Genomic DNA, 127,958 nt, shown 5'->3' on the forward strand with positions numbered 1-127,958 from the left:
TACCCTCTTGCTCTTCACATACTTGTAGAATGCCTTGGGGTTTTCCTTAATCCTGGCAGCCGAGGCCTTCTTATGGGCCCTTTTGGCTCTCCTAATTTCCTTTTTAAGCTCCTTCCTGTTAGCCTTATAATCTTGTATATCTCTAACATTACCTAGCTCTCTGAACCTTTTGTAAGCTTTTCTTTTCTTCTTGTCTAGATTTATTACAGCCTTTATATACCATGGTTCCTGTACCCTACCATAACTTCCCTGTCTCATTGGTATGTACCTATGCAGAACTCCACACAAATATCCCCTGAACATTTGCCACATTTCTTCCGTACTTTTCCCTGAGGACATCCATTCCCAATTTAAGCTTTCAATTTCCTGCCTGATAGCCTCATAATTCCCCTCACTCCAATTAAATGCTTTTCTAACTTGTCTGTACCTATGTCTCTCCAATGCTATTGTAAAGGAAATAGTATTATGATCACTATCTCCAAAATGCTCTCCCACTGAGAGACCTGACACCTGACCAGGTTCATTTCCCAATACCAAATCAAGTACAGTCTCTCCTCTTGTAGGCTTATTTACATGATTGTGTCATGAAACCTTCCTGAACACACCTAACAAAATCCACCCCATCTAAACCCCTTGCTCTAAGGAGATGCCAATCGATATTTGGGAAATTAAAATCTCCCACTGCTGCAACTCTGTTATTATTACACCTTTCCAGGATTTATTTCCCTATCTGCTCCTCGATATCCCTGTTACTATTGGGCAGCCTATAAAAAACACCCAGTAAAATTATTGACCCCTTCTTGTTCCTAACCTCTACCCACAGAGACTCCATAGACAATCCCTCCATGACATCCACCTTTTCTGCAGCTGTATCACTATCTGTGATCAACAGTGCCACACCCCCACCTCTTTTGCCTCCCTCCCTGTAGTTTCTGAAACATCTAAAACCCGGCACTTGAAGTAACCATTCCTGTCCCTGAGCCATCCAAGTCTCTGTAATGGCCACCACATCATAGCTCCAAGTACTGATCCATGCTCTGAGCTCATCCACTTTGTTCACAATACTCCTTGCATTAAAATTGACACATCCCAAACCGTCTGTCTGAGCGCATCCCTTCTCTATCACCTGCCTATCCTCCCTCACACACTGTCGACAAACTTTCTCTATTTGTGAGCCAACGACCTCTTCCCCAGTCTCTTCAGTTTGGCTCCTACCCCCTAACAATCCTAGTTTAAACTCTCCCCAGTAGCCTTAGCAAACCTCCCCACCAGGATATTGGTCCTCCTGGGATTCAAGTGCAACCCGTCCTTTTTGTACAGGTCGCACCTGCCCCAAATGAGGTCCCAATGATCTAGAAATCTGAATCCCTGCCCCCTGCTCCAATTCCTCAGCCACGCATTTATCCTCCACCTCATTCTATTCCTATATTCACTGTCACGTGGCACAGGCAGTAATCCAGAGATTACTACCTTTGTGCTCCTGCTTTTCAACTTCCTTCCTAACTCCCTGTAGTCTTTTTTCAGGACCTCTTCCCTTTTCCTGAATGTGTGACAAAGGAACTGGAGGCCTTTAAGAATAATTGGATCTCAGGTCCTTCTCCTTAACCTGAGATTTAAAGGTTGATGAAATATCATGGGAACTAAGGAGAAGGGCTGGGAATCAGAAATGTAAATTAGTGTTAGTCAAGAACAGCACAGTAAAGAAAGAGACAGATTGGATTAGAAGATGCAATAGAAGTTTTGCTTCAATAAATTAAAGCTAATTTATCACATAGAGGAATGAGGTTGAATAAATTATTCTCTTACAGGCAGCAATGAGATTAATGGGCACTGTACTAAAATTAGCACTTTGCTAAAAGGTTCAAGGCTGCTGTGTTCCAGCTCTTTCTTTATATGACAATGTAAAGTTCATTCACATACAAACATAAAAGCCCACGTAGATCTGTTTGTGGAATGACATTAATTACCCAGCACATTCTGCAGATTCATAATTCACAGACAATCAATAATTGATTATAGTGCATTTAACCAGGTATCTTGGTCATGGTCCAAATGCCTAGGTGAGAATTGGAATAATTTGTCCTACAGCACTATTAGATACTTTATACTTCTAACAAATATCGTTACTGGGGACAGAGAATTCTGTTGCCTAAACAACAGCACCATTTGGTAGAAAAAGAAATATTTAAATTTTCTTTTGTGACACACAGGTCATCTTCTACGAAGATGGGGAATTACAAGGTTGGCACCACGTGTGCAGGACCGATTGCATTGACCTGAACTCCTTTTTCAGACGCTGTAACTCCATCCGTGTTGAGAGTGACTGGTGGGTGTTGTACGAGAGACCCAACTACATGGGATACCAGTACGTCCTGAGCAGGGGCGAGTATCCTGACTACCAGCGCTGGATGGGGTTCGATGACACAATCAGGTCCTGTCGCAGTTACCCATGTGTATGTCACAACTTCTTTTCATTGTATTTTGCAAATAATGCTGCCTTTTCAGAGACCTTTCAGTAATTATATTTAGACAGACCATCATCATCATTATCATCATCATCATCATCAGGCTCCGTGCCCAGTTTGAGCTTTGACTGCCATGGCCCACACACTCCTGTTTCGGGTCAAGTGGATCAATTCATTGGTATTCATTTCCAGTTCTCTGCCTGCTGTCTCCATCATCATTTGTCTTTGTGTAAGGGGGTTTCGACTTCTATGTTACTGCGGAGGCTAATTAAAATGGCGTCTTTGTTATGTTAATCTGGGGAATGCGGCTTTGTTGTGTTAAACGCTGAGAAAGTTTGCGCTAGCAGCTTGTTTTTGCTTTAGAGTCTGATAAGAGAGTGCTATTAACCAATTGGGATAGTTGTTATGGTTTTGGTGTATTTGAAGATACTGTATGCTCGGGGTTTTGGGGCAGAAGGTGGGAGAGCAAGACAGGGGATGGACCATGTGCTGTGATGTCCGCTAACGGGGTCGGACCCCGAGGAGGGCTTTCGGTGAGGAGATGGAGACGGACTCGTGTGGAGCGTCTGGTCGACCACCGTTGTTGGTCCCAGGCGGCCGGTCGAGGTGGTCCGAGGGGTCGCAGGGTGAAGAAGAAGGTCCTTGAGCTCCAACGGTTTTTGTCCACGAAGAGATTGAACTTTGATAAGTGTGGCGCCTTTTATTTTCCTTTTATATTTTATTCTCTTTTAATTATATAGTTCCAGTAATATCTATAAACTGTATATCATTTAATTGCATCTGGTGTATTGTCTGTTATTTGGGCGGGGTGGGGTACATCACACAGCATCCACACAAACGAATTACCCAGTTTGCCGGGGCCGAGGCTGTTTCCCTAGACGACAGCAAGCCGAGCGACCCTGGGGGTGGCCGGGGGGGCTACATTTGTCTTCCTCTTGCTTTCTTCCCTTCAATCTTTCCCATAATTACCGTGCATTCTAACCCTCTTTCCTAATTGCATGTCCAATGAAGTTACGTTGCCTTTTCATGATCTCATATATTATTTCTCTTTTTGTGTTTTGCGCTGTTCATGACATCCTCGTTAGATATTCATTTTGTCCATGATATTCTTTGCATCCTCCTCAAAAGCCACATCTCTGCTGCTTCAATTTGTTTCCTCGTGTTACCAGATATTGTCCCAACATTCTGAGCCATATAACATAACTGGATAAATGTAACATTTCAGTACTCTGAGGCGAGCTGTCATGCCTAGTTTAGTATTGGTCAGTATACTCTTCATTCTCATAAAGGTGTCTTTTGCCATCCCTGTTCTTCTTTCGATGTCCATGTCGCACCTGCTATCTGATGTCACCCAGCTTCCCAAGTAGCAAAAGTTCTGTACTTGTTTTATGTCTTCCCCGTTTATTCTCAGCTTGCAGATAGGATTCTCCTTTTTGGATACCACCACACATTCTGTCTTTTTGCAATTGATAGATAGACCCATTTTTGCACTTTCTTCCACAATTATATCAATTAAGTTTTGTAGTTCTTCCTTCGTACTTGCCATTAACATAGTGTCATCTGCATATCTGAAATTATTGATGTTTTCACCACCAACTTTGATTCCCAAGATGTCTCTTATTTTTTGTAATATTGTTTCACTGTACACGTTAAATAAATCAGGGGAGGAAACACACCCTTGTCTGACACCTCTCTTGATTTTTGTAAACTGACTCACTTCTCCATCTATTCTTACAGTGGCGGTTTGTTCCCAGTACAGATTTCTGATTAGGCGGAGGTCTTTTGAATCCAGATCTAGAGTTTCCTGTGATATTTCAAATAGCTTATTGTGCTTCACTTTATCAAATGCTTTTATGTAGTCAATAAAACAAACAAATCTTTTTGCACTTGAATAGCTTGTTCTGACAGTATCCATAACATCAATATTGCGTTTCTTGTACCTTACTCTTTCACAAAACCACATTGTTCTTTACCTATTTCAGCTTGTATCTTATTTTTAGCTCTTGTCATCAAAATTCTTAGAAGTATCTTGGTGATATGACTCATTAAACTTATGGTCCTATGTAATTCACATTCTATTGCTCCAGGTTTCTTAGGAAGAGTGATAAATACTGATTTTTTTCCTTCTTTTCTGGCATTATTCCAGTCTTATAAATGTCATTGATTAAATCAGTAAGTTTTTCAATTCCATAATCTTCAAGGGCGATAATTTGTTCTATTACTGATTCATCAGGACCTGCTGCCTTTCCTTTCTTCATTTTATTTATTGCATTACGAACTTCAGATTTTAAAATACTCGGACCTTCAATGTTTTTCGTAATTTCTGGTTTTTCACCTCGATCATCTTCAAACAATTCCTGAATATACTCAGTCCATCTGTTCATAATCTCATCTTTTTCCATGATAATGGTACCATCCTTTGCTTTCAAGCATCCACTGGAAGAACAGAGGAGCTTTTTACCGGTGATATTCTTGATTTGTTGATGTAACCTTTTTGGATCAGTAATAGGGATTCTTTGTATTTGCTCACATTCCTGGTTTAACCATTCTTCTTTGGCTTTTTGACATAAGTTTTTAACTTTTTTATCTAAGGACTTATATTCTATAGGATTTGCTTTCTTCCATCTCCTTTCTTCCATTAGATTTTTGATTTCATCTGTCATCCATTTATTCTTTGTGCTTTTTTCTTTTTTTAGGAATCACTGACTTTGCTGATTCTACCAAGGCATCCTATTGAGAGTTAAATTTGATTTCTACATGATTGCTATCATCTTCAACAGATTCTATTTCTAGACTTTGAAATCTATTCCTTACTTCAATTGTAAATTTTTGTTGTAAGTTTTCTTCTTTGATTAATTGTAAGTAGTCAAGGGATTGTTCAGGTTTTTGCTTCTTTAGTTTTTTTAAGTTTTACTTTTACATGACATACTACTGGGTTATGGTCACTGTTGCAGTCTGCACCTGGATATGTTCTGCACTGAGTCACTGAGTTTCTAAATCTTTGGTTTATAGTAATAAAGTCAATCGGATTTCTAGTGTTATCACCTGGACTTTTCCAGATCCGTAAGCGTCTTGGATGGTTATTAAAGTAGGTATTCATAATGACCTGATTATTCATCTTGCACCATTCTACCCATTTCTCACCTCTTTCATTTCTTTCCCCTAGTCCATATTTTCCTATGGTATTTCCATCAGCACCTTGTCCTACTTTAGCATTTAGATCTCCCATGACAATAACAATGTCTTGAGATTTGCATCCATTCTTTGCTTGTTCAAGCTCTTCGTAGAATTTATCTATATCCTCATTTGTTCCATCTGTTGTTGGTGCATATACCTGTGTAATTGCTAAATCAAATGGTTGTCCTCAGAATCTAACAAGGAGCACTCTTTCTGACAGTGTCCAAATCCTAAAACACTTTTTGCCATGTTTTCATCCATAAGAATTCCTACTCCATTAGTAGGGGATGTTCCACAAGAATAAATTAGTGTTTTTTTTCTATTTTGACATGTTCCAGCACCTATCCAATGAACTTTGCTAATTCCCATGATGTTAATCTTTAGTCTTTCCATTTCATTTATCACATTGTCCAATCTTCCTGCTTGATATAGGGTTCTTACATTCCAAGTGGCAATAATTTTCTTTTGTGTTACTTGAATTTTATGAGCAGTAGCTTGATGACGGTCGGGGATCCCCTGCTGACCAGAATCAACCCTACCGAGCGAAGCATCTTCTGAATTGTCTTGAAGATCCTCTTGACGCTGTTCTTGTGTGATACATTTTGTGAGTTTGACCATGGTTTTCTTAACAAATAGATTCTAGGAAACCTAGTATCTAGCAACGGTGGTTTGCTATTGCCTACCATTGGGCGAACTAAAGAAATCGCCATTTCTCTTCCCAAATGTTCATCCACCTGTAGCATTGATATTTGAGGTCCTAGCTCATCTGCCTTCTCCCTCATAAGTTCAGTTTCTGAACCTGCCGGATCTACCATTGGCCTTCGCTCGTATCCTGAGCAGGAACCCTTGCATGTGCTACCGTTCTGGGTCAGAGCGGCCCTGGGAGCAATGAATGACTAAGGGGTAACTCCACTTTCCCCAAAGCTCTTAAAGTCCCCAATCAGAGCCTCATCACCGGATGCAGTTTAGAGTCATACCCAGGAGTATTTAGACAGATACAGAGTTAAATATTGCAGTACCTACTAAGAGTAAAATGGGAAGATATTATCACATACCATGCAGCAAAAGACAAAAATAATTAGAGCAAAAAGCTGTAGCTGTGGCATTATGGAATCGCATATCCTACGTACTGTATTTGAAACAAATTATCTTGCATGAAATGAATTGATACTAAATATTTACAAAAGTTGAATCTGAAGCATAAATGCCTGATTAAAACTGCGTGACTTTATTAATATGGAACAAACTGAAAAGGATCTGGTGCTTTCACTGCGTATGTGACAAATAAACTCTTCTCGGGCTTCCAGCTGGGTACAGGTATCAATTATACAAACCCCATTTCCAGCAAAGTTGGGATATTTTCCAAAATACAATAAAAACAAAAATCTGTGATATGTTAATTCACGTGAACCTTTATTTAACGGGCAAAAGTACAAAGAAAAGATTTTCAATAGTTTTACTGACCAACTTAGTTGTATTTTGTAAACTTACACAAATTTAGAATTTGATGGCTGCAACACACTCAATAAAAGTTGGGACAGAGACATGTTTACCATTGTGTTATATCACCTTTCCTTTTAATAACACTTTTTAATCGTTTTGGATCTGAGGATACTAATCGTAGTAGGTTTGTAATTGGAAATTTTGTCCATTCTTGCTTGATATAAGACTTCAGCTGCTCAACAGTCCATGGTCTCCGTTGTCTGATTCTCCTCTTCATGATGCGCCATACATTTTCAATAGGAGATAGATCTGGACTGGCAGCAGGCCAGTCAAGCACACGCACTCTGTGTCTACAAAGCCACACTGTTGTAGCCTGTGCAGAATGTGGTCTGGCATTGTCCTGCTGAAATAAGCATGGACGTCCCGGGAAGAGACGTCGCCTTGATGGCAACATATGTCACTCTAAAATCCTAATATATGCCTCAGAGTCAATGGTACCTTCACATACATGCAACTCACCCATGCCATGGGCACTGATGCACCCCCATACCAACACAGATGCTGGCTTTTGCACCTTTTGCTGATAACAATCTGGATGGCTGTTTTCATCTTTGGCACGGAGAACTCGACGCCCGTTTTTTCCAAAAACTAGCTGAAATGTGGACTCATCTGACCACAGCACACAGTTTCACAGTCTTTCGGTCCATCTGAGATGAGCTCGGGCCCAGAGAACAAAACAAAACAAAAGAGATGGTCGTCGACTTCAGGAGGAGACGGAGCGGCTACTCTCTGCTGAACATCGACGACTCCTCTGTAGAGATCGTTAAAGAGCACCAAATTTCTTGGTGTTCACCTGGCGGAGAACCTCACCTGGTCCTTCAACACCAGCACCACAGCAAAGAAAGCCCAGCAGCACCTCTACTTTCTGCAAAGGCCGAGAAAAGTCCATCTCCCACCCCCCATCCTCACCACATTCTACAGAGGTTGTATTGAGAGCATCCTGAGCAGCAATTATTCGTAATAACAGTGGCAATAGGGCTTATATATATCATTCTAATCCACTTATTAAAATTAGTACCAATGTTGAATCTCTCTAAAATGTTAAGTAAGTATTTCCATTCAACTCTATCAAATGCCTTTTCAGCATCAAGAGAAACAACACATTGGGGAGTCTTAGAAAGGGATGAGTACATAACATTTAACAGTCTCCGAGTATTAGAAAAGGAATAACAGCCTTTTATAAAACCTGTTTGGTCCTGAGATATAATTTTAGCTAGAATATTCTCCAGTCGATTAGCCATTATTTTTGAAAGAATTTTAGCATCCACATTTAATAGTTATAGGTCTATATGAAGCGCAATCAGTAGGGTCTTTATCTTTCTTAAGAATTAAAGAAATAGAAGCTTCATAAAATGTGGAAGGTAACTTTCCTAACAAAGAAGAATCTTTGAGCATTTCCAACTTCAATTTTTTTTTATAAAATCCTACAGAAAAACCATCCAATCCAGGAGCTTTACCAGATTGCATTGAAAGAATAGCTTTCTGAATTTCCTTTTCAGTAATTGGAGTATCAAGGGTTTGTTGATCTTCAACAGATATTCTAGGAAAATCAATCTTTTGTAAAAAGGTATTCATTTTAGAAGGATCAGCTGGAAACTGAGATTTATAGAGTTCACTGTAAAAGTCTTGAAAAATGTTATTAATGCCTTCATATTTAGAAGCTAAACTACCATCTCCCTTACGAATTTTTAATATTTGTCTTTTAGCTCCAGCTGCCTTTAATTGGGATGCTAATAGCTTATTATTTTTATCTCCAAACATATAAAATTGACTTTTTAATTTAAGCAAATTTCTTTCAATAGGATAAGTTAATAGTAAATTATATTATGATTGAAGTTCAACCCTTTGTTTAAATAAGTCAATGTTAGGAGAGACTGCATAAATATTATCTAAGTTTTTAATTTGTTTTGAAATCTTATCTAATTCTATTTTTGTCTGTTTCTTAAGCTTAGCCAAATAGGAAATTATCTGACCTCGCAAATATGCTTTACGTGTATCCCATATAATCACTTTCAACACATCTCCCATATTATTAAAAAGAAAAAAAAATCTTTTATCTGAGTCTCAATAAAATTGACAAAGTCTGAACTTTATAATAAATTTTCTGGAAAACGCCAATGCAAATTTACAATACCGACACCACTCAATTCAAAAGTTAAGCTTAAAGGCGCATGATCCGAAACAGCGATAGCGTCATGTTCACATTTCAGGACTTTGGATAGAAATCGGAAATCAGTTATAAAATAATCAATTCTCGAATATTTTTTATGAACATGTGAATAAAAAGAATAATCTCTATCATTAGGATGTAAATTTCTCCAGATTTCGATCAAATCATAATCAATTTTAAAAAAAGTTAATAAGTGATGCTGAACAACTCGGAAGTCGCTGATTGGTTGAACTCTTGTCAATCAAAGGATTTAAACAACAGTTAAAATCACCACCCATTAACAACATATATTCATTTAAATCTGGCAATAAACCAAATACATTTTTAAAAAAGGATCATCTACATTGAGTCCATATAGATTAACCAGGACAATTTTTCTATTACAAATTGTTCCTTTGACAATTAAAAATCTACCATTAATATCTGACATGATATCTTCTTGGATAAATAAAATATTAGATTTAATAAAAAATAGACACCCTCTGTGTTTTACTTTGACAAGTGGCATGATATTGAAGGCCCTTCCACGTCTTAAAAAATCTATTTTGATCGCCCGTTCTGATATGTGTTTCTTGAGCGAAAATTATATTGGGCGGGAGTCGCAAACAGCATTATGAAGGACCCCACGCACCCCTCGTACAAACTTTTCTCCCTCCTGCCATCTGGCAAAAGGCACCAAAGCATTCGGGCTCTCACGACCAGACTATGTAACAGTTTCTTCCCCCAAGCCATCAGACTCCTCAATACCCAGAGCCTGGACTGACACCAAACTACTGCCCTCTACTGTGCCTATTGTCCTGTTTATTATGTATTGTAATGCCTGCACTGTTTTGTGCACTTTATGCAGTCCTGGGTAGGTGTGTAGTCTAGTGTAGTTTTTGTGTTGTTTTATGTAGTTCAGTGTAGTTTTTGTATTGTTTCATGTAGCACCATGGTCCTGAAAACCATTGTCTCATTTTTACTGTGTACTGTACCAGCAGTTATGGTCGAAATGACAATAAAAAGTGACGACTTGACTTGAGTTTTGTGTCATAAAAGTTAATCCTATGGCAATTATGAATGCAGTGCTCTGGTGCCGCTGATTTTTCTGGGTAACCCAAACGGATGCACCTCCTGTGCTCCTTGATGCGGGTTTCCACCGTGTGTCCTGTCTGGCTGATATATGCTGTTCTGAATGCACGGGGAATCCTGTAAACACCAGCCGACCTAAGTCCCAGGTTATCTTTGACCCACATAAGCTGTAACTTGAGCTTCCTTATGGGTTTGTGGGTGGTATTAATCTGGTATTTCTTCAGGTTCCTGGCGATCTTTCCAGAAACCATGGAAACCATGGAAATATAGGGAAGACAGGCAGTAGCGACAGGTTCTTCTCAGTGTTAGGTTTCCTAGTTTTTCTGTCAGCTATTTTAAGGCCCCAATTGATTTCCTTCACCTTGTAGCCAATCTGTAGGAATGTCATGCATAATCGTCTTATTTCTCGGGGAGACTCCTTGGGTCCAAAATAGTTTTTGCATGGTTAATTGAAGTAGAAAGGACCACTCTACGTTGGGAGGTGTGATGTTGGCTGTTATTGTTACATAGGAACATAGAAACAAAGAAATTTACAGCACATTACAGGCCCTTCGACCCACAATGTTGTGCTGACCATGTAATTTACTCTAGAAACTGCCTAGAATTACCCTACTGCATAGTTGTCTATTTTTCTAAGTTCCATGTACCTATCTAAGAGTCTCTTAAAATACCCTATTGTATCTGTCTCTAGCACCAATGCTGGCAGTGCATTCCACACACCCACCACTCTCTCAGTGGAAAAACTTGGCTCTGATATCCCCCTTGTACCTACTTCCAAGCACCTTAAAACTATGTCCCCTCATGTTAGCCATTTCAGCCCTGGGAAAATGCCTCTGGCTATCCACACAAAAGGCCAAGTTCACTCAACCGATTCTCATAAGGCATGCTCTCCAATCCAGGCAACATCCTTGTAAATCTCCTCTGCACTCTCTCTCTCTATAGCATCCACATCCTTCCTATAGTGAAGTGACCAGAACTGAACACAGTTCTCCAAATGGGGTTGCACTAAGGTCTCTTCTAGCTTTAACATTACCTCATGGCTCTTGATCTCAATCCCATGGTTGATGAAGGCCAACACTCCATGTGAGTGGGTTTCCAATAGATGTCATGTCTGAGGCTACCAGCCGGTTTGTGTCAAATTAGAATGTCCAGGAACAGGAGGCAACCATTCTTCTCCGTCTCCATCATAAATTGAATGCTTAGATGTATGCTGTTCAGATGTCTTGGAACTGTTGGAGTGCCTGCAATCCATGAGGCCACACTACATAGGTGTCATCGACGTATCTGAAGAAGCATTTGGGGTGTAAGGGTGATGAGCCCCCTCCTCAAAGTCCTTCTTATAGAAATTAGCAAAAGCTGGCAACAAGGGTGATCCAATGGCCACTCTGTCTGTTTGTTCATAGCAGTACCCCTTATAGAGGAAGTACGTCAAAGTAAGGGTGTGTTCAAAAAGGCTAATGGTACCCTTATCAAACCTTGATTGCAGGAAGACCAAGCTGTCCTTAATGGGAACTCTTGTGAAAAGTGACCCCACATTGAAACATTATGTCCTCCGGGTTCAGCTGGATGTTTTGCTATCGATTCAATAAGTTGGTCAAATTTGTGATGTGATGCTCACACCCCCAACAAAGGGAGACAGCATGTTTGTTAAATGCTTAGGAAGGTAGTGGGTTGGAAAATCTATGCCACTGACGATAGGCCTCAGGGGAACCCTCCTGTGTATCTTAGGGAGCCCGTAAAGTCTTGGTGGTACCGGCGCCTGAGGTAGAAATGTCTTACATTTGACTGCTGGCAGTCTGGATTTCTTCAGTAAAGCGGAAGTCATCCTGACAATCGAATCTGTGGGATCCCGCTGTAGAACTCCGTAGGTGGGATCATCCAGAATCTGTTGGACTTTCCTCTGATATTCCTTGGAGGACATCAAGACCATTGGAGTTCCTTTGCCCGCTGGATTTCACCATAGTGCCTGGAGGGCCAGTCGCTCTCACTTTGTAATGTCTGATTACCACCAAGACCACCAAGCATGGGGGATTTCAAAATGCAGTTTAATTGGGAAATTCAGGTTGGTGCTGATTTAGAGAATTTGTAGGATGCCTGCAAGATGGCATTCTAGAGTCAGTCATTATCAGTCTGCAGGAGTGCTGCAGATTATGTCACATAAGGTACTGCAAGTATGTCCAGTTGGTTAACAGTATATAAATCATATACTGCTGTGCTTTCTGATCCACTCTACTTTGAAAAAGGCATCTCAGTAACAGCAGCTACACTGATGAATTTCTAACATGATTTTCAGAACTATTAAAACATACTATTTCCAGAACTAAATAAAATATATTATTGAATAATAGATTATACTTTAACGTGCAAGGATACACCGTGTATCGAAAGGACAGGCAGGTAGGCGGAGGGGGTTTGGAGCGGCTCTGTTAGTAAAAATGAATTTGAATTCTTAGAAGGAAATTACATAGGATCAGAAGATGTAGAATCCTTGTGGGTAGAGTTAAGAAACTGCAAGAGTAAGAAGACCCTGATGGGAGTTAGATATAGCCCTCAAACTGTAGCCAGAATGTGGGATATAAATTTCAATGGGAAATAGAAAAGGCATGTAATACGATATCAAGCAGTAGTAAATCAAGGCAACTGGACTTGCTGTGTTGTCTAGAAGACATTTTGCTGCTCATCTGAGAGGCTTCTTCAGTTCTGATCCATGGAGCGTAGTTTCCTGGTTTATAAGCTCTGTGAGTATAGTAATCACATGAAGGTTGTTAAGAGTTGTAGAGGTAATGTCATTCTGTTTGTATCTTAAACAGTAGTTTTACATGAAGTTAATGATTTTGTTCATTTTATTGTCCAGTTCTACGAGAGGCCTTTCTTTGGAGGGAAGATGAAGGAATTCATGTCATGTACTGGATTTCCAATTCGCAGATGCTGATATCTGATCCTGAGAATTATTCAGTAATGAAGAAATAAAGTTAATAATATTATAAATGGTTTATGATTTTCTGTTTTCTGGTAGTAAAAATGGCTCTCATATTAGTAACACAGTGATTCATGTACCACTACAGCTGCGGGGTGGGAACTGAACTTGTGTGAGCACGTATCTGAAAGCAAGAACCATCCATGTCTAAGAAACTTCAAGGCCTCTAATCTTGCATCAATAGTCTAACCTGTAAGGAATATAATCATCTATCTCTTAAAAAGCCAAAGGCACTGGACAAATAATGTTGTCATAAGTTCAAGGAGAAACTCAGAACATGAAATCATGGACTAAATTTCCTCACTAACATTTTTTGCTACTTTTGTTTGCACTGTTTTAAGGTAGAGCAATAAGGGTGCTCAATGCATGTAGCTGGTCATTATTAACTAAAGGGATTAATAGCCAGGGTCACAAGAGGATTCAGCTTGTTTCACAGAGCCTCCAGAGCCTATTTACCAATATTCAAGATTAAAATGATGTGTACAAGATTCTTCAGGATTTGGTTTTGTGCACAACAGAAATTAATATCTTTGAATAGCAGAATTACTGGGTAGCATAACAATCATTTACTTCATCTTATTATTGATAAGAGCACATTTTCTGCTAAAGCTCCTATATCAGATTCATTCCTGTCCTTCTGAGTTAATGCAACTATGTTGGTGATAACTCTGCCCTTGGAAACAAGATACGTTGAATAATTTGCTTCTGTTGGTCCATCAGAGAACTTCAAGTTCCTTGAATTCCTGGAAGATTTCTCATATAGAAGATTACTCTGGGTTTTCTGATATTTATGAGTCAAAACATCATTTGGTTTCCAGGGAAAATAGCTTTCGTATCATTTCTTCATTTATTGGCCATCAAGTGTTCAAAAATGAAAAGCCAGATCTGTTCATTAATTGCAAAACATAGTGCTTTTCCTATCTTTGAACTTTGTGGCAAGGATTAGTCCACCCTATTGTCAAACTGAAAATCTTTATTTACTTTGCACGTTTTGGTATGTTGAATGTCAATCTTCTGGAATATATTTTAGTTGTTAAATTATTTGTGGTAGTATTTCTTTATGTGCTGTGTGTGAGTTATAGAGTATGTACTGTGTAGTGCAATTTGGTCTGGAGGAAGGTTGTTTCCTTTGGCAGTATACATGTAGATGGTTGAATGACAATAAACTTGAACTTGAGCCTGAAGGTCTTACAACTTAAAATAATGCCTCAGTCTTAGATGATTATATACCTTATAGAAAGGAAATGTTTAGATGGATATGGACTAAATGCAGGCAAATAGGACCAGCTCAACTAAGTAACCTGGTTGGCATGGATGATTTGGTCAAAGGGCTTGTTTCTGTTCTGTATAATTCTATGATTCTTTGACTCAATTAACTGTTTCAGATATTCTTGCCCTACGCTAAGCCTTCATTTTACATGTTTAAGTTTTAGAGTGGCTAGCCTTATGCATTGATGGAGACCAGTATGTAAACAGTGAAAGATACATTTGATCTCATGTTACAATTTCGGCTCTTGGCACATTTCGCAGAATTTTTCTACAAATGCATTTATTTTCCTGCAAATCATAGGTACTTAGACAGGCATCTTCATCATATAAAAGTAATGGGATGTTTGAAACTACAGTACTTTTAGATTTTGGACAAAAATCTCTGTGCAAAATTGGAATTCAGGTAAAATATTGATGCTTTCAAGCTTAAAGAAAGTAAAGTAATGATTCATGTGAGTCATTCAGTTGATAGATATGTTTATTATTTTGTAAATTTAGTGATTAACTCTACTGTTGAGATACATTATTATCCAGACCTTGTAGATCTTTGTGGATCAGATAGAATTAAATCAGACTGAGCCCTTTGAGTAGATCAGTGAGTCTACTTTCTTTTAGCTTCTTTTATACCTATATATTCAAAGTCTCAGGGCTCTGCTTTCAACTATTTCTCATCCTTCCTGAAGTCTCCATTATCCAGTGCATTCACTTCAAGCTTCTCACATTTAGACTGTCTCCAAAGTTACTCAGAATTGGACCCTGTTCAGTTTTGTTAGGTGACTTTGCTGTATGTTGTCTCCTCAAATTCATCAGTTGTAGTCTCTTTCAACTATTCCACCTTGCTTTCATGTTAACTGCACTCACCCTGTCCATAGGCCTTTCCAAAATCTTACTCTTCACTCACATATATTTGGGGTTTCTTTTCACCAAACTTTTTGTCACTGCTTGATGTACATTTCTGCTTTGTGAAGTATCTTTGGACAAACTACATTGTAAAATGTTTGACATGAAACACACTACTCTTTTATTCAACATGAGTGCTAATATTTGCATCAACAGTTCAGACAGAGACCTATACTTACTATAATTTTCCCTTTGATGTTTACTAAGTTCTTGTGCTCTCTAAGTTGAAAGAAACATTCCTAGATTTTAGTTAGATGGCTGCTCAACTTAAACCATTAAGGGTATAGAACAGCTGTAAAATATTCCAATAAAGATCAATTCTCCTTATCTTTCATACAAGCACACACATTTAGAAATTTTAAAGACAGTAACAATGAAATCTAATGAAGATTTTTGGTTTTAAAGTAGATGAATGGACAAATAAGTTGTATAGGACTCAATTTTTTAAGTTCAGCAGGTAGTTATAAAAAGGAAACACAAAATGCTGGGACACAGATGCCATATAAATAAAACACATGGCCATGTAGCAAATGTAAGAACTTTGTTCACAGCTGGGTACAGTATCTTTAAATTAAAGTTCTCCAAGATTCAACCATTTCAATGAAGTTGCTAAGGATATTTTCCTGACTGATAAATGTACAACCATTTTAATTTAATGTTACATTAATAATAATGTAAGTCTGGCCGTCCTGCTGTTACCCGACGGATGGCCCTGTCCCACCTTGGTGTGGAGAAGAAGTTAAGTCCTGGCTTGTGTAAGTATAAGTTTCGGCTCTATGTCTATGTACTGTCCTGTCTCATGTAAGTGTCGTGTTAAAGATGAGTCCCAGCCTTTCGTATGATAAGTGTCAGCTCTATGTTAATATACAGCTCCCAGTCTGTCTCCGAGTTCCAGCCTTTGAGTTATCAGCCTCCGCATCTCAAGATCCAAGACCCCAGCCTGCAGCCAAGCTCAAGCTCCAAGACCCCAGCCTGCAGCCAAGCTCAAGATCCAAGACCCCAGCCTGCAGCCAAGCTCAAGACCCCAGCCTGCAGCCAAGCTCAAGATCCAAGACCCCAGCCTGCAGCCAAGCTCAAGATCCAAGACCCCAGCCTGCAGCCAAGCTCAAGCTCCAAGACCCCAGCCTGTAGCCAAGCTCAAGATCCAAGACCCCAGCCTGCAGCCAAGCTCAAGCTCCAAGACCCCAGCCTGCAGCCAAGTTCAAACTCCAAGACCCCAGCCTGCAGCCAAGCTCAAGATCCAAGACCTCAGCCTGCAGCCAAGCTCAAGATCCAAGACCCCAGCCTGCAGCCAAGCTCAAGATCCAAGACCCCAGCCTGCAGCCAAGCTCAAGATCCAAGACCCCAGCCTGCAGCCAAGCTCAAGATCCAAGACCTCAGCCTCAAGAGCAAAGACCCCAGCCTGTCTCCGAGCTCAGACCTCTAGACCCCAGCCACGTTCTGTCCGGTAGCTATGTTATGCCCTTGCCTGGTTCTGGGGTCCGAGCCTGAGGCAAGACCCAGGTCCTGGGCCCTTGTCCAGTCTCTGGCTCGGAGTCCAATCCCAGGCTCCTGGTTCATAGTTCCTTGTCTAGGTTCCCTATCTAGTCCATGTCCTAGCCCTTGTCTGCGTTCTTGTCCCTGCTCCGTGTCTGTATCCTGTCACGTCCCTATTCTAGTCAAGTCCTGTTCCTTGTACTTCAGCGTCTGTGTCTTGCATTTGGGTCCACTACCAGTGCCCCACTGTGACAGAAACTTCCTGCAGGATTAAGTTAACTTGTGAAAACTTTCTTGAATTGTGCAACTTGTTGACTGATTACAGAATAAGTCTTTGTGAAAATATATGCACACACTGACTATGCTAATAACTTTGTCATTGGGAGAAAAGGTCATATGGTTGACATGTAATAGCAGTATAACAAGGGTGAGCTGGTTGGCAGGTTAACACTGTTGGCATCAATGACAATTCATAACCAGTCAATGAAAGTGTAGTGGATGTGTCTGGCAAAGACTGTGCAACTGGATCAGAGGGAGCTTGGCATAGTAATAGGAGGCCACTAATTCAATAATGGTTTCAGCCAAAGGCAAATAACTCAAGGTCATGTTTTATCAAGAGAGCAATCATAAACATTGTGGACACAGTTTTTGTTGTTGGCAGGGAAAAGGAGCTGGCAGAGTAAATGTGATTACATGGTATAAATAGTGATATAGTTCTAAATGTTTCCAAAACGATATTTAGTTTCCAGGACCATGGCTGATATTGGAAGCATTAATATAGAAACACTGTAGTGGTGTGCTACACACAGCACTAGAATAACGACACGTAGTCGGTGAGTTGTAGTTGCGAAAAAAGAGATTTATTCAAACTTTGCAGCCTCCTTTAAAGCTTTCCCGTTCCTGCCCTCCCCGGGCGGGACTGCTGTGGGGAATGCATATTCGCAGACCCTTCCCGCGCGTGGGTTTTTCCCCCTGCTGGTGAAAATGGCCTGGCGCCCTTTTTGTGAGCCGGTTCGAGTGCGCTGGAAAGTGGGTCACCACAGCACTCTCCCCCCAGAACTGGTGATACCTCCCCCAATGTCCCAGTCTGGATCGGCCTCTGTTTGGGAGGTCTGCCCCTGCGCCGCGGTGCCTGAGCCCGGACCGGCTGTGCCAAGTCCACATGGGCCGGTTTGAGTCGGTCCACCGTGAAAACCTCCTCTCTCCCCCCAATGTCCAGCACGAACGTGGACCCGTTGTTCCTGATCACCTTAAACGGCCCCTCATAGGGCCGCTGTAGCGGTGCCCGGTGTCCACCCCGTCGTACAAAAAGAAACTTACAGTTCTGCAGGTCTTTGAGTAAGCAGGTCGGGATCTGTCCGTGCTGTGAAGTGGGCACAGGGGCCAGGTTACCAAGCCTCTCACGTAGTCTGTTCAAGACTGCTGTGGGTTCCTCCTCTTGCCCCCTTGGGGCCGGTATGAACTCTCCTGGGACTACCAGGGGTGTGCCGTACTCCAATTCGGCCGACGAGGTGTGTAGATCCTCCTTGGGCGCCGTGCAGATTCCGGGCAGGACCCAGGGAAGTTCATCCTCCCAGTTAGGCCCTTCCAGGCGGGCCATGAGAGCCGACCAGGTGACGGTGGAAACGCTCCACTAGTCCGTTCGGCAGTTGTGTGATGTAGCTGTGTTCCTAAAACGCTGGCCATAGCTGACCACAGGCTGGAAGTGAACTGGGCGCCCCGTCGGAGGTAATGTGGGCTGGTACCCCAAAGTGTGCTACCCAGGTTGCAATCAGTGCTCGGGCGCAGGATTCGGAGGTGGCGTTGGTGAGCGGTACTGCCTCTGGCCATCTGGTGAACCGGTCTACGATAGTTAGGAGGTACCGCGCTCCTCGTGACACTGGCAGGGGCCCCACGATATCCACATGAATGTGGTGAAACCTCCTGCAGGTGGGTTCGAACTGTTGCATCGGAGCCTTGGTATGCCGCTGCACCTTGGCTGTTTGGCACTGCATGCACGTTTTGGCCCATTCACTGACCTGTTTACGAAGTCCATGCCAAACGAACCTGTTGGAGATCAGCCGGACGGTTGTCCTGATGGATGGATGCGCTAAGTTGTGAATGGAGTAGAAAACTCGCCACCACCAGGCTGCCGGGATGACGGGGCGGGGTTGGCCGGTAGCTACGTCACACAGTAGGGTCCTTTCACCTGGGCCTATGGGGAGGTCTTGGAGCTGCAAACCGGAGACCGCAGTCCTGTAACTCGGGATCTCAGCGTCTCCCTGCTGTGCCTCTACCAGCGCTGCATAGTCCACCCCCTGGGACAGGGCCTGTATGGTAGGTCTGGATAGTGCGCCTGCCATGACGTTGTCCTTTCCCGAGACATGCCGGATGTCAGTCGTGTATTAGGAGATGTAGGACAGATGTCGCTGCTGGCGGGACGACCGGGGGTTGGACACCTTAGTGAATGCAAAGGTAAGTGGTTTGTGGTCCATGAACGTGGTGAAGGGCCTACCTTCTAAGAAATACCTGAAATGCCGGATTGCCAGGTATAGTGCCAATAGCTCCTGATCGAAAGCACTGTATTTGAGTTCGGGTGGTTATAGGTGTTTGCCGAAGAATGCCAGGGGTTGCCAGCAACCTTTGATGAGTTGTCCCAGCACTCCACTGACTGCTGTGTTGGATGCGTCCACCGTGAGGGCAGTAGGAACGTCCGTTCTGGGGTGCACTAGCATCGCGGCGTTTGCCAAGGTTTCTTTGGTTTTAACGGAAGTGGCTGCGGCCTCTTCGTCCCAGGTAATGTCCTTGCCCTTACCGACATTAGGGTGAACAAGGGGCGCATGATTCGGGCTGCTGAGGGGAGGAAACGGTGGTAGAAATTCACCATACCCATGAATTCCTGCAGGCCTTTGATTGTGTTGGGTCGAGAGTAGTGGCAGACCGCGTCTACCTTGGCGGGCAGAGGGGTTGCCCAGTTTTTAGTAATCCTGTGGCCCAGGAAGTCGATGGTGTCGAGTCCAAACTGGCATTTGGCCGGGTTGATTGTAAGGCCAAATTTGCTCAGTCGGGAGTAGAGCTGGCGGAGATGGGACAGATGCTCTTGACGACTACTGCTGGCTATGAGAACGTCATCCAAATAGATGAATGCAAAGTCCAGGTCGCGTCCCACCACATCCATTAGCCGCTGGAATATCTGTGCGGCATCCTTTAGGCCGAACGGCATACGGAGGAATTCAAAGAGGCCGAACGGGGTGATGAGTGCTGTTTTGGGGATGTGGTCCAGATGTACTGGGATTTGATGGTATCCCCGGATGAGGTCAACCTTGGAAAAGATCTTTGCGCCGTGTAGGTTTGCTGCAAAGTCTTGAATGTGCGGGGCTTTGAATGCTGTGTATTTGCCGTCCTCCGGGGGTGACTGTATAAACTCCTCAACTTGTGCAGCTGTCTCCTGGTCGAGGGAGCTCACCATGTAGTAGTAACGAGTGAAACCGAGGTTATCTGCCAAATGTGGAATTGGGCTTCTGCTTGTTCGAACCATAGGCGAGGTCGCAGCTTCCAGAAGCTTGGCAGTTTTAATGAAACTGCATGAACAGATGCGGCGTTGGTCATCTCTGGTCCAAATATCGTTTGGGCCGTCGGGGTCACCAAATGTAGTGGTGTGCTACACACAGCGCTAGAATAATGACACGTAGTTGGTGAGTTGTAGTTGCGAAAAAGGAGATTTATTCAAACTTCGCGGCCTCCTTTAAAGCCTTCCTGTTCCCGCCCTCCCCGGGCGGGACTGCTGTGGGGAATGCATATTCGCAGACCCTTCCCGTGCGTGGGTTTTTCCCCCTGCTGGTGAAGCTGGCCTGGCGCCCTTTTTGTGAGCTGGTTCGAGTGCTCTGGAAAGTGGGTCACCACAGCACCTCCAAATGTGGAACTGTAATGATAATCCATTAATAGAGGGCTAAAATAAGGAGGAAAAATGTCCCATATATGGAATTAGACCATAAGATATAGGAGCAGATTTAGACTATTCAGCCCATCGAGTCTGCTCTGCAATCTCATCATGGTTCATCCCAGACCCCATTCAACTGTCCCCTCACCATATTCCTTTAGGTCTCGACCAATCACGAACACCTCAACTTCTGTTTTGAATATGCCCACGGACTTGGCCTCCACCCCAGTCTGTGGCAGAGCATTCCACAGATTCACCACTCTCTGGCTAAAAAAATTCCCCCTTACCTCTGTTCTGAAAGGTTGCCTCTCAATTTTCAGGCTGTGCTCTAGAACTATCCTCTAGTTCTGGATACCCCCACCAGAGGAAACATCCTCTCCACATCCACCCTGTCTAGTCCTTTCAACATTCGGTAGGTTTCAATGAGATCACCATGCATCCTTCTAGATTCCAGCGAGTACAGGCCCAAAGCTGTCAAAAGCAAATCATTTGTTAACCCCTTCATTCCTGGAATCATCCTGGTGAGCCTCTGCTGGACTTTGTCCAATGATAATACATCCTTTCTGAGATAAGGGGCCCAAAATTGTTGACAATACTCCAAGTGTGGCCTAACAGATTGGCAGGCAAGATTTCCCTTTACAGAAACCATGCTGACTTTGACTTATTTTATCATTAGTCTCCAAGTACCTTGGAACCTAGCCCTTAATAATGGACTCTGACACTTTCCCAACCACTGAGGTTAGGCTAACTGGCCTATAATTACCTCTCTTTTGTCTTCCTCCTTTCTTAGAGTGGAGTGACATTTGCATTTTTCCAGTCCTCTGGGAACATGCCAGGATCAAGTGCTTCTTGAAAGATCATGACCAATGCATCCGTTATCTCTTCAACAATCTCCTTTAGGATGTAGTCCATTTGGTCCAGGTGACTTATCCACCTTAAGACCTTTCAGTTTGCCTCGCACTTTTACCTTTGTAATAGCAATGGCACGTGGGCGCGTGGCCAAGTGGTGAAGGCATTGGACTAGCGACCTGAAGGTCGTGAGTTTGAGCCCCAGCCGAGGGAATGTGTTGTGTCCTTGAGCAAGGCACTTAGTCACACGGTGCTCTGCAACGACACTGGTGCCAAGCTGTATGGGTCCTAATGCCCTTCCCTTGGACAACATCGGTGTCGTGGAGAGGGGAGACTTGCAGCATGGGCAACTGCTGGTCTTCCATACAACCTTGCCCAGGCCTGCGCCCTGGAGAGTGAAGAATTTCCAGGCACAGATCCATGGTCTTGCAAGACTAACGGATGCCTTTACTTTAGCAATGGCACTCACTCCTGTTCCCTGACATTCATGGACCTGTGGCGTACAGCTAGTGTCTTTTACAGAAAAAGCTGAAGCAAAGTACTTATTAACTTCATTTGCCATTTCTTTGTCCCCATTACTACCTCACCAGCATCATTTTCCAGTGGTCCAATATCTACACTCACCTCCCTTTTATTCTTTATATAACTGAAAAAACTTATAGTATATATACTTTATATAATTAGCTAGTTTGCCCTCATATTTCATCTTTTCCCTTCTGGCTTTTTTAGTTGTCTTTTATTGGATTTTAAAAGTTTTCCGATCATCCAAATTCCCACTCACTTTTGCTACCTGATATGCCCTTTCCTTGGTCTTTACGCAGTCCTTAACTTCCCTTGTCAGCCGTCATTGCCAGTTGGATTGGAAGGGGTTACTGGTGGGGATATCTACAGAACAGAGGTTGCTGAAGTTTCTGGGAATAGTTTGCCAGGTGCAGGAAAGATATGTCCCACAACAACTTCTTCAGTGGTACATATCCACCCTGCGCCTTGTCAGCTATTCCCAGAAATTTCAGCCACCTCTGTTTTGCCGTCATTCCCACTGGTATCCCCCTCCAATCCACCTGGGCAAACTCCTCTCTCATGCCTCTGTAATTCCCTTTATTCCATTGCGATACTGATACATGTGACTTCTGCTTCTCCCTCTCAAATTGCAAATTGCAGTATGAATTCAATGCATGAAATTCATGGAGGACTGTCCCTCTGCCTACAATCACTTCCATTACTGTGATTTTCACTCCTGCCAGGTGGTGAATGGTTACTGGATCTTCCATGAACAGTGAAACTATCGAGGCTGACAGCGAATACAAAAGATACAGTCGTTGTGGTGGCCATTGTGGGGTCTTTTAGGTGCATGAGGGACTTGCCGATCATCTTTCAGCAACCTGAGCTTGACTTGCTAAAGTCATTCTTAACATAAGTAAAATAATGTTATTATATTAATTTCATTTTTTTTTCACACAGTAAACCAGGAATAAAAGCTTTTCACTTCTTTTAGCTTTTGAAGCATTTTAGTGAGAATAAAATAGTGATTTAATCATACACATAGATGAATGAAATCAAACAACTTAAAACAGTAAAGTTAATAATATTATCTCTAAAATATAAATTTAATGACATTTTGAAATATTTCTGAAGGTGTTAAATTCTGCAAGTAAAACTAGCTTTTCAGAGCCTAAGATATTTTGAGGTAATAATGATGTTTTAGTGTGGCATTAAATGCAGTCACTGCTTTCATTAGTTATTCGGATGCCACTTTGATGACATTTCTTGTGTTTAAACACATAACTGGATAAGTGCAGGTCTCAAACAAGAGAAAATCTGCAGATGCTGGAAATCCAAGCAACACACACAAAACGCTAGAGGAAGTCAGGAGACCAGGCAGCATCTATGGAAAAGAGTACAATCGACGTTTCAGCAGGACTGGAGAAAAAAGGTGAGGAGTAGATTTAAAAGGTGGGGGGAGAGACACAAGGTAATAGGTGAAACCGGGAGGGGGAGGGGTGAAGTAAAAAGCTGGGAAGTTGATTGGTGAAAGAGATACAGGGCTGGAGAAGGATGACTATAATAGTATAATAGAGAGAGGACAGAAGGCCATGAAAGAAAGAAAAAGGGGGAGGAGCACCAGAGGGAGGCAATGGGCAGGCAAGGAGATAAGGTGAGAGAGGGGAAAGGGGTTGGGAAATGGTGAAGGAGAGGTGGGGGGGGGGGGACATTACCAGAAGTTGGAGAAATCGATGTTCATGCCTTCAGGTTGGAGGTTGCCCAGATGGAATATAAGGTGTTGCTCCTCCAGCCTAAGTGTGGCCTCATCACGACAGTAGAGGACGCCATGGATAGACATATTGAATGGGAATGGGAAGTGGAATTAAAACGGGCGGCCACTGGGAGATCCCATTTTTTCCGGTGGATGGAGCATAGGTGCTTGGCGAAGCGGTCTCCCAAGCTGTGTCGCTGTCACTGATATGCAGGAGGCCACACCGGGAGCACTGAACGCAATATATGACCCCAACGGACTCACAGGTAAAGTGTCACCTCACCTGGAAGGACTGTTTAGGGCCACACTCAGGTTGGAGGAAAAACACCTTACTGTGTATTCTGTTTGGGTAGCCTCCAACCTGATGGCATGAACATCTATTTCTCAAACTTCCGGTAATGCCCACCCTCCCTCCACCCTTTTCACTATTCCCCATCCCCATTTCCTTCTCTCACCTTATCTCTTTGCTAGATGAACCTTTTTGCTGGGCTAAGTCCAGAATCAAGAATCCAGCAAATAACTCACAGAATCTGAATCAGAATCAGGTTTAATTTCACCGGCATACAGTATATTGTGAAATGTGTTAACTTTACGGCAGCAGTACAATAAAATACATGATAAATAGATAAGGAGAAAAAAACTGAATTACATTAAATATATATACGTCTACTGTTACGTAACCGGCAACAATGAATATCAATTGAGACAGGTTATATAAAAACAACCAAATATTTATTAAACAGAGATAAGCGATAAGGAAAAAAAACAAACAAAAACTTTAACCGGAAGTTAACTGATATGCAGCCATTCAACAAATCAACACTCGGCACCGGTTCTTAAAGTGTTAAATGCGAAAACAGTTCTTAAAGTGATAAAGTCAGATATAGTTCTTAAAGCGATAAATTTGAAAGTCCAACAAATCTATACATTCAACTGGGGAGAGACTTCTCTGGAGGAGGATTTCTTCACAGACACAACTTTCCTGCTGGTTTTGTCCACCGAATCCACATGGAGGTAAATAAACAGTTTAAAACAACTGACCTCAAATTCTTTTAGAGAGAGAGAGAGCAAACCGTTGCATGAACTCCTTTCTCTTTTTGGCAAGAGTTATCCTCGATGCAGGTTGCTACTCCGCCAATGAAGACTCAATAAGGTCGATCCTAAGTTAAACTGCCAAACGATGCCGACTCCTCTCGATCCCTTGATCCTGCACTTCGATAAACTCTTCACTCTCCCTTCTACTCTTCGAATTGAGTAAATCAACATATCTAGCCAAAAATTTCCAGTCCAATAATATGGCCTCTTGCAATAGAATGCAAAACCGTTTTAAAAAGTGAAACTGCGTCACAAAAACAAACACGCAACAGAAACGGAGATACAGCACGTTCTACCTGGAAATCTACAAACTAAAAACCCATTGCGTCATCTGGGTCGACCCTTATATAGTCATGGTGCACATGTCATCACGTGACCTCACATTGGCGGGAAAATCAGGTGACCTCCAAAAGACCATTACATCATTCTCACAAAAAAAGCAGATCTCCTTAAGCATGTAACACTACTAAATAGTTAATTTGAAATAAGTAGAACAAAAATAGCAAAAATAAAAACAGTAGTGGGATGGAGTTCATAGGTTCAATGTCCATTTAGAAATTAGATGGTAGAGGGGAAGAAGCTGTTCCTGAATTGCTGAGTTTGTGTCTTCAGGCTTCTGTACCTCCTTCCTGATGGTAACAGTGTGAAGAGGGCATGTCCTGGGTGCTGGGGATCCTTAATGATGGATGCCGCCTTCCTCAGGCACCGCTCCTTGAAGATGTCTTGGATACTACAGAGGTTAGTACCCATGATGGAGCTGATTAATTTTACAAGTTTCTGCAACTTACTTCAATCTTGTACAGTAGTCCCCCATCCCCCCAATACCAGACAGTGATGTAGCCTGTCAGAATGCTCTCCAAGGAACATTTGTGGAAGTGTTCAAGTGATTTAGTTGAGAAAGCAAATCTCCTCAAACTCCAAATGAAATATAGCCACTCTTACCTTCTTTATAACTGCATCAATATGTTGCGTCCAGGTTAGGTCCTCAGAGATATTGACACCCAGGAACTTGAAGCTGCTCACTCTCTCCACTTCTGATACCTCTGTGGGGATTGGTTTGTGTTCTCTTGTTTTACCCTTCCTGAAGTCCACAATCAGCTCTTCAGTCTTGCTGATGTTGAGTGCAAGGTTGTTGCTGTGACACCACTCAGCTAAATGGTATATCTCACTCCTGTTTGCCCTTGCGTCACTATCTGAAATACTGCCAACAATGCTTGTATCAACAGCAAATTAATATCTGGTATTTGAGCTATGCCTATCCACACAGTCATGGATGTACAGAGAATAGAGCACTGGGCTAAGCACACATCCCTGTGGTGCACCAGTCTTAATTGTCGGTGAGGTGGAGCTGTTATTTCCAATCTGCACAGATTGTGGTCTTCTGGTTGGGAAGCTGAGGGTCCAGTTGCAGAGGGAGGTACAGAGGCCCAAGTTCTGTAGCTTTTCGATCAGGACTGTTGGAATGATGGTTTTAGATACTGAGCAGTAGTCAATAAACAGCACACTGGCATACGTAGGTATTAATATTGTCCAGGTGATCCAAGGCTGCGTGGAGAGCCATTGAGATTGAGTCTGCTGTAGACCTTTTGTGGTGATAGGCAGATTGTAGTGGGTTCAGGTCCTTGCTGAGACAGATGTTGATTCTAGCCATGACCAACCTCTCAAAGCATTTCATCACCATAGATGTGAGTGCTACTGGACAATAGTCATTACGTTACTCTTCCAGAGCACTGGTACAAATGTTGTCCCTTTGAAGCAGGTGGGAACTTCCGACTATAGCATTGAGAGATTGAAAATGTCTTTGAATACCCCCATCAGTTAGTTGCCACAGGTTTTCAGAGCCTTACCAGATACTCCTTCGGGCCCTGCCACCTTGTGAGAGTTTGCTGTCTTGAAAGGCAGCCTGATGTCAACCTCCGAGACAGAGATCACATGATCATCCAAAGCTGCAGGAATCCTTATATCTGTGGGTGGGTCAGCCCAGATTCTAGGATTAGGCCCAAAGATAGAAAGATAGGAAAACTACAGCACAATACAGGCCCTTTGGCCCACAAAGTTGCGCTGAACATGTCCCTACCTAAGAAATTACTAGGCTTACCCATATCCCTCTATTTTTCTAAGCTCCATGTACCTATCTAAAAGTATCTTAAAAGACCCTATCGTATCTGCCTTCACCACCATTGCCAGCAGCCCATTCCACGCACTCGCCACTCTCTGCATAAAAAACTTACCCCTGACATCTCCTCAGTACCTACTCCCCAGCACCTTAAACCTGTGTCCTCTTGTGGCAACCATTTCAGCCCTGGGAAAAAGCCTCTGACTATCCACACGATCAATGCCCCTCATTATCTCATACACCTCTCTCTGGTCACCTCTCATCCTCCGTCTCTCCAAGGAGAAAAGGCCAAATTCACTCAACCTGTTTTCATAAGGCATGCTCCCCAATCCAGGCAACATCCTTGTAAATCTCCTCTGCACCCTTTCTATGGCTTCCACATCCTTCCTGTGGTGAGGCAACCAGAACTGAGCACAGTACTCCAAGTGGGGTCTGACCAGGTTCCTATATAGCTGCAACATTACCTCCTGGTTCCTAAATTCAATTCCATGATTAATGAAGGCCAATACACTGTATGCCTTCTTAACCACAGAGTCAACCTATGCAGCTGTGTTGAGCGTCCTATGGACTTGGACCTCAAGATCCCTCTGATCCTCCACACTACCAAGGGTTTTACCATTAATACTTATTCTGCCATCATATTTGACTTACCAAAATGAACTACTTCACACTTATCTGGGTTGAACTCCATCTGCCACTTCTCAGCCTAGTTTTGCATCCTATCAATGTCTTGCTGTAACCTCTGACAGCCCTCCACACTGTCCACAACACCTCCAACCTTTGTGTCATCAGCAAACTTACTAAACCATCCCTCCACTTCCTCATCCAGGTCATTTATAAAAATCACGAAGAGTAAGGGTCCCAGATCAGAACACTGAGGCAATCCATTGGTCACCGACCTCCATGCAGAATATGACCCGTCTACAACCAATATATCACCATTGTTTGAGCTTTTGTTTTCAGCAGCCTTGGTGGGACTTTGAAAGTGATGCCAGGGAAGTACAAAACCTTTTTCCTGTTGCTTCAGATACGAATCATCATTTCAGCATTCCTGTCTGAGATTTGGGTGGATGAAGTCTTACTTCACACACAAGAGCAGAAGAAGGCAGGAGCAGAAGTAGGTCACCAGGCTCCTCAAACCTGTCCATCATCCAGTATGATTATAGCTGATCTGTCCTGACCCCAAATCCTCTTTCAAGCCAGTCCGCATAATCCTCCATTCCTGAAACTCAGTCAAATTACTGGGTAAGAAGAAAAGTAGCTGCAAGTCCCTGTTTTATGCTGATAATAATGACAAGGACAGAGTAATCTTAATAATAAACATCCTTTAATAAGTATTTTAATTCAAATATTATTCATGAGCCAGAATACACAATTGGCAATCCATTGAGTTAGAAATTTAAGTTATTACCACCACAGATAAAAACCTAACACAGGAAAAAAGGCCAGAAGTTTAAAAAAAAACAAACTACTGGAGTCAAGCAGCATCTGTGGAGAGGGAGAAATTGTCAACATTTCAGATCAAGACACTACATTAAGCTATTTCATTTACCATATCTTAACTAATCCCTGGTTTAATAGGGAATGTATGTGTGGGTTATATAGTGAGGAAAAGGAGCTTACATGTAGATATCATTAGCTTGTCTGGATGTAGAGGCTTCAGAAAAGCTGCAGGTTATATTTACTAGAAACGTTTCCTGGCTTATCGGTTTCCCCAAAGCTGCAGAGAGACTTGATACAGGTATAGAAGCTGATATGTAGTTTAGAGGAGGTAAGTAGGGAGAAGTTGTTTACTTTAACAGATGGTTCTAGAAACAAAAGAGCACAGGTTTTAAGTGAAGAGGAAGGATACGTAGGGGATGTAAGGGAAAAGGTTAAACTGGTCAATGGATGAGTGGGATCAGACTTGTATTTATGCTCCGGTTTGATGGAAGTGTGGGTATAGACAGGTGGGATTGGTGTTTAGAGGATGTGATTGGTGGGTGGAAGATGTGATTGAGGATAAGGGGCGGAAGAGATGGCAGCAGGGAGTCAAGGAAACACTAAACAATTATTAAAGCAGGATACTGATGATGAAAATAAATAGCCAATGAGTGGACCAGATAAGACTAGTTTATTTAAGTAATTAGGAACGAAGTCTAAACTCACTTGTCTGGCCTGCTTCCACGAAAATTCTGTGCACTGCTTGTTGGCCTTGGATGAACAAATTAACTTTGCACAAGTGACATTAAATGCACATGCCTTGTCATCTGATGTCGCTGGATGTGCTGAGTGATTTCTGCATATTCACAGTGTGACAAAACCCAGAGCAACATTTTAGAAACTAGCATCTTGCAAACATAATGCCTGGTCACATATAAGAAATATTTGAAATATTTTTGAACCAGATAGTTCTTTACTTGAATGATAGAATATAAGAAATGGTTTACTTTGATAAAATTGGTACTTCAGTCTGAACAGACAAATTATTGGCAACATACACAAATGCGGGAGGAACTCAGTAGGTTAGGCAGCATCTGTGGAAAAGAATAAACCGTAGATGTTTCAGGCTGAGACCCTTCCTTAGCAACGGAAATGAAAGGCGAAGATGCCAGACTAAGAAGGTGGGGAGGGGAGTACAATCTAGGAGGTGATAGGTGGAAAAGGTGAGGGGCTGGAGAAGAGGGAATCTGAAAGGAGAGGAAAGTGGACCAAGGAGAAAAGGAAGAGGAGGGGCACCAGGGGAGGTAACAACAGGGATATAATTATCTGCAGACAAATTCCGAAATAGAAAACTTATGATTACATCTCCCGAAAAATGACATGACAACGATAATTTAAACATAAGCAAAACTCATCACCAATTCCTTCATGACCTGTCTGGAATAAAGACAGATAAGATTGCAAATGCACACTATATTTTACAAGTTATACTCTTTATGTAACTCTGTGGAAATAAATCAGAAACTATAGAACAAATCAAAGATTAACTTTTATTTGTCACATATACACTGAAACAAACAATGAGAAGTATCATTTGTGTCAAATCAAATCAAAGAGGATTGTTCTGGGCAGCTCACATGTGTCACCATGCTTCCAGTGCTGACGTCCATGCCTGCAGCTCACTGACCCTAGCCTTTGGAATGTGGAAAGAGACAGGAGCACGTGAGTGGCACTTGTTTACCAATGTCTAATTTGTTCTTTTCTATTTGATCACTTTCTAGGAGGGCAGGAACTTCCAGGGTCGGCACTATGAGTGCAGCTCCGACTCTGCCGACCTCTCTCCTTACTTCAGCCGCTGTAACTCCATCCGTGTCGAGAGCGACTGGTGGGTGTTGTACGAGAGACCCAACTACATGGGATACTAATATGTCCTGAGCAGGGGAGAGTATCCCGACTATCAGCGCTGGATGGGATTCAATGACTATGTCAGGTCCTGTTGCAGCTACCCATATGTAACTTCATCCTAGTGGTCATTTTGTCTGTTTGTTTTGCAATTATACATTTCATATTTTATGTTTGTGCTATTGATATAATTTTGTTAGCAGGTGGCATTTTTATACAGGTGTAGTTCCCTCATTTTTAAAAAAATAAGTAATCTTTTATCCATTTGGTTAAGCTTTTGTTTCTGAAGATGAATTTGCAACTTAAGATGTAACTTTAAATGATTATTTCACTTTGGGAGTAGAAACTATAACTCTCTGAGTCTGTCCTTTTTGGCCTGATTGCATAGAAATTATATAAAATTGCTTTATGTCTGCTCCAGAAGGGCCCACAATAGTCGCCTAAATGATCTATAAATACAAAATTGCAGATATCTCTGAGTGGATCACCTCTATAACAGGAAAAGTGAAAGGACATCTTAAATACTGCCTATCCTCAATGTACTGAGAGAGCTCACCATAAGAAACCAATTCCAATTCCAATTCTAAATCCAATTTCAAATGCACTCAACCGAGATACTTATAATACTTATATAAAAACTTCTGCTGCAGCTAAAAATCAATTCTGGAGGTCACTATAAATGACACAGTGGGCAGATTGGGAGTGAGAGTGGTGTTATTCAATGGAAACACAAGATCAAAATATTTGAATGGAGATTTGTGATTTATTTTATTAATAGCTTGATCTGTTGTTTGATTTTCTTTTATTCTTGCATTGTTTTGTCTGATTGTTATGCAAATTATCCTCTATATGCATTAACATGCATGCCATTGTTACTTCCATTACTGTATAGGGGAGATACCAATAGGATATGGACTTACAAGAAACCTGACTTTGAAGGGAGACGATGGAATTCATGGACGACTGTCCCTCTGTCTACGGTCGTTTCTGTTACCGTGACATCCACTCCTGTCAGATGGTAGATGGTTACTGGAGTTCTATGAACATCCCAACTAGAGAGGTCAACAGTACTTCCTGAAACCCGAGGAATACAGGAGATACAGCGACTGAGGACGTTACAACTCAACCACTGGGTCATTCAGGCATGCGAGAGACTTGCAGACTGTTGCTGGGAAGTCATACTATTGCATTGAAATACTTCTGAGCAGGATAACATGCACATACCTGAATTTTATTCCATTTATATTGCAATCTCATTTACTAATTACGTTTTATGAAATACTGCCTCACAAAAGCAGAGTAATCAGATAATGTCCAGATAATATCCATAACTGTTAAAAAAAAGTTTTCTCTTGTTTTTGTAAATTGGTCTTACTATGACAGATTATTCATTCTCTGGTTCCTCGGACATAACGTGGGGAACTAATCTGGCAAGGTACACAAACCTCTGATCAGATGATGATAAATTGCAATAATCTCAATGACATTATGTTGATGAACCAGGTTTTTACTGAAATATGGAAGATTGAAATATGGAAGATTGAACTAACAAGAGACAAGTAATATGGCTTACTGAAGATTCAGTAATTCAGTAAATGAAAAACTGAACATAGATTTTTTAACACAGCTATATTTTTAGAGTTATTTACCTTTACACTGAAGTTGATCATTGGTAAGTGCTGTGCACATTACACTGCAGGAACAGGTGTTGTACAATTGGAATGGAATGATTGTTCAAGGCAGAATATAATGCCTGTCAGTCTTGTGCAGCCCATTTAGCATAACTGACCACGATGAGCTTCCTGTCTCATACAGTATGTCTCTTATCATATGCTCTGGTTAGTTCAAGTTATAGAGTGCAGCCACATGATTTTTGACAATATGAGAGCCATCTTATACCTCATAATTATGTACATACTAAAGCTAAAGATAGGAACAATGAATAAGGAGGCTCACCCTTCCGAAATCTATAGGTTGCAGCAAAAAATAATTTCAATTGGGCCAATATCAGTCTCCCAATGAAAACATTGAGGTTTCTCTACACACCTGCTCTCCAAATCCCTGCTGACTGCTTGTCAGTCTATAATACAGCCCCATTAGAGTGGGTCTCCCCTTCTTATTTCTAACCTTTTGCTCATATGACCTCACTGGATGATCCTCTTCCTATTGATTTGCTGACCTCTGAGCATTTCCCGTGCTTTCTGTTTTTATTCTAAATTGCTTTAATGTGCTCACACACCTCCTGAAGTGTGACATCCAGAAAGGTGCACAATTCTCCATGGGAAGCAGAATCAGGTTTACTATTGGTGACGTAAGCCATGAAATTTGTTGCTTTCTGAGTTACAAAGTTATAAAATAAATAAATAGTGCAAATGAAAAATAATGAGGTAGCTTCCATGGGTTCATGGACCGTTCAGAAATCTGATGGCATTCAGTGGCTGATCTGACAATTGATGTAGGTTTGGTAGAGTTTGCTGATTTTGTATTCCTTGTCCTTATTGATAAACCCTCATGCTTTATCACCTGCTTGTTGTCCTAGCTTGTAGTAGGGAACAGCCCAATGGCTTTACAGCAGACAAAATAATGAAACTCCACAGTAGATCTACGCCTGATGACCAATATACCAAGTATCCCACAAACTCCAGGGGAAAAGCTCACCATTGTACAAATAAGTGAAGGCAAAATTGCCCACGACTCATGAAGCTTGATACAAAGTGCTGAAGCTTGACAGCTCATGGAGCATATAGGTACTGAAGCTCGATGGTGCAAAAGGCTTACCTCACTCTATGTACACTCAACACATGCAGAGATAAAGGGGAAGCAAGTAGATAAGAAGAATGCTAGTTATTTATTTAGAGATACAGCATGGTAACGGCCCTTCCAGCCCAATGAGCCTGCACCATCCAGTTACACCCATGTGATCAATTAATCTATAAACCTATACATCTTATAAGTATATCAGATTTCTGGGGAATGTCAGTGTGCCAACTGACTTGAGTTAATGGTGAGTAGAGTTCACATGCGCTGCAATCACCATGGGATACTTCGGGGATGCGAGTGGTTCTTTACAAATGCAAGTCTTTATTTCATTTTACCTGTGATAAACTGCTTCCTGTTGAAGAGAAGGAAAAGAAGTGTCCTTTAGCTTGGCTTGTTGTTTTAACTTATTCCTGCTTCTCAATGCTGCAGGTTGCTCGAGGGGGACCGAAGATCATCTGGTTTACACTGTTGAGTGTCATTAACACTTTGGTACCCCTTTTGCCAATGACATGCCACCCATTGCAAATTGCTGGATAATTCCAGCTGCTTGGAATCCCTTACTCTCCACAAACATCATTCTCATCTGCTTCAAGGGCTTTTCATCAATCTTTACCCTGCACAAATCCTTCCATTTTCACCAAAGCACAGTGCTCTGACAAACTGTACAGAAAACCTGATCAGAATGTCCTAAGAGCTTACTTGCTGAATATTTAATTAATCAGTTCACTACTACTGGATGAGAGCCACTTGCATCTCTAGGTCGCTGGTATAAGAATAATTGAAAATTAAATTGGGAAGCATTTGTTCCACAATGAGTGATTCTTCTGTTCTTTTCAGCTCGTAATAAAGAAAGTTCATTCTGAAGGTAAAGCCTGGTCTCTTTGTGAATTCTTTCCCTCTACAGCCACATCCAGGCCTCTACTTTCTTGCACCTTCTTTAAATATTACAATTGAACTTACAGTTCTTTCCATATTCTTCTTCCCAAAATGTATCACCACACACTTTACTGTATTGAATTGGCCACGTCTGTCCATTGAATAGACCTGCTCATGGCCTTTCGAAGTCTATTACTATTGCAGTTTTTCACTATTCTTCCAAGTTTTGCATCATATGCATATTTTGAAACTGTGCTCACTATTCTCAAAACTGCGTCAACAATGTATATCAAAAACAATGGTTGTCCCATTAGTGAACCCTGTCGATTGCTCTTGTATTATTCAATCTACAAATAGCCATTCACTCCAACTTTCTACAGGACTCTTTATCTATTTTATCTGCCTAGTTTCCAAACAATCACCAGATTCTATGCAAATAGCCAACAGATAGAATGCATTCAATTTTCAGCCATGCATTTTATATTTAGCTTAGGCCTTCATTTTGCTTCCTAATCAGCTTTAGATTTTCTCTGTCACCACATTAATCGATTGCTTTTTATTTTAGCTGCTATTCTTTTCCTGTTCCATTTCTTTATCTCTCACACTGATATAAACTGATGAGCTAACTTCATTTTTAGAATCTGTACTTGTCTGGTTATTTCATTTTATTGGATTGCGAGCCAATGGTTAAATATCTACTTGCTAATACACACATTGTTTCTGGAACTTACATGGTCCTCACCTTCCTCTGGGAATAGGCTCTTAGAATGACTGGAAAATCTCTATATCTTTTCATTCAGAATCCCCATCTCCAATGTAAACTACTTTCTCTGCTGTTGGTTGCATTTTCAAACTCATTTAAGTCTCATTTTCCATGACCTCAATAAAACTTGGGTAACATATTGACCTGAATAAGACTGCTGTGATCACAATGAGAAAAAAGCAAAGGAAAAACAACTCAGACATGGCAAACATGAATTAAGAACAGTACTGGATGCAAAGAGGAGACATGTAAAATTGCCAGAAAAATGCATATCTGAGAACTGGGGATGTTATATAATTCAGTAAAAATATGACCAAGAGACTAATTGATAGAGTGAAGATGAGACTGAACATGGAAGGAACATAATAGAAGATTGTAAAAACTTACTGTATATAAATAAGAAAAAATGTAAAAAAAACCACTGAATAATATTGGTATAATATTGGTTCTTTATTGTCAAAAGCAATTGAATTTTTAATAGGAAACAAGGAAACAGCAGAACAAATGAATACATACTTTGAGTCTACCCTCAAAGAAGAAGGCAATTGGTAAATAGGTTTATTATTGTTATATGTACTGAGATTGTTTTGCAAATAATAGACACAGATCACTTCATCACATCAGTGCATTGAGGGAGTACATGGGAAAACATAGCAGAATAGAGAATAAATGTTACAGTTAGAGGGAAAGTGCAGTGCAGGCAGACAGTGAGGTGTAAGACTGAATGAGGTAGATTGTGAAGCCAAGAGTTCATCTTGTCTTATGAGGAGACCATTCACTATTCTTAGTGCTGTCTTAGTGTGATAGAAGCTGCCCTCAGGTCTTGTGGTACATGGCTTCAGGCTTCTTCCTGATTGGAGTGAGGAGAAGACCGACTTTCCAGGGTGAGCGGGGTATTTGATAATGTTGGCATGAAGTCCTTCCAGAAATTCTATGGAAACAAGAGACCAATGAATAGCAGAAATGAGCTTAATTTAAAGTAAACTATTTGAGCAATTAATGGATCTGAAAGTCAGTAAATCTCCAGGCCTGATAATCTGCATCTCACAGCATCAACAACATATGGTATGTAAATATCCAATGCATTAATTGTCATCTTCCAGAATTCTAGAGATCATGGAACAGTTCCCATAGATTTGAAACTGGGAAATGTAACCTCACTACTTACAAGAGGAGGAAATAAAATAGAAAACTGAAGACCAATTTTTTTTCATACTGCAGTAGTAGGGAACATACTAGAGTCTATTATAAAGGGTATGAAAAAGAACAACTAGGAAACACCTAGGAACAACAGATGGACATCATTTAGAGCAGAGACGAGAAGGAACTTCTTTATCCAGAGGGTACCAGAGGGTAGTGCATCTGTGGAATTTGTTGCTACAGATGGCTGTGGAGGCCAAACCACTGAGTATATTTAAAGTGGAGATTGCTAGGTTCTTGGATAAGCAGGGTGTCAAAGGTCAGAGGAAGGAGGTAGGTGAATGGGGTTGAGAGGGATAATAAATTCGCCATGACGGAATGGTGGAGCAGACTCGACGGGCCGATTGACCAAATTCTGCTCCAATGTCTTATGGTCTAAACATTAATGTGATTAGACGAAGTCAACATGGATTTATACAAGAGACATATGATTAATGAACTTACTAGTGTTTCTTGAAGCTATGTCTGGCAGAATGGCATTGGATTCTAATGTTCTAATCCGAAGTTCTTTCAGAAGTCAGGAAAGAGGCACAAAACCTGTTGCTTTATGATAATTTTATTAAGAATTACTAGAATAAAGAATATTTGAAATGAACAGTGATAGAGGTCTATTAATTGAAGGGAGGGACAAAAGGACTAAGAGACTAAGATGGCGCAGTTTTGTGGTCAGCTATTTTGTACCGGTAGATAAGAACAATTCCATTCAAATTCATAAATAAGAGTCAACCAATGAGAAAGTCTTTATTCAAATGATACAGCACTAAGAGAAGCTTCCAGAATCATACCAGTGAAACCACTAGGGGAGCACACTGAACAACTGCATAAGAAGCATCATAAATTATCACAGGTATATAACATACAAATAGGTAATTAATTGTTAAACTGCAAAGAAGATAACAATTTACTTATTTATTTGTTTGTTTATTGAAATACAGTGCGGAATAGGCCCTTCTGGCCTTTCAAGCTGCACCACCCAGCAAACCCCAATTTAATCCTAGCTTAATTACAGGATCAACTGGTACACCTCTGGACTGTGGTAGGAAGCCTGAGTAGCCAGAACTGAATTAAGATGAAGGGAAATTGGAGTTTCAATGATCAAAGAAATTTCCTGGTCTCCATTAGCCAGTGTGTGTGACATGCTAGACTTCAGTTCATCCTCTGTCAGTCAGACATTTGGTGCCTTAAATGATCTTAAAAGCAGTGAAGCACAGGATGTGAGACACACCAAGCTTATTCAGGATATAGTTCTGTTTCCCTTGATGTAGTGCGTTCAGATACAAGCATTTGAAGCCTTGTCTTCTATTCCCGCAAAGGGAACATTTTATTTCTGTAGCCTTGTTTGATCTACTAGTTTAACTACTTCTCTTTCTGAGCAGGTATTTTATTGGTTTCAGTTTGAAGAAACATTTAAGGAACATACAGTTGGAGTCAGAAGTTTACATACACCTTAGCCAAATACATTTAAACTCAGTTTTTCACAATTCCTGACATTTAATCCTAGAAAACATTCCCTGACTTAGGTCAGTTAGGATCACTACTTTATTTAAAGAATGTGAAATGTCAGAATAATAGTAGAGAGAATAATTTATATCAGCTTTTATTTCTTTCATCACTGTCCCAGTGGGTCAGAAGTTTACATACACTTTGTTAGTATTTGGTAGCATTGCCTTTAAATTATTTAACTTGGGGCAAATATTTTGAGCAGCCCTCCACAAGCTTCTCACAGTAAGTTGCTGGAATTTTGTTCCATTCCTCCAGACAGAACTGGTGTAATTGAGTCAGGTTTGTAGGCCTCCTTGCTCGCACACGCATTTTCAGTTCTGCCCACAAATTTTCTATCGGATTGAGGTCAGAAAATGATGTTAAGTCTGGTTCATCCCTGGGAGCAATTTCCAAATGCCTGAAGGTATTACGTTCATCTGTACAAACAATAGTACACAAGTATAAACACCATGGGACCACGCAGCCGTCATACCACTCAGGAAGGAGACGCATTCTGTCTCCTGGAGATGAACGTACTTTGGCACGAGAAGTGCAAATCAATCCCAGAACAACAGCAAAGGACCTTGTGAAGATGCTGGAGGAAACAGGTAGACAAGTATCTATATCCACAGTAAAACGAGTCCTATATCGACATGACCTGAAAGGCTGCTCAGCAAGGAAGAAGCCACTGCTCCAAAACTGCCATAAAAAAGCCAGACTACGGTTTTCAAGTGCACATGGGGACAAAGATCTTACTTTCTGGAGAAATGTCCTCTGGTTTGATAAAACAAAAATTGAACTGTTTGGCCATAATGACCATCGTTATGTTTGGAGGAAAAAGGGTGAGGCTTGCAAGCCGAAGAACACCATCCCAACGTGAAGCATGGGGGTGGCAGCATCATGTTGTGGGGGTACTTTGCTTCAGGAGGGACTGGTACACTTCACAAAATAGATGGCATCATGAGGAAGGAAAATTATGTGGATATATTGAAGCAACATCTCAAGATATCAGCCAGGAAGTTAAAACTCAGTCGCAAATGGGTCTTCCAAATGGACAATAACCCCAAGCATACCTCCAAAGTTGTGGCAAAATTGCCTAAGGACAACAAAGTCGAGGTATTGGAGTGGCCATCACAAAGCCCTGAACTCAATCCGATAGAAAATTTGTGCGCAGAACTGAAAATGCATGTCCGAGCAAGGAGGCCTACAAACCTGACTCAGTTGCACCAGTTCTGTCTGGAAGAATGGAACAAAATTCCAGCAACTTACTGTGAGAAGCTTGTGGAAGGCTACCCAAAATGTTTGACTCAAGTTAGACAGTTGAAAGGTAATGCTACCAAATACTAACAAGGTGTATGTAAACTTCTGACCCACTGGGAAAGTGATGAAAGAAATAAAAGCTGAAATAAATTATTCTTTCTACTATTATTCTGACATTTCACATTCTTAAAATAAAGTAATGATCCTAACTGACCTAAGACAGGGAATGTTTTCTATGATTAAATGTCAGGAATTGTGAAAAACTGAGTTTAAACGTATTTGGCTAGGGTGTATGTAAACTTCTGAGTTCAACTGTATATGACTGAGAATTTGGCAACTAAATCAAATGATGGCTAGACATGCATTAAATTGAATGACTCTTTGAGAGGCATTTTAAATCAGATGCAGCTCTGTTGATTGTTAGCATTTTCCTCCTGGGAGTGTATTTGCCTTGCTAAAAATTTAGAGAAATTCACAAAAAAATGTTAGGCATTTCCAAATGTAAAGTCAAAGATTTCATTTTCTCTTAAGACGCAGAAACAGGGAATTTGATTTTCTCCCTTTATATAAAAAATCAGCTCCATTCACTCATAAAAATTCTAGAAAGGACAGAAATTCAATTGACTAAACACTTACATAATGAACAATAAATTTAATGCAGATAACTTACAAAATGTTTAACTTATCCAAAATAAAGTCAAAGGATGGGATGAGATGGGATAAGAATAAAGAATTTGACAAGACATGCCATAAGACATGCCAGAAGGAGGAAGCTAGACTACCACTAGTGACTGTGAGTGGATAAAATGGGAGGTGGGTTGGAGATTGTTTGTGTAGGGTTTGTGGAGATTGTTTGTGAAGTTCAAGAACTGGTGTTAGCCTTCAACTTGACACTTTTGGAATTGTAATCATGCATGTCGGCACACATTCTAATACCTGTGTAAACATGCAAGCTCACATAACTTCCAATATCTATACCTCAACTTCTTTCCATGATGGTTTATCCATTTTACTTTTACAGTCTTGGATTATTAAAGTACATGTGAGGAAAAAGCTTCAGATTGAAGTTTGTGCCTGCGCTTTTGTCAAACTAAACATTTCACTTCTGCCTTCATCAGTCAGTCAGCCAGTCCTGATGACGTGCCTCAGCTCAACTGTTTATCCACTTCATAATTGTTGCCTGCTGTGCTAAGTTCCTCCAGCATCTTTGTGTGTGTTGCTCAAGATTTCCAGCAAGTGCAGAACCTCTTGAGTTTGTCCTACTTCTTTATCGCACGTTTCCCTCTTCTAACCTGAACTGTGGACAGAATTGGAGAATCCCAGTGTACCCCTGGTTTGCTGGTTAGCTGTTCAGCTTGGATAATTTCACAGGGTGAACGTAAGTTAATTGTTGCCACTGGAATGTCGGTGGGATTCCTAAATCTGTCCACGGCCTCATAGAACAGACGGATGCAATATTCGCGAGAGAGGTCACCGAGGTTGGAAGCAAAATAGTTTCAATGTTCCTTAAAGAAAACATGTTTGAACAGTTCTTCAGATAAGCGTGAAGGTGTTCCACCTTCTCAGCAACTCCAGTGGAAGTAACCAGGTAACTGTGCTATAGTAGCGTAGTGGATAGTGTGACGCTATAAACATCTTGCCACGTCGGAGTTCCATGTTTCTTCCAGGTGCACTGGTTTCCTTCCACAGTTCAAGGATGTACTAGTTAGTAGGTTATCCTGTGATTAGGCTAGGGTTAGATACGTGGATTGCTGGGCAGTGCGGCTCATTGTACTGGAAGGGCCTATTCTGCACTGTATTTATAAATAAAAAAAAGTAAAAGTAGCAATAGTATTACTTCAGCACAAAGGATTGTTTTATCTGAGTGGCTCAGTGGCTTAGATGGTAGAGTCATTGCCTCACAGTTCCAGAGACCTGGGTTCAGTTTTGACACACTGAGCGCCGTCTGTGTGGGGCTAGACTGGCTAAACTCTGAAAGATGGCGTGGTTGGCCTCTCTTAACAGTTTCATTAAATTAAACTTTTTGTTATGAAGTTTGCTCGCACTTACATCATGTAGATTCCAGTCCCATAGAAGGGTCTTGGCCCAAAACGTTTTCTGTTTGTTCATTTCCATGGATGCTGCCCGGCCTGCTGAGTCCCTCTAGCATTTAGTGTGTTTTGCTGATGTAAATTCCAATCCTGCTTTAAAACATGCAAAACATTTAGGAAGAAGATAGTCAATATTTAAATAAAAAGATAATAAATTCAAGTTAAATGTAATGCTATTTCCATCATGGTCACCACGCAGTAAGTGTAAAGTTTGGCGTGTCTTTCAAACTCCCAATTCTGAGAAACATCACCAACTCTTTTTCCTCAAATCTGCTTTGAAATGGGATAAATAAAATGGAAAGTAAAACAAAGGTTAAGTGAAAATATTTGATGACTGTTCTTTAAAATATGTGCATTGGTGTTAGTTTTAACACATAAGCGATAGCTTTGTTTTTGTTCTCCTTTCTGCCAATCCTCAGTCCTGAATTATAAGCAGAACAAACCATTCTTTACATTGACCTTTCAGTCCAGCATATAAATACCAGGCTGCACCAAGCAGGGACACAATCAGTCAGTGGTTGCTTGACTAAACTCAAAATGGGAAAGGTAAGGCCTGTAATTTCCATTCATGCACCATATTTTAATTGTTTTACATCATAAAGATACCCTGATGTGATAAATTACTGAACTATGCTTCTCTTCTTACCACAGATCATCTTCTACGAGAACAAGAACTTCCAGGGTTGGCACTATGAGTGCAGCTCCGACTGTGCTGACCTCTCCCCTTACTTCAGCCGCTGTAACTCCATCCGTGTCGAGAGTGACTGGTGGGTGTTGTACGAGAGACCCAACTACATGGGATACCAGTATGTCCTGAGCAGGGGAGAGTATCCTGACTACCAGAGCTGGATGGGATTCAATGACATAATCAGGTCCTGCCGCAGCTACCCAGAGGTGAGTTTCAAATTTGTGAATGCTCAGAATGATGCACTTTTTGCACATGAGATCTAATTTTTACTGTATTTCCCTCACCCCTCTTTGCAAAATGACTGAACTCCTTGCTTTATTAGACTCGGCATCTCACTGATTGCATTGCAGGGGAGTGTTAATGTCAATGATTATGCGAGATACAGGACAAATAGAGCAGATTGAATTTCAGATGTCTCAAGCAGCCGACATCATTAGCTTATTCTTTTCCTGCATTATGTGAGATGGAAACAAAATAGCTCAACAGTAGCTCAGTTCATTGGACAAGCTCTTGTTCAAGGTGCCTCCGTTCTGAGAGGGCCAGAGAAAATGGAACAACGTAAACTATGGTAGCAACTCCACTGGACCCTTGTGGCTGTTGAGTTAAAAGAGCCAGGTTTAGGGTGAAAATATGGAAGTAACCTCCACAATGTCTGAACTGATCTGTAGAATTATTGATTCATTATCTGGAATACATTAGTTTCAAACCAATCAATAAATTCCACTTCATACATTCAATACACTTTATCAGTGAGCTGCATATTAGGGATTCCTGGAAGCAAATCTCCCTGACCCTGAAGTATTCTGCTATAGCCTAGGAATTCCATCTAAGTTATCTGTTTTCTACCATTGTCAAAGTTATGCTCTCATCAGTAAAGTTATAAATTTCTATTCCAGTACCGAGGTGGAAGCTACAGGATGAGGATTTACGAGAGGCCTGACTTTGCAGGACAGATGATGGAATTCATGGACGACTGTTCCTCTGTCTACGATCGATTCCGTTACCGTGACATCCACTCCTGTCAGGTGATGGAAGGTTACTGGATCTTCTATGAACATCCCAACTACAGAGGTCGACAGTACTTCCTGAGACCCGGGGAATACAGAAGATACAGTGACTGGGGTGGCTACAACTCAATGATCGGGTCCTTCAGGCGCATGAGGGACTTCTAAAAGTTATTGTAAAACATAATGTTGTGAAGAGTAAGCTTTGGTAGATACAAATAAAGTCCTTTATTGAGTTATCAATTCAGTGTACTGAGTTTTCTTGAAATTATATGCAGTCTTTTCTAATGTATAAGTTTCATATAGAATGCAACCTACATTCACAGGTAACATGGAAAAGGCACTCTTAGAAACTGCTGTTAAAAAGAAAACTGAGAGAAAATTTAATCTGCTACATTTCTAAACCTGTTTACAATTATGCACCAGAAGATAAGAAGCACTGGAGTAGAAATCCATCCCTGGTCATATCCTTGGCAATGGCAGTGTTGACACATTATACTCCATTTCCAAAGCAAAGTTCAAATAAATTCCATAGAACTGAACTTTGAAAGTGAAGATCAGCACAGATTTACTGCTGTCTCCTGCACAGGTGTGGATGGACAATCTCCAGCTCACTCTATCATTGTTTTATAGTCAAAGACTAATATTCAAGGATTCAATGTCAGCACAGAAATCCTTCAATTGGTCCCACCAGTTTTACAGCTCCTAATCTTACTGTGGACTTTCAACAGAGGTTGCAAGTTGCACTCTAAAGACCTGATTTACGGGGATAAAACATGCCATGAGCAGCATGTGGCTGATGTCTGGAAACGATCTGTCATGCTGAGGAGAAATGTGTACAGAATCGTCAGGGTTATTGTCCCAATGAGTCCAATTTCACCTGGAAATGATCACTACAGTCATCCAGCCCAGGTACAGTTGCAAATTTCTGGGCAAATTGTGCATGAGAAATGCAGTGGTATATTGAATTTTTGAGCTGAAGTACTAAACTGTCCAACTGCTTAAACTTGTTCTGAATCTGTAACAGAACTAATACCGCATTTCTCCTGAACCCTTTCAGCTTGTTTGAAAAGAAAACTTCCAACACTCTGGTGTCCAACTCACTGCAGAAATATGGAGATACAGTAAATAGTCAAACTGAATAAACTAAATGACCGACCCTCTGCTTGAGTTCTCATTCTAGGTCAACAGCTGATGGGAAAGAGCTGTAAGATGAGACATGACTGAATACCTTGGATCCACAAATGCAATGGTTCACTCTGTGGTTGCACATCCCCTGTGAAGAGCTGGAAACAGAGCAGCACCTTGCTGACAGTAAAAATCATAACGGGAGTTAAAGAGGATTTTTTCCGCACAGCAAGTTATGATAATCGAGAATGCACTGTTTGAAACTGAGGCTTGAAATGGATTACTGGTTAGTTTCAAAAGAGAATCATATATCTACATGAAAAAGAAATGACACTGCATTCTCGGGGCAAGACATGACTGAAGGTTTCAGCGATGTGGAGATGAAATAGGAGTAGAGGTTGGCAAAGTCGACTGGCAGCTGTGTAATAATAAGACTCCCATCACAGCATAGGAAACCTTACAACAAAGAGTAAATTAGGTTCAACTTTGTAGCTTTGGAAATATTACACTCTAAACACCACATCCCTATCAGCACTGGCCCACCTCCTTTTCACAGATTTCAATAGGTTTCAATAGGTACAATAGATTTTGAAGTTTTATGAAAACACATTCATATTTTCATTCACCAATATCTAGAAATAAACAAACCTGTTAAGTGGTACTTGAGAGTCTACAATACTTTGTTCTCTTTCATTGTTTGGCTGGAATTCATTGCTTCTCTTCTGACAACATTGTTGAACTTTTCCAAAGCTTTCCCCTGCTTTACAAATCGGTGCATTGAAGTATGTGCTGGGAGTGACCGAAAAAAAAGTTATGTTTCAATTATTTCTATTATTCGGGTGTATGTTGTGTCTGCGGAGGGTGGCACCTCAGGTGAAGGGGCTTGTTGTGTCACCTTTGGTCTCCATTTGGCACTCATCTCTCACCTGTGGCTCCAAATAACTATTTGTATGTGGCCCAGGCCACACATCTGTACACCGCTTCGACAAGCAGACTAAACCAGGTGAGGGTGGCCAATGGGCCTCATGCCCAGTGAGATTAGAGTCACGCCTGTCCTAGCAGGCACAGTCAGCTCTGACAGACTGACAGATGAAACTAACAGTGTGATCCAATGGCCTGGAAGGTGGATCTGCAACACTTTGTGGAGAGTAAATAGCATGATGAGGCACAGGAGAAGTCATGGTCATCCACTGCAACCAAGGAAGACCCCAGTTATGATGACTACTCCTACCACCGCACCTGGATTTCTGAGGTCGAGAGAGTGGTACAGCCCCAGTGCAAAAGCTTTTCCGCTTTAAAAACTCTCCCATACAGGTGACTTCATGTGGTAGTAGAACCGCACAAATCCATCTGTCACCGACAGATACAACAGACAGACAAAGAATCAACCATTAGCAATACATATTATTGTTTGAAATAGGTCTGTGGAGCAGGTGAAGTCAAGTTCATTCAGCCTGCTGATCACATATAATGGGCTTGGTATCTTCATGACTTAAATTTTGATGGATTAGTAAACTAAGTGCAATTGTTCCTTTTGCAAGAGCATTTTCCAAAGCCCAGTCATTTTCAGCTGTTGCCTCAGTGAACTTTCTTGCATTTTAAAGACAGAAGTGGTGACGTTTTCAGATGTTTGCGCTATTTTCAATTCTATGTGCTTTTCCTCAGCAAACTCCAAGCCCGCATGCAACAAGATCAAGATAATATTCAGGTCAGACAAGAGAGAATCTAACTTCTGCCCCCAACATTCAGTGGCATTATTGTTGTTGGGGTCCACACCATTAACATTCTGAGGAGTCGGGGCGGGCACACATATCATCATTGTCTGCAAGTCAAACTGGATTGACGACAGATGTACATGCATTAGAGAGAGGGTTAGGTCAGAGTTTGGATATCTTCTGCTGAGTGACTCACTTTCTGACAGTCCACATCTTTTCTACCATTTGGCACATTCGCAAGGTCCATCAAGATATTCTCCACTTGACTTGATAAGTGCAGCTCCAACATCTTTCACGAAGTTTGACACTATCAAAGTAGCCTTCTTGGTTGGCACCTTATCAATTATCCAAAATATCCATTGATGCATAGTGATTGCAGTGTATATCATCTATAAAAATACACTACAGATACTTGGCCCGGCTGTTTGGATAACATTTCCCAAAGGACAGGGGAATATTACCATCTGTAGTTTCCCATCCACATCACACGGCTCACTGATTTGGAAACCTATCACTTGTCCTTCATTGTCACTGGGTTTAAATCCTGAAACTCCCTGACAACATCTCTGTGGGAGAACTTCGCTAGAACGATCGCAGGGGTTTAGAAAAGCTGTTCATATCCATTTTCTCAAGGGTAGTTACGGATGGGTATTAAATACTGGCCTTAAATAATACACCCTAGTTAATTATGTTAAAAACAGTAACAAAGCAAACATTGTTCTTTTCATGCATGAAAATAAATTTGATAGTAGGAACTGTTATGTTGTTGATCAGTTCAGCAAAAGGTAAACACGAGTAAGATGTGTGTCTACTTTTTACACTCATTCAAGATTAAAAATTAAAGCAACACTTACTAAAAAACTAAAATTTAGAAAGAATTAATGTGACATTCATTTCTGTGGTGAGGATTGCTGTGTACAGGATGGCTGTCTGCTCAACGACTAGGTCTCAGTGACTGCATTGCACAAATAATCCTTTCAGTATTTTCCAATAATCTTATGAAGCATCTTATGGTGTGATATAAATGCTTTAACTATACACAAAATTTGTACATCAGTCGGTTGCAAAAACAAGTTTATTGTATGAAAGCAAAAGAATAAAATTTGGTCAATAGGATGAAACTGGATTCATTTAGAAGAAATACATACTGTACTGGAATTTTGTTGCACACCCTCAGAAACACAACTTTTTACTGTATCGATGAGTCCATGGTAGTCTTTGATCATTTATCTTTGAACTTTTCAGATGTTAATTTGGATCTTCATGTAAGATGTTATCTAAAAATAAAATTATTTTATTCCCAAGAAATTCAGAGCACAAGAAGGAATCAAACCGGTGCTTTAATCAGTAGGTTAGCAGAGCGGACAATATTGTCCAGAGGGAAAGAAATCATTTCTGAAAAAGTAGAAAATCCACTTATTTCAGACAAGGAATTCACTTCATTTCAAAATATATTCAAATTAACTTTATCAAAGTAATCCTTGCCTTAGATCCTGAATGTTTATAAAGCAAAAAATGTCCTCTACCACCATGTGATTATGAACTTAAGCCATTACTTATTATGCAAATATTGAATTGATGGTTCAGTATTTTTTATATTTTAGAGCAATTTTTATGATTAAAGTATATTTTAACTTAAAAAGTCAGAGTTCCCACTCATGCTGTGGCAGTGGATCTCACAGAGATCCAGATGGAGAGTTCACATCAAAGCCAGGAGTCCATTGTACCACTGTTTAGCCCTGTAATTCTGATGGGCAATGGGCTTTTAGATATAATTGCAGTCAGATTTAATCACCATGCAAGCCAGAAAAAATGAATATTTTTACTGTTAATGTTCTGTGCACCATAAAAGAATATGTGATATGGCTTCAATGCTCTGAAGTTGATCTGCTTGTGTTTGTTTTGTTTACTGCCTAGGTGAGTGCTGGTAGTGACTGAACCCAGGTGCAGAGAAATGACAGGGTCACGTGTAGAGAAGGAAACAAGAGTTTATACATAAGAATGTCAACAGAACATCAGTGACTTGACTGAGTGACACCGTGAGACAAGTCATTCTCAGAACAAGGACCCTGTGCTAAGCATTAATCTGGAGCCACTTTAAATAATCACAGTCCATGTAAAACCCGTGCCAGTCAAAATAAACTTGACAAGATTAAACAGAGAGCACAAAGGCTTAATGATGCAAAATAAGACAACAATTAGCAAATGCAGATGCTCTAGAAACCTCAAAGCCTGTCACCCTACATCTCACTGCACAGGCTGGTAGGAATCATAGCAGTTTTCTATCTCAGGATTTGCTTGGAAAAGAGTCTGCAGTGGAGGCAGCTTTTTATTTTCACAGGCAGCATTGCCACATGCTGTCACATTTGCCTGTTGGGGTATTCGAGAACAGAACCCTGTGGCTGATCCACGGTACAGTTCAGAGTGAGTGTTGCACTGTATGAGGTGCTGCTCAGTTGGTGGAGGCAAAGAGTCCCAAAAACCTTTCTCAGAGCAATAAAGCATTCCTGGTGCTCTGAAAAGTATTATTTTCTTTGAGTGACACCATGGCAAACAATTTATACACACAAAATACTCCAAGAACTCAGCAGGTCAGGCAGTATCTGTGGAACAGGGCATCTATGACAGTATTCTTCTTCCTAGATGTTGCCTGGCCTGCTGAGTTCCTCCAGCATTTTGTGTGTATTACTTTGATTTCCAGCATCTGCAGACTTTCAGTGTTTCTGGCAGGACACAGTTTGCCTGGTGTTTATTGGAACAGACCTTGGTTTCCACACTGCAACTGTCATTATGCTTTAGAAGTCTTCATTCTGTGTAAAAAAGTCTCAAACTTCAAGAGGCTGTGAATCACTGCAAGAAGTGTAGAAACTTCGCTGGACTTGACAAAAACCTCCACAGGTGGATGTCTTGATACCTTTTGAGGCATCTATGATGGAATAACTTTGTGGAGTATTTGTGGACTTGCGTGGGCTGATGTGGTTCTACAACATACCTTGAAATAGGGGCTTTATAGAAACTCTAGAATGATCCCTAGCAGAGAATGAAAAAGGCTAATTTACTGCATTGTAGAATTAAATTGTCTGCTGCAAAACAAAAACAATCACTGGATCGCTGACACGTCTCGTATCCTCAGGTGCTTTTTCAGCATTCACGGGACATATGTTGTTTTCTGCTGACCTCAGGTTTGCATCACTTACATTACAAAGACCTTGCTGTAAATGCCTTTCTGTCCAGTATATAAATACCCAGTTACAGTTACATGTAGTCAGTTGGTTATTGACAGTACACCACAATGGGAAAGGCAAGACCACTTTTCATTTTGTGAACTATATTGTAACCATCACGTGTCCCAAATCTGATTTAAGCTATTTATTTCTTCCCACAGATCATCTTCTACGAGGACAGAAACTTCCAGGGTCGGCACTATGAGTGCAGCTCCGACTGTGCTGACCTCTCCCCTTACTTCAGCCGCTGTAACTCCATCCGTGTCGAGAGTGACTGGTGGGTGTTGTACGAGAGACCCAACTACACGGGATACCAGTATGTCCTGAGCAGGGGAGAGTATCCTGAATACCAGCGCTGGATGGGATTTAATGACTGTATCAAGTCCTGTCGCAGTTACCCACCTGTAAGTTGCTGTTGGTGACTGAGGTATTCCAAGCCACTTGGCACACTGCTAGAAAATGGCTGACATTTGCAATAATTACACTTGTGCACAAGCTCGTTCTCTGAAATGTTATGCTGATGTGAATGCTAGAGTTAGCTGCTGGCATTTGGAGACAAGTTTGGAGACAGCAGATATTTGTTAAAGGAGTCAACAGAAATGACGTTGGTACAGGAAATGAGTGAATCCGATGTGAGGGATGAATGTCTGATTGCTTTTGACAGACGGAGCTGTATCCGTGATTGTGAGGGCACTGGGTAAAGAATGGGAATCGGAATCGGGTTTATTATCACTGGCGTATGCAACACTGGCTTTTTATGCTGAAACTACATTAATGTCTACGCACAGGATGCTGGAGGAACTCAGCCAGTCAGGCAGCATTTGTCAATCCTTATAAACAATCTGAAACTGAAATGTTGACTCCACAGATACTGACTGAACCCTTGTGTTCCTCCTGCATTTTGTGTTGATCCAGATTCCAGAAACCGGCCTGCCTTGTGTCTTCTTTATTAAAGTCTAGTTGGGCCACAGAGAGTATTTGGTCACTTTGTGCTAGTTTTATAGAACATCATGTATACAGTTACAGCAGCTGGACATTGATGACTCAGACCTCAGTAAAATGAAAATCACAACATTTGAAAAATGGATCGGAGGGTTATGAGTCAAACATTGGGAAATGGGAGATGGACATCTTGGTCAGCATGGACCAGTTGGTGTGAGGAGACTCTTTCTGTGCTGTGTTAGTCTATGATTCACTTGATTTACTGTAACCCACCAAGAGCAGAGAACATGGAACATTGAACGTGAAAATGTACTATACAGGTCCTTTGGCCCACAATTACTGCTAGCCTTTTAACCTATTCGAGTGTCAACATAGCCCTTCCCGCTCACAGAGCCGTCTATTTTTCTTTCAATCATGCGCTTATCTAGGAGGCACTTGAATGTTCCTCATACATCAGCCTCTACCACCACACCTGGCAGTGTTCCACCTACTTACCACTCTGTGCAAAAAAAAATCTCCCGCCCCAACACTTTTCTCCAGTTTCTTTAAGGTTATATGTCCTTGAGTTAGCCATTTCTGCCTCAGGAAAAAGACTCTTACTGTCCACTCATCTATTCCTCTTATCATCTTATAAGAGATGATAAGATGAATTGTTCAGAAACTAATTTTGACTATTGAGATTTTCAGTGGCATGAATGGTCTTTTTTCATTTGTATGATGTTTTATGAATAAAACTTCCACCTTATTCACTGTTTGTGAGCTGGATTACAAAAATCTGCCTTTTTAATTGCATGATTTGAGAGAAGCGCAGTGAGGTTAAAGCATGGAGTGAGGCTGTTTGGCCCGTTGAATCCATGTCAGCTCAATATTGAAGCAATCTGCCTTCTCCATAATTTGCAAATTTTTTCAAGATCATCTGGTTCACGTTTGTCAGGTAATGAGAACCAATAAAATAAGTCAAGGCTATGTTATTATTTCCAACAATCTGTGAAGAGGTACATTTATGGCTCTGACAGAGAGAAAGTGAGGAATGAGGAATCTGAAAACCCTCAGTTCAATTTCGCCTTTTTTTATATTAGCAAGTCGATCTATTTGAAGACACAGACCAGCACCTACTGTATGTATATTTATCATGATCCTTTAACACAAATTTTATATTAATTTCATCATGTTAGTGGAAATAAATTCTGTAAACTTTGTTCTTTCTGGTAATACTATCTTCAGAACCCTAAAACTCACTTTTCAACCAGGCTGTTGTACTTTATAGATAAGCAAAAGATGCATCTACGTTTGTAATTCAGAAACATATTTATGACATCATTTCTGTCATACATGCTTTCACGTGGTTATATCGAGGATGCATTAATATCCTTAAAATACCTTTCATGTGATCAATAGCCAAAATATATTTATTTTTTAGATATTCATGAAATTGTGTGGTTCTTTGCTGTCTCCTGCAGAAACAGTGAAATCTATCAATCTTAAATTATGGTTGTCTATAGTGTAAAAGTCCTCAATGTAGAGGTTTCATTTTCTTCATGTTATTTCATTAGGGATGGACTTGAAATATAATTAATTATTATCATTACCGAGGCTTAGTACCACTGCAACTATCTGTAATATCTATGTTAATTATATGCATTTTTGACATGATTGTACTGTTCTAAGGACATATAAAATCCTCTATTCCAGTATCGAGGAGGCACCTACAGGATGAGGGTTTACGAGAGGCCTGACTTTCGAGGGCAGATGATGGAATTCATGGACGACTGTCCCTCTGTCTACGATCGTTTCCGTTACCATGACATCCACTCCTGTCAGGTGATGGATGGTTACTGGATCTTCTATGAACATCCCAACTACAGAGGCCGACAGTACTTCCTGAAACCTGGGGAATACAGGAGATACATTGACTGGGGCGGCTGCAACTCAATGATCGGGTCCTTCAGGCGTATGAGGGACTTCTAGTTGGCTGTCAATAGCCAGTATATTATTCTGAGAACATATTTCAGAAAATAAAATAACCTTTGCATGACAATTGTCATTGTAATTCATTTATTTTGATGTTGCTATAACATTGTGGAAAACATACAAAATAGCATTAGTACCTGATTTCTGTGTGGAGGCTTTGACCCATATTAACCTCAACTCAGGATTATTTCTCATTTTAGCTGCTATCATTGTGGAGATAAATTTTATCCAGAGGCATGCTGAATATGTAATTCATTACTGATCAGGTCATCTTCTCCTATTGAGAGGATAGTGATAAATTGTCACACCTCTGTGGATTCCTTCTCTTATAGAGAGATACAACATGGAAACAAGCTCTTTGGCCCACTGAGTCAAGGCTGAACATCAACTACCCACTTACACTAATCCTTCATTGATCCCATTTTTAAAAATCTGCACATATTCTCATAATTTCCTCCAAATTGTAGTCACCTACCCACAAGGGACAACATACAATGGTTGATTTACCTACTATACAGCTCCCCACTCAGATCTTGAAGGAAACCAGAGCACCTAGAACAATGAGAATATGCAAACCCCACATTAAGTCACCTTTCACTCTTAACCCATGACCTCCGGTTGTAGTCGCACCCAAGCTCAGTGGAAAAAGCCTGCTTGTATTTACCCCATCTATACCTAAGGAATACAGTCCTAAACTATTCAATCTTTCTTTTTCATTCAGGTCCATCCTCCAGACCCAGCAATATTCTCGTAAATTTTCTCTGCTCTCTTTCTACCTTGTTTGCATCTTTCCTGTAGGTAGATGATCAAAACTGCACACAATACTCCAAATACGCCTCACCAACATCTCATACAACTCCAACATAACATCCCATCTTCTGCACAGAATACACTGATTTATGAAGGCCAATATGCCAAAAGCTTTCTTTACGACCCTATCTATCGATGACACCACTCTCAATGAATTATGGACCTGTATTCCCATGTCCCTTTGTTCTACCACACTCATCAATGTCCTACCTTTCACTGTGTAAGATTCTACCCTGTTTACTCCTACCAAAGTGCAAAACCTCACACTTGTCTGCATTAAGTTCCATCTATCATTTTTTAGACCATTTTCCCAGCTGATGCAGATCTCTCTGCAAATTATGATAGCCTTCTTCACTGCCCACTCCACCCCCAATCTTGGTGCCATCTGCAAATTTGCTGATCCAATTAAACTACATTATCATCTAGATCACTGATATAGATGACAAACAACAAAAGACCCAGCACTGATCCCTGTGGCACACCACTAGTCACAGGAATCTGGTCAGAGAGGCAAATGTCTACTGCCACCCTCTCACTTCTCCCATAAAGCTTATGTCTAATTTAATTGACTACCCCATCCTGAATGCCGAGTGACTGAACCTTTTTGTCCAGCCTCCCATGCAGAATAATGCCTTACTAAAGTCCATGTAGAGAACATCCACTGCCATGCCTTCATCCACTTTCCTGGTAACTTTCTCAAAAAACTCTATACGATTGGTTAGACATGACCTACCATGCACGTAGTCATGTCGACTATCCTTAATCAGTCCATTACTATCCAAATGCTTCTACATCTGGTCCCTTAGAATACCTTCCAATAACTTTCCCACAATTGATGCCAGAGTCACTGGCCTATAATTTCCTGGTTTATGTTTAGAGCAATTTTTAAACAGTGAAACAACATTGGCTATCCTCCAATCCTTTGGTACCTCTCCTGGTGCTAAGGATGATTTAAATATCTCTGCTAGGGCCCCTGCTATTTCTGTACTTACCTCCGTAGGGTTCGAGGGAACACCTTTTCAGGCCCTAGGGATTTATCCACCCTGATTTGTCTCAGGGTAGCAAACACCTCCTTCTCTGTAATCTGCACGGGGTCCATGAAGTTGATACTGTTTTCCCCCACTGCTATAGATTCTGTGTCCATCTCCAGAGTAAGTACAGATGCAAAGAATCCATTTAAGATCTCCCCCCATCTGTTTTGGCTCCACACATGGATTACCATTCTGGTCTTCCAGGGGACCAATTTAGTCCCTTGCAATCCTTTTGTTCTTAACTTATTTGTGGAATACCTTGGGATTCTCCTTCAACTTATCTGCTAGAGCAACTTCATGCCTTCTTTTAGCCTTCCTGATTTCTATCTTAGGTGTTCTCTTGCATTTCTTATACTCCATAAGCACTTCATTTGTGCCTACTTGCCTATACCTGCTATGCACCTCCTTCTTTCTCTTAACCAGGCCTCAATATCTCTTGAAAATCAAGGTTTCCTACATTTGTTATCTTTACTTTTTATTCTGACAGTCACATACAAGCCTTGAACTCTCAAAATTTCGTTCTCACAACACGATGGAGGAACTCAGCAGGTGGGGCAGCATCCGTGGAAACGATGAGTCAACGTTTCGGGCCGGAACCCTTCGTCAGGACTGAAGAGGGAAGGGGCAGAGGCCCTATAAAGAAGGTGGGGGGAGGGTGGGAAGCAGAAGGCTGGTAGACTGTTGTGGCGGATGGAGTGGACGTGCTCGACGAAGAGGTCTCCCAATCTGCGTTGGGTTTCACCGATGTAGAGGAGGCCGCACCGGGAGCACAGGATGCAATAGATGACCCCAACAGACTCACAAGTGAAGTGTTGCCTCACTTGGAAGGACTGTTTGGGGCCCTGAATGGTGGCAAGAGAGGAGGTGTAGGGACAGGTGTAGCACTTGCACTTACAGGGATAAGTGCCAGGTGGGAGATCCATGGGGAGGGACGTGTGGATCAGGGAGTCACGGAGGGACCGATCCCTGTGGAAAGCGGAGAGGTGTGGAGAGGGAAAGATGTGCTCAGTTGTGTCAGCCACAACAGACAGGATCTTGCAGTAGCCACCCACTTCAACTCTGCTTCCCACTCCCATTCAGATATGTCCATACATGGCCTCCTCTACTGCCATGATGAGGCTAAACTCAGGTTGGACGAGCAACACCTCATATACCGTCTAGGTAGTCTTCAGCCCCCTGGTATGAACATAGAATTCTCCAACTTACCAGAAGTAATTCCCTCCCCCTCTCTTCCCCTATCCCTATGTCACTCTGCCCCCTCCCCCAGCTGCCTATCACCTCCCTCATGGTTCCACCTCCTTCTACTACCCATTGTGTTTTCCCCTATTCCTTCTTCACCTTTCCTGCCCATCACCTCCCTGCTTCCCCTCCCCCACCTCTATATCTTTCCCCTTATTGGTTTTTCACCTGGAGCCTACCAGCCTTCTCCTTCCCACCCTCCCCCCACCTTCTTTATAGGGCCTCTGCCCCTTCCCTCTTCAGTCCTGATGAAGGGTTCCAGCCCGAAACGTTGACTGATCGTTTCCATGGATGCTGCCCGACCTGCTGAGTTCCTCCAGCGTGTTGTGAGTGTTGCTTTGACCCCAGCATCTGCAGATTATTTTGTGTTTAAAATTTTGTTCTTGAAGGCCTCCCACTTACCAAGTACACCTTTGCCAGGAAACTGCCTATCCCAATCCACACATGTCAGACCATTTCTGATATCATCTGTCACTGGATTCAGATATGGCCCAAATGTGGAGTGAGAGACACTGAAACGGGTTGATAGTTCACAGACTTCAATGCGAACAGAGTTAAAAGGGAAAAGAAAATAAGAAACGCTAGGCCAAACAGGGCTGTTAACTAAAATTCTCAAATGGAAAACAAAGCCTACACTATGGCTGAAAGGAATAACTAAATATAAAGCAAATACTACTCATCTTCAGAGTCAGTTGACTTGACGGTCCAATTTCTTAGGCAAGGCCGAATGCAAGCAGGCAGTGAAGTGTTGCTGTGCTGTGTCAAAGTCTCGACAAACACGGCGCCAGAATTAATGGAGTTAAATATTATCACAATGAAACAATAATTAGCTGATGCATGCGTATTCACGAGCACAATTGTTGTATCTGCTGCACTGCTGAATCCGTGGTTGTGACAGAGCCCTCGTCTCTAGGCACAGCCCCTGAGGTGCCACAGACCTGTGTCTGCTGGCAATCCTGGATAAGAGACATGTCCAAGATAAGTGCCATGGTGTGCACTGCCAATATTGGAGATGAAGACTTCCATGTAAAGACAGAAACAAGAGCTTATACAGTGACACCATGAGATGAATCATTCTCAAAATGAGGACCCTCTTATTGGAGCAATTTGGGGATCTGCTTCAAAAATAAAACTAACACAGAATTCCTGAGCCTTTCAAAATAAGCTTAACAAACTTAAAACAGAAAGCACCAGGATACCGCGTTACAAAGAGACAGTCATTGGAGAAAAACACAAGGAAATCTTAAACCATTAATAACTGTTGTTAAGCAACAATTAACCAATTCAGGTGCTCTAAAAACCCCTTCAGCTTGTTTGAAAAACAAACTTCCAACACTCTGGTGTCCAACTCACTGCAGCAATATGGAGATGCAGTAAATAGTCAAACTGAATAAATTAAATGACAGACCCACTGTTTGAGTTCTCATACTGCTTTAACAGCTGATGGGAAAGAGCTGTAAGCTGAGACCTGACCGAGTACCTTGGATCCACAAATGCAATGGTTCACCCTATGGTTGCACATCCCCTGTGAGGTGCTGGAAACAAAGCAGCACCTTACTGACATTAAAAATCACGCGGGAGTGAATGAGGATTTTGTTCCACACTGTAATTTGTGATCATCGAGAATGCACTATTAAAACTGAGGCTTGAAATGGATTACTGGTTAGCTTTGAAAGAGAATCATATATCTGCATGAGAAAGAAATGGCATTTGCATTCTTGGGGCAAGACATGATCGAAGGTTTCAGAGATATGGAGATGAAATAGGAGTAGAGGTTGGCAAAGTCGACTGGCAGCTGTGTAATAATAAGGCTCCCATCACAGCATAGGAAACTCTACAACAAAGAGTAAGTTAGTTTCAACTTTGTATCTTTGGAAACATTATGCTCTGAAGATCACATCCCCATCAGCACTGGCCCATCTCCTTCTCACAGATTTTTAAATATTGTCTAATACATTCATATTTTCATCCACCAACGTCCAGAAATAAGCAAATCTGTTAAGTGTTACTTGTGAGTCTACAATACTTTGTCCTCTTTTGTTGATTGGCTGGAATTCTTTCCTTTGTTCTGACAATATTCTCAAACATTCCCAAAGCTTTCCCCTGCTTTGAACTATGTGCTCAGAGGTATGACTGAAAAAAGTTATGTTTCATTTATTTCTATTATTAGGATGCATGTTGTGTCTGTGGAGGGTGGCACCTCAGGTGAAGGGGCTTATTGTGTCCATTCTGAGGCAGCTCTCTCTCCTTTGGTCTCCAATCGACATGCAGCACTCACCTGTGGCCCCAAGTAGCTGTTTGCATGTGGCACAGGCCACACAGCTGTACACCTCTTCGACAGGCAGACTAAACCAGGTGAGGGTGGCCAGTGGGCCTCATACTCGGTGAGGTTAGAGTCACGCCTGTCCTAGCATGCACAGTCAGCTGACAGACTGACAGATGAAACTAAGAGTGTGATTCAATGGCCTGGAAGGTGGATCTGCAACACTTTGTGGAGAGTGAAAAGCATGATGAGGCACAGGAGAAGTCATGGTCATCCACTGCAACCAAGGCAGACCCCAGTTGTGATGACGACTTCTACCACCGCACCTGGACTTCTGAGGTCGAGAGAGTGGTACAGCCCCAGTGCAGAAGCTTTTCCGCTTTAAAAACTCTCCCATACAGGTGACTTCATGCAGTTTACACAACAGAAGAATTGCACAAATCATTGATCGATATGACAGGCAGACAAGAATCAATCATTAGTCATCCATGTAATCACTTGAAATGTGTCTTTGGAAGCAAGTGAAGTCCATTTCATTTAACCTGCTGATCACATATAATTGATTTGGTACCTTCATTACTTAAATTTTGATTGATTGATAAATGAAGTGCAATTGTTTCTTTTGTGAAAACATTCTCCAAAGCCCAATCATTATCAGCTGCTGCATCTTAACAGAATAGTGATGTGATGTTCAACGCTCTGATGTTGAACTGCTTGTGTTTGTTTTGTTTTCTGTCCAGCCGTGCACTGGCAACAACTGAATTGAGGTGCAGAGGAATGACAGGGTCACATGTAGAGACAGAAACAAGAGTTTATACATTGGAATTCCAACAGAACATTGGTAGCTCAACTGTGTGACACTGTGAGACAAATCATTCTCAGAACAAGAACCCACGATAAGCGCGAATTGGGAGTCTGCTTTAAATAATCACAGTATGTACAAAACCCATACCAGCCAAAATAAACTTGACATGATTAAACCTGAAAGCACAAGGGCTTACTGACTGGTTAAGACAACAATTATCAAATGCAGGTGCTTAAGAAATCTCAGAGGCCAATGCTCTACCCCTCGCCGCACAGGCCTGCATGGATCATGACAAGACAAGGCTGGTAAACTCGAGACAGTCCTGAACTGGTAAACTTGGGAACACTCAATAACATGGGAGACTGAGCAAACCTTGTCAACCAACAGAATCTTGGAAAAAGTCTTGAAGATAGAAGGAGAAACTCAGAACGTAGATTCAGGACATGTACTGATTACGGAAGGCACCCTCATCTCCAGGCAGCATTTCAGAGAGCAATGAAGCTCTCTTGGTGCTCTGTAAAGTATTGTTTCCTTGAGTTACATCGCAGCAAACAGTGTTTGCCTGGTGTTTGTTGGGACAGGTCTTTTCACATTGCCCTCTTTGTCACTGCAAATATGTTTCAGAAGTCTATTCTGTGAAAGAAGTTTTGGATCCTAAGAGTTTATGAATTGCTATAAGAAGTGTAGAAACTTCCCTAGAGTTAGCAATAACTTGAGTAGGTGGATGTCTTGATGCCTTCTGAGGCATCTATGATGGTCCCATTGAGCTCTGTTGAAGATTTTTTTTCTGACTATCTTCCTTACTACATCAGCCTCTTTCATTAACGATTCTTCCTGTCCTGGTTTTTCCTTCTTCATTAGGATAAATCTATCAAATTCCATACTCAATGCTATAATGAGGTCCTGTGGCTAAAGGGTTCAGTCCACAGTTAGTACTGCTGCTTCACAACTGCAGAGATGCAAGTTCAATCCTGACCTCAGGTGTGGAGTGTGTATTGAGCCAATGACTGTGTAACTTTCTTGTGCTCTAGTTTATCGGGGCTTGAAGCTATAAGAGACCCAAAGGAGCAATTGGACTAAAAAAGATCTTGTGAATTTGAGGGTTTCTGAGGTTGGAGGTTATATCTGATTGAATGATTAGCTTAATTTGTTACATTTGAAATATTGAAACATACAGTGAAATGCATCATTTGTGACAGCGACCAGCATAGTCCAAGGATGTGCTCTAGTCTGTTTGCAAGTGTTGTCACGCCTCCAGTGGCAGCATAGCACGCCCACAACTCACTCATCCGTACGTCTATGTAATGTGGGAGGAAACCAGAGCACCAGGAGGAAACCCCTGGAGAAAAGCCCCGGGACATGCGGAGAAGGTACAGACTACTTACAGACAGCTTGGGAATTGAACCCCAATCGCTAACTGCTACACTACCGTGCTGCCACAGTGTCTGCTACTGGATATTAAAAGACATCTTGCTGAAACATCTCTATGACAGACACAATCTTGGACCCCACAGAGAGCCAGATTCAATAGCTCGGGTGTTTGCACCTTCTCTCTCCTCTCTCATCGGTTTCCTCTGGGTGTCTTAATTTCCTCCCAGATTCAAAAGCTGTGCAGATTGATATGTTAATGGCTCATTCCAAACTGACCCTGGTGTGCAAATTAGTGGTGAAATCGAGGAGTTGATGAGAATGTGGGGAGAATAAAAATACTGGGATTAATTTAGGATTTGTGTACATGGATGGTTGATGGTTTGCATGGACCGAAAATTTTGTTCTGTGACTGTGACTCTACGTCATGTCTGGGTATTGAGACTTCATTTGAAACTCTAGAATGATCCCTAGCAGAGAATGAAAAAGGCTGATTTACTGCCTTGTAGAATTAAATTGCCTGCTGCAAAACAAAAACAATCACTGGATCGCTGACACGTCTCGTATCCTCAGGTGCTTTTTCAGCATTCACGGGACATATGTTGTTTTCTGCTGACCTCAGGTTTGCATCGTCTACATTACAAAGGCCTTGCTGGAAAAGCCTTTCTGCCCAGTGTATAAATACCCAGTTACAGTTACATGTAGTCAGTTGGTTATTGATGGTACACCACAATGGGAAAGGCAAGACCACTTTTCATTTTGTGAACTATATTGTAACCATCACGTGTCCCAAATCTGATTTAAGCTATTTATTTCTTCCCACAGATCATCTTCTACGAGGACAGGAACTTCCAGGGTCGGCACTATGAGTGCAGCTCCGACTCTGCCGACCTCTCCCCTTACTTCAGCCGCTGTAACTCCATCCGTGTCGAGAGTGACTGGTGGGTGTTGTACGAGAGACCCAACTACATGGGATACCAGTATGTCCTGAGCAGAGGAGAGTATCCTGAATACCAGCGCTGGATGGGATTTAATGACTGTATCAAGTCCTGTCGCAGTTACCCACCTGTAAGTTGCTGTTGGTGACTGAGGTATTTCAAGCCACTTGACACACTGCTAGAACATGACTGACATTTGCAATAATTACACTTGTGCACAAGCTCGTTCTCTGAAATGTTAAACTGCTGTGAATGCTAGAGTTAGCTGCTGGCATTTGGGGCCAAGTTTGGAGTCAGTAAATAATTGTTAAAGGAGTCAACAGAAATGAAGTTGGTACAGGAAACGAGTGAATCTGGTGTGAGGGATGAATGTCCGATTGCTTTTGACAGACGGAGCTGTATCCGTGATTGTGAGGGCACTGGGTAAAGAATGGGAATCAGAATCAGGTTTATTGTCACTGGCGTATGCAACACTGGCTTTTTATGCTGAAACTACATTAATGTCTACGCACAGGATGCTGGAGGAACTCAGCCTGTCAGGCAGCATTTGTCAGGCCTGATAAACGGCGGCAAACTGAAATGTTGTCTCCACAGATACTGTCTGACCCCTTGAGTTCCTCCAGGATCTTGTGTGCTGATCCAGATTGCAGAAACTGGCCTGCCTTGTGTGCTTCTTATTAAAGTCTAATTGGGCACATTGAATATTTGGTCAGTTTGTTCAGGTTTAATATAATCACTTATACATTTATAGCACCTGGTCATTGATGGCTCAGACCTCTATAAAATTAAAATCATAAAACTATTGCATAATTTCAGAGAGCCACTGTGAAGTTAAAGCATGGAATGAGGCTGTTTGGCCCATTGAATCCATGTTAGTTCAATGTTAAAGCAATCTGTCCTCTCCCATATTTTGCAAATTCTTTCAAGATCAGCTGGTTCAATTTTTTCAGGTAACGAGAACGAATAAAGTAAGTCAGCCTCCAAGTGATACTAAGGTTGACGTGAGAGATGGCTGTGTAATTGTTTACAAGAATCACACGCTGTGTAGAGTTTATTTATGGCTCTGGCAGAGGGGAAGTGAGGAATGAAGAATCTGAAAATGCTCAGATCAATTTGCATTATTTTTTATATTAGCAAGTCAATTGATTTGCAGACACAGATCAGCACCTACTGTAAGTACATTTACCATGATGCTTTTACACAAGTTTTACATTAATTGCATCATTTTATCTCTTGTGGAACTAAATTCTGTAAACTTTGTTCCTTTGGTAATACTATCTTCAGAAACCCAGAGCAAGCTCTTCAAAAAGGTATTATACCTTATAGATATGCAAAAGATGCATCTGATTCAGAAACGTATTCATGACATTCTTTCTGTCATACATGCTTTCATGTGATTATGTTGAGGATGCATTAAAATATCTTTCATTTGATCAACTACCAATTTTTATTATTTTTAGAGAATCATGAAATTGTATGGTTCTTCATTGTCTCCTGTAGGAACAATGAACTACATCAATCTTAAATCATGATTTTTCTATAGCTAACAGCCCTCAATGTAGAGATACATTTTCTGCATGTTATTTCATTAGGGATAATCTTGAAATATAATTAATTATTGAAGATACTGAGGCTGGGTACCACTGCATCTATCTGTAATATCTATGTTAATTAGATACATTTTTGACATGATTATACTGTATTAAGGATTCATTAAAATCCTCTATTCCAGTACCGAGGAAGCACCTACAGGATGAAGATTTACGAGAGGCCTGACTTTGGAGGGCAAATGATGGAATTCATGGATGACTGTCCCTCTGTCTACGATCATTTCCGTTACCGTGACGTCCACTCCTGTCAGGTGATGGAAGGTTACTGGATCTTCTATGAACATCCCAACTATAGAGGCCGACAATACTTCCTGAGACCCGGGGAATACAGGAGATACAGTGACTGGGGCGGCTGCAACTCAATGATCGGGTCCTTCAGGCGCATGAGGGACTTCTAGTTGGCTGTCAATAGCCAGTATATTATTCTGAGAACATGTTTCAGAAAATAAATACCCTTTGCAAGCCCATTGTCATTGTAATTCATTTATTTTGATGTGGTTATAACATTGTGTAAAACATACAAAATAGCATTAGTACCTGATTTCTGTGTGGAGGCTTTGACCCACATTGACCTTAACTCAGGATTATTTCTCATCTTAGCTTCTATCATTGTGGAGATAAATTTTACCCAGTGGCATGCTGAATATGTGATTCATTATTGATCAGGCCATCTTTTCCAATTAAGAGGATAGTGATAAATTATTGCACCTTTGTAGATTCCTGCTCTTATAGAGAGATACAACCTGGAAACAAGCCCTTTGGCCCACTGAGTCAGTGCTGAATATCAACTACCCACTTACACTAATCCTTCATTGATCCCATTTTTACAATCTCCACATATTTCCCCCGAATTGTAGTCACCTACACACAAGGGACAACATATACTGGCTGATTTAGCTACCATACAGCTCAGCTCTCAGATCTAGAAGGAAATGAGAGCACATAGAGAAAACCAGAGCTCACAGTGAGAATATGCAAACCCCATATAGACATCACATTAGGTTGCTGACGTTGTGAAGCAGTGCTTCCACCAGGTACACCACTGCATTGCCTCTTCCCACATTTTGTAAACTGGATACATACCCTTCATGTTTGCATTTGTGTTTTTGAGACATTTACAGACTAAAGGATAAAGGTCCCATTAATTCCGTTGGTGAGTACACTTGTCACAATCTATGAATTGGAGAGACTCCATTTTCCATAATAATGTTTCCTTCCCAATCAACCTGCAACCATGTTACAAGGGTACTTCAAATTTCAAGCAATTTTATTTGGATTATAAATTGTGAAGGATAAATGCAGTTTGGAAGCTTAGATTGACACCTGTCCATCATGCAAGTGATCTTGAACTGTAAGACAGAGGGGAGGTAGCCCGTATAAACAAATGGAAGAAAGGACTAGAGCAAGGTGAAGGGATGAATGAATTCTGTGAATGGTGATGGGGAATGTTCGAAATCATTCAGAAAGTTAAAGAGTGAAAACAATAGGAATAGTGACAGGCGTAATCCGACTGTGAAGAAGATAGATCTCCAACTAGAGACAGAACAGGAGAAAATGGAAAACATCCCGAAGTGAAGATCTGTTATCTAAACACACAAAGTATCTCTCTGTCATCCCTCCCTTATCATCTTACTGTACTTCCTGCTCAGATTTCAGCATCTGCAGAATTTTGTATCTCAACATAGAGTTTCACATTCCATCTTCTGTCTCTCCCTCCTGGATCCACCTTTCCTTATCTCCCCCTCTCTCCTTGTCTGTTTATATGTATCACCCACAAGCTGCTCTCTTGCAACCTCCACCCTGACCTTCCTGTACATGGTTCCATCATCCCTTTTCCCAGCTCCTGTCACCTATTGCCTACCAGCCCCTGCTTCACCTCACCCCCTTACCTTTTCTTACCGGCTATCTCTCCTTTGCATTCTCATTCCTGGTGCAGTGTCTTGATCCAAAACATTGGCCACCCTTTTACCTCCACAGGAAGCCCCAACACCCAACCAGTCAATGTTAAATCAACAACTTCCCTCTGTGAACTTCTTCAGGAGTTGGACAGGAAATACTGAAGTCAGTATTAAATGCACATCAGGCATGTATACTGGGAGACCTGATTACTGTGTCAGTAGTTAACGTGAAGACAGGCCTGATTTGCAGCCTCCAAATGCTGAACTAAGAAATCTGAGGTGCCAGTTCATCAGCGAAGTCAAGATGCATCCTACAGAAAGCAGTGGACAGAAAGTAAATATATTTGTATAGTGCATCGACTGAAGCCTATAATAACCAGCAATCAAAACTGCAAATTGTGAAAAAAACCTTTGCCTCTGCAGATGCTGCTTGACCCTTTGAGTTCCTGTAGTAGTTTGTTGTTTACTGAAGAAAGTGGATGAGTTTGGGAGAAGTGAAGAAAGAGCAAAGGACAGAAACATTGGTCGGAGTCATTTCAGTGTGGGGTCAATTGAAGTATGCACTCAGAGATATAACTGAAAATGCTTCTTTTATTTCTATTATTAGAGTGTATGTGATGTCCAGGGAGGGTACCTCCTCTGGTGAACGTGCTTGTTGTGTCCATTCTGAGGCAGCTCCCTCTCCTTTGGTCTCCACTGGACACGCAGCACTCACCTGTGTCTCAAAGTAGCTGTTTGCATGTGGCACAGGCCACACACCTGTACACTGCTTTGACAGGCAGACTAAACCAGGCGAGGGTAGCCCGCGGGCCTCACACCCGATGAGATTAGGGTCACGCCTGTCCTAGCAGGCACAGTCAGCTCCAACAGACCGGACAGATGAAACGAACAGTGTGATCCAATGGCCAGGAAGGTGGTTCTACAAAACATTGAGAGAAAAAAGGGCATGACAAACCATAGAAGAAGTCATGGTCATCCACTGCAACCAAAGTACATCCCTTGTGATGACTACTCAGACTACTGGACCTGGACTTCCGCAGTCAAGATCGTGAACTGTCCCAGTGCCTTTCCACTTTAAAAACTCTCCCATACAGGTGACTTAATGTAGTTCACACAACAGAAAAACTGCACAAATCCATCAGTCACTGACGGATAAAGAATCAATCATTAGCAATCCATATAATTGTTTGAAATATGTCTGTGGAGCAGGTGAAGTCCATTTCATTTACCCTGCTGATCACATATAATGCATTTGGTAACTTCATGACTTAATTTTTGATTGATCAATAAACTAAGTGCAATTGTGCTTTTGAGAAAACATTCTCCAAAGCCCAATCATTTCTGCAGTTGCATCAATGACCTTCCTTGCACTTTAAAGTCAGAAGTTGGGATGTTTTCAGATGTTTGCACAATTTTCAATTCCACCTGCTACAAGCCCATATGCAGCAAGATCAAGATAATATTCAGGCCAGACCAGAGAGAATCTCTCATCTCTCCCCAACATTCAATGGCATTACCATTGCTGAGGTCCACACCATCGACATTCTGGGGAGTAGGGGAGGGAAGACATCATTTTCTACAAATTCAACTGGATTGACCACAGAGATACATGCATTACAGTTAGTGTTTGGTCAGAGTTTAGGTATCCTGTGGTGAGGATGCTACTTATCAATTAGAGCTTAGCATTCAATAGCGTCATCCCCTCCAAACTAATCAATAAGCTCCAAGGCGTTGGCTTCAATTCCTGCTTATGCAATTGGATCCTAGATTTTCTTACTTGTAGACCTCAGTCAGTTTAGATTGGCAACAAGATCTCCTCCACAAATGCACTACAGAGCTGTATGTTTAGCTCTCTGGTCTACCTGCTTTACACTAGTGACTCTGTGGCTAAGCACAGCTCCAATGCCATATTCAGGTTTGCTGACAACACTACAGTCGTTGGCCGAATCAAAGGTGGAGATGAATTCGCATACAGGAGGGAGACTGAAAATTTGACTGAGGGGTGTCATAACAGCAACCTTTCACTCAATGTCAGCAAGACCAAGGAACTGATTGTGGAGTTCAGGAGAGGGGAGCCAGGGGTCCATAAGGCAGTCCTTGTAGGAGGATCAGAGTTGGAGAGGGATCCCGCAACCTGCCTGGGTCATAGAGGTGCTGTACAGATGAGTGCTGCACCAATTTCCTCCATCTCCCATGGTTGTGGGTGAGTGCCTGGGTTGTAGCAAAGCTCTCTCTGGTCCACTCTGCAATGTTGTCTGCCCACCTCTTCCTCTGTCAGCTCCTTTCTCTTTTCCACTGCATCAGTCCCTCAAGAATGGTCTATCAGAACCTACTTGAACTTGTTATGTGGCCAGACCATCTTAGTTCCTTCTTCTTTACTGTGGACAGCAGATCTTTGTGGTGTCTCATGTGTTGGGTTCTGCTCCTTTGTACTTCGTCATTTAAGACATGGTCTGTATAGAAGATGACAAGGAGTCTTTTGAAGCATTTCTTAATGCATGCATTTCTAAATGACAATAAATGAGGACTGAGTGTCCTCATAATCTAATAATCTAAACCTCCTGAAGTGGACGAGAACTAGAGATTGTCAAACGGTTAAAGTATCTTGGCGCCATTATTAACCAAGAAGGATCAAAGCCTGAAGTCCTTGTAAAGATGGCCCAAACAACAGCAACACTGGCTAAACTAAAACCAGTCTGGAGAGATAATAACATCGCTCTCAGATCCAAGTTGAAACTCCTGCATGCACTTGTGATGGAGACACCTTCTTGTCTGCTTAAAATCCTGGACTTTAGCAGCAGAACTGCAAAAGTAGATTCAGGCAATAGAAATGAGATTCTTCAGAACGTCAGGGTTATCAACTTTAAGTTCCTGGTTGGTAGTATTTCAGAGGACCTGTCTAGGACCCAGCACCTAAGTATAATTGCGAAGCTAGAATGGCAAAACTTCTGCTTCCTTTGGAGTCTGCAGAGATTCGATATGGCACATAAAACTTTAATGAACTTCTATAGTTGTGTAGTAAAGAGTGTATTGACTGGCTGCGGCATGGCCTGGTATGAAGGCACCTATTCCTTTGAACAGAAAATCCTAGAAAAAGTAATGGACTCAGCCTAGAATATCACAAAAATGCCCTCCCAACTATTGAGCACATCTACATGATATGTTGTTGTAGGAGAGCAACATCCATTATCATAGATCCCCACAACCCAGGACATGCTCTCTTCTTGCTGTTGTCATCAGGTAAAAGGTACAAGAACCTCATACCACCAGGTTCGAGAATGGTTACGACTCCTCAACTATCTGGCTCTTGAACAAATGGGATAATGACACTCACTTGCCCATCCATTGAGATATTCCCACAACCAGCAATCTCACTTTAAGGGTTTTTTTTATCTCATCATCTCATGTTTTTGATATTTATTGCTGTTTATTTGTATTTGCATTTGCAGTTTGTTGTCTTCTCCAATGTGATTAATTTTTCATTGATCCTGTTATAGTTACTGTTCTATAGATTTGTTGTATGCACACAGGAAAATGAATCTCAGTGTTATAAATGATATATACCTTGTTTGATTAATAAACTTACTATGAACTTTGAAACTTGACTCACTTCCTGACACTCCACACTTTTTCTAGGCACATTCTCAAGGCACATCATGATATTCTCCATTTGGCTCGATGAATGCAGTTCGCTCCAACAGCTCTTATGAAGCTTGACACTGTCAAGGTATCCTTCTTGGTTGGCTCCTTAACAATCATCCGAAATATTCATTCAGAGGATTGATGCAAAGTGACAGTGTTGTGTATCATCTACAAAAGTGCACTGCAGATACTTGCCCAGGCTGTTTGGATAATATTTCCTAAAGGACAAGTGAATACTACAATCAGTAGCTTCCCCTCCATATTACATAGCTCACTGATTTGGAAACCTATCACTTGTCTTTCATCGCCACTGGATTTAAATCCTGAAACTCCCTGCCAACATCTCTGTGGGAGAACTTCACTAGAACGATTGCGGGGGTTTAGAAAAGCTGTTCGTCTTCATTTTCTCCAGGGTATTAAGTGCTGGTCTTGCCAGTAACACCAGATCATAAAAATTGAATACATTTTTAAAAAGATATTGCTTGCAAATAATACAGTTAATTTTTTCCAAAAAGTAATGAAGTAAATATTGTTTTTCTCATGCATGAAAATAAATTTTATAGTAGGAACTGTTCCCTGTATTTTTTTGCTGTTGCTCCGTTCAGCAAAAGGTAAACATGAGTATAATGTGTATCTACTTTTTACACTCATTTAGGATGAAAAATTAAAGGAACATTTCCTAAAAATGCTAAAGTTAAAAATGAATTAATGTGATATTCATTGTTGCTGTGAGGATTGCTGTGTACAGGATGGCTGTCTGCTCAACGACGAAGTCTCACTGACTGTGTTGCATAAATAATCCATTCAGTGTTTTCAGATGATCTTATGGTGCTATATAAATGCTCTAATTATTTACATGAAACCCCTTTCTACTGGGCATCCCTAGCTCCTCGCTAACGGCCACTGGACTCCGCAGTGAGAAAACCACCTTTCTTAAACTCCGTACATCTCGGCTCGGTATGACTTGAGTCCCACCAAAACCGGGAAGTTGGGATGTCTCAACCATCCGAAGCCCAATCTGTGTGAATATTGTGTAAACACCGCCCTCATGCAATTAGCTGTCAATTATAAAGAAAGTATATTTATGAATGTTAACTTAACCAAACTGTTATTAAAGAAGAAAGAAAAAGGAAAAAACATAAGGGTCCATTACAAATAAAATAGTCAAATGTACAGAAGGTTGGAGCTCAGATCTTCCAAAAGCTGGATATATCCGTTTTACCTATGGTGCCGACTCCTGTTCATTGATCACCAGTAGAATTTCCTATCCTGGACTCCATTGAATCGCACGTTCCTTTTGGATTGAATCCTGCGGCTGGTACTCTCGAACTTCTTCCCTCTCCATTTCACAATGAAAAGACCTCGACCTATCCCACTGTCCGTCACAAAACCTCTCCACCCAGCTTACTGTAGAACCTTTTCCCAAATTCGCCATCCTAATTGGCTGACTCGACATTCCTAAACTGAGTATCACAACCAGTTATCTTTAACGGTAACCCAAACCCTACAAGCAGAACACATTGCTTCTACAGAAAGCCATTTTCTAAAAAAGCCATCTACAAAAGCCTTCTACAAAAGCCATTTTGTAGGGTAGTTCATACCCTACAAACAGTGGACAATATCATTCAGAGGTAATGAAACCATTTCTGAAAAAAACAAGCAGAAAATCAACTTATTTCAGTCAAGGAACCTGCTTTGTTTTGAAATACATATGCTAAAGAAGACGTTATCAAAATAATCCTTGCCTTATTTCCTAAGTACTTTTAAAGCAAAAACTGTCCTCTACCATCATGCATTATGAGTCAAAGTCATTACTCGTTGTGTAAACATAAACTTAGTGGTTCAGTATTTTTATTTTTTAAAAATTATTTTTATGAATGAAGTATATTTTCACTTAAAAAAGTCAGAGTCCCCTTTCATGTTGTGGCAGTGTATTCTACAAACATCCAGATGGAGAATTCACATCAAGTCAAAGAGTCCATTGTACCACTGTTTAGCCCAGTAATACTAAAGGGTGTTGGGATTTTAGATATATGCAGTCAAATTTAACCACCATACAGACCAGAAAGAATTAGTATTTTTACTGTTAATATTCTGTGCACAATAAAGCAATATGTGATGTGGTGTTCAATGCTCTGAAGTTGATCTGCTTGTGTTTGTTTTGTTTTCTGTCGTGCTGTGTACTGGCAACAACTGAACCCAGGTGCGCAGGAATGACAAGGTCACATGTAGAAACAAAAACAAGAGTTTATACACAGGAATTCCAACAGAACATCAGGGGCTGGACTGACCAACACCGCTAGAAAAATCTTTCTCAGAGCAAAAACATGCAGTAAGCGCTAATGGGGAGTCTGCTTTAAATAATCACAGTACATGGAAAACCCATGCCAGTTAAAATAAACTTGACACAATTCATTTGGACCATAAGGGCTTAATTACTCTAGTTAAGACAACAATTAAGAAATAGAGGTGTTTAAGAAATGTCAGAGGTTCGCTGCACAGGCTTCTATAGGTGGATGTCTTGATGTCTTCTGAGGCATCTATGATGGTCCCATTGAGCTCTGTGGAAGATTTCTTTTCTGACTATCTTCCTTACTACATCGGCCTCTTTCATTAACGATTCTTCCTGTCCTGGTTTTTCCTTCTTCATTAGGATAAATCTATCAAGTTCCACACTCAATGCTATAATGAGGTCCTGTGGCTAAAGGGTTCAGTCCACAGCAGGATGGCAGAGGGCTGCAGCAGTTAGTACTGCTGCTTCACAACTGCAGGGATGCAGGTTCAATCCTGACCTCAGGTGTGGAGTGTGTGTATTGAGCCAGTGACTGTGTAGGTTTCTTGTGCTCTAGTTTATGGGGGCTTGAAGCTGTAAGAGACCCAAAGGGGCAATCGGACTGAAAAAGATCTTGTGAATTTGAGGGTTTCTGAGGTTGGAGGGGTATATCTGAATGATTGACTAGCTTTAGTAATCACATGTACATCGAAACAATGAAACAGTGAAATGCATCACTTGTGACAAAAACCTTCACAGTCCGAGGATGTACTGGGGTTAGTCTGCAAGTGTTGTCACCAGTATAAGATATCCACAACTTACTCACCAGGATGCCTTTGCAATGTGAAGCACCAGGAGGAAACCCTCGGGTCATGCGGAGAACGTACAAATTACTTACAGAAGGCTTAGGAATTGAACCCCAATCGAAGGTGCTGTACAGCTTGTCGCTAACTGCTATCCAACTGTGCTGCTGCAGAATCCGTGGCTGGACATTGAAAGAAATTTTGTTGAAACATCTCTCTGAAAGACGCCATCTCCTGGTCCCCACAGAGAGCCAGATTCAATAGCTCGGGTGTTTGCACCTCCTCTCTCCTCTCTCATCGGTTTCCTCGGGGTGCCTTGATTTCCTCACACATCAGTACATTAATTACTCATCGCAAATTGTCCCTGACCAGTAAATTAGCATTAAATCCAGGAGTAGTCGATGAGAGTGTGGGGAGAATAAAAATATTGGGATTAATTTAGGATTCGTGTACATGGGTGGTTGATAGTGTCCCATGGACTCACGTGGGCTAAAGGGCCTGTACTGTGACTGTGACTCTACGACATATCTCGGCACTGCAACTTTTTGGAACTCTAGAATGATCCCTAGCATAGAATGAAAAAGGCTAATTTACTGCCTTGTAGAATTAAATTGCCTACTGCAAAACAAAAACAATCACTGGGTCACTGACAAGTCCCGTATCCTCAGGTGCTTTTTCAGCATTCACGGGTCATATGTTGTTTTCTGCTGACCTCAGGTTTGCATCATTTACATTACAAAGGCCTTGCTGTAAATGCCTTTCTGTCCAGTACATAAATACCCAGTTACAGTTACATGTAGTCAGTTGGTTATTGGTCGTACACCACAATGGGAAAGGCAAGACCACTTTTCATTTTGTGAATTATATTGTAACTATCATTTGTCCCCAGTCTGATTTAAGCTATTTATTTCTTCCCACAGATCATCTTCTACGAGGACAGGAACTTCCAGGGTCGGCACTATGAGTGCAGCTCCGACTGTGCCGACCTCTCCCCTTACTTCAGCCGCTGTAACTCCATCCGTGTCGAGAGTGACTGGTGGGTGTTGTACGAGAGACCCAACTACATGGGATACCAGTATGTCCTGAGCAGAGGAGAGTATCCTGACTACCAGCGCTGGATGGGATTCGATGACTGTGTCAAGTCCTGTCGCAGTTACCCACCTGTAAGTTGCTGTTGGTGACTGAGGTATTCCAAGCCACTTGACACACTGCTAGAAAATGGCTGATATTTGCAATAATTACACTTGTGCACAAGCTCCTTCTCTGAAATGTGCAATGTGAAAGCTAGACTTAGCTGCTGGCATTTAGAGACAAGTTTGGAGTCAGTAGATATTTGTTAAAGGAGTCAACAGAATTTAAGTTGGTACAGGGAATGAGTGAATCTGGTGAGAAGGACCAATGTCTGATTGCTTTTGACAGACGGAGCTGTATCCGTGATTGTGAGGGCACTGGGTAAAGAATGGGAATCGGAATCGGGTTTATTATCACTGGCGTATGCAACACTGGCTTTTTATGCTGAAACTACATTAATGTCTACGCACAGGATGCTGGAGGAACTCAGCCTGTCAGGCAGCATTTGTCAGGCCTGATAAAGAGTCTCAAACTGAAATGTTGACTCTGCAAGTTCTGCCTGACGCCTTGAGTTCCTCCAGCATCTTGTGTGTTGATCCAGATTCCAGACACTGCCCTCCCTTGTGTCTTCTCTATTAAAATCTAGTTGGGCCACATGAATACTTGGTCAGTTTCTGCTAGTTTTATCGAACACCATGTAGACAATAGTAGCACCTGGACACTGGTGGCTCAGAGCCCTGCAAAATTAAAAACATAATATTATTGCATGATTTTAGTGAACCACTTTGAGGTTAAAGCATTGGATGAGGCTGTTTGGCCCATGTTTTGCATCCATGTTAGCTATATGTTGAGCATTCTGTCCTATCCCATCACTTGCAAATTCTTTCAAGATCATCTGGTCCAATTTGGCCAAGTTACGAGAACTAATAATGTAATTCAGGCTCCAGGTGGTACCTAGATTGGAATAAGGGATGGCTGTGTTATTGTTTTCAACAATCACACCCCGTGTAGAGTTATATTTATCCCTCTGACAGGGGAAGTGAGGAAATAGAAACTGAAAACGCTCAGATCAACTTGCATTCTTTTTTATATTAGCAAGTAAACCGATTTACAGACACAGACCAGCACCTACTGTAAGCTCATTTACCATGATGCTTTTACACAAGTTTTACATTAATTACATCATGTTATCTCTATTGGAACTAAATTCTGTAAACTTAGTTCTTCTTGGTAACACTATGTTTAGAAACGGAGAACTCACTCTTCAACCAGGTATTATACTTTATAGATATGCAAAAGATGTATCAACTTCTGATATTTAATTATGACATTAAGAATATACTGAGGATACATTAAAATCCTTAAAATACCTTTCATGTGATCTACAGCCAAAATGTATTTTTTTAGAGAATCATGAGAATCCTGTAGAAACAGTGAACTCCATCAATCTTAAATTATGATTGTCTATAGTTTAACTGCCATCAATGTGGAGATAAATTTTCTCCAAGTTATTTCATCAGGGATAACCTTGAAATAGAATTCATTGTTGATCATACTGAGGTTTTATACAACTACATCTCCCTGAAATATCTGTGTTAATTATATGTATTTTGAGATTATTATACTGTATTAAGGATGCAATAAAATCCTTTCTTCCAGTACCGAGGAGGCACCTACAGGATGAGGATTTATGAGAGGCCTGACTTTGGAGGCCAGATGATGGAATTCATGGATGACTGTCCCTCTGTCTATGATCGTTTCCGTTACCGTGACATCCACTCCTGTCAGGTGATGGATGGTTACTGGATCTTCTATGAACATCCCAACTACAGAGGCCGACAGTATTTCCTGAGACTCGGGGAATACAGGAAATACATTGACTGGGGTGGCTACAACTCAGCCATTGGGTCCTTCAGGCGCATGAGGGACTTCTAATTGACTCTCAATAACCAGCATATTATTCTGACAACATATTTCAGAAAATAAAATCTCCTTTGCAAGACCCTTGTCACTGTAATTCATTTATTTTGATGTTGCTATAACTTTGTGTAAAACATACAAAATAGCAATGGTACTTAAATCTTATGTAGATGCTTGTAACATATTGACCTTAATTCAGGATTATTTCTCATTTTAGCTGCTATCATTGTGGAGATAAATTTTATCTAGAGACATGCTGAACATGTAAATCATTATTGATCAGCTCATCTTCCCCTATTGAGAAGATAGTGATAAATTGTCACAACTCTGTAGATTCCTGCTCTTATTGAGAGATACAACATGGAAACAAGCCTTTTGGCCCACTGAATCAACTACCCACAAGACTGATCCTTCATTGATCCCATTTTAAAAAATCACCTCAAATACTCACCATCTCACCCAAATCTTAGTCAATGGCTGATTTGCCTACCATACAGCTCACTGCTCAGATCTAGAAGGAAACCAGAGCACCTAGAGAAAAACACTGGATCACAATGAGAATGTGCAAACTTCACATAGACATCCCGCTAGGTTGCTGACATTGAGAGGCAATGTTTCTACCAGATGCACCACTGCACTGCCTCTCCCACCTGTCGCAAGCTAGGTACATATCCTCCATTTTTGCATCAGTGTTTTTCAGACATTTACGGGCTAAAAGGCAAGCGTCCCATTAGCTTCTTTAGTGAGAACACTTGTCACAATCTACGAATTAGAGAGACTCCATTTTTAATAAAAATGTTCCCTTCACAACCAATTTCCAGCCATGTTGAATGGACACTTCCAATTCTAAGCAATTTTATTTGGATTACGATTTGTGAGGGATAAATGCAGTCTGGAAGCTGACATTGACAGCTGTCAGTCATGCAGGTGACCTTGAACTGTAAGATAGAGAGAAGGTAGCCAGTATAAAGAAGGACTGGAGCAAGGGATGGCAGATAGATCCTGGTGAAGGGATAAGTGAAATTCCCAAATATTTCAGCTGAGAATGGTAATGGGGAGTGTCAAAGGAATTCAGAAAGTTAAAGAGTGAAAACAATATTGATAATGATATGGGTAAGCAGGATGTGAAGAGGTAGAGGTAGAGCAGGGGAAAATGGAAGAAGTCCAGAAGTGAAGGTTTATTATCTGAATCTATCCGTCATCTCTTGACACCTTCCTCCCTGCTTATTTTCCAGCATCTGCAGCGTTTTCTATCTCCACATATCACTTTCTATCCTCTGTCTCTCCCTCCTGGCTCCACCTTCCATCATTTCCCCCTCTCTTCTTATCTGTCTATACGTATCGCCCACCATCCACTGTCTCGCAACCTCCACCCTGATCTTCCCCATACATGGTTCCATATAACCTTCATCCCGTTTCCCACCTGGTTTCTCCTGCTGCTTGCCAGCCCCTGCTTCACCTCTCCCCCTCAACTTTAATACTGGGTATCTCTCCTCTACACTCATTCCCGGTGCAGGGCATTGACCCAAACTATCGACCACCACTTTACCTCCACAGGAAAGCCTCAACACCCAACCAGTCAATGGTAAATCAACCACTTTCCTCTATGAACTTCTTTGATGAGTTGGACAGGGAAAGCTGATGACAGTATTAAATACACATATGTGCGTGTACTGGGAGAACCGATTACGGTGTAAGGCGTTAATTTGAAGACAGAGCTAACATACAGCTTCCACATGGTGAACTTCGCAAGCTGAAGTGCACTTTCATCGGCTAAACCAGGAAACTCCCTACAGAAAACAGTGGACAGAAAGCAAATATATCTGTATAGTTCATTAACTAAGCCTCTAATGACCAGCAATCAAAGCTGCAATTTGTAGAAACAAAGTTTCCATATCCCTCTTCAGATGCTGCCTGACCCTTTGAGTTCTTCCAGCAATTTCCTTAGTGAAGAAAGTGAATGAGTTTGGTAGAAGCAAAGAAAGTGCAAAGGACAGAAACATTGGTGGGAGTGATTTCAGTATGGGGCCAATTGAAGTAGCTGATCAGAAGTATGACTCAAAAAACTATTTATGTTTCTCTTATTTCTGTTATTAGGATGTAGTGGTTCCCAGGGGCTGTAGCACCTTTGATGAACGTGCTTGTTGTGTCCATTCTGAGGCAGCCGTCTCTCCTTTGGTCTTTACTGGACACCTAGCTCTCCCCGTGGCCCCAAGTAGCTGCTTGCGTGTGGCACAGGCCACACATCTGTGCACCGCTTCGACAGGCAGACTAAGTGAAGTGAGGGTAGCCGGCAGGCCTCATACCTGGTGAGATTAAGGTCATGCCTGTCCTAGCAGGCACAGTCAGCTCCAACAGACTGGACAGATGAAACTAACAGTGTGATCCAATGGCCAGGAAGAAGGTTCAACAACAGTTTGTGGAGAGTAAAGAGCATGACCGGCAACAGAAGAAATCATGGTCATCCACTGCAACCAAAGTAGACCCCAGATGTGATGACTACTTGTGCTGTTGGACATGGGCTTCTGCAGTTGAGATCCATACATTAGAGTTAGTGTTCAGTCAGAGTTGGATATCAGGTGGTGAGAATACTATTTATCGACTACCGCTCAGCACACAATAGCATCATCCCCTCCAAACTAATAAATCAGCTCCAAGACATTGACCTCAATACCTCCTCATGCAATTTGATCCTGGATTTCCTCACTTGTAGACCCCAGTCAGTTTGGATTGGCAACAAGATCTCCTCCATCATCTCCATCAGCACAGATGCACCACAGGGCTGTATGCTTAGCCCTCTGCACTACTTGCTTTATGCTTATGACCCTGTGGCTAAGCACAGCTTCAATGTCATATCCAAGTTGGCTGACAGCACCACTGTCATCCGAATCAAAGATGGTGATGTATTAGCATACAAGAGGGAGATTGAAAATTTGGCTGAGTAGTGCCATAGCCACAACCACTGACACAACGTCAGCAAGACTAAGGAACTGATTGTAGACTTCAGGAGAGGGAAACCAGAGGTCCATAAGCTAGTCCTCATTGAAATTCAGAGGTGGAGAGAGTTAGCATCTTTAAATTCCCAAGTGTTAGTATTTCAGAGGACGTGTCCTGGATCCAGTACGTAAGTGTAATTGTGAAGATAGCATTGCAGCATCTCTACTTCCTTTGGAGTTTACGGAGATTTGGCATGACATATAAAACTCAGAAAAACTTCTATAGATGTGTAGTGGAGAGTTTATTGACTGGCCACGTCATGGACTAGTATGGAAGCACCAATGCCTTTAAACAGAAAATCCTACTAAAGGGAGTGGATTCAGCCCAGTACATCATGGATGAAGCCCTTCCAAGTATTGAGCACATCTACATGAAACACTGATGTAGGAAAGCAGCATCCATAATCAGAGATCCTCTCCACCCAGGTCATACTCTCTTCTCACTGCTGTCAGCAGGCTGAAGGTACAAAAGCCTTAGGGTTTGCAAGACCAGGTTCAAGAACAGTTACTACCCTTAACCATCAGACTCTAGAAGAAATGGGATAATGACACTCACTTGCCCATCCATTGAGATGTTCCCACAATCTGTGATCTGACTTTAAGGACTCTTTATCTCAGTAAGTCATGTTCTCGTTATTTATTGCTATTTATTTGTATTTACATTTGCAGTTTGTTGTCTTTTCCACTGTGATTAATCTTTCATTGATCCTGTTATAGTTACTGTTCTATAGATTTGTTGTACGCACGCAGGAAAATGAACCTCAGGGTTATAAATGATATGTACCTTGTTTGATTAATAAACTTACTATGAACTTTGAAACTTGACTCACTTCCTGACACTCCGCAGCTTTTCTAGGCACATTCTCAAGGCACATCATGATATTCTCCGCTTGGCTCGATAAATGCAGTTCGCTCCAACAGCTCTTATGAAGCTTGACACCGTCAAAGTATTCTTCTTGGTTGGCTCCTTATTAATCATCCAAAATATTCATTCAGAGGATTGATACAAAGTGGCTGCGGTGTGTATCATCTATAAATGCACTGCAGATACTTGCCCAGGCTGTTTGCATAATATTTCGCAAAGGTCAGGAGAATACTACCATCTGTAGCTTCCCCTCTATATCACATAGCTCACTGATTTGGAAACCTATCACTTGTCCTTCATCGCTAATGGGTTTAGATCCTGAAACTTCCTGCCAACGTCTCTGTGGGAGAACTTCACTAGAATGATTGCGGGGGTTTAGGAAAGCTGTTCATCTTCATTTTCTCAAGGATAGTTAGGGATGGGTATTAAAGCTGGCCTTGCCAGTAACAAGTTATGAGAAAGGAATACATTTTTAAAAAGTTATTGCTTGCAAATAATAGTTAATTTTGTTAAAATAAACTGTAACAATGTATAAAAATAAATTTTATAGTAGGAAATGTTCCCTATATTTTTTGTTGTTGATCAGTTCAGCAAAAGGTAAACACGAGTAAGATGTGTGTCTACTTTTTACACTCATTCAAGATTAAAAATTAAAGAAACACTTACTAAAAAAGCTAAAATTTAGAAAGAATTAATGTGACATTCTTTTCTGTGGTGAGGATTGCTATGTACAGGATGGCTGTTTGCTCAGTGACAAAGTCACAGTGACTGTTGCATAAATAATCCATTCAGAGATTTTGAATGATTTTGTGAAGCATCCTTTTGTTCTATATAAATGCTCTAGCTACGCACAAAATTTGTACATCAGCTGATTGCAAAAACAAATTTATTCTATGAAAACAACAGAATAAAATTGTGTCAATAGGATGAAATTGGATTCATTTAGAAGAAATATATACTGGAATTTTGTTGCAGTTCCTCAGAAAACATACTTCTCACTGAACATGCCAGCCTTTGGTCACTTATCTTTGAATTTTTCTGATGTTAATTTGGATCCTCAGCTAAACTGTAATCTGAAAGTAAAATTACTTTGTTCGCTAAGAATTTTCCAGCACGAGAAGGAAACAAACAGGTGCTATGGTTTGTAGGTTGGTGAAGTGGACAATATCATTCAGAGCTAATGAATCCAATCCTCAAAAAATAAAAAAAATCAACTTATTTCAGACAGGGAATTTACATTGTTTCAAAATATATTTAAGTTGACTTCATCAAAGCAATCCTTGCCTTAGATCCGGAGTACTTTTAAAGCAAAAAATGTCCTCTACCACCATGTGATTATGAACTTAAGCCATTACTTATTATGCAAATATTGAATTGATGGTTCAGTATTTTTATATTTTAGAGCAATTTTTATGATTAAAGTATATTTTAACTTAAAAAGTCAGAGTCCCCACTCATGCTGTGGCAGTGGATCTCACAGAGATCCAGATGGAGAGTTCACATCAAAGCCAGGAGTCCATTGTACCACTGTTTAGCCCTGTAATTCTGATGGGCAATGGGCTTTTAGATATAATTGCAGTCAGATTTAATCACCATGCAAGCCAGAAAAAATGAATATTTTTACTGTTGATATTCCGTGCACAATAAAGGAATATGTGATGTGGCTTCAATGCTCTGAAGTTGAACTGCTTGTGTTTGTTTTGTTTTCAGTCTAGGTGAGTGCTGGTAGTGACTGAACCCAGGTGCAGGGAAATGACAGGGTGACGTGTAGAGATGCAAACCAGAGTTTACACATAGGAATTTCAACAGAACATCAGTGACTTGACTGAGTGACACCGTGAGACACATCATTCTTAGAACAAAGACCCAATGATAAGCACTAATTGGAAGTCCACTTTAAATAATCACAGTACATTTAAAACCCGTGCCAGTCAAAATAAACTAGACAAGGTTAAACAGAGAGCACAGGGGCTTAATGACTCTAAGTAAGACAACAATTAGCAAATGGAGATACCCTAGAAACCGCAAAGCCTGTCACTCTACATCTCACTGCACAGGTCGGCAGGACTCATATCTCAGGGTTTGTTTGAAAAAGAGTCTGCTGAAGAGGACAGCTTTTCATTTTTACCAGCAGCATTGTCACAGTGCTGGCACATTTGCCTGTCAGTCAGAAGGAGGAGGTTGAATCCCCTCCTTGTGGGAGGAATTCATGAACTGCGGCTGATCCACAGCAGAGTATAGACTGAGAGGTAAGGTACACTGTATGAGGTGCTGTTCACCTGGTGGAGGCAAAACATCCCAGAAACATTTCTCAGAGCAATGAAGCTCTCCTGGTGATCCGTTTGTTTGCTTGTTGTTCCCTTCCACACCGTGGGGCGCATCAGCAGGCAACCTTGCTGTTCTTTTTCAGCAATTGTGTCTGATTTTTATGACACCAGGTTGTTAGATTGATGTTCAACCCAGCACAGATGGAACGAATGCAAGAGGCTGGCTGGATCCGAACTTGGGACCACTTGCCTCAAAGTTCATTGTGGACGTCACTGTACCACTGGCCGGCCTCCTGGTGCTCTAAAAGGTGTTTTTTGAGCGACATCAAAGCAAACAGTTTGCCTGATGTTTGTTGGAACAGACCTTGGTTTCCACATTGCCCCTGTTTCAACTGCCAATACGCTTCAGCGGTCTTCTTTTTGCATAAGGAAGTCTTGGACATCAAGAGGTTCTGAATTTGTGTAAGAAGTGTAGAAACTTCCTTGGACTTAACAATGACTTTCATAGGTGGATGCCTTGATGCCTTTTGGAGCATCAATGATGGTCACATTGAGGTTGTGAAAGATTTTTTTTCTGACTATCTTCCTTATTACATCAGTCTCCTTTGTTAACGATTCTTCTTGTCCTTGATAAAAGAGGTAGGGGTGTGGAATTGCTAATTAGGGATAGTGTCACAGCTGCAGAAAAGGAGGAAGTCATGGGGAGATGTTCTACTGAGTCAGTATGGGTGGAAGTCAGAAACAGGAAAGGGGCAATAACTCTACAGGGTGTTTTTATAAACCCCCCAATAGTAACAAGGACATTGAGGAGCAGATAGGGAGGCAGATTCTGGAAAGGTGCAATAGTAATAAGGTTGTTGTGATGGGAGATTTTAACTTTCCTAATATTGATTGGCATCTCCTTAGTGCTAGGGATTTAGATGGGGTGGAGTTTGTTAGGTGTGGTCAGGAAGGTTTCCTGACACAATATGTAGATAAGCCAACTGGAGGAGAGGCTGTTCTTGATCTGGTATTGGGAAATAAACCTGGTCAGGTGTCAGATCTCTTGGTAGGAAAGCATTTTGGAGGTAGTGATCACAACTATCTCCTTCACCATAGCTCTGGAGAGGGATAGGAACAGACAATTTGAGAAAACATTTAATTGGGCTAGGGGGAAATATGATGCTATTAGGTAGGAGCTTAGGAGCAGATGTTCTCAGAGAAATGCATGGCAGAAATGCGGCAAATATTCAGAGAACATTTGCATGGAATTCTGCATGGGCATGTTCCATTGAGGCAGGGAAAGGATGGTAGAGCTAAAGTATGCAGAAAATCTAGTTAAGAAGAAAAGAAAAGCTTACGAAAGGTTCAAGAAACTAGGTATTTTTAGAGCTCTAGAAAATTACAGGGTTGCTAGAAAGGAGGAGAATGGAATTAGGAGAAGGCCCTGTTGGGCAGGATTAAGGAAAACCCCAAGACATTCTACAAGTATGTGAAGAGCAAGAGGATGAGCCGTGTGAGAACAGGACCAATCAGGTGTGATAGTGGAAACGTGTGCATGGAGTCAGAGAAGGTAGCGAAGGTAGTTAAGGAATACCTTGCTTCAGTGTTCACCAGGGAAAAAGACCTTGGTAATAGTGGAGATGACTTACAGTGGACTGAAACGCTTGAGCATATAGATATTATCAAAGAGGATGTGTTAGAGCTTTTGAAAAGCATTAAGTTAGATAAGTCACCGGGACCAGATGAAATATAACCCAGGCTTCTGTGGGAAGTGAGGGAGGAGATTGCTGAGCCTCTTCCAATGATCTTTGTGTCATCAATAGGATGGGAGACTTTGCTTTGTGGATCCAGAATTGGCTTGCCCACAGCAAGCAAAGGGTGGTTATAGATAGTTCACATTCTGCATGGAGGACAGTGACCAGTGGTGTTCCACAGGGATCTAATCTGGGACCCCTCCATTTGTGAGTTTTATAAATGACCTGGATGAAGAAGTAAAAGGGTGGGTTAGTAAGTTCTCTGATGACACAAGATGGTGGCGGGGGGGGTGGTGGTTGTGGATAGTGTGGAGGGTTGTTAGAGGTTACGGCGGAACATTGATAGGATGCAGGATGAGGCTGAGAAGTGGCAAATGAACTTCAACCCAGATAAGTGTGAAGTGGTTCATTTTGGTAGGTCAAATTTGAAGACAGAATATAGTATAAATAGTAAGATTCTTAGCAGTGTGGAGGACCTGAGAGATCTTGGCTTCTGTGTCGATAGGACGCTCAAAGCTGCTGTGCAGGTTGACAGTGTTGTTAAGAAGGTGTACGAAGTGTTGGTATTCATCAACAGTGGGATTGAGTTCAAGAGCCATGAGGTAATGTTACAGCTATACTGGACCCAGGTCAGACCCCACTTGGAGTAGTACATTCAGTTCTGGTCACCTCACTACAGGAAGGATGTGGATGCTATAGGGAGAGTGCAGAGGAGATTTACAATGATGTTGCCTGGATTGGAGAGCATGCCTGATGAGAATAGGTTGAGTGTACTTGGCGTTTTCTCCTTGGCGTGACGGAGGATGAGAAGTGACCTGATAGAGGTGTATAAGATGATGAGGGGCATTGATCATGTGGAAAGCCAGAGGCTTTTTCCCAGGGCTGAAATGGCTAACACAAGGGGGCACAGTTTTAAGGTGCTTGGAAATAGGTACCGAGGGAACGTCAGGGGTAAGTTTTTCATACGGGGAGTGGTGGTGTGTGGAATGCACTGCCGGCAGCGGTGGTGGAAGTGGATACAACAGGGTGTTTTAAAATGCTACTTAGATAGGTATATGGAGCTTAGAAAAATAGAGAGCTATGTACTAGGGAAATTCCAGGCAGTTTCTAGAGTAGGTTACATGGTCAGCACAACATTGTGGGCCAAAGGGTCTGTAATCTGTTGTAAATTTCTATGTTCTATGTTCTTGCTCTTCCTCCTTCACAAGGATTAACCTAACAATTTCCATAGCTGATGCCATAATGTGGTCCTGTGGTTAAAGGGTCCAGTGGCACAGTGGGACGGTAGAGTGCTGCAGCAGCTACTATTGCTGCAAGCCTGACCTCAGGGGTGGAGTTCGTGCATTCAGCCAGCGACTGTGTGGATTTTCTGAATCCTCTAATTTATTGGGCATAAGGCTATAAGACACCAAAAAGGGAAAATAGGAGATAAAAAAAAGATCTTGAGAATTTGAGAGTTCCTTGTCATTGAAGGGGTATTGCTGATTTGTTTGTCAGACATTGGTGGAAGCATCAAAACACATGGTGAAATGAATCACTTGCGACAACGAGCAACAGAGTCCGAGGATGTGCTGGGGTCTGCCCACGTGTCGACACGAGTCCAGTGCACAGCTGTCCACAACTTACTCACCCGCACGTCTTCAGAATACGTGAGGTCAGGGGAGAAACATAAGCTACTTAAAGACAACATGGGAATTGAACCCTGTACAGCATTATGGTAACTGCTATGCTATCAAGCCACCTTGGTATCTGCAGCTGGATGTTGAAGGAAACCTTGTTGAAGCATTTCCACAACAAACGCCATTTCTTGGGCCTTACACGAGCTGGATTCAATAGTCCACATGTTGCACCTTCTCTCTGCTCTCTCATGGCATTTTTCTGGGTGCCTCGTTTCCTCCCACATCATAAAATGCGCAGATGGGTGTGTAAATTGGACACAGTAAGTTCTCCCTGGTGTGTGAGTTAGTAATAAAGTCCAGGAGGAGTCGATCAGAATGTGGGGAGAATAAAAATATTGGGATTAATTTAGTGTACATGGGTGGTTGATGGTTTGCCTGGACTTGTGTTGGCCAAAAATTCTGTTCTGTGACTGTGACACTACGACGTATCTGCGTATTGTGACTTTTTTTGTAACTCTAGAATGATCCCTAGCAGAGAATGAAAAAGGCTGATTTCCTGCATTGTAGAATTAAATTGCCTGCCGCAAAACAAAATCTATCACTGGATCATTGACAAGTCTTATATCCTCAGGTCCTTTTTCAGCATTCACAGGACATATGTTGTTTTCTGCTGACCTCAGGTTTGTGTCATTTACATTACAAAGGCCTTGCTGGAAAAGCCTTTCTGTCCAGTATATAAATACCCAGTTACAGTTGCATGTAGTCAGTTGGGTATTGACAGTACACCGCAATGGGAAAGGTAAGACCACTTTTCATTTTGTGAATTATATTGTAACCTTCATGTGTCCCTAATCTGATTTAAGTTATTTATTTCTTCCCACAGATCACCTTCTACGAGGACAGGAACTTCCAGGGTCGGCACTATGAGTGCAGCTCCGACTGTGCCGACCTCTCCCCTTACTTCAGCCGCTGTAACTCCATCCGTGTTGACAGTGACTGGTGGGTGTTGTACGAGAGACCCAACTACACGGGATACCAGTATGTCCTGAGCAGGGGAGAGTATCCTGACTACCAGCGCTGGATGGGATTCAGTGACTGTGTCAAGTCCTGTCGCAGTTACCCACCTGTAAGTTGCTGTTGGTGACTGAGGTATTTCAAGCCACTTGGCACACTGCTAGAAAATGGCTGACATTTGCAATAATTACACTTGTGCACAAGCTCGTTCTCTGAAATGTTATGCTGATGTGAATGCTAGAGTTAGCTGCTGGCATTTGGAGACAAGTTTGGAGTCAGTAGATACTTGTTAAAGGAGTCAACAGAAATGAAGTTGGTTCAGGAAAGTAGTGCATCTGGTGTGAAGGATGAATGTCCGATTGCTATTGACAGATGGAGCTGTATCCGTGATTGTGAGGGCACTGGGTAAAGAATGGGAATCGGAATCGGGTTTATTATCACTGGCGTATGCATCACTGGCTTTTTATGCTGAAACTACATTAATGTCTACGCACAGGATGCTGGAGGAACTCAGCCTGTCAGGCAGCATTTGTCAGGCCTGATAAACAGTCTCAAACTGAAATGTTGTCTCCACAGATACTGCCTGACCCCTTGAATTCCTCCAGCATTTTGTGTGCTGATCCAGATTCCAGAAACTGCCCTTCCTTGTGTCTTCTTTATTGAAGTCTAGTTGGGCTACAGAAAATATTTGGTCAGTTTGTGGTAGTTTTACGGAACATCATATATACAGTTATAGCACGTGGACATTGATGGCTCAGACCCCTGTAAATTTAAGATCACAAAATGAGAAAAATGAATTGAAGAGCTATGAGTAAAACATAGGGAAATGGGAGATGGGCATCTTGGTCAGCATGGATCCGTTGATGTGAGGAGATTCTTTCTGTGCTGTGCTAGTCTATGATTCATTTGATGTATTGTAACCCACAAAGAGCAGGAAACATGGAACATAGAATGTGAAAATATACTGCACAGTACAGGTCCTTCGGACTATGATTTTGTGCCAACCTTTTAACTTGTTGGAATGTCAAACTAACCCTTCCCTCTCACAGAGCCTTCCATTTTTCTTTCAATCATATGTCCATCTAAAAGTCACTTAGATATATCAGCCTCTATCACCACGCCCGGCAGATTGCTCCACACACTTACTACTCTGTAAAAATCTTACCTTTTGCATCCCACTAGACTTTGCTCCAGTTTCTTTAAATTTATGTGCCTTCCTGTTAGCTATTTCAGCCTTGATAAAAATTCTCTGACCATTCACTCCATCTGTTGCTCATAACATCTTATAAGAGATAAAAGGGATTGGACAGAAAAAAATTGTGACTATTAAAGTTTCAATGGGACAAATGGCCTCTTTTCATGAACTTGTGTGGTGTTCCATTCGTAATAAAACATCCACCTTATTCACTGAATCAGACTGCTTCTGGGCTGGATTACAAAAATCTACCTTTTTAATTGCATAATATCAGAGAACCACAGTGGAATGAGGCTGTTTGGCCCCTTGAATCCACGTTAGCTCAATGCTGAAGCAATCTGCCCTCTCCCATAAGTTGCAAATTATTTCAAAATCATCCCGGGCTCTAGCTGATACCCAGGTTGAAATGAGAGATGACTGTGTTATTATTTCCAACAATCGCACCCTGTGTAGAGTTATATTTACAGTTCTGACAGAGAGGAAGTGAGGAATGAGGAATCTGAAAACCCTCAGAACAATTTGTATTTTTTTTTGTATTAGTAATTCAACCTATTTACAGACACAGACCAACACCTACAGCATGCACAGTTATCATATTTACCATGATTCTTCAACACAGGATTTTAATTAATTACATCATGTTATCTCTAGTGGAACTGAATTCTGCAAACTTTGTTCTTTTTGTTAATACTGTCTTCAGAAACTCAGAACAAGCTCTTCAACAAGGTATTATACTTTATCGATATACATCTAATTTGGAAACATAATTATGACATTATTTCTGTCACAATACTTTCTTGTGATTATATTGAGCATGCTTTAATATCCTTTAATATCTTTCATGTGATCAACCAAATTTTTTTTGATATTCATGAAATTAAATGATTCTTAGCTGCCTCCTGTAGAAACAATGAACTTCCTCAATCTTAAATCATGATTGCCTAAGTTTTAATTGCCTTCAATGTAGAGATAAATTTTCTCCACATTATTTCATTAAGGATATTCTTGAAGTATAATTAATTATTGATAATCCAGAGGCTTGGTAAAACTACATCTATATATAAAGTCTGTGATAATTATATGCATTTTGACATGATTATGCTGCATTAAGGACACATAAAATCCTTTATTCCAGTACCAAGGGGGCACCTACAGGATGAAGATTTACGAGAAGCCTGACTTTGCAGGACAGATGATGGAATTCATGGATGACTGTTCCTCAGTCTACGATCGTTTCCATTGCCGTGACATCCACTCCTGTCAGGTGTTGGATGGTTACTGGATCTTCTATGAACATCCCAACTACAGAGGCCGACAGTACTTCCTGAGACCCGGGGAATACAGGAGATACATTGACTGGGGCGGCTACAACTCATCCGTTGGTTCCTTTAGACGAATGAGGGACATCTAGTTGGCTCTCAATCACCAGCATATTATTCTGAGAACATATTTCAGAAAATAAAATAACCTTTGCAAGACAATTGTCATTGTAATTCATTTATTTTGATGTTGCGATAACATTGTGTAAAACATACAAAATAGAGTTAGTACCTGAGCCTTGTGTGGAGGCTTTGACCCACATTGACCTTAATTCATGATTATTTCTCATCTTAGCTGCTATCATTGTGGAGATAAATTTTATCCAGAGGCATGCTGAATATGTAATTATTATTCATGAGGTCATCTTCTCTCATTGAGAGGATAGTGATAAAGTGTCACACCTCTGTGGATTCCTGCTCTTATGGGGAGATACAATATGGAAACAAGCCCTTTGTCCTACTGAGTCAGGGATGAACATCAACTACCCACTTACACGAATCCTTCATTGATCCCATTTTTACAATCTCCACATATTCTCATAATTTCCCCAAATTGTAGTCACCTACACACTGAGAACAGCATACAATGGTCGATTTACCCACCAAGTAGCTCACCTCCCACATCTAGAACAAACCAGAACACCTAGAAAGAAGACATGGGCTTGCAGTGAGAATGTGCAAATCCTATACAGACATCACTTTAGGTTGCATAGTGAGGCAGTGGTTCTACTACCTGCACCACCACACTGCCTCTTCCCGCCTGTTGCAAACTGGACACATTCCATTTCTGCGTCAGTATTTTTGAGACGTTTACAGCCTAAAAGACAAAAGTTTTGACGATAATATCGTTAATGAGAATACTTGTTGCAATCTACTACTTAGATAGAGTCTCTTTTCCTTAATGATGTTTCCTTCACAACCAATTTCTGACCATGTGAAAGGACACTTCCAATTACAAGCAATTTTCTTTGGATTACGATTTGTGAGTGAGAAATGCAGTTTGGAAGCTTACATTGACAGCTATCCATCTTGCAAATGACCTTGAACTGTAAGACAGAGGGAAGGTAGCCAGTATAAAGAAGGACTGGAGCAGGGGTTGGCAGATAGATCCAGATGAAGGGATGAGTGACAGTCCTAAAAATTTCTTGTGTGAGCGTTGATGGGGAGTGTTCAAAGGAATTCAGAAAGTTAAAGTGTAAGAACAATAGTAATAGTGATATGAGTAACCAGACTGTGAAGAGGGTAGACATCCAACTCGAGATCAAGCAGGGGAAAATGGAAAACATCCTGAAGTGAAGATCCGGAAGAATCCCTCCATCATAAAATATCTCACCATCATCCCCCCCTTCTCATCTTCCTTCCTTCTCATTTTCCAGCACCTACGGCCTTTTGTATCTCCACCTATCATATTTCATCCTCTGTCTCTCGCTCCTGGATCCACCTTCCATTATTCCCCCTCTCCTTGTCTGTTTATATGTATCACCTTCTAGCCATTCTCTCGCACCCTTCACCCTGACCTTCCCCATACATGGTTCTATCCCTTTTCCCACCTGGTTACACCTGTTGCCTGCCAGTCCCTGCCTCATTCCTCTCCCTCCCCTCTATTTACTGGCTATCTCCCTTCTACACTCTTATTCCTGTTGCAAGACCTCGAAGTAAAACATTGACCACCCTTTTGCCTCCACAGGAAATTTCCAACACCCAGCGAGTCAACACTAAATCAACCATTTTCCTCCATGAACTTCTTTTGTGAGTTGGACAGGAGATGCTGATGTCAGTATTAAATGTACATTCGGTGGCTGCGCTGGGGACCTGATTACTGTGTCAGGAGTTAATGTGAAGGCAGAGCTCACATGCAACCTTCAGGTTGCCAAACTAAGTAATCTGAGGTGCCAGTTCATTGGCTAAACCAACGTGCATCCTGCAGAAAACAACGGACTGAAAACAATTTTTTTGTATAGTACAATAACCAAAGCATAGAATGACCAGCAATCAAAACTGTAATTTGTGGAAATGAAATTTCCATATACCTCTGCAGATGCTGCCTGCCCCTTTGAGTTCCTTCAGCAGTTTATTGTTTAATGAAGAAAGTAAATGAGTTTGGGAGATGTGAAGAAAACGCAAAGGACAGTAACATTGGGGTGAGTCATTTCCAGACCAGTAAATAGTAATACCAATGAAAGGCACAGGAAATACAGTAATTATCGGCCACTCTCATCTACAAAGACAGAGGAAATCAAGTTTTCTATTATAGCAGAGAGGTAGAATTGATGGAGAGTAAGTCAGAAGGTTTTCAAGATCAGTGTGTGGGGAAAGCAATGAGAACGTAGGCTGTTGTAGATCAAAGGATGTGCAAGGAGAGAGGGTTCATTACAAATCTTGCAGAAATCTACTTTTTTGAAGTGCTGGAGTTGTTGGATTTTGGCGTACTTATTGTGTTACTAAGAGAGGGAATTCCCGGATTTTGTCCCAGTGACAGTGAAAGAATGGGGTATTTTCCAAGTCAAGATGGTGTGTGGCTTGGATGGCAACTTCCAGTCAGTGTCATTAGGGTACAAAAGGGAGCAGAAGTGATTTACAAGGATGATATTGGGACTCAAAGTTTGAGTTATGAGAAGTGACAGGATTGCGTTCCTCAGAATAAAGGAAACTGATGGGTGATATTAAAGTCATGAGGGACATGTAGATTAATTAGAAGGTCACAATTTTCCCAGGGTAGTGGAGATTAGACTTAGAGAGCACACATGGACTTGTGGTGAGAGAGGAAAGAGTTGAGACATAAGACATACGACATAAAACATAGAGCAAAATTTAGGCCCTTTTGCCCATCAAGTCATCAAGGAATGCATTAAAATAATTTATTCCAGTATTGAGGAGGCAACAACAATGACCAGAATTTACCAGAGGGTTGTTGACCATTCATCCACGGTACTAGATGAGGAAACTCACTACACAAACCGTAATTAATGGGCACTGGCAGTTTATTGTCTCTGCACAAACAACAATGTGACTATGTTGACCTCATGTCAACAACGTAGAACATGAATCCTACTGTTTTGTCACTCATAGCACTTTTCTAATTTGTAACACCGAAATAGGGGATCTCCGTTAGCCAGATATCAATCCTTTCTTCACCCAGCCCCTGTGTGGGGGTTCTTCCTGTAATAGTGGATCCCTTCTCGTAGAGCCCACTTTTATATTCGTTCCTTACCAATTCAAATATTGCATTTCAGTGTCATTGGCTGTAGTTCAAGGGTCTGACATTTAACACCTTTTTATTGGCTCTGTTCCAGGCTCACATCCATTTATTGCCCTCTTCCCAGCAAGTGACAATCAATAATTTATTGCTCTTTGTTCTCTTCAGTAACCAGCTCAAATCACTCCAGGCAGGCACCAACCCCAGCATTCGCAAACCTGAATGTTATATTACAGGTTTCCCCCGCCATCGGAAGGTAGAGCGTTCCTATGAAACCGTTTGTAAGCCGAAATGTCGTAAAGCGAAGAAGCAATTACCATTTATTTATATGGGAAAATTTTGTGAGCGTTCGCAGACCCAAAAATAACCTACCAAATCATGCCAAATAACACATAAAACCTAAAATAACAGTAACATATAGTAAAAGCAGGAATGATATGATAAATACACAGCCTATATAAAGTAGAAATACTTTTCCACAATCATTACTGAACTGTTCTCCGGAGCGAAAATTTCATGCAAGCGCCGTCGGCAGAAAATCTCACGCAAGCGCTGTTGGCAAAAACACGGTGCAAGCGCTCTCCAGTAATCTTTAAGCTATGAAGCTGCCAAATCATATCAAATAACACGTAAAATTACACAGCCGATATAAAGTAGAAATAATGTATGTACAGTGTGGTATCACTTACCGGAATCCGGACAGCACAGAGCACACTGATGATGGTGTGTAGGCTGAGTCGTCGCAGGCTGGGTGGTGCAGTGGCCCCCACCCTCCGGGCCACCGACCGATACATTGCCGCGAAGAACGCAGGGGTCCAGCGGTAGCCGGGACGCACCCAGCACATCTTTAAGAAAAAAACCGAAATAAACATGCTAATTAATTACGTGCTGCCCAACATGTAATTGTCGGCCCAGATCAGTACCGATTGCCGATTACATCGCCTCTGACCTGGGCCGACGATTACGTGTGGGGCAGCACCTAATTAATCAGCATGTTTATTTCGGCTTTTTTCTTAAAGTTGTGCTGTGTGCCTCCCGGCTACTGCTGCATTCTCCGCGAATCGGTACAGTATCTGTCCGGGGCCTGGGTGTTGGGGTGGTGGGACATGGGGGTGGCATCTCATCGTCAATCAGGGCTGGCAGCTCATCTTCTTCTATGACTCCCGCCTCGATGTCGAAGGTCGAGGTTCGTCGTCTGCTGTGGCTGATGCGGAAGGCTTGCTTGACTGCTGAGCCGCGCATATTTTTCTATCATACAGTTCTGTGTAAGGACTCAAAGAATCTTGCAAATATCCCCAAAACATAGGTACCGGTTCTAAATTAAAGTCGTACTTTATCATTACTCATTCGGTTTCGATTGTTATCCTTTCCTCTTCTAATTGCATCAGCTCTTCATCTATCAGTTCTTGGTCATGGGATGCCAAAACCTCTTCAACATCATCTTCATCAGCTTCCACAAGCCAAACTCATTTTGTCCTTGCTTTGTTCACCACGACCGAAACGCTTAATTATGTCTAGTTTTATGCTAAGTGTAACACCCTTATGAGCTCTTTCAGGCTTTTCCGACACCATGGAACTCATCTTGAAAATGACCTCTCACAGGCTTGCATTAAAGAAATGCTGGTGAGAATGCCGTTCCGAATCCAGGGGGAGTGGCTGCTCGGGGCGCGTGCTGCTTTTTATCGCTTGGTGATTTTTTTCGCGCGCTGAATTTTTTTCGTAACACTGAAAACACCTTCTGAAAGCGAAAACAGGGTATTAATGTAGGTCTTTCGTAACAGTGAGGTTTCGTAAAGTGAACGTTCGAAAAGCGGGGGACACCTGTATATCAAAACACCTCACAAATTAATTCTCATTTGGCAATTACCTCTAATCCAGCAGATTCCTGAAGCAACATTGTGTTTTTTCTAAAACACAAAAAGCAAAGCAACTTTATCTCACAAAATAGAAAACATAAAACAGTTCCACAAAATGGCAGCCTCCACCTCTGACTACATGGCAGGAACAAAGGCAATTGATCTGTCTGCTTCCACTGTGCTTGACACATTCGAGTTTGATGTTTTCTTTCATATTTTAAATGCTCCATGGTCAACAGGGCAGACATTGGGGTGGGGGGCAGGTGATGGAATTGTTGGATGACTGTCCCACTGTCTACGATCGTTTCCGTTACCATGACATCCACTCCTGTTAGGTGATGGATGTTACTGGATCTTCTATGAATATCCCAACTACAGGAGCCAGCAGTACTTCCTGAGACCTAGGAAGCCCATGATATACAGTGTCTGGGTTGCTCAGCTACTTGAGCAACTTCTAGGCAGCTACTGTAAAGCATAATGCTGTCTAGAGTAAGGCTTGGTGGACTTAGATAAAATAGCCTTTCGTAAGTTATCAATTCTGTGCTTTGAATTTTCTTGAACCCGTATACAATCTTCTATAAGTTTCACTACAGTGATTTGACAACTTATATTTGCGGATAATATGGAATAAAGCACTCCTAGAAACTACTGCTCAAAAGAAAACAGAGACAAACTTTAATCTTCTATATTTCTAAATCTGTTTACAATTATGTGTCAGTAGATAAGATGCAACGAGTAGAAACTCACTCCTAATCATGTTTGTTTTTGCAAATAAAACAAAGTGAGGTGTTTCATGTTTAATGAAACCTGTTACAGATATTATTGAACTCCAAAACCTGAACACAAAAGCGTGCTAAGGATCCTTACGTAACAGCGTCATCACGTCAGAGAAGCCTCTTAAAGTGAAACCCTAACTCAATGTCGGCTGTTGTGAATTATGTACATTCCTCCTAATTACATCACCCTACACAGGCCCCACCCCAGAATTCACTAAAATCGGCATTATGAGCCTTTCTGGAGCTCGGCTCAGCTCCTGTATTCCATCGGTGGAGGAACTGCAGGTGCATCTGGCTTATCTAGAGGAACGCTGACACACTCATGGTCATGTTCTGATGTCAGCAGCATGGCAGCAGAACACTCTAAATCTTGGTGGGCTGGTTTAATGTGATCTACTGAAATACAATCAGGTGTACCCCTCTTATCCATGACAAAAGTCTTTTCTACCTGTTCCAAAACATAGAACAAGCCTTCATAAGAGGGTCTAAGGGATTGTTGGTGTGTGTCATGGTGGACAAAAACAAACGAGGTGGAATGTAGGTTAACAGGAACCCAAAAATGTTGTACGCTATGATGGAAGGTAGGAATAGGGGAAAAGGAATTGAATTTACTGAGGAGGGTGGAATGCTATTTAGAGGCCGAACAGGCTGTTGTGGCATCAAGAATGAAAGCACATGGCACTTGTAACAGCTGCCTGTTTACCAACTCAGCTGCAGCCGACTGCAAGTTTTCTTTTGGAGCAGTTCTGAGCCTCAGCAGAACCTATGAGAGATGATTATGACTCATCAGTCAGGAGAGCCCTCAGAGCCGCCTTTAAGGAGCGGTGAAACTGCTCACATAGGCCATTGGACTGCGGGTGATATACTGTGGTGTGATGTAGCCTAACACCGAAGTTCTAGGCAGTCCAGAGGTTTGAAATGAATTGTGTGCCATGGTCAGAGGAAATATCTGATGTGACACCAAACCGAGCAACTGCTGATGAATGCCTGAGTCATGTCTGCAGCAGTTGTCAATGCTAGAGGGATAACTTCTGGCCACCTGGTGGTACGGTCCATTAAGGAAAGGAGGTAAGTGAAACCACGGGACAGGGGAAGAGGACAAACAAGGTCCACATTGATATGGTCAAACCTCCGCTCAGGGACCTCAGAAGATGTCAATGCCACCTGAACATAATGGTTAATTTTTTTCCACTGGGACTCCCTACAAGCTGCAGTCCAATCATGCATGTCCCTTCTGAGGTCATGCCAAACAAACTTTAGTGCAACCAGTTTCTCTGTGGCTTTCCAGACCGGACGCAGAGTTCATGTCTTGATTCAAAAACAGTCCATCTCCAGTTTGCGGGCATGTTGGGGCGAGGGTGATTGGTTGAGACATCGCACAGAAGAGAAACCCTAGCTTCCCTGAACTTAATGTCAGCCAGCTGCAGGTCCGTGAGAGCTGTTCAGTAAGCATGGACCTCTGAGTCAGTAACCTGGTTGGCAACTCCTATGTGAACGGCCCCAGTGGCTGGCCGTGAGATGCAATCAGTCATGGCAATATTTTTCCCCTAGTTATGCTGTATATCAGTTGTGAACTCACATACGTAGGGCAGGTGGTGTAACTGTCATGCAGACCAAGATTCTGATATTTTGACCATCTTGCGCAGGAAAGGTTTGTGGTTAACGAATGCTGTGAAATGGCGACCCTCCAGAAGAAAAAGAAAATGGCGAACAGCCAGATAGAGATTGGGAAACTCATGGTCGAATGCGCTGTGCTTCCTCTCGATGGAGTGGAGCTGCCAACTGAAGAAGGTGAGCGGCTGACACACTCCTCCAACCAGCTGTTCACGCACAGCACCCACAGCATAGTCTGAGGCATCAGTAGCAATGGCTATGGATATGCTGGGAACCGGATGCACCACTAGGCTCGCATTAGAAAGTGCACATTTGGTAATGTCAAATGCCCTGGTTATGTCTGCTGATTAGTCAAGCACTTGATCGGGGTATTGCCTTTAAGTGCACTATACAGGGAGAGCATAATGTAGTGTGGGGAAATCTAAAGCAGTGGCTACTTTACATGGGAGGGGTTTCGCACCCTCCCTGGAGATGCGATGGCCGAGAAAGTCATGGGTGACAACCCAAACTGGCATTTAGCAGGTTTAATAATCAACCCGTGTTGGCTTAAGCACTTGAAAAGTGTGCGGAGTTTCAGATTGGTATGCACTGGTGACAGGTATGTCACCCAGGTAAAGATAAAGAAAATCGAAGTCTTTTAATTGAGAATCTATCAGCCACTGGAAAGCGAACAACAGGAATTCTGCAGATGCTGGAAATTCAAGCAACATACATCAAAGTTGCTGGTGAACGCAGCAGGCCAGGCAGCATCTCTAGGAAGAGGTGCAGTCGACGTTTCAGGCCGAGACCCTTCGTCAGGACTAATGATTGGAAAGTTTCTGGAAAGTTTCTGTTGCATTTTTCAGTCCAAACTGCATGTGCAGAAACACAAAAAATCCAAACAGGGTTATCACAGCTGCTTTGGGAACTTCGGAAAAAATTAACTTTTTGGCTAAATGTGCCAAAAAATCTTGGATGTGTGGCACTGGGTAACGATCGGAGGTAGTGGCTTCGTTCAGGTGTTGGTAATCTCCACATAGGCAGCAACCACTATCAGATTTAGGCACCAGATGGAGGGAGAAGCCCAGGGGCTACTCGAACAGTGTACAATGCTGAGTTTTTCCATGTTGACAAACTCAGCCTTGGCGGTTTCCAGCTTTTCTGGGTTCAGTCTATGCGCGCAGGCTTGGATTGCTGGGCCAGTTGAGGGAATATGGTGCTTGTCACCATGTTTTGCGACTGTAGTGGAGAATGTAGGCTTGGTGAGGTTTGGGAATTTGACCAACATCGAGCAAGCTCATATGTGGTGGTGCGTGCGATTGGCAGAGTCATTGTGAGGAACTTACTGTGGGAGCAGGGTAATGACCTAAAGCCCTTGACATCTACAAGCCGGCAGTCTTAAGATTGACTAATAGTCCTTGGGCATACAGGAAATCTGCACCGAGCAGGGGTCGAGCCACTTTAGCCAGGACGAAATCCCATGTCACCCAATGCATCACCCGTCGTGTCCTGTGAGTCTGGATCCTGCTGCCGTTGGCGGCCTCCAGTGAGGTTTCGTCACCCTCTGCCTTCTCATCAACAGGCGATGCTGGCAGTGCACCAACTTGAATACCTGTATCACATAAGAAATGTCAACCCGAAATGGTGTCTGTAATGAACAGTCCATGCCCCTGGCAATTGGAGCCCATGGTGGTCACAGATCTCTGATATCCCGATGTGCTGGTACTGTCAAAGTTGCAAGGTGATTGGCAATTCCTCGCATTCGTTCCAAAGCGACTGTGGTAAAAACACAGACACGGAGCAGTCTATTTCCTGGTGTTGGGGGCCTTGCTGCCCGGGCTTATTGAGGTAGGGAGAGGAGGAGGAATAACGCACCTCTGCCTAGTAGAGTGGAGATTATCAGACATTTTAACAAGTTCTCTGTAATCCTTCATGGGTGCATTAGCAGGGGCATTGCGAACTTGCTGAGGAATTCGCTACATGAAGGGTTCTTTAAAAATAATATAAAGATGGTGATTTCCCAGGAGAGACAGCATGTGGTCCGTTAGCCCCAATGGTCTAACAATGCTGAGACTGGGTAGGGAGAGCAATTGTTTGGTTGGTGTGCTCGGACTCTGATAGTCCAAAAGTCTGTAAAAGTTGAGTTTTCAGCAAATAGTATTTATGGTGTACAGGCGGGTGTTCAAATAGAATCACCACTCTCACGGTCGTGGAATTGCTGAGCAATGCTACCACATCGTATAATTTGGTGTCACTGGCAGTAATTTCTCGCAGAGCAAATTAAGCCTCTGCTTGTACAAACCAAGCAATGGCATTTTGCTCTAAAATCTTCGGCATTTTCAAAGCGAATTGTCCCAGAGGATTGGGGTCACTAACGCAGGTTTCCAGAAATAAAATGTAGTGAGGTGTTTTATATTTAATGAAAACCGTAACACGTTTTATTGAACTCCAAAACCTAAACACAAAAGCACACTAAAAATCCTTACTTAACAATGTTATCACCTCAGACCAGCCTCTTAAAGCGAAACCCCAACTCAATGTCGGTGTTTCTGAATTATGTACATTCCCCCCAATCACGTTACCCTACAATCATACCCGCTATGTACAATGGCGGTGTTGACACACTGTACTCCATTTCCAAAGCAAAATTCTAATAAATTCCACAGAACTGAACTTTGAAAGTGAAGATCAGTGCAGATTTTTTGCTGTCTCCTGCACAGGTGTGGATGGACAATCTCCAGCTCACTCTATCATTGTTTTATAGTCAAAGACGAATATTCCCAGATTCAATGTCAGCACAGAAATCCTTCAATTGGCCCCACCAGTTTTACAGCACAAGGTGATCCTAGTCTTATTGTGAACGTTCAACAGAGGTTGCTGTTGTAATGTGAGCATTATTAAAAGTAAGTTAATACTAATTAGGATAATGGGTGGGGGTTTACTTCCGTTCTTTGACTTCCGGTGTGCTTTGTATATAGTGTTCCTGCCATGCCGTACGGGTTGTGAAACCCTCTGTATATACCTATCGGTTTTGAAGTTTGAGGTAAAGTTGTTTCTTTGGCATGAAGTTGTCGAGTGTACCCTTTTCAAGCTAGAAGTTGCTACATATTTTTGGCGAGGAGGTGAACTGGCTTTGTGAACGTATCGGCACGTTTTTCGAACGGGAGCTTTGCATTTCAGATGGTGACGTTTGGAACTATCGATGAATTTCTGGAAGGAAACAAGGACTGGCCAGAATATGAGGAAAGGTTGGGACACTTTTTCTGTGCTAATGGAGTTACTGAGGAGGCTAATAAACACACTATTCTCCTGAGTGTGTGTGGGGCAAAGACTTACAAGCTAATAAGGAATTTAGCCACACCGCAGAAACCGGGGGACATTCCATATGACGAACTGGTCAAGCTTGTGGGGAACCACTACAATCCGAAACCTTCTGTTTTAGTGCAACGGTGTAAGTTTCACAGTTGAATCAGGAAGCCAGGTCATTCTGTGGCCAATTTCATGGCTGAGCTTTGGCAGCTGTCGGAGCGTTGTGATTTCGGAGCGGTGTTCGATGACATGCTCCGTGATAGATTGGTATGCGACATTAATAATGACGACATACAACGCCGCCTGTTAAGGGAAACCTCACCACTGACTTTCAGGAAAGCCTTAGAGATTGCCCAAGGCATGGAGATGGCTGCTAATAATGTCAAGGATATCCAGGAAGGACATGGGGGGGGTCGCAGTCGGCAGCAGTGCACCAAGTCAGGAGGGAGACTGGTAAACAGGCAAAGCAGGTGGAATGTTTCCGATGTGGAGGGACACACTATGCAAATGGTTGCAAATTCAAAGACACTGTCTGCCATGCTTGTAGCAAAAAGGGACATTTAGCTAAAAAGTGCAGAAGTTCAAAGGGTAAGATTAAGCCTGGGCAGGGGAAAGCTCAACAGGCTCAGGCAGCCACACACCACCTAGAAGAAGCAGATGAAGAGGCAGCGTGTGCCAACATGTTTGCAGTGGAAACAGATGAGGAATCACCTGAACCATATTATGCCACAGTCACTGTCAGGGGAAAGGACATTAAATCTGAGATTGATTCAGGGGCTACTGCATCGGTCATTAGTGAGGAGACCTACAGGAGGACATGGGGTCCAACCTGCCTCCCATTAGACTGTCAAAGCTCAAACTTTATACGGGGCAGCCCATACTTCATTTAGGGGTGTTATATGTGGACATTTCAGCCAGGGGTCAGAGAGCTGAAGCCAGGCTAGTGATAGCTAAGGGCAGAGGACCCAGTCTTTTGGGTCGCGTTTGGCTTCGCAAAATCCGGCTAAGCTGGCATGAAATTAAGTATGCACACACGACGGAGGACATTCTGCAGCGGTATAGTGACGTTTTCAGGGATGAGCTAGGAACACTGAAGGGCGTGACAGTAAAACTCCATGTCGGCCCTGGGGCTACACCACATTTTTTTAAGCCCAGGTCGGTGCCCTATGCCATGAAAAGCAAAGTCGAGGAGGAGCTGGAACATTTACAGAGGCTGGGCATTATTGAGTCCATCCAGTTTTCAAGGTAGGCGGCTCCCATTGTTCCAGTTTTGAAGGCAGACAAAACGGTGAGGATATGTGGGGATTATAAACTTACGGAGAATCAGGTCTCTAGGTTGGAGGAGTACCCATTGCCACGGGTGGATGACCTGTTTGCGACCCTGTTAGGGGGTAAGCTGTTCACAAAGCTGGACATGAGCCACGCCTACCAACAGCTGCTGCTCAGCAAGGATTCAAAGGAGTACGTCACAATTAATACACAAAAGGGATTATTCAAGTACAATCGCCTGGTGCTTGGAGTGGCGTCCAGCCCTGCCATTTTCCAAAGGACCATGGACACTTTGCTGCAGGGGATTCCACAATTCCACACGTAGCAGTGTACCTTGATGATATTTTGATCATGGGGGCTACGGAGGTGGAGCATCTGGCTAATTTAGAATGGGTGTTGAAGAGGCTCTCAGACACAGGGCTGTGGTTGAAATGTGGAAAATTTGTGTTCCTGGCATCGAGTGTGACTTACCTGGGACACAAGATCACAGCTGAGGGGCTTTGTCCTGTGGAGGACAAAGTGAGAGCTATTAAGGAAGCCCCAAGCCCTAAGACTGTCATGGAACTCAGATCATTTTTGGGCATGGTGAATTATTATGGCAAGTTTCTTCCTGACCCCTCAAGGGTTTTGACCCCACTGTATAAGCTGCTTCACAATGACACTAAGTGGCAGTGAGGTGAAGAGCAGGAGAAAGCTTTCAAGGAAGTGAAAGAACTTCTCCACTCAGCGAAGCTGCTTGTTCACTATGACCCAGACAAGGAGATCACCCTGGCATGTGATGCCTCGCCCTATGGAGTCGGGGCAGTTCTCTCCAATGTAATGGAGGACCATTCAGAGAAGCCTATTGGTTTTGCTTCATGTACCCTGACATGCTGAGAAGGGATATTCACAGCTAGACAAAGAAGGTCTGGCCATTGTTTTTGCGGTCAAATGCTTTCCTCAGTACCTTTATGGACGCATATTTACAATTTATACGGACCATAAACCACTGATGAGCCTGTTCAGTGAGACTAGATGCATCCCATTGCTAGCCTCAGCCAGGGTACAATGTTGGTCTCTTACATTGTCAGCCTACCAGTACACTATAGTGTACAGAGCGGGTGGGAATAATTCAAACGCCGATGCACTGAGTCGACTACCTTTATCTGAGACACCTGATACTGCATATGTGCCTCCAGAGACTGTGTTTTCATTGGAGAGGCTGTCAGAGATACCTGTAAAGGCAAACCAGATCAGGCAATGGACAGAGAGGGACCTGGTCCTGTCCCAGGTCAAGACTTTTCTTTTGCAAGGTTGGCCCAGAGTCATGGAAGGAGAGGAACTGAGGCCTTATGCCAAACGCAAGACAGAACTCAGTCTGCAGGATGGCTGCATTTTCTGGGGGGGTGAGGGTCATTGTGCCTCCCCCTGGCCGTTCATAGATTGTGGAGGAAGTTCATGAGACTCATCCAGGGGTGTCTCAGATGAAAAGCCTTGCAGGATCCTATGTCCGGTGGCCAAGAATGGATCAGGATCTGGAGAACAAGGTAAGATCATGTGCGCAATGTCAGACTAATCAGAATACGCCACCACCGGCTCCTTTGCACCTATGGGAGTGGCCAGACCATCCCTGGTCTAGGCTACATTTGGACTTTGCTGGCCCTTTTATGGGGCAGATGTTTCTTGTAATGGTAGATGTGCATTCCAAATGGATGGAAGCTCACATCATGAGCAACATCACAGCCCCCTCAACCACAGACAAACTCAGGCAAGTGTTTGGAGTCCACGGGTTGCCTGACACTCTGGTCACTGATAATGGCCCGATGTTCACCAGTGAACTGTTCAGTGAGTTCATGCAGCAGAATGGCATTCATCACATTCAGACGGCCCCTTTCCACTCAGCCTCCAGTGGTTTGGCTGAGTGGGCTGTTCAGACAGTGAAGGAAGGCCTGAAGTGGATGACAGGGGACTCTCTTAGCATGCAGCTTTCACGTTTCCTGTTTAAATACCACCTCACACCACAGACTACGACTGCCCGCACTCCAGCAGAGATGCTGATGGGGTGTAGGCCCAAGTCAAGATTGGACCTGCTGCACCCGGACATGAAGGCAAAAGTGGAGAGAAAGCAGGAAAAGCAGAAGGAGGGACATGATCAACATGTGCGAGAGAGACAGTTAAAACCGGATGACAATGTCTATGTGAGAAACAATCAGCAATGGCTGCCTGGGGTTATTCTTAAGCAGAGTGGTCCCGTCTCCTATGTTGTTAAGCTGACTGATGGGCGTGTTTTCCGCAGACATCAGGACCATGTGCGCCTGCGTCATGATACTGGCTTAGAGGCAGACAGTTCCATGGAGTTTCCATTTGTGAGACAGACTACGGTGGAAGCATGTCCACCAGTGACTTTGCCAGAAGGAGAGACGCTGGCAGAGGGGTCGGGGTCCCCTGAGGAGGATGGACATTCTCACGCAGACGCACAGACCCCTCTCATGCCCCCAACACCAGATCCACGCAAAACACCCTCACCAGTGGTGCCTGCTGGGTCACCGGGGGTAGTGTGCAGATCACAGCACACTGGTAAACCTCCTGACAGACTGAATCTTTGACGGGACAGTATTTTTTTGTTGTTGTTAGATTGAATGTTGAATCTGTCACATTTTCCAGATGTTTTGTATTGATAAACTGTTGCTGAGATACTAGTATAAGTTTTCAGGGGTACGCAAGTTAATAACACCACTGTTTTTATTTCCCAGTTTTTACATTTGGGGAATGTTGGATTTTAAAGGGGGAGAAGCGTTGTAATGTGAGCATTAGTAAAAGCAAGTTAATACTAATTAGGATAATGGGGGGGGGGGCGGGCGGTGTTACTTTCGTTCTTTGACTTCTGGTGTGCTTTTTATATGGTGTGCCTGCCATGCCGTACGGGTTGTGAAAAGCCTCTGTATATACATAGTGGTTTTGAAGTTCGAGATAAAGTTGTTTCTTTGGCACGAAGTTGTCGAGTGTGCCTCTTTCAAAGTAGAAATTACCACAGTTGTATGTTGCACCCTAAAGACTTGATTTATGGGGGAAAAACACAGCTGTGAGAAGTATGTGAATGATGTCTGGAAATCATTTGACATGCTAAGGTGAATTGTGTACAGAATTTTCGGGGTCATTGTCCCAACGGGTGCCATTTCACCTGGAAATGATCACTACAGTCATCTGGCCCAGGTACAGTTGCAGATTTCTGGGCAAGTTGTGCATGAGAAATATCCAGTGATGTATTGAATCTCTGAGTTGAAGTACTAAACTCTCCAACACCTTAAACTTGTTCTGAATCTGTAACAGAACTTATACTGCATTTCCCCTAAACCCCTTCAGCTTGTTTAAAAAACAAACTTCCAACACTCTGGTGTCCAATTCACTGCAGAAATATGGAGATACAGTAAATAGTCAAACTGAATAAACTAAATGACAGACCCACTGCTTGAGTTCTCATTCTGCTTTAACAGCTGATGGAAAAGAGCAGTCAACTGAGACATAACCGAATACCTTGGATCCTCAAATGCAATGGTTCACTCTGTGGTTGCACATCCCCTGTGAAGAGCTGGAAACAGGGCAGCACCTTGCTGACAGTAAAAATCATGCGGAAATGAATGAGGATTTTGTTCCACACAGAAAGCTGTGATAATCGAGAATGCACTGTTTGAAACTGAGGCTTGAAATGGAGTACTGGTTAGTTTCAAAAGTGAATCATAGAAAGTTTCAAAAGAAAATTCAAAAAAGAAATAACACTGCATTCTCGGGGCAAGACATGATTGAAGGTTTCAGTGATATGGAGATGAAATAGGAGTAGAGGTTGGCAAGGTCGACTGACAGCTGTGTAATGATAAATCTTCCATCACAGCATAGAAAATACATTCATGTTTTCATTCACCGATGTCCAAGAATAAACAAATCTATAAAGTGCTGCCTAAGAGTTGACAATACTTTGTTCTCTTTTGTTGTTTGGCTGGAATTCTCTGCTCCCCTAATGACAATATTGTTGAACATTTCCAAAGCTTTCCCCTGCTTTACAAATCAGTGCATTGAAGTATGTGCTCAGAGCTATGACAAAAAAAATGTTGTATTTTACTTATTTCTATTGTTAGGGTGTACGTTGTGTCCGCAGAGGGTAGCACCTCTGGTGAAGGGGCTTGTTGTGTCCATTCTGAAGCAGTTCTCTCACCTTTGGTCTCCATTCAGCACTCAGCATTCACCTGTGGCACCAGGTAAGTTGTCTGTATGTTCTATACACCTCAGTACACCGCTTCGCCAGGCAGACTAAACCAGGTGAGGGTAGCTGGTGGGCCTCATACCCAGTAAGATTAAGGTCATGCCTGTCCTAGCAGGCACAGTCAGCTCCAGCAGACCAGATATATGAAATTAATCGTGTGATCCAGTGGCCAGGAAGGCGATTTTGCAACACCTTCTGCCTCTGCTTCTGCTTGGTACAGCGCAAGCACTGCCAGACGGCTGTTACGATGTGCAGTTGGTGTGAACGGCGTGGGAGTTAAATTGTAAAGTGAGCTTTTTTGACTAGATCCCCTAAATCGATTTGATTCAGTCTATCTTTAAAAATATTAATGTCAGAAATACTGCGCAGGTCTAGCGACAGAAGATTCCACTCTCATGTTGATCTTGGGTAGAGGGAGTACTGGTAGCAAGTCTTATTGAATGAAAGAGTTTCCAATATGTGAGGTCCAGTTTGCTGTCGAGCTGAACTGACCCTGTGACGAATTTGGATGTTAGGTGGAGTGATGTTGTGAACATCTTTGAAAGTGAAAATTAACCTTAGTTTAATACATCGGTTTTCAAGTGGTTCCCATTGAAGGTTAGAGAACATTTTGGTGACACTGGATTTCACAAAGTGAGCAGCACGGCTTTGGATTTTTTTCGATGGACTTCTTATTGTTAGCTTGATGGGGATCCCATATAGCCGCGCAATACCCAAGCTTTGGACGGACGAGTGTCTTATATGCCATGTCCTTGACGGATTTACTACATGAATGGAGGTTTCTTCTCAGGGTACCCAGCATTTTATTTGCTTTGGCTGTAATCTGATTGATGTGGCATGCCCAGTTAAGATCCTTGCTAATTTCAACGCCAAGATATGGGTGATGGTGACTGTTTCAAGAATCTGTCCATTCATGTTGTATGTCGTGTTGGTTGGTTTAGCTTTGTGACTGACATGCATAGCATAACACTTAGATGAATTGAAGGACATTTGCCATTGAGACTCCCATTGACATAATGAATCAATATCGTTTTGCAGCAGCTGAACATCTTGGTCATTTTTTATCTCACGGTAGGTTATGCAGTCATCTGCAAAGACTCTGACTTTGGACTTGACTACATTTGGCAAGTTGTTGATGTAAATAAGAAAAAATGAGGGTCCCTTGTGGAGAACAAAGAGCATGACGAGGCACAAAAGAAGTCAAATTCCCAAGGCACATCATCATATTCTCTACTTGGCTGGATGAGTGGAGCTCCAACATCTCTCAGTAAGTTTAAATCTCTCAAAGCATTCTTCTTGGATGGCAGATTACCAACATCTGAAATGTTCATTCAGAGCATTGATACATAGTGGCTGCAGCGTGTATCATCTACAAAAATACACTGCAGATACGTGCCCTGGTTGCTCTGATAATATTTCCCAAAGGACAGGGGAATATTGCCATCTGTAGCTTCCCCTCCACATCACATAGCTCACTGATTTGGAAACCTATCACTCGTCCTTCATCACCACTGGGTTTAAATCCTGAAACTCCCTGCTAACAGCTTTGTTGGAGGACTTCACTAGATTGCAGGGATTTAGAAAACTGTTCACCTCCATTTTCTCTAGGGTAGTTAGGGATGGGTATTAAATGCTGGTCTTGTCAGCAACACCAGATCATGAGAAATGAATATAGTTTTGAAAAGTTATTGAATCTTCAAAGGATACAGTGAAATGCATCATTTGCGACAACAACCAACACAGTCCAAGGATGTGCTGTGGTCTGTCTGCAAGTGTTGTCATGTTTCCAGTGCCAGCATAGCATGCCCACAGCTTTCTCACCTGTAGGCCTTTTGAATGTGGGGGGAAACCACGGTAATGAGGTGAATATACAAACTTGTTAAAGGCAGTGAGGGTGTTGAACCTGAATCACCGGTGCTGGCCCTGAAGGTAATTTTTTTGAAACATCTCTATGACAGATGCCATCTCCCGGTCCCTACAGAGAGCCAGATTCAATAGCTTGGGTGTTTGTACCTTCTCTCTCCTCTCTCATCGGTTTCCTCTGGGTGTCTTAATTTCCTCCCACATCACAAAGCTGTGCAGATTGGTACATTTATCGGCTATTGCAAGTTGACTCTGACGTGTAAATTTTGGTAAAACTCAGGACATATCTCGGCACTGCGACTGTTTGGAACTCTAGAATGATCCCTAGCATAGAACGAAAAAAGCTGATTTCCTGCATTGTAGAATTAAATTGCCTACCGCAAAACAAAAACAATCACTGGATCATTGACAAGTCTCGTATCCTCAGGTGCTTTTTCAGCATTCACGGGACATATGTTGTTTTCTGCTGACCTCAGGTTTGCATCATTTACATTACAAAGGCCTTGCTGGAAAAGCCTTTCTGCCCAGTGTATAAATACCCAGTTACAGTTACATGTAGTCAGTTGGTTATTGGTCGTACACCACAATGGGAAAGGCAAGACCACTTTTCATTTTGTGAATTATATTGTAACCATCATTTGTCCTCAGTCTGATTTAAGCTATTTATTTCTTCCCACAGATCATCTTCTACGAGGACAGGAACTTCCAGGGTCGGCACTATGAGTGCAGCTCCGACTCTGCCGACCTCTCCCCTTACTTCAGCCGCTGTAACTCCATCCGTGTCGAGAGTGACTGGTGGGTGTTGTACGAGAGACCCAACTACATGGGATACCAGTATGTCCTGAGCAGGGGAGAGTATCCTGAATACCAGCGTTGGATGGGATTTAATGACTGTATCAAGTCCTGTCGCAGCTACCCACCTGTAAGTTGCTGTTGGTGACTGAGATATTCCAAGCCACTTGGCACACTGCTAGAAAATGACTGACATTTGCAATAATTACACTTGTGCACAAGCTTGTTCTCTGAAATGTTAAACTGCTGTGAATGCTAGAGTTAGCTGCTGGCATTTGAAGTCAAGTTTGGAGTCAGTAGATATTTCTTGAAGGAGTCAACAGAAATGAAGTTGGTTCAGGAAAGTAGTAAATCTGGTGTGAAGGATGAATGTCCGATTGCTTTTGACAGACGGAGATGTATCCGTGATTGTGAGGGCACTGGGTAAAGAATGGGAATCGGGTTTATTATCACTGGCGTATGCATCACTGGCTTTTTATGCTGAACCGATGTCTACACATAAGATGCTGGAGGAACTCAGCCAGTCAGGCAGCATTTATCAGGCCTGATAAACAGCCTCAAACTGAAATGTCTCCACAGACACTGCCTGACCCTTTGAGTTCCTCCAGCATTTTGTGTGCTGATCCAGATTCCAGAAACTGCCCTTCCTTGTGTCTTCTTTATTGAAGTCTAGTTGGACTACAGAAAATATCTGGTCAGTTTGTGGTAGTTTTACAGAACATCATATTTACAGTTATAGCACGTGGACATTGATGACTCAGACCTCAGTAAAACAAAAATCACAAAATTTGAAAAATGGATCGGAGGGTTATGAGTCAAGCATTGGGAAATGGGAGGTGGTCATCTTGGTCAGCATGGACCAGTTGGTGTGAGGAGACTCTTTCTGTGCTGTGTTAATCTGTGATTCATTTGATGTATTGTAACCCACAAAGAGCAGGGAACATGGAACATAGAATGTGAATATGTACTGCACAGTACAGGTCCTTCGGCCTATGATTTTATACCAGTCTTTTACCTTGTTCAAATGTCAAACTAACCCTTCCCTCTTACAGAGTCCTCCATTTTTCTTTCAATCATATGCCCATCTAAAAGTCGCTTAGATATATCAGCCTCTATCACCACACCCGGCAGATTGCTCCACACACTTACAACTCTGTAAAAATCTTACCTTTTGCATCCCACTAGACTTTGCTCCAGTTTCTTTAAACTTATGCACCCTCCTGTTAGCCACTTTAGCCTTGAGAAAAATTCTCTGATTGCTCACTCTATCTGTTCCTCATTACATCTTATAAGAGGTAAGAGGGATTGGACAGAAAAAATATTGACTATTAAGGTTTCAATGGGACGAATGGCTGCTTTTCATGAATTTGTGTGGTGTTTCATTCATAATAAATCATCCACCTTATTCACTGAATCAGGCTGCTTCTGGACTGGATTTCAAAAACCTACCTTTTAAGTTGCATGATATCAGAGAACCACAGTGAGGTTAAAGCATGGAATGAGGCTGTTTGGCCCATTGAATCCATGTTAACTCAATGTTGAAGCAATCCGCCCTCTCCCATAAGTTGCAAATTATTTCAAAATCATCTGGTCCACATTTGTCAGGTAATAAAAACCAATAAAATAAGTCAAGCTCTCACTGATACCCAGGTTGAAATGGGAGATGACTGTGTTATTGTTTCCAAAAATCACACCCTGTGTAGAGTTATATTTAGAGCTCTGACAGACAAGAAGTGAAGAATGAGGAATCTGAAAACCCTCAGAACAACTTGCATGCTTTTTTTGTATCAATAATTTAACCTATTTACAGACAAAGACCAGCACCTACTGTATGTACATTTATCATTTACCATGATCCTTTAACACAAATTTTACATTAATTGCATCATATTATCTCTAATGGAACAAAATTCTGTAAACTTTGTTCTTTTTGTTAATACTGTCTTCAGAAACCCAGAACAAGCTCCTCAACCAGGTATTACTCTCTATCGATACGCAGAAGATGCATCTAATTCAGTAGCACAATAATGACATTGTTTCTGTCATAGATACTTCCGTGTAATTATACTGAGCGTGAATTAATATCCTTCAATATCTTTCATGTGATCAACAACCAATTTTTTTTTTATATTCATGAAATTGGATGGTTCTTAGCAGCCTCCTGCAGAAACAGTGAACTTCCTCAATCTCAAATCATGATTGTCTAAGTTTTAGCTGCCATCAATGTAGAGATAAATTTTCTCCACATTATTTCATTAAGGATAGTCTTGAACTATAATTAGTTATTGATAATCCTGAGGCTTGGTACAACTACATCTATATATAAAGTCTGTGATAATTATATGCATTCTGACATGATTATACTGCATTAAGGACAGATAAAATCCTTTATTCCAGTACCGAGGGGGCACCTACAGGATGAGGATTTACGAGAGGCCTGACTTTGGAGGGCAGATGATGGAATTCATGGATGACTGTTCCTCAGTCTACGATCGTTTCCGCTGCCGTGACATCCACTCCTGTCAGGTGATGGATGGTTACTGGATCTTCTATGAACATCCCAACTACAGAGGCCGACAGTACTTCCTGAGACCCGGGGAATACAGGAGATACATTGACTGGGGTGGCTACAACTCAATGATCGGGTCCTTCAGGCGCATGAGGGACTTCTAGTTGGCTCTCAATCACCAGCATATTATTCTGAGAACATATTTCAGAAAATAAAATAACCTTTGCAAGACCATTGTTATTGTAATTCATTTATTTTGATGTTGTTATAACATTGCGTTAACTATACAAAACAGCAATGGTACCTGAGTCCTGTGTGGAGGCTTTGACCCATATTGACCTTAACTCAGGATTGTTTCTCATCTTAGCTGCTGTCATTGTGGAGATAAATTTTATCTAGAGGCATGCTGAATATGTAATTCATTATTGATCAGGTCATCTTCTCCTATTGAGAGGATAGTGATAAATTGTCACACCTCTGTGGATTCCTGTTCTTATGGAGAGATACAATATGGAAATAAGCCCTTTGCCCCACTGAGTCAGGGCTGAACATCACCTACCCACTTACATGAATCCTTCATTGATCTCATTTTTAAAATCTCCACATATTCTCATAATTTCCCCAGATTGTAGTCACCTACAGACAGAGAACAACATACAACGGCTGATTTACCCACCAAATAGTTCACCTCCCAGATCTAGAACAAAACCAGAACACCTAGAAAGAAGACAGGGGCTTGCAGTGAGAATGTACAAATCCTATACAGACATCACTTTAGGTTGCTGACATAGTGAGGCAGTGGTTCTACTACCTGCACCACCACACTGCCTCTTCCCGCCTGTTGCAAACTGGACACATTCTATCCATTTTTGTGTCAGTATTTTTGAGACGTTTACAGCCCAAAAGACAAAAGTGCCGACAATAGTATCGTTAATGAGAATTCTTGTTGCAATCTACTAATTAGATAGACTCTCTTTTCCCGAATGATATTTCCTTCACAACTAATTTCTGACCATGTTAAAGGACACTTCCAATTACAAACAATTTTATTTGTATTATGATTAGTGAGGGATAAATGCAGTTTGGAAGACTACATTGACAGCTGTCCATCATACAAGAGACCTTGAACTGTAAGATAGAGGGATGGTAGCCAGTATAAAGAAGGACTGGAGCAGGGGTTGGCAGATAGATACAGGGGAAGGGATGAGTGAAAGTCCTAAGGATTTCTTGTGTGAGTGTTGTTGGGGAGTGTTCAAAGGAATTCAGAAAGTTAAAGTGTAAGAACAATAGTAATAGTGATATGAGTAACCAGACTGCGAAGAGGGTAGATATCCAACTCGAGATTGAGCAGGGGAAAATGGAAAACATCCTGAAGTGAAGATCTGGAAGAATCCCTCCATCATAAAATATCTCACCATCATCCCTCCCTTCTCATCTTCCTTCCTTCTCATTTTCCAGCACCTACGGCCTTTTGTATCTCCGCCTATCACATTTCATCCTCTGTCTCTCCCTCCTGGATCCACCTTCCATTATTCCCCCTCTCCTTGTCTGTTTATATGTATCACCTACCAGCCATTCTCTCGTACCCTTCACCCTGACCTTCCCCATACATGGTTCTATCCCTTTCCCACCTGGTTACACCTGTTGCCTGCCAGTCCCTGCCTCATTCCTCTCCCTCCCCTCTATTTACTGGCTATTTCTCTTCTACACTCTTATTCCTGATGCAAGGCTTTGAGCTAAAACATTGACCACCTTCTTGCCTCCATAGGAAAGCCCCAACACCCAGCGAGTCAACGCTAAATCAATCACTTTCCTCTATGAACTTCTTTTGTGAGTTGGACAGGAAATGCTGATGTCAGTATTAAATGTACATTCGGTGGCTGCACTGGGGACCTGATTACTGTGTCAGGAGTTAATGTGAAGGCAGAGCTCACATGCAACCTTCAGGTGCCAAACTAAGTAATCTGAGGTGCCAGTTCATTGGCTAAACCAACGTGCATCCTGCAGAAAACAGTGGACTGAAAACAATTTTTTTGTATAGTACAATAACCAAAGCATAGAATGACCAGCAATCAAAACTGCAATTTGTGGAAATAAAATTTTCATATACCTCTGCAGATGCTGCCTGCCCCACTGAGTTCCTTCAGCAGTTTATTGTTTAATGAAGAAAGTGAATGATTTTGGGAGTAGCGAAGAAAGAGCATAGGACAGTAACATTGGGGTGAGTCATTTCCAGACCAGTAAATAGTAATACCAATGAAAGGCACAGGAAATACAGTAACTATCGGCCACTCTCATCTATGAAGACAGAGAAAATCAAGTTAGCTATTATCGCAGGGAGGTAGAATTTATGGAGAGTAAGTCAGAAGGCTTTCAAGATCAGTATGTGGGGAAACCAATGAGAATGTAAGCAACACACATCAAAGTTGCTGGTGAACACAGCAGGCCAGGCAGCATCTCTAGGAAGAGGTACAGTCGACGTTTCGGGTCGAGACCCTTCGTCAGGACTAACTGAAAGAAGAGATAGTAAGAGATTTGAAAGTGGGAGGGGGAGGTGGAGATCCGAAATGATAGAAGACAGGAGGGGGAGGGATGGAGCCAAGAACTGGACAGATGATTGGTAAAAGGGATATGAAAGGATCATGGGACAGGAGGCCCAGGGAGAAGGAAAAGGTGGCGGGGGGAGCCCAGAGGATGGGCAAGGAGTATAGTGAGAGGGACAGAGGGAGAAAAAAGAGAGAGAGAAAAAATGTATGTATATAAAGAAATAACGGATGGGATACGAGGGGGCGGTGGGGCATTAGCAGAAGTTAGAGAAGTCGATGTTCATGCCATCAGGTTGGAGGCTACCCAGACGGAATATAAGGTGCTGTTCTTCCAACCTGAGTGTGGCTTCATCTTTGCAGTAGAGGAGGCCGTGGATAGACATATCAGAATGGGAATGGGATGTGGAATTAAAATGTCTGGCTACCGGGAGATCCTGCTTTCTCTGGCGGACAGAGCGTAGGTGTTCAGCAAAATGATCTCCCAGTCTGCGTCGGGTCTCGCCAATATATAGAAGGCCACATCGGGAGCACCGGACGCAGTATATCACCCCAGCCGACTCACAGGTGAAGTGTCGCCTCACCTGGAAGGACTGTCTGGGGCCCTGAATGGTGGTAAGGGAGGAAGTGTAAGGGCATGTGTAGCACTTGTTCCGCTTACATGGATAAGTGCCAGGAGGGAGATCAGTGGGGAGGGATGGGGGGATGAATGGACAAGAAAGTCACGTAGGGAGCGATCCCTGTGGATAGCAGGGGAGGTGGGGAGGGAAAGATGTGCGTAGTGGCGGGATCCCGTTGGAGGTGGCGGAAGTTATGGAGAATTATATGTTGGATCCGGAGGCTGGTGGGGTGGTAGGTGAGGACCAGGGGAATCCTATTCCTAGTGGGGTGGCGGGAGGATGGAGTGAGAGCAGATGTGCGTGAAATGGGGGAGATGCGTTTGAGAGCAGAGTTGATGGTGGAGGAAGGGGAGCCCCTTTCTTTAAAAAAAGGAGGACATCTCCCTCGTCCTGGAATGAAAAGCCTCATCCTGAGAGCAGATGTGTCGGAGACGGAGGAATTGCAAGAAGAGGATGGCATTTTTGCAAGAGACAGGGTGAGAAGAGGAATAGTCCAGATAGCTGTGAGCTTCAGTAGGGCATACATAGACTTGAGGTGAGAGAAGAAAGAGTTAAGACATAAGACATTCGACATAAGACATAGAATAAAATTTAGGCCCTTTGGCCCATCAAATTTTCTCCCCTATTTGATCATGGCTGATCCATTTCCCTCTCAACCCCATTCTCCAGCCTTCTCCCTGTACCTTTCATGCCCTGTCCTATATATCAACCTCCTCTTTAAAGACACGCAATGACCTGGCCTTCACAGCTGCCAGTGACAACTAATTCGACAGCTTCACCATCCCCAGCTAGGCAATTCTTCTTCATCACCGTCCCTCACCTTATCAATCTTCTAAATTCTAGTGTGTACAAGCCAGAACAAAGCAACTTTCCTCATGTGACAAGCCTCTGAACCCTCTCTAGTGTCAGCACATTGTTTCTTACTGTACATATAATATCCACAGTATGTTATATGCATTTTTGACATTATATTAAGAATGTATTAAAATAATTTATTCCAGTACTGAGGAGGCAATTACAATGATGAGAATTTACCAGAGGGCCGTTGACCATTCATCCATGGTACGAGGTGATGAATCTCACTACACGAACTGTAATTAATGGGCACTGGCACTTTATTGTCTCTGCACATACAACAATGGAACTATGTTGACCCCGTGTCAACAACTTAGAATATGAATTCTACTCTTTCCTCACCCATACCACTTTTCCAATTTATAACACCGAAATAGGGGATTTCCGTTGGCCAGGTGATCAATCCTTTCTTCACCCAACCCCCGGTGTGAGGGTTCTTCCTGTAATGGTGATCTCTTGATAGGATGCTCGAAGAGCCCACTTTTGTATTTGTTCCTTACCAATTCAAATATTGCATTTCAGTGTCATTGGCTGTAGGTCAAGGGTCTGACATTTAACACCTTTTTATTGGCTCTGTTCCAGGCTCACATCCATTTATTACCCTCTTCCCAGCAAGTGACAATCAATAATTTATTGCTCTTTGTTCTCTTCAGTATCCAGCTCCAGTCACTCCAGGCAGGCACCAACCCCAGCATTCACAAACCTGCATGTTACATTATATCAAGACATCTCACAAATAACTTCTTATTTGAAAATTATCTCACATCCAGCAGATTCCTGAAACAACATTGTGTTTTCTTTAAAGCACAGAAAACAATGCAATTTTATCTCACAAAATGGAAGACGTAAAGCAGTTCCACAAAGTGGCGGTTTCCATCCCCAACTACATGGCAGGAACAAATGCAATTGATCTGTTTGCTTCTGTTGTCCTTGACACATTCGAGTTTGATGTTTTCCTTCATATTTTAAATCCTCCATGGCTAACAGAGCAGACTTTTGTGGACAGATGATGGAATTCATGGATGACTGTCTCCCTGTCTATGATTGTTTCTGTTACCATGACATCCACTCCTGTTAGGTGATGGATTTTACTGGATCTTCTATGAACATCCCAACTACAGAAGCCAGCAGTACTTCCTGAGACCTAGGAAGACCATGATATACAATGTCTGGGTCTTTAGTTTGGCTCGCTCAGCTACTTGAGCAAATTCTAGGCAGCTACTGTAAAGCATAATGTTGAATAGAGTAAGGTTTGGTGGACTCAGATAAAATAGCCTTTCGTAAGCTATTAATTCTGTGCTTTGAATTTTCTTGAACCCATACACAATCTTGTTTAAGTTTTATTACAGTGAGTTGACAACTTACATTTGCAGATAATATGGAATAAAACATTCCTAGAAACTAATGTTCAAAAGAAAACAGAGATAGCCTTTAATCCACTACAGTTCTAAATCTATTTTCAATTATGTGTCAGTAGATAAGATGCACTCGAGTAGAAAGTCATTCCTGATCATGTTGGTTTTTGCAAATAAAATGAAGTGAGGCGTTTCATGTTTAATGAAACCCGTAACATATTTTATTGAACCGCAAAACCGTGCTAAACATCCTTACATAACAGCGTCATCACGTCAGACTAGCCTCTTAAAGCGAAACCCTAACTCAATGTCGGTTGTTGTGAATTATGTACATTCCTCCCAATTACATCACCCTACACAGGCCCCACCCCAGAATTCACTAAAATCGGCATTGTGAGCCTTTCTGGAGCTCGGATGAGCCGCCCGGTCCAGCTCCTGTATTCCATCGGTGGAGGAACTGCAGGTGCATCTGGCTTGTCTGCTGGAACGCTGACACACTCATGGTCATGATGTGACGTCAGGCGCTTGGCAGCGGAATACTCTAAATCTTGGTGGGCCGGTTTAAGGTGATCTGCTGAAATACAATCAGGTTTACCCCTCTTATCCATGACAAAAGTCTTTTCTACCTGTTCCAAAACATAGAATGAGCCTTCATAAGAGGGTCTAAGGGATTGTTGGTGTGTGTCATGGTGGACAAAAACAAACGGGGTGGAACGTAGGTTACAGGAAACAAAAAGTGCTGTACGCCATGAGGGGAGGTCGGAATAGGCGTGAAGAAATTGAATTTACTGAAGAGGGTGCAATGCTATTGAGAGACCAACCAGGCTATTGTGGCATCAGGAATGAAATTACCTGGCACTTGTAACATTCGTCCATGATTCAAGTAAACTCACATGTAGTGGTGAATGCGCTTGGCAGAGTCATTGTGGGGAACTTACTGTAGGAGCAGGGTAATGACCTAAAGCCCTTGACATCCACAAGCCAGCAGTCTTAAGATTGACTAATGGTCCTTGGGCATACAGGAAATCTGCACCAAGCAGGGGTCGAGCCACGTTAGCCAGGACAAAGTCCCATGTGTAATGTCATCAATCGCATCACCCGTCGTGTCCTGTGAGTCTGGATCCTGCTGCCGTTGGCGGCCTCCAGTGAGGTTTCGTCACCCTCTGCCTTCTCATCAACAGGTGATGTCGGCAGTGCACCAACTTGAATACCTGTATCACATAAGAAATGTCAACCCGAAATGGTGTCTGTAATGAACAGTCCATGCCCCTGGCAATTGGAGCCCATGGTGGTCACAGATCTCTGATATCCCGATGTGCTGGCACTGTCAAAGTTGCAAGGTGATTGGCAATTCCTCGCATTCGTTCCAAAGCGACTGTGGTAAAAACACAGACACGGAGCAGTCTATTTCCTGGTGTTGGTGGCCTTGCTGCCTGGGCTTATTGAGGTAGGGAGAGGAGGAGGAATAACGCACCTCTGCCTAGTAGAGTGGAGGTTATCAGACATTTTAACAAGTTCTCTGTAATCCTTCATGGGTGCATTAGCAGGGGCCGTGCGAACTTGCTCAGGAATTCGCTACATGAAGAGTTCTTTAAACATAATATAAAGATGGTGATTTCCCAGGAGAGACAGCATGTGGTCCATTCGCCCCAAAGGTCTAACAATGCTGAGACTGGGTAGAGAGAGCAATTGTTTGGTTGGTGTGCTTAGACTCCGATAGTCCTAAAGTCTGTAAAAGTTGAGTTTTCAGCGATTGGTATTAATGGTGTACAGGCGGGTGCAGACTCACCCCTCTCACGGTCGTGGAATTGCTGAGCAACACCACCATATCATAGATTTTGGTGTCACTGGCAGGGCAGTAATTTCTTACAGAGTGAATTAGGCCTCTGCTTGTACAAACCAAGCGATGGCATTTTGCTCCAAACACTTCGGCATTTTCAACGCAAATTTTTGGCGAACATGTTCAATAACTCTGGAATTGTCCCAGAGCATTGGGGGTTACTAGCGCAGGTTTCCAGAAATAAAATGTAGTGAGGTGTTTTATATTTAATGAAACCTGTAACACTTTTTATTGAACTCCAAAACCTGAACACAAAAGCACGCTAAAAATCCTTACTTAACAATATTATCACCTCAAACTAGACTCTTAAAGCAAAACCCTAACTCAATGTTGGAGTTTCTGAATTATGTACATTCCCCCCAATTACGTTACCCTACAATCATACCCGTTATGTGCAATGACTGTGTTGTTACACTGTACTCCATTTCCAAAGCAGAGTTCTAATAAATTCCATAGATCTAAACTTTGAAAGTGAAGATCAGCACAGATTTACTGTTGTCTCCTGCACAGGTGTGGATGGACAATCTCCAGCTCACTCTATCATTGTTTTATAGTCAAAGACTAATATTCAAGGATTCAATGTCAGCACAGAAATCCTTCAACTGGTCCCATCCGCTTTACAGCACAAGGTGATCCTAATCTTATTGTGAATTTTCAACAGAGGTTGCAAGTTGCACTCTAAAGACCTGATTTACGGGGATAAAACATGCCATGAGCAGCTGATGTCTTGAAACGATCTGTCATGCTGAGGAGAAATGTGTACAGAATCGTCAGGGTTATTTTCCCAATGTGTACAATTTCACCTAGAAATGATCACTACAGTCATCCGGCCCAGGTACAGTTGCACATTTCTGGGCAAATTGTGCATGAGAAATGTCCAGTGATGTATTGAATTTCTGAGCTGAAGTACTAAACTATCCAACTCCTTAAACTTGTTCTGAATCTGTAACAGAACTTATACTGCATTTCCCCTGAACCCCTTCAGCTTGTTTGAAAAGCAAACTTCCAACACTCTGGTGTCCAATTCACTGCAAACTAAACGATAGACTAACCGCTTGAGTTCTCATTCTGCTTTAAGAGCTGAGGGAAAAGAGCTGTAAGCTGAGTCGTGACCGAATACCTTGGATCCACAAATGCAATGGTTCACTCTGTGGTTGCGCATCTCCTGTGAAGAGCTGGAAACAGAGCAGCAACTTGCTGACAGTAAAAATCATGTGGGAATGAAAGAGGATTTTGTTCCACACAGAAAGCTGTGATAATCCAGAATACACTGTTTGAAACTGAGGCTTGAAATGGATTACTGGTTAGTTTCAAAAGAGAATCATATAGCTACATGAAAAAGAAATAACACTGCATTCTTGGGGCAAAACATGACTGAAGGTTTCAGTGATATGGAGATGAAATAGGAGTAGAGGTTGGCTAAGTCGACTGGCAGCTGTGTGATAGTAAGCCTCCCATCACAGCATAAAAAATACATTCATATTTTCATTCACCAATGTCCAAGAATAAACAAATCTATAAAGTGTTGCCTAAGAGTTGACAATACTTTGTTCTCTTTTGTTGTTTGGCTGGAATTCTCTGCTCTCCTAATGACAATATTGTGGAACATTTCCAAAGCTTTCCCCTGCTTTACAAATCAGCGCATTGAAGCATGTGCTCAGCGCTATGACTGAAAAAATGTTATATTTTACTTATTTATATTGTTAGGGTGTACGTTTTGTCCACAGAGGGTAGCACCTCTAGTGAAGAGGCTTGTTGTATCCATTCTGAAGCAGTTCTCTCACCTTTGGTCTCCATTCAGCACTCAGCACTCACCTGTGGCACCAGGTAAGTTGTCTGTATGTTCTATACACCTCAGTACACCGCTTCACCAGGCAGACTAAACCAGGTGAGGGTAGCTGGCGGGCCTCATACCCAGTAAGGTTCAGTCATGCCTGTTCTAGCACGTAAACTCAGCTCCGGCAGACTAGACATATGAAATTAACAGTGTGATCCAATGGCCAGGAAGCCGATTCTGCAACTCCTTGTGGAGAACAAAGAGCATGACGAGGCACAGGAAGAATCACATTCCCGTGGCACATCATCATATTCTCCACTTGGCTGGATGAGAGGAGCTCCAACAACTCTCAATAAGTTTAACACTATCAAAATATTCTTCTTGGTTGGCAGATTACCAATTATCTGAAATGTTCATTCAGAGCATTGATACATAGTGGCTGCAGCGTGTATCATCTACAAAAATACACTGCAGATACGTGCCCTGGCTGCTCTGATAATATTTCCCAAAGGACCATCCTCTCCACATCACATAGCTCACTGATTTGGAAACGTATCTCTTGTACTTCATCGCCACTGGGTTTAAATCCCGAAACTCCCTGCTAACAGCTTTGTTGGAGAAAGTCACTAGATTGCAGGGACTTAGAAAACTGTTCACCTCCATTTTCTCTAGGGTAGTTAGGGATAGGTATTGATTGCTGGCCTTGCCAATAACACCAGATCATGAGAAATGAATACATTTTTAAAAAGTTTTTGAGTCATCAAAGGATACAGTGAAATGCATTATTTGCGAGAACAATCAACACAGTCCGAGGATGTTCTGTGGTCTGTCTGCAAGTATTGTCAAGTTTGCAGTTCCAGCATAGCATGCCCACAGCTTTCTTATCTGTAAGCCTTGGAATGTGGGAGGAAACCAGAGAATCAGGAGGAAACCACGGTAATGAGGTGAATATCATTGCCATCAGGTGCCGTGCCCAGTTTGAGCTTTGACTGAAATGGCCCACACGCTCCTGTTTCTGTCAAGTGAATCAATTCATTGGTATTCATTTCCAGTTCTCTGGCTGCTGTCTCCATCATCATTTGTCTTTGTCTTTCTCTTGCTTTCTTCCCTTCAATCTTTCCCATAATTGCCGTGCATTCTACCTCTTCTTTCCTAATCACATGTCCAATGAAGTTACATTGCCTTTTCATGATCTCATACATTATTTCTCTTTTTGTGCTTGCTCTGTTCATGACATCCTCGCTAGATACTCGTTTCATCCATGATATTCTTTGTATCCTCCTCAAAAACCACATCTCTGCTGCCTCAATTCGTTTCCTCACGTTACTAGATATTGTCTAACATCCTGAGCCATATAACATAACTGGATAAATGTAACATTTCAGTACTCTGAGGCGGGTTGTCACGCCTAGTTTAGTGTTGGTCAGTATACTCTTCATTCTCGTAAAGGTGTCTTTTGCCATCCCTATTCTTCTTTTGATGTCCATGTCGCACCTGCCATCTGATGTCACCCAGCTTCCTAAGTAGCAAAAATTCTGTACTTGTTTTATGTCGGGATTCTCCTTCTTTTTGGATATCACCAAACATTCTGTCTTTTTTCAATTGATAGATAGTCCTATTTTTGCACTTTCTTCAACAACTATATCAATTAAGTTTTGTAGTTCTTCCTCTGTAGTTGGAATTAACACAGTTTCATCCGCATATCTGAAATTATTGATGTTTTCACCACCAACTTTGATTCCGAAGATGTCTCTTATTTTTTGTAATAATATTTCACTGTACACATTAAATAAATCAGGGGAGAAAACACACCCTTGTCTAATGCCTCTCTTGATTTTCATAAAGTGACTCACTTCTCCATCTTCTCTTACAGCGGCAGTTTGTTCCCAGTACAGATTTCTGATGAGGCGGAGGTCTTTACTCTACTTTACTTTACTTTACTTTATTGTCACCAAACAATTGATACCAGAGCGTACAATCATCATAGCAATATTTGATTCTGCGCTTCGCATTCGCTGGAATACAAATCGATAGTAAATAGTAAAAATTTAAATTATATATCACAAATAGAAAATAGAAAAGGGAAAGTAAGGTAGTGCAAAACAAACCAGTAGAGGCAGGTCCGGATATTTGGAGGGTACGACCCAGATTCAGGTCAGGATCTGTTCAGCAGTCTTACCACAGTTGGAAAGAAGCTGTTCCCAAATCTGGCCAAATGAGTCTTCAAGCTCCTGAGCCTTCTCCTGGAGGGAAGATGGATGAAAAGTGTGTTGGCTAAGTGGGTCTTGTCCTTGATTATCCTGGCAGCACTGCTCCGACAGTGTGCAGTGTAAAGTGAGTCCAAGGACAGAAGATTGGTTTGTGTGATGTGCTGGGCTGTGTTCTCGATCTTCTGCAGCTTCTCCCAGTCTTGGACAGGACAACTTCCATACCAGGTTGTGATGCACCCTAGAAGAATGCTTTCTACGGTGCATCTATAAAAATTAGTGAGGGTTTTAGGGGACAGGCCAAATTTCTTTAGCTTTCTCAGGAAATAAAGGCGCTGGTGGGCCTTCTTGGCAGTGGACTCTGCTTGGTTGGACCAAGTCAGGTCATTTGTGATATTGACCCCAAGGAACTTAAAGCTTTTGACCTGTTCCACTTGCGCACCACCGATGTAAATGGGGTCGTGCAGTCCGCCAATCCTTCCGAAGTCAACAACCAATTCCTTCATCTTGCTGACGTTGAGGGATAGGTTATTGTCCTCGCACTATGCCACCAGGTTCTTACTTTCCTCTCTGTCCTCAAACTCATCATTACCCAAGATATGGCCTAGAACAGTGGTGTCATCAGCAAACTTATATATCGAGTTTGATGGAAACTTGGCTACACAATCATGGGTGTACAGTGAGTACAGCGGGGGGCTGAGTACACAGCCTTGTGGGGCACCGGTGCTCAGAGTGATTGTAGAGGAGAGCTTGCCTATTTTTACAGCCTGGGTCCTGTCTGTGAGGAAGTTGAAGATCCAACTGCAGATCTGAGTGCTAAGGCCCAGGTTCCGGAGCTTAGTAATCAGTTTATTTGGAATGATGGTATTAAAGGCAGAGCTGTAGTCAATGAAAAGGAGCCTTACATATGCGCCTTTATTCTCCAGGTGTTCTAAGGAGGAACGTAGGGCCAGAGAGATGGCATCTACTGTTGACCTGTTGCTCCGGTAGGCGAATTGCAAAGCGTTGAGGATGACTGGTAGGCTGTGGTTGATGTGCGCCATAACCAATCTCTCGAAGCACTTCACAGCAATTCATGCACCTGGATAGCTTTCGAATCTAGATCTAGAGTTTCCTGTAATATTTTAAGTAACTTATTGTGCTTCACTTTATCAAATGCTTTCGTGTAGTTGATAAAATAAACAAACAAATCTTTTTGCACTTGAATAGCTCATTCTGATAGTATCCTTAACATCAATCTTGCGTTTCTTGAACCTTTCTCTTTCAGAAAACCACATTGTTCTTTACCTATTTCAGCTTGTATCTTACTTTTAGCTCTTGCCATCAAAATTCTTAGAAGTATCTTGGTGATATGACTCATTAAACTTATGGTCCTATGTAATTCACATTCTATTGCTCCAGGTTTCTTAGGAAGAGTGATAAATACTGATTTTTCATCTCTTCTGGTATTATTCCAGTCTCATAAATGTCATTGATTATATCTTCCGTAATCTTAAAGGGCGATAATTTGTTCTATTACTAATTCATCAGGACCTGCTGCCTTTCGTTTCTTCATCTTATTTATTGCATTACAAACTTCAGATTTTAAAATACTTGGACCTTCAATGTTTTTCTTAATTTCTGGTTTTTCGCCTCGATTATCTTCAAACAATTTTTGAATATACTCAGTCCATCTGTTCATAATCTCATCTTTTTCCATGATAATGGTATCGTCCTTTGCTTTCAAACGTCCACCTGAAGAACAGAGGAGATTTTTATCAGTGATGTTCTTGATTTGTTGATGTAATCTTTTTGGATCAGTAATAGGGATTCTTTCTACTTGCTCACATTCCTGGCTTAACCATTCTTCTTTGGCTTTTTGACATAAGGTTTTAACTTTTTTATCTAAGGACTTATATTCTATAGGATTTGCTTTCTTCTGTCTCCTTTCTTCCATTAGACTTTTGATTTCATCTGTCATCCATTTATTCTTTGTGCTTTTTTTCTTTTTTAGGAATCACTGACTTTGCTGATTCTACCAATGCATCCTTTGTGGAGTTAAACTTCATTTCTACATGATTGCTATCAGCTTCAACAGATTCTATTTCTAAACTTTGAAATCTATTCCTTACTTCAATTGTAATTTTTTTGTCTTAAGTTTTCTTCTTTAGTTAATTGTAAGTAGTCAAGGGATTGTTCAGGTTTTTGCTTCTTTAGTTTTTTAAGTTTTTCTTTTACATGACATACTACTGGGTTATGGTCACTATTACAGTCTGCACCTGGTTATGTTTTGCATTGAGTCACTGAGTTTCTAAATCTTTGGTTTATAGTAATAAAGTCTATTTGATTTCTAGTTTTATCACCTGGACTTTTCCAGATCCATAAGTGTCTTGGATGGTTTTTAAAGTAGGTATTCATAAAGACCTCATTATTCTTCTTGCACCATTCTACCCTTTCTCACCTCTTTCATTTCTTTCCCCTAGTCCAAATTTTCCTATGGTATTTCCATCAGCACCTTGTCCTACTTTAGCATTTAGATCTCCCATGACAATAACAATATCTTGAGATTTGTGTCCATTCTTTGCTTGTTCAAGCTCTTCATAGAATTTATCTATATCCTCATTTGTTCCATCTGTTGTTGGTGCATATACCTGTGTAATTGTTAAATCAAATGGTTCTCCTCTGAATCTAACAAGGAGCACTCTTTCTGATATTGTCCAATGTCCTAAAACACTTTTTGCCATGTTTTCATCTATAAGAATTTCTACTCCATTTGTATGGGATGTTCCACAAGAATAAATTAGTGTTTTATTTCTATTCTGACACATTCCAGTACCTATTCAATGAATTTCACTGATTTCCATATGTTAATCTTTAGTCTTTCCATTTCATTTATCACTTAGTCCTGAGTATGACTCTAAACTGCAACCGGTGAGGAGGACTTTCAGAGCTTTGGAGAAAGTGGAGTTACCCCTCAGTCACTCATTGCTCCCAGGGCCGCTCTGACCCGGAACGGTAGTGTTACATACCTCAAGGAGAGCTGTGATTTTTTTTTTGTGAGAATGATGTAATGGTCTTTTGGAGGTCACCTGATGTAATTTTCCCGCCGATGTGAGGTCACGTGATGACATGTGCACCACGGGTATATAAGGAAAGACCCCAGATGATGCAGTTAGTTTTTAGCTTTTAGATTTCCAGCTAGAACGTACTGTGTCTCTGTTTCTGTTGTGTATTTTTTTTAATGATGCGCTTCATTTTTAAAACGCAGTGTATGTTCTGTTGCAAGGTACAATAGTGCTGGTCTGGAAATTTTTGCTAGATGTGTTGATATACCTTCTTCCAGTAGTAGTACGGGAGAGTGAAGACTTTATCGAAGTACAGGACACGAAGGATTGAGAGGAGTTGGTATCGTTCAGCAGTTTAACAAAGGATCGACCTCATTGAGTCTTTGTTGAAGGAATAGTGACTCTTGCCAAAAGGGCGAAGAGTTCATGCAAGGTTTGCTCTCTAGAATTTAAGGTCAGTTGTTTTAAACTGTTTATTTCCTGCATCGTGAATCCTTTGGACAGAACCAGCAGGAAAGTCACGTCTATGAAGAAATCCTTCTCCAGAGAAGTCTCTCCCAATTGAATATATAAATCTGTTGGACTTTTGAATTTACCATTTTAAGAACCATATCTGACTTTACCGCTTTAAGAACTGTTTTCGCATTTAATGCTTTAAGAACCAGTGCCGAGTGACGATTTGTTGAACAGCTGCATAGCGGTTAACTTCCGGTTAAGGTTTTTGTTTTTTTTTTAATCGTTTATCCGTGTTTAATAAATGTTTGGTTATTTTTATATAACCTGTCTCGATTGATATCCATTGTTGCCGGTTATGTAACATAATCTGTGGGGGCTCGTGGGATATGTTCCAATTTTGAGTTTAAGTGCTGTTAAATGCCATTCTGATTTGGAAAAGGGAAATACCTGATTTTTTTTAGTTTGATTGGTGTGTGAGAGGTATTCGGCAACAATGAATATTGACGGGTTTATGGACACACCTGACTCGGGGTCTTTAGTGAATGCGAGAAAACCTGAGATATTGGAGATTGCTAGGAAGTTGGATATTAAAGGAATTACGAAGAATTCCACCAAGGCTTTCATACAAAGAAAAATCGTTGAGCATTATATTACTTTGAAAATGTTCGATGATGAGGTGTTAGATAGGTTTCCAATGAGTAATCTGGAAATGCAGTTACATCTTGAACAAATAAAGTCAAAGCAATTAGAAGCTGATTTGGAAAGAAGTCGAGTAGAAGCTGTAAATAAACAGAAGGGATTCGAGGCTAGGGAGGCTATTACAATAAGGGAAATTGAAGAAAGAGAGGCTAATAAAAAAAGGGAATTTGAAGAAAGAGAAGTTGAAAATCAGAGGAAATTTGAGCTAGAGATGGAGAAACTAAAGTCCAGGAATCAGTCTTCTGGTTCTATGAAACAGTTTATTGCTGGTTGTGAGGGTATTTTGGCTCCTCCATTTAATGAAGCTGAAGTGAACAAATATTTCCAGCATTTCGAAACTATTGCTCTGTTTAAAGTCGCCGAAAGAGCAATGGCCTGTGACGTTACAAAGTGTAATTGAATGAAAGGCACAACAAGTTTATACAGCTTTAAATGCTGAGCAAGCACTGGATTATGATATTGTTAAACAGCATATTTTAAAGGCATATGAGTTGGTTCCGGAAGTACATAGAGAAAGATTCAGAAATTTGAAGAAATCGGTGGAAAAAACTTATGTGGAATTTGCCTATGAGAAATCTGCGTGTTTTGAGAGATGGGTTTCCTCTAAAAATGTGAATGGGGATTATAATAAATTAAAAGAGTTGATTTTGCAGGAGGAATTTAAAAGAAGCATTCCTGTTGAAGTGAGAACATACTTAAATGAACGGAACACTGCTACATTGCAGGAGATTGCTAAATTAGCTGATGAGCATGTTTTAATCCACAAGAATAAATTTTCTCCAGGTAAGATTTTTAAAAGAAAAAATAGCACAGAGAGTCAAGGTAAACCAGAAATTAAATCTGAAGTTAGTGGGAAAGGTAAGGATGAAGGGAGATATGTGAGGAAAGACATTTTGGTATTATTTGTAATTAGTGTAAGAAACCTGGACAGGTAGTAGCTAACTGATTTCCACTGAAAAAGAAAGAGAAAGAAGTAGTCCCAGATGCTTGTGTGCAGCATATTGAAAAACCTGTAGAGCCACAGGGTTCAGAAAATATTAATGAAGGTGTGTCAGAGTCTGACCAAGTTAAGAGGGGATTTGAAAATTTTATAACAGAATGATTTGTATCCTTGAAAGAAGGATCCAATTCAGTACCAATAAGAATACTTAGGGATACCGGAGCTTCTCAATCACTAATATTAGACAATGTGCTAAAGTTTAGTGATGAGTCTGACATTAGTGAGGTAAATTATATAAGAGGAGTTGGGAGTGCCCTTATGCCAGTACATTTACATAGAGTAAATTTAAGGTCAGGGTTAGTTACAGGGGTTGTTAAAGTAGGACTGCAACCCAGTTTACCTGTGAATGATGTTTCTCTTTTGTTAGGGAATGATTTAGCAGGTGGACAAGTTTTTCCTGAAGTGCATTTGACAATAAATTCAAATCTGAGGAACCACAAAGGGATTCTAACACAGATTCTTCCTGAGTTGTAACAAGAGCTATGGCTAAAAAGACTGATGTAAAGGATGAGGTTGTTACCCATGACAGTTCAAATCAAGATTCAAATTTTGAGGATGTATCAGAAACTTTCTTACCTACATTATTTGATCAGGATTTTGGTGGTAAGTCTGACCAGGAAGATTTGTCTTTATCTCGGAAGGAGATGATAGCAGAGCAGGGTAGAGATCCTAAGATAATTAAATTAAAAGAACAAGCTCTTCCAGATAGTGAAATTGAAAAAGTACCAGTAGGATATTACTTTGAAAAGGGGGTATTAATGAGAAAGTGGAGATTGCCTACAATTCCTGCTAGTGAAGAATGGAAAGATAATCATCAGGTAGTAGTTCCTAAAATTTATCGAAATGAGATTTTAACTATGGCTCATAGTATTCCTTTGGGTGGTCATTTAGGTGTAAAGAAAACTATGAACAAAGTTTCTAAACATTTTTATTGGCCTAGATTAAGACAAGATGTGGCGACATTTTGTAGAACGTGTTATACGTGTCAAATTGTGGGTAAACCTAATCAGATTACTCCAGTGGTCCCACTGTAACCAATTCCAGTATTTGGTGAGCCGTTCTCAAAAATCATTGTAGACTGTGTAAGTCCTTTGCCAAAGACTAAAACTGGACATCGATATTTATTAACTATTATATGCACAGTGTCTAGGTTTCCAGAGGCAGTACCCCTTAGGAATATAACAGCCAAAACTGTGACAAAGGCTCTTATAAAATTCTTTTCTTATTTTGGGTTGCCTAAGGAAATACAATCGGATCAAGGTAGTAATTTTATGTCTGGATTGTTTCAGCAGATAGTTTATAAACTGGGAACAAAACAGATTATTTCCTCAGCTTATCATCCAGAATCACAAGGAGCCTTGGAGAGATTTCATTCTACATTAAAAACTATGATTAGGACATATTGTATGGAGAGTGAAAAGGACTGGGATGAAGGTATACATTTACTACTTTTTGCAGTAAGGGAGGCAGTACAGGAATCATTAGGTTTTAGTCCTTTTGAACTTGTGTTTGGGCATAGAGTTCGAGGACCTTTGGCCTTGTTGAAGGAACAATGGATTAATAAAGAGGTACACACTAATTTGCTAGATTAGGTTTTAAAATTTAAAGAAAGATTGTATAAAGCTTGCAGCTTGACCAAGGAAAATTTAAAATTAGCTCAAGCGAAGATGAAGATTTGGTATGATAAGGAAGCTAGGATGAGATCATTTAAGCCTGGAGATAAGGTGTTGGTTCTTTTCCCAGTGCAAACGAACCTATTACAAGCTAAATTTCATGGTCCTTATGAGATTAAGTCTAAGGTAAATGATGTAGATTACGTGATAAAAACCCCAGATCGGAGAAAGACACCACAGCTGTGTCATATAAATATGATAAAACCGTATTATGAGAGAGAAGCTGCTACTATGATTGTTGTGATCAATAATGAGTCTGATCTTGAAAAAAACTTAATGGAGGATTCATCTGAAACTAATTTTAAACCCAACATTACTCTAGCCAGGTTACCAAATTCAAAAATTCTAGAAAATATTGATGAAAAATTAGCTCATTTCCAGCCAGAGCAGAGAGAGCAGATGAAATAGTTAATTTTTAAATATAGAGATTTATTTCCATACGTCCCTAGAAGAACCACTGTAGCTACACATGATGTAGATGTTGGAGATACAAAACCCATAAAACAACATCAGTATCGAATGAACAGGGAAAAATGTGAACTTGCTGGAGAAGAAATTAAATATATGTTAGAGAATGATATTATTAGACATTCTAATTCAAATTGGAGTTCAATATGTGTTATGGTGCCTAAGCCAGACAATAGTATTAGGTTTTGTACAGATTACAGGAAGGTAAATGCTGTGACAAAAACTGATGCATATCCAATCCCTAGGGTAGATGATTGTGTGAATAAAGTTGGACAAGCCAAATTCCTTACAAAAATTGATTTGTTAAAAGGTTATTGGTGTGTTCCATTGACGGATAGAGGTAGAGAGATTTCAGCATTTGTAACCCCATCTGGGTTATATGAATATAATGTTCTTCCATTTGGGATGAAGAATGCACCAGGTACATTTCAGAGGATAATTAATAGCATGATTCGGGGATTAAAAGATACGGATGCCTATATTGATGATTTAGTTACAGGAAATACTACGTGGAAAGCAAATAGTACTGCGGTGGAGAAACTATTTGAGAGACTTTCAAAAGCTAACTTAACTATTAACTTAGCTAAAAGTGAATTTGGTCATGCCACTGTGACCGTTAAGGAAAAGGATTAAGGAAATTAAACTCCAATTTAATAATTCAGTTTAATGTTACAGGAGTGCGATATTTTGATCACTCATATTAAGGGTAAAGATGATGTGATCGCAGATTGTTTATCTAGATGTTAAATGTACAATGAAAATTTGTTTTTATGGAGTGGTATTTTAACATTTGTAACGCTCCTACTGTACATTATTTTGTAATGTGCTAAAAGATAAGACAGTATATATTGTGTATGTTGTAAATTTTATACCTTTGTATTTTTTTTTGTAAATTGTTAATTGTTAAAATTTTGTTCTTTAAGAGACCAAATTTTTTTTTGGAGGGAGATGTTACATACCTCAAGGAGATCTGTGATTTTTTTTTGTGAGAATGCTGTAATGGTCTTTTGGAGGTAACCTGATGTAATTTTCCCGCCGATGTGAGGTCACGTGATGACATGTGCACCACGGGTATATAAGGGAAGACCCCAGATGACGCAGTTAGTTTTTAGCTTTTAGATTTCCAACTAAAATGTACTGTGTCTCCGTTTCTGTTGCGGATTTGTTTTTAAGATGTAGTTTCATTTTTAAAACGGAGTGTACGTTCTGTTGCAAGGTACAATAGTACTGGACTGGAAATTTTTGTTAGATGTATTGATGTACCTTATTCCAGCAGTAGTACAGGAGAGTGAAGACTTTATCGAAGTACAAGACCCGAAGGATTGAGAGGAGTCGGTATCGTTCAGCAGTTTAACAAAGGATCAAACTTATTGAGTCTTCGTTGAAGGAGTAGTGACCGGCATCGAAGACAACTCTGGCCAAAAGAGCAAAGAGTTCATGCAAGGTTTGCTCTCTAGAATTTAAGGTCAATTGTTTTAAACTGTTTATTTCCTGCATCGTGAATCCTTTGGACAGAACCAGCAGGAAATTCACATCTATGAAGAAATCCTTCTCCAGAGAATTCTCTCCCAATTGAACGTATAAACCTGTTGGACTTTCGAATTTTCGTTTTCAGAACTATTCTGACTTTACCAGTTTAAGAACTGTTTTCACATTTAACACTTTAAGAACG

General features: G+C 41.7%; 6 protein-coding genes across 8 annotated transcripts; all 6 read left to right on the forward strand.

Annotated features, from left to right (window-relative positions):
• Positions 1–19,371: 19,371 nt before the first annotated feature.
• On the forward strand, positions 19,372–42,856 carry LOC140198734 (gamma-crystallin S-1-like). The gene is made up of 4 exons (XM_072259749.1): positions 19,372–19,462; positions 33,154–33,183; positions 41,646–41,890; positions 42,581–42,856. Exons 1-4 carry the CDS (start codon positions 19,372–19,374, stop codon positions 42,854–42,856), a joined length of 642 nt encoding a protein of 213 aa, XP_072115850.1.
• Positions 42,857–45,497: 2,641 nt separating this feature from the next.
• On the forward strand, positions 45,498–51,665 carry LOC140198735 (gamma-crystallin S-1-like). Its single transcript, XM_072259750.1, has 3 exons — positions 45,498–45,524; positions 48,917–49,159; positions 51,390–51,665. The coding sequence occupies exons 1-3, from the start codon at positions 45,498–45,500 to the stop codon at positions 51,663–51,665; spliced, it is 546 nt and encodes a 181-aa protein (XP_072115851.1).
• Positions 51,666–55,585: 3,920 nt separating this feature from the next.
• Positions 55,586–62,130, forward strand: LOC140198736 (gamma-crystallin S-1-like). Its single transcript, XM_072259751.1, has 4 exons — positions 55,586–55,774; positions 59,807–59,906; positions 59,990–60,252; positions 61,855–62,130. The coding sequence occupies exons 1-4, from the start codon at positions 55,586–55,588 to the stop codon at positions 62,128–62,130; spliced, it is 828 nt and encodes a 275-aa protein (XP_072115852.1).
• Positions 62,131–70,310: 8,180 nt separating this feature from the next.
• Positions 70,311–73,353, forward strand: LOC140198737 (gamma-crystallin S-1-like). The gene is made up of 3 exons (XM_072259752.1): positions 70,311–70,320; positions 71,248–71,510; positions 73,078–73,353. Exons 1-3 carry the CDS (start codon positions 70,311–70,313, stop codon positions 73,351–73,353), a joined length of 549 nt encoding a protein of 182 aa, XP_072115853.1.
• A 10,258-nt stretch (positions 73,354–83,611) lies between these two features.
• On the forward strand, positions 83,612–86,441 carry LOC140199435 (gamma-crystallin S-1-like). Of its 3 annotated transcripts, none has more exons than XM_072261538.1 (3): positions 83,612–83,620; positions 83,705–83,961; positions 86,186–86,441. In XM_072261538.1, exons 1-3 carry the CDS (start codon positions 83,612–83,614, stop codon positions 86,439–86,441), a joined length of 522 nt encoding a protein of 173 aa, XP_072117639.1. The 3 variants fall into 3 exon arrangements, with proteins under 3 accessions (XP_072117639.1, XP_072117637.1, XP_072117638.1); XM_072261536.1 differs by having other exon boundaries at positions 83,705–83,957; positions 86,173–86,441; XM_072261537.1 differs by having other exon boundaries at positions 83,705–83,951; positions 86,173–86,441.
• A 7,412-nt stretch (positions 86,442–93,853) lies between these two features.
• Positions 93,854–107,913, forward strand: LOC140198738 (gamma-crystallin S-1-like). The gene is made up of 5 exons (XM_072259753.1): positions 93,854–93,968; positions 102,461–102,580; positions 103,661–103,722; positions 105,128–105,370; positions 107,638–107,913. Exons 1-5 carry the CDS (start codon positions 93,854–93,856, stop codon positions 107,911–107,913), a joined length of 816 nt encoding a protein of 271 aa, XP_072115854.1.
• The last annotated feature ends 20,045 nt before the right edge of the window (positions 107,914–127,958 follow it).

Source organism: Mobula birostris, chromosome 6 (genome assembly GCF_030028105.1).
Source record: "Mobula birostris isolate sMobBir1 chromosome 6, sMobBir1.hap1, whole genome shotgun sequence".
Lineage (NCBI taxonomy): Eukaryota > Metazoa > Chordata > Chondrichthyes > Myliobatiformes > Myliobatidae > Mobula > Mobula birostris.

Excerpts from the sequence above, each read along its gene's own strand:
- LOC140198736 (XM_072259751.1), top strand. The coding sequence starts at position 55,586 with ATGCGTATTCACGAGCACAATTGTTGTATCTGCTGCACTGCTGAATCC. Across the intron at positions 55,775-59,806 it reads TTGGAGATGAAGACTTCCAT|GTTTGCATCGTCTACATTAC; the intron begins GTAAAGACAGAA and ends TGCTGACCTCAG. Across the intron at positions 59,907-59,989 it reads TAGTCAGTTGGTTATTGATG|CTATTTATTTCTTCCCACAG; the intron begins GTACACCACAAT and ends ATCTGATTTAAG.
- LOC140199435 (XM_072261536.1), top strand. Across the intron at positions 83,958-86,172 it reads TTACCCACCTGTAAGTTGCT|GGGGCACCTACAGGATGAAG; the intron begins GTTGGTGACTGA and ends TCCAGTACCAAG.
- LOC140198735 (XM_072259750.1), top strand. The coding sequence starts at position 45,498 with ATGCAACAAGATCAAGATAATATTCAG. Across the intron at positions 45,525-48,916 it reads AAGATCAAGATAATATTCAG|ATCATCTTCTACGAGGACAG; the intron begins GTCAGACAAGAG and ends TTCTTCCCACAG. Across the intron at positions 49,160-51,389 it reads CCTGTCGCAGTTACCCACCT|TATCGAGGAGGCACCTACAG; the intron begins GTAAGTTGCTGT and ends CCTCTATTCCAG.
- LOC140198737 (XM_072259752.1), top strand. Across the intron at positions 71,511-73,077 it reads CCTGTCGCAGTTACCCACCT|TACCGAGGAGGCACCTACAG; the intron begins GTAAGTTGCTGT and ends CCTTTCTTCCAG.
- LOC140198738 (XM_072259753.1), top strand. The coding sequence starts at position 93,854 with ATGGCGACCCTCCAGAAGAAAAAGAAAATGGCGAACAGCCAGATAGAG. Across the intron at positions 93,969-102,460 it reads GGAGCTGCCAACTGAAGAAG|GGTGTACGTTGTGTCCGCAG; the intron begins GTGAGCGGCTGA and ends TTCTATTGTTAG. Across the intron at positions 102,581-103,660 it reads GCATTCACCTGTGGCACCAG|GTTATGCAGTCATCTGCAAA; the intron begins GTAAGTTGTCTG and ends ATCTCACGGTAG.
- LOC140198734 (XM_072259749.1), top strand. The coding sequence starts at position 19,372 with ATGCCGGATGTCAGTCGTGTATTAGGAGATGTAGGACAGATGTCGCTG. Across the intron at positions 19,463-33,153 it reads ACACCTTAGTGAATGCAAAG|ACTCCACAGTAGATCTACGC; the intron begins GTAAGTGGTTTG and ends CAAAATAATGAA. Across the intron at positions 33,184-41,645 it reads AGATCTACGCCTGATGACCA|AGATCATCTTCTACGAGAAC; the intron begins ATATACCAAGTA and ends TCTTCTTACCAC.